Below are 112,416 nucleotides of genomic sequence, written 5' to 3' on the forward strand. Positions count from 1 at the left end.
TTTCTTCAAAGGAGTATTTAGAATTGTAAAAGAACAAACCTGTATTTGACATCAAAGAGGGTTGAGTCGTCCTCATCATCATTCTCCTCATTTAGAGGGGCCATCTCCACACGTTCAGCGGGGGTCGTTATAATGTCATATTTTCTTGTTTTTCTGATTCTTCTCCCAGATCTGTTGGTTAGAAAACATTGGCAAACATGAGTCAAGCCCAAGTTTTCAAAATGTCCTAATTTAGGCTGACTACACGTCAGCTGTAAAGCAAATTTATAATTTTCCCAAATTGTGACGTTTAAAGTGATTACATGCTTAGTTCTCACAATCATAATAATGTTTGGCTCGGATGGGAAAGTGCTGATACAATTATTCAGTTGACATATATTTCAATCAATTCAATTTATCGCTACCAATATGATAATTGATTAATAAATCTAAATGCTGAATATTCTTGATTTACACCTTTTCAGATTTACTGTTTTGTCCTGTTTTATATATTTGTAAAGTCATTTCAAGACAACACATTGGGCTTTGGCTTTTTTGTTTTTACTCTCCCCCAATATTCCATAGACTAAAATAACCATTGAGTAATTGATAAAAAGAATGACCAGATTCTAAATAGATTCTAGATATCTACAAAATAATCATTAATTGCAACCCTAGTATGAAATTTGATTAGACAACCTAAACACAAATACACGTGACGAATGTAAAGATGACTGTGATGTTAGAACTAACAATGACATATTCTTCACATAGGTCAAAGATAAATAAGGACAGAAAATATCTTACATAAAGCACACCGGGATGCCTATCTAAGTGGCTCCTCTACACTAGACGCCCTGTAGGAACATTATACATAGGCCCAGACACAACCACATGCTCCTAATCGATTCATTTACAAGGAACAGCACAAAGAGCGACATTTATACCATACATTTCTTTGACTGCATCCCTGTAAGGCTTCTTATTAAAGACCTTATACCGTAAACAGATACAGTTGCATCAGCGTGCTTGCAGTTTACCTGATCACTTTGATGACCAAGCATGTGATGAGAACAGCTGTTAGCACGCAGATGAAAATAACAATGTTTTTCAGAGTGGGAAGATGCGTCATTATAGATGAAATCCGGGATCCCACGGCGGTGTCTGTGACGTTATGTGTCATTTGATGTTCGCTGATGGTGGAAGATGATGTTGAGTTGAGTAGCGTCGCCGGTGAAGGATTTATTGGTACGCCACTGACCCTCCAAATAGCCGCGATAATTAAAGACAAACCGAGATTGTAATTCACCATTGTGTTGAGATAAAAATAAAATGTAAGAAGGAATTTATTTTTGTAGTTTCTCCCAACTAGATGAAATGCGACAGCAGCTGTCACATTATAGGAGGATTGGCTTATCTCTGTCAGATGTGGCTATTTACACAATAATGCGTAACGCAAATATCCATCTCCTTCCTCGTCCAAGCTTTTCCTAATGCTGGAAATGTAGGTCTTAACCCGCATTAACTTCCAAAAACGTTTTTCCTTTGAGGTGAGTTATAGTTATTCCTTCCTGATTGCATTAGAAGTGTAGAGATGGGGATTATCCGCCTCCGGAAGAGCTCTGCAGGCTGGCCCTCTGCTCCCGGTGCTGAAGGTGCTGAAGAGGAACTATTTTGTGGATTTGTGATGCATTCAGGGCAGCCTCGGACTTCCTAACACTCACAGATCTGCTGTCAACAAGACTTAGTTTGGCAGCTGCAGTCGACAAGTTGTTTAGATGGCTTATGTTTGATTACTCATTTAAATACATCTACCATCAAATTAACAAGACATATCTAGTAGAAATCAAATATTTTACCTAAATCCAAAATAAGCCTAGAAGAAGCATTACCGCATTACTGAAATACTAAATTACAAGTAAAAGTCCTTAATGTAATGCAAAATCTTGTGTTCGGGTGTCTCCCGTGACCTGTTTCAAGTAAAAGATATATAATAACTACGCTCTAGTTTTTTTTATCGGAACAAGGCTTCATGATATCCTCCATAACAGCGTCAGCTATATAAACACTACAAAACTGATTTTGACCATTTTAGCCAAGTCTAAAAGTGTATAATTTGGTGTTCGGGTCTGGGTAGACCCGGCAGAATTGTTGTGGGTGACTCAGGGTCAAATTTGGCCCAATCAAGATTCATCTTTGACTTTAGATATTGCTTGAATATAATTGTTGATAAATGTATGTTTAAATATCATTGATGGTGCAGATGGTAAAGCTAGGGCTAATGTTTTTTTTCATGTTTTTAATGGAAATTAATCCAGCATATCACAAATAATGCATTGATTTATATTTTGTTATAATACGTAGAATCTGCAAAGTAATGACTTTTGTCATATAAATAATGAGTGAAAAGTACAATATGCCAGCCCAAATGTGATGGAGAAAAAACTGCATAAAATTGAAATGCTGAAGTTAAGTTCAAGTACCTCAAAATTGGACATAGGTGCAATACTGGATTGAATTGCTTTGAACACCAGGAAAAGCGCTTTATAAATAACATGTATTATTATTAATACTTGAGTATATGTACTTTCACCACTGCACCTATCGAAACAGAAAAAAACACTAAACGTTTATGTTAGCCCTATATCTCATATATTTTTGATATATGGAAAGGTTGGGAAACAGTGGGCTAGCTTTTAGACATTCCCCACTATTGAATGTTAGGTTTGGTGCATGTAGTTGAGAAGGTCGTTTGTTATACTTTTATACAGGAAGGCCTTGTGTTTAATGTTATAGTATGATGGCCTGTAAATAGGATTTCAAATAAAACTGAGGTCACTCCCAAAGCATATATTTATTTCCTTCATGTTTAGCCTACATATTTTTTGTTACTGCTCACTGCTCACTTTTCCAACAGCATTTGAAGGCAGCATTTCTCTGTTTACCTTTTTTCTTCTTTTTTTAATGATCCATGGGTGGGCCTTGGAAAACACGCATTTCCAAGGGCAGCAGCCTCCAGGGTCACGACCGCACATTCCAGGGTAAATCTTGACCAGACAAGACAGAGTGATAAACTCTCAATTGATAATTGACAACTGTAATCCCTCACCAAATCTAGAAGCATGACACTAATACTAAATCAATCTTTGTCAGACTTAATCAGACACAGAGACACAACCTATAATTTAACGTAATTAAAATGTTCATGCATTTGGGTTTTAATTTGCATATTCCTAATGGATAATTAGACAAACACTTAGATTTAATAATCCCTTTGATGGCTAGTTGGTAGGGGACTTGCAGTTTACAGTATATAACTTCAGAAACACATCATACAGCATTTCTTCCTGTGTGCAAATCAGTTGGGGCTCCTTTTATCTGAAGACAAAATACAGCTTGTTTGGTTTTGTTGGCTTTAATTGATGCCTTCTACTGGGCTCCTGCATGTGAGCTTTTTGATTTGACCAAAGCCCACCAGATGGCAGCACAAAGTAACAATCTGAGCCAGCATTTTCCTTCAATGCACAGGTCTCAACTCAGTGCTGATTGGTTAGAGCAGTAGGCCTTAGGATCTGGAACCAGAAATAAGTCAGGAACATACTGTACACAAACATGCACACACAACTATATTGTGTGTGTGCATGGCTATATGTTGATTTTGCATGGAGAGGTATTGCTTATGTGTCCTAAGAAGATACAAATCTTAAGCTAAAGGGGGGTTGTTGTTCTCCCATCTGAGAGGACAGGCTGAACTTTGCACAGAGAAACAGGGGATCAGGTTACATTGCTTGCACAGGCTTACAACACAATTTGTATTTTCACCTTTCAGTTCAAACAATATTTAACACATTTAGAAAAACAATTGTAAAATACAGTTGTGAACTTTGATTTTAAAACGTGTTACTCTTGTCTCTCCAAACTCTATTGACATGCTTTACCTTCCATCTCTATTGTTTGTTAAAGGACATGACCACACCAGTATTATTTGTCATGCTAATTAAAAAGCAAACATAAGAACATAGCCTCCCTGATCCTGCAGCTAGTGTAAAAGGTTATTTGCAATGTCACATTGTAACATCATTTATAAGTTGGGTGTAGCCTATATTTTTTTACCCGTAATATACACCTTTGAATGCAACGCTGCCTGTTTTCGTGCTGTTAAGGCACATCCCTCTGCAACAGTGTTGTATACTTTTTACAACACAAATGGTGTCATTACCACATCAAAATCTGACAAAGAAATGTCCAAAGTGTATGTGTCAAAGTAATTGGTATCATTGATTATAAAAGTGTAGCCTATATAAATGTTATTTTTGCTGACTACTAGTTACAGCCTGTACTATTATATAAAATGGCAACCTGTATGTTACATCAACTTGTTTAGAGCGACTAGTAAAGTACTTATATCGTATTGAACACAGCAGATCTCAACTATCCAGTTCAGTTGAAAATGAGTTTATCTACCTTTCTTCTCTTCTTTCAAGCAACATTTACAAAACTCAAGACAGATGCACTTTACTTGTGTATTTCAGTTTTATGCCACTTTATAATTCTTCTGTGCTCATTTTGGAAGCAAATATAATGTTCTTTTTACTTGTCTACACTTTACTTGACAGTTTTAGTTACAAGTAACTTTAATAATGAATATTTTTGCATAAAATAAAAAATTAAGATTTAATAAATCAGATTTGTATTTATTGATTAAATTGACCAACGTCTTAATCTAAGTAAACTGTTTTTGTTTTTAAACCTTACTGGATCAGATCAGCCAGTCAAGAAACCGTCACGATAATAATTACAACTTTAAACATACAGCACTAAAATGCAACATACATATTAATACAGCAAATTACATGAACACTTCTTACAACTCTGACCACTAATAGTAACAACCTGCCTTAACAAAACCCACATTGGTGCTTGCAAGAGGGGGATATCCAATATTTATGTTGCAACGATAGTGCCAAGAGACAGCATGTCAAATAATCTATGCAAAGTCTTAAATTGCAAAATTCCAGGCGACTTGCAAATATGAAGACACTTCTTAGACTATTTTGGGATCCCAACACATATGGTTGGAAAGCACATCCCTATTCAAACCAGTCTAACCAGTCAGTCAAATAAGGCTGTGTCCACTTCACTTGAAACGTCTGGATTTCTATTGCACTTGCAGGGCACTCCTGTTGCTAGGCTGAGGATCTTTTTAAAGAAATCTTCCACTGAACAGAGCATGCGCTGTGGTGTCATACATCTCATTGGTCAGTGATGGGGGTGGAGTGTTGCATACCACAGGCCTCATAGACTTTCCAAGAAAGCACTGCACTGACTGCACAGCCTAAGTTTGCTAAATGTGGCATCCCCATTAGACTTGGTTCAAACTTTTTCAGTAAAAATAAACATGTTCAAACTCTTTGATTTTATCACAGGCATGGCAGGCAGAAAAAGTGTTTGTAGAGTTAGGACCATGTATATCCAAGCCTTACAAACAAAGAATACACAATAAATATACATACCTTATCCAAAATAGTTTAGTTTATGGCCTCAATCACTTGTTCTTTACTGGAAAGGTGGCTATTAGTTAGCCTATCACTATCCATAACATTCACCTGTTTGCAACTTACAAATTATGTATCACTTGTATAGACTCTTATGGCACTACACTGTAGCTATGGACGAATGACAATAAAACCATGAATCTTGAATATCAATGAACAACAAACCAGGGAATCAACATAGCCTACTTTGTTTATCACAGCTCTACACATACACTCTACCTACATCAGTTTTTCGTTACAATAATGTCATATAATGCTATAGATGTATACAATACAGCAACACACAGAGTTTACTACAACACAGCAAATGTACTTAGCCCTGTTTCTATCTGTGTTTTAAGGAAAACGTTTAGGCCTACTATATGGATGATGAGAGGGAAGTCTGAAAGAAGGCACACTGGACCAGTGCCAAGAGAAAATGTGTTTTACCCATGCCTTTAACAAACACGTAGCCTATATTCATATTTTCAGTAGGGTCCAATATGTACCAGGTTAGTTACTATGACACAAAAGTGTCAGTGTAGGCCTATCTAAAAATAGAGGTTTAAAATTGGTTAATTTCATATCAGGTTAGCTGTTTACTAACGTCACATTTAGCTTGATTTGATTGGCTGCGTACATTGCAATGAGAAAACAAAAACAACGTGTAATAGTTTTGTAAAGACAACTTGCTTTGTTCCGACTAAAACCTTTAAAATGTATTGCAGTTGTTTTGTGCTCATCCAAGAAGAGTTTGGGCGGATTTTAGGCTCAGTAGGCTGCTAATGTAGAGCTAGCTGGGGCTGGAGAGGAAGTGGAGTTTGGCTTACGTTGAGAGCAAAGTGGGCTGAGCCGCTGAAGAATATCAGGCAGAGGCGGAGAGGAGGACACACATCAGAGCAGAGAGGCGGCGAGATCGGACAGGACGATGCGGCCGAAACACCCACCAAAACCGCGAAAATCGCCCCAAAATGTGCCACCGGCCGGGGTAGATGACGACGGCTACACCCGGACTTGGAAATGGGTAAGAACTTACGAGTAATCCGACATTTTATAGCTGTAAAGTACGAATCTGGTGTCAGGCAATATGGTGGACAGAACGACAGTTAGACGCAGTCTTGTAAAAATGGCCATGGTGTGTCAGCTAAGAACACAGAAAACGCTGTAAAGGCTCAAAACTGCATGCAATTTTATTTTAATTGATGGATTTTGCATGTTTGCTAGCTTTGTTTCGAGTAAACTTAGTTCATATTTCGATAAGAACATTTGTCTTCGACTTATTAGCAGTTATTTCAACCTACGCATTTAAAATGGCTTTGTCCTTGAAGGGGCAAATGCCCTTGTCTCAATTTACTCGACAAAAACATGAAATATAAGCAAATGTTTCGTCTTTTGAATGTTGTATTGTGAATGATGGACATCAACACAACAAGCTGAAGATTATTTTTGTTTATTTTCAGTTTACTAGCTTTTTGAAGTTTTTCACTCAATTGTAATGATACAAATGTTAAAAAAATGGATAGTTTTAAACGTTTTCTCATTACAGTGCAAACATGTATTGTCTGAGTAAGTTAAACTTAATCATAGATGCTTGATACTTAATAATTCATAATAGTTCAAATAAATTGTAACAAGTTGTCTAAATACTGTAAATATGACAAATGCTAAGAATTCTTCCATTGTAGACACTATACATCAACGATATTAGATGTGTTTGCCAAATAAAGGTTCTGTATTTGATAAAAGCATAGATGTACTTCGTAATACAAAATAGGGTGTTGGCTATTAACCCTTTCAGACAATGGAAGGAGAAGTCATTTAAATATGTACATTCATTTAGTTTGCCACTCACTTTACACCTGCAAGCCATGTAAATACAGACTATACTTTTAGAAAACCTCTCAACAATAAGTATTTGAATTGGAGGAATATCAAAATACTGCATTAAGATTAAATAAAGAAATACATGAATCTCAATATCACGGTCTCAAGGACAAGGTTGTGGATTTATCCACACATGAAGGCCACATCTACACATAATACAATTATACGTACACTCTTTTATGATAAATATTTGCGTCTGAAACTCTATTGTTAAATCCAAGGGATTAGTACCGCCATGCACATAATAAAATGTATTTTCAAAGATATTCTCAATAGGATGGCACTGTAGAAGACTCATTTACTTCCATTTTGAGCCACCAAGACAAAGAGATTTAAAAAATATTTGGACTAAGTATGCTACTGGTTATTTATGATTTCTTAATATGTTAATGAGCACTGAAACCTGCTCAGAAAATGTACTTAAAAATATTTTAACACCGATAGCCTATTATCTTCCAACGTTCTATGCCAATGTTAGTTGCTATTTTGTTAATTGTGATTACAAAAATGATCATAACTATGTTTTTTTTGTTGTTGCAGGAATTCTCTTGAGGTTTCACAAATTGCGTCAACGAAGAAAATAAATCATCTGACCCAAGCTAAATGGTATGTTTTTTTGAATTGTTTTCAGGCTAGCTACGTTGTTTTTACTGCTACATACATGTAGCCAGTAGGGTGTGCTGTTGTCACATTTCCTCTAAGCATTTATTTTTCTATTTCAAAGGGTTGACATTTAGACACCATGGAGTCGAGAATTGAAGCATTCCGGCGATTTGAACTGCAAGAAGTTTTTGTAAGTATAATTTTTAAGGAAAAATCAATTATGTGCATGTTATCTGTGCATTGAACTAGTGTCAAGTCAAGTAGAAATCTGTTTTACTGATCACTGAAACATAACCAGATAAACATAGGTGTGATCAATGTCTTTGTGTGTGCAAGTCATTATTTGGAAATACAATTTTATGCTCTTTCTTTTATGTTCTGTGCATTATAGCGATTCATTTGACTGAATACAATGCATAGGACAGGTTCTGCCACCTCGTGTATAATGCGGTGAAGACATGCCAACAAAAAAATATGCTTAAGTGATAAAAAGGCCAATTCATACTTTCCGCGTCGGTTATGGTCCCTGCGATGCTAATTACGTAATTCACCATGTCCGCGAGGACTAAAATAATGGAGCCCAAAATGTGCGATCCTCATTTGTAGTTCCAATGAACAGTGTGAAAATCGACACGAGCGCAGTAAACCACGCATACGATAACAACTTGTTCTGGGATACATTTTCAGTTACCTGAAATTAACATTCGGATTCGTTATATATTCACCATGTTCCTTAAACGAGCTAGCATCCGTGAGGCACTTACTATCTTTTTTTTTTCATATGTCCAATATAATAAAAATTGATGATCATCACACATTAATATCACTCATTTAGAAAACACTGCCATTTTATGGCACTAACTGTGGGTCTAGTGCTGTGTACCTGGACTCACATTCAGGTTCAGGTCCGGACTCAAGTCCAGAGGTTCAGGTTCAGGTCCGGACTTATAAGTCCGGACTTGTGTTAAGTTGTGTGAGTAACTAAAGTGAACTTATTGTGAGCTAATTATCAATTGAAAATAAACTCATAATCAACTCAAATTCAAACTCGTCAGGTTTATTGTGCCCCCTTCCAACTTGTGTCTACACCATGTCTTTTCTAGAACTCTACATGTGTTACTAACTACACAACACAACTACATACATAGTGATGTACATACAAGACTCAATATGCAAGAGTACAAGTCTATGTGTTCTTGTTCAAGAACAACAGCATATTGACATTGTCTGGGTGAAGTGTTGCTCTTTCGGCAGACACTATATCACCATACATACAAAGGAGTTAGCTTAGCTACACTACCAAATATGGCAACCAGCATCCCACGCTGTCAGTGTCCACTATGTCTAAGCCAGCTTCCCTTGACGTCACACAGATCTCGCGAGCAGTTGCGATATTTTGCGAGACTTCGTGAGTTCAGTAATGGCCGCCATATCAGAAGCCAAAACAATGTTTTTCGTCTTTTCTCAGCGCAAATTTCTCGATCTATGGAAGGTTTTAGATGGTTTAGAACAAAAAGGAGAATATACGTAAGTACCGGTTCCCGACGTTCCGGTTTTAACCGGACTTGAACCGAAACTTTTTACAAGTCCAGTACCGGTTCGGCGTACCGGTACGCAGCACTATGTGGGTCCCAGACAAGAATGCATTTCATGGGTTTGCCATTCTAAAATACTCTTCCAATCGCGCTTTAATTTCTGTGGTGTGAAAGAGACTGGCCATGCACACTTTTGGTACAGCATCATTCATTGGTGCGTCATGTGCTTCATGTGTTCCACATGTTGTTTGAGTTTGGAAGATGTTCTTCCAACTCTGGTTTGTTTATGCTCTTGATAATGTCGAAACAACATGGATGCTCAAAATCAGATGTGTTCTATTTTATTGCTCAAAGCAACACGTTTTCTGTCTCATGAAATTATGCAATTGAACTGAAAAAAGAAAGAAAAACCAAGGCAAAATCGAACAACATCAGTGGAGCTATCACAATTAATAGCATTGTGTCGGGCGTCCTTACAACAAAAAGTTCAAGGCAGGAAATTCCACTAAAATAATGTTAACACAAAATAAATGTTCCTTCTAGAACATAAGCGCACCGCACAAGAACTGTCAAGCCCCAGAGGGAAGTATGGTTGTTGACGTCTGCATATGCATTAGTTATACATTTCGAGGGCTGTACTGATCTTGTCCTGCAGCAATTACTTTTTCTGTTGTATAAAAATAACCATACAAATCAGTCTGATTTGACCAAAGTCTTTTAAAGACTTAAGGATAAGCTATAATTAGTACTGTAGACACAAAAAAATGTTGTCAATGAAAAATCAATCTTAGCTTAATTTTGTATTATTGGTCGTATTCCACGAATGAACAGTTAGTTACATACTCTTTTTACTAAATCTGTATGAATGTGATTTATGTTGACCTATGTATAATTCATTGTTTTTTACCTTTTCCACAGCGGAAGCATGAGATGGGCGTGAAGATTTTCAAATTATGATGAAAAAGAAGACGGCTCGGTAAGTTTGCTAAGTAGACATGAGTATTTACCCACATGCTGAATGATCCCTTAAATGCAATGATTAGAACATTTTTACTTTTATAGGGATTACTGTATGCTGTATTACCTATATCTTATTTGGATATGTTGAGGATAGCCACTCACATTTCAAGCAGAAGTTACGTATGGCTACTAAAAGACCTAGATGTTGGCAAGTATAGTTATAAAAACTAAGGGTTTTTTCCAAACTTACTTAATGGTAATACAGCTGTAACAAGTGGTCATGGGGCAACTTTTGATGACACAAGCTCTTTTTTTAATGTCGCTTTTATGTGGACATTTGCTCTGTTTACTGTTGTTGGTACCTCAAAGCCAAATTTCGCCTAAGAGTTTCTATATGATCCATCTTTTCTAAAATCTCTGATGGTTATTTGGCCTTAAAAGGTAAAAAAAATATATGATGGCCAATACCATGTGACAACTATGTTTTATTGCCTTTTTTATAAAATTAAATATATATTACTATTGAATGAAGGGTTGCTTTAATAGGTTTTGGATGCTACTATTGTGTCCAACTGTTGCTTGATAATGTGTTTGCTTTGATTAATTAGGTAAACATTCTGTGAATTCAGGAAATGGATCTCACTTTGCATACAGCATTGTTTACTCACACGCCATTGTTTTCTTGTTTTGATCGCAGTCTGTTTGATCATCAGTGTCGCTCGCTTTAACACATTTTGTGAATTTGGCTAGCTCTTGACACATCATTTTTCTTGTGGCCAGTTGATGAATTTATTTGCAAATTGTCGTTGCATTAACTTAACTTGGACTTCATTTAACTTGGAATATACCAAACAATACATCAATTTGCAGCCTTACAACTATTGAAAGATCTTACATTATTGATATAGCAGGCTGCATGTCTCAGCGTATCATTTTGTACTTAGAAACCCTATGTACGAAATAATAATTACATTATTATTATGTATCTATTTTTTAATTAAAAAAACTTGCGTTTTATTGGAATTGAATGCATCAACACTTGATCCAAAATTGAAAAATGATAACCTTGGATTACAAATGCATCCAAATGTTTAGTTAATGTTGCTTTCGATATGACTTTTGATCGCAATTTAGATTACCTTTTTTGATATACTGTGTACACAAAGTAATACTTTGGCATAATACGTTCACTCGTGCAATGCTAGCTAACGCAACTAAAGCTAGCTAATGCAACTAAAGCTAGCCATGTATTTGATTAAACTAGCCTTACTTTAGTGTAGCCTAGCATGAATTCTTTGGACTGCTGGACAGTGAACATAACTCATTTCAGTTGCACTGTGGGCTTACAACTTTTCCTTCTTTTTTTTATCCTATCAAGACGCCATTCAACTGGATAGTGGTGAAGTGGAGACAGCGTTATTTGACGCGAAGATGGCAAACTGATTTGACAGTTAGCCACATTTTGCCAAGATGAAGCCTTTTTGACTGGGATTTTTCGATTGGATATTTTTTTTTTTTTATGACAACATGGACACTGGAAGACTTGCTGGCTGTATAGCGGAATTAAATAATTACATTGTTGTTTTGGGGAAAATAGCCTTTGTACATTTGTTTTTCAAATGTTGTTTTGAAATAAAGTTTATGTCCTCGTAATTTTCCTGGCTTTGTTTCATTAGCTTAGTAACCGGAAAGTTACAAACTAATTTGGCGTTACATTTTTATAACGTTGAATTACATTAGCTCGGCTGTTGGTTCTAATATTTACAAGTAATCTGTACAACAAAAACACTTGGTTAGCACTGACTTTGTGCCACTGCTCAGCACGTTTGCTAACTTTTAAGTTAGCATACACGCTCACGGTTAAACTTCGTACTAGGTTGATGAATCTACTTTATTTTTCAGGTGTTATTCTACAAACAAATCATCACTTGGTTTGTTAGAGTGAAAGTGGTAGAAAATTAAGCCAGCCCCACTGTATAATCTTAACTCAATTAAAACAATCGAAGATTACATACTTTTTGTAAGGTACAATGCAACTAAAAAAGGTTTTGGTCTGAGTAGAAATGGTTTCCAAAGGCATTCTAAAATGGCTTCTGGTTGTTCTTCTTCCTGTCTGTGCAGGAAGTGATGCAATTGGTGCAACAATAATTATTATACTTTTTAAAGCCTCTTAGTATTCTTACTATTTCATGAAGTGAGGAGTAAAGGTCTCAACTTCAAGTCTGGGGCTGAAAGTAAATATAAGTTTATATAAAACAACATTTAAACATAATAAAAGGGGTGGGACTTCACATCACCTGAGTGTGGGGTAAATGGAAATAACGTCAATCAAAGGCATTGCGTTCAGAGCTAGGAAGGAGCTCTAGATGGCGGCTGAGCCTTGGGAAGGGTGCCATGGGCTTTCGTCTGACCGTTTCTCTTACTCGTTTTTCGACCGAAACTGTCTGATTTTGGTTTATATTAAGCGCAATGTTAGTACGATCGGTGTTTTAACGGGAATTAAGACGTTTTGAGTGGTTTTCGGGCTGTTTTTTCGAGTCGTACGATCCGTTTGTGCAGAGGGAGTGCTTGTCGTTGTTTTCCACACTGGGCTCTGGCAGCCATGGCGCTCCTCCATTTTTAGTGAGCTGCTCGCTTCTGTCGCTCTGACTCTGACAGCAGATGCACACTTTAAAGGCCTTAAAGCTTTCCAAAACAATGCTCTTTTTTGCAATTTATTGTTAAGTTATTATTTTTATAGTTTGTATTCGTATTCGAATCGGATAATTGCTTTTGATAGAGCGAACGTCGACCTAATAGTTAATTTATAGGTTACTACCTTTCTTCACATTGAATTGGTCTGTTTACATTGTGAAGTGCATAATTGACTGATTTTCTCATCCTTAAATCTTATTTTTATATCCTTTCATGTGATGACGCAGTTGCAATTAATTGCATGCGGCTTGTTCCGTGGACTTTACTGAACGAAATACGTTGGATATTTATCATATTCTAGAAACACCTGTCAATTTTTCCTTGGATATATTTTAATGAAGCGATGTATATAATGATACTTCCTTTCGATTTAATGCTCTTTTTCTCAACTCGTGTCGCGTCGCCTGGGTTTTAACTGCCACCCGAGCAAAGGCAATCTTGTGGGACTTGCATGATAGCTCATGCTTCCTCTAACTTTTTGACAGTAAATACCAGGACAAAATACCTTTCAAAGACTTTCAGGATACTACTATGATGAAGACTAAAAGTAAAAAACAAGAGGATGAGCGATCGACTCAAAGCAATGCATCAAGGTATGACCTTTTAATTTATTTTTTACCCTTTTCATATATTTTGTGATTGTTTACCTTGTCAAGCATGGTTGATCACCTGTGTATACATTTGTGACATGGTTTTAATGAACTGCACCACTTTCATGAATGACCTTGCTATTGTTTAATAGCCACACCCTGATTTTCCTTGCATTTCTTTCACTCTATACTGAGGTTTCAGGCCTGTGTTTGGACATAACTGCCCACAAGATAATTTTGTGTTAGACCACAGGAAAACTCATTTGTTCTGTATTATGTTGCTAATGATTTGTCACATATGTTTGCCCTGTCGCTTTATTGTAATGACCTTGTCTAACTACTTGGTACTGCATTGCACCATTTAATCAACGTTGTTGCTAGTTTTCTTATTTATTGAAGAAACAATGCATTGCTTTGATGTTACTTTTGTTGGTTTTAGAAGAGTTATTAATAACATACTTTCCCATTTGTCTTATGACTCTTAAATCAGGTCAAGATGGGCTTTAATTTACACTTTTATATGAATCTGTAATCTTTTATCTTGAACTATTTCTACAGTTTTTACCAAATTATTATGCATATTTCTCCTCATTCTAGCCCTTCATCCCAAATATTTTAATGCCTTGTTAATCATTTTATTTTGAGAATAGCAAAACTTTAAAATACTTGTATAATGACAATATGTCGGCCCCAACTTTAAAATAGTTTTCAGGAACTGTTATTTTTACTTTTGTTTTGGGGGCCTAGAGAGTTTCAGTTTCAGGAATCTAGTAACACATAGCCTAATGTTTGTTTTTATTATAATAAACAATTGAATGCTTGCTTTCATTTGTCAAGCAAAACATTTTATTCACAGATGAGCCCCTTTCACATACAATTAAGTATTTTGTATTTATTGGAAATTTGGAACTTGATGGTGTTAGTTAAACATAATTATGTCATGTTTTGATGCTTGTGATGTTAATGAAAAACAATGTTCTTTTCAATTGTGTATAAAGGCCAGGAGTCGTGACACTGAAATATGATATATATATATATATATATATATATATGTGTATATATATATATATATATATATATATATATATACATACATACATACATATACACACAGTATTAATTGCTGTTTTGTTTTTCCTATTTTTTTTGGTATGATGGTCAATATTTTTGCAAGTGTTTTTATATCTTTCTCAGGTATCTGAAACTTCAAATATCAAATCCAGTGGAAGCGACTCTATATCATCAATAAAGATGTTTTTTAAAACTAATATCAGCTGCATTTGCATGGTGTCAAAACAATACAGGGTTGCAGAAACAGCACAAGTGGCTAGCCTATATTTTAATTTTGTAATATTGCATAAATGCTGTTGACCAACAAAATGCCGCCATGTTTACCAACAAAACAATGCAGCCTGTGAACAATATACTGTTGTGTTTTTAGATAAAGACAGACATTTGGATGATTAATGCAAGTAATCACCCTCATAGCATTTTACTGACTTTAAGCTGCTGCAGGTTACATCACACTTGTAGTCTTCTGTGTAATCTTGTGGCAGCCATTTTAGTATTTTCAGCTGGGTGTGAAATATTAGCTCTGTTTCTGATGACAGCATAACTTTTTGTATACTGGTAGATGAGCATTATGGGCTAGTACAGCATCAGAAAGAGCAACAGGAAAAATCTAGGGACTCAATCCACCTTACAGTACCATATAAATTCTCTCCTGAGTAACAAAATGGCCCTTGCTTTGTGTGCCCAGCTTGCTCACTTATCTGTATTAAAACTCAGCTCAGAACTACATGGAGGAGGGACAGGAAGAGTTCTGACATTGTAAAGTCTGCACACTGCGCTGTGATAGGCTAAAAATGTACCTAGCAACGCGACAGCCAATGAGAATTCGAGAATATGTCCAACTCCCGCCCACGTTTGACCTCACTTAAAGCGGTAGGTGCCATGCACTTCCGAGTTTGTTCATGAGGCTGCTCGTGGTACAGGCTTTGACATTCAGTCTTATTATTAACATTTACACAATTTAGATATAAGTAGGTTAGTTCCAACAAATGAATTCATAATGTCCTACAGTTTTAAGCTAGTTCTATAAATGTCAGGATACAGACTATTTTTACACAGTAAGGAAATACAAATGAAAACGTGTTTGGTTCTTGGAGAGAAAACACGCCGAATAGATGAAAGAAGAAATAAGCTCCTATAATATTTGAAAGAAACGAGCAATAATCCTGTATATTATTTGTATTCTTTAGAAGACACACGCATTTCTTTCTTAAGAAATCCATGTAAGGCAGAAATTCACACAGATTTATTTTAATGAGTGCTGTGACCCCTTGTGCCCAGACGAGGTACTTCATGCAGAGAAACCCAGACAGCCAGACAGAAGTCACCATACAGATGATGATGATGATGATGATGATAGGTCACCTTTAAGCTTTAACCCTAACCACCACATTAATGTATTATAGCCCAAAATAGATGTGATTGGTCATAACATTGTGGAGAATTTTTTTTCTTGTTTTAATACACTTTTCTATCACTCAAATTGTATTTTGTATCCATAATATGTATATATATATATATATATATATATATATATATATATATATATATAATATTATTTGTTTATTTTGAAAAACCTTATTTCCCTTAGAATCATTTAAATGAAAAAATATGAGAATAACAAATCACCATAGCTGTAATGAGTTGTAAAATGTTCGGACACTGCTTAATTTTCAGGATCTTTAAGCTAACCTTTTTATGAACCATTTGCAAAAAAGTCTTAATTCCTCCAAAAAGATGTTAAAAGTATTTTGAGGAAATATCCTGGGCCTTGGGCTCTGTTTTTTGGGTGATCTTTTCTTTTAAACTCCACTTGATTATTTTATAAAATTGTATGTTAGCAGAGAAGACATATTTTAATACTACCCATTTAAATAAGTGATGCCTTGTTAATATAAAGTTAAGCTTAGTTTAAGTTTGTTCTTTCAGCGATGATGGCACCTCAAAAGCTTTACAAAATGACTTTAAGAGGATTTGTGTGCTTTAGAGAGAATGAGGTTATTATAAGACTGTTAGCTGACTAAGGAACATGCTGGGTGATGTAATTAGGTTTCTGTTTCCTCCAGGTTCTCCATGTCTTTGGGATGGTGTGTGCACTTTGAATTTTAAAACACATAAGTGTCTGCCACCAATGTACTTGTATATTTCACATGTTGTTGTTGTTGGTTGTACAGAATAAAAAAAAGAAAAGGTCAACAGTGCAAGATGGAAAGAATGAACATGTTCTTGTTCCTGTAGCAATTCAGCCTCCGGAGAATCCAACCGCTCTGCGTCCGAGTCGGGGAGTCGGTCAGAGAGCGAGCATGGAAGTGAGCGGAGGAAATCCCACAACTCCGAGTCAAACAGCTCCTCAGAGTCTGAGAGTCACTCAGAGTCAGGGAGCGAGTCTGCAGGGTCCAAATCACAGCGAACCACAGAAGGAGCAAAAGATAAGCCAGTTAAAAAGAAGGAGCGCCTGGCTGACGTAAAGAAGGTAAAGGTCACTGAACTTTAGAGAGGTACCTAAGTCCTCTTACTGTTTCTAAAGCCGGCCAAGGGGACTGTCAATGTATACTGCAAATTGGGTCACCTTGTGTAATCCTGCCTTCAATCTTAATGTGATTATGTAGGTCTAAAATGCAGAAAGGATGTAGATGTAGCTCGAGATATACGTTATCATTTTTGTATCCATTGTAGAATTCTGCGGTCTCCCAGTTCTAGACTGTTGCATCCTAATCTAAACAGATTAAGTTCACATTGTAAAAACTGACAAAGTATGCTCAAAATAGTAAGTAAGCATACTAGAAAATGTGTGCTGCGTTGATGTGCACACATGTACGATAATGCAGTGCAAAGCCAATTGAGGCACTGCTCAGCTAGTTAAGAGCAGTAGTGGTAAGTGGCAACAAATGTCCAGGAAAACCAAAATAAGCTTAATTGTTAATGAAAACAAATGTGGTCTTTCAATGCTGCAGTATTGATTGATCCTCAGAAGCACAAATATCTGGAACTGTTTGTCCAGAAAGTATAAAGTATGTACATTTGTATTACTAAAAACAATGTTACAATTAGTATACAGTATAATAATCTATAAGGGACACTATCAGAAAAAATGGCCAGCACTTATTTTGACAGTTGATAACTCTTCCATGTTTTTCTTTAATAAATGCCAAGAAGATCCCTATAGGTATAGCTTTTCAATTGTGTATATTTACAGCTGTTCTCTGTTTTTATAAGTTGAAAACTGTATATTTTTGAATGTTCTTAGTTGACTGGGCCACGGTCTTTAACCAATTATAATTTATTGAACCAAATTTAAATTCAGACAATAATCACACAGTGAAAATAATGTAGATTTGCAGCCAGATAGCAGTGCAGAATGGAAGATGGACACCGTATCTTAGCTTAGTGATACTGAAAATCACAATTCTGATAGCAGTCGATCTCTCTACAGATGTGGGAAGAACATCCAGATGTCTACGGGGTCAGGAGGTCAAACCGCAGTAGACAGGAGCCGGCTCGTTTAAACATTGGAGCTGGGGTAAGCAGAAGATGAAAAATGAAACAAAGAAACAGCAATAAAATAATGTGTGGTCCGCACATTATTTTTTTTCTATTGGCATCAACATCAAGCCACTTGTGCCACCTAGTGGACATTTAAAGAAGTGCTGTTACATTTCATTTGGAAACAGCTCTCACTGAAATACACACCTGCCTTGCTGACTGTATTTACAGGGTAGCAGCGGCTCAGAGAGTGAGAGTCCCAAGAGGAAAACACCCCGAAAGAAAAAAGAGTAAGTTAAAAGACTGCAAACATCTTTAGTTTTGTGGTTTATCATTATTATATGTATTTGTTAGTCTAGCACTATATGCTTTCAGTTATTGAAAGTCTTTAAAATATTTTTGTTATTTAACACTTGATCAGCAATTTTTCACAATTCATGCCTGTGTTTGTCATCGTGTTGTCAGTTCTTGCTCACATTGTGCTTCCTGTTATCATCTTATCAAACCTGTCTGTAAATGGGTATCTGCTTGTTCTCCATGCGCTCAGTTAGTTTAAGACAGACGGCAGAGGTTCTACATTTCAATCAAATTTGATTGGTCATATGTTCAGCTTATCCCTGATCAAATTGGGTTTGGGTGAACACCCTGTAGCCAAAATTATGAAATTCAAATTTGGTAATAGAAGTGATGGGCCTTGAGGGTGAACTTGTGGCATTTCTTTGTTGTAAGAAATATCTGGAAAGATGATGACTCTAATGATGAAGACGAGGAGGAGGAAGCTACGGAGAGTTCAGACAGTGAGCAGGAAGAGAAAAAAGTTAGATCCAGACGACTTCCTGCAAGAAGGTAAGAGCTTAGCGAGGCCTGGCCATCAGACAGCTACCCACTGCTCATATCCAATCCATTCCATATTGTGTGAGACATTTTCATTTCCCCCTTTTTACTTTGTGTCAAGTACAAACCTTAAAGCTGTAGCCAGATGTTCTAAACAATGTAAATGTTATAATATCATAAGACATGAAAGAAATATTCTTTTGATTTCAAAGTAATGTGGCCCCCTGCTGTTGGCTGCCAATAGAGACTAAATGATCTGACAAATGGTCCAGGAGTTTGGATCCTTATCTCTAAGGGCTTTGGTGCTTTGTGTTTTTACAGACCTCAGACCAAATCATCAACAGCCAAAAAGCAGCCGTCTCAAAAAGGCAAGAAGTCCAGGAAACAGGAGTCGTCTGCTGAAGATGACGACGACGACGACGATGAAGACGATGACGACGACGATGATGAAGACGATGAGGACGGCACTCCAAAGAGACAAACTCGAGGAAGGACTGCAACCAAAGTGAAGAGGTGAATGTTCTCAGAGATTTAGATATCGGGTCCTCTTGCATTTAATGATTGGCTCATGTGTGCCAGCTACTTTTATTTTGAATCTCATATCATGGAAGTTAAACATTTTTCAGTTTCTAGCTGAAAAAGGAGCTTTTCTATTATACTTAATTATATATAGTCTACATTTATACTATATACTGTATAGTCTTTTGGCACATACTGTCTTTTATCAGTCATTTCAAGTCCCCTTATGCCTAAAGACTAAATATCGTATGATAATAACTCATAGAAACTAAAAGAAGCAGTATAAAGTCCTTCATATTTATATTCATTCATTAAAAGATAAAAATTATAAAATGAACCCACAAACAATCTGACTTTGACCTAATTTACATTGGTGCCCATTTCAAGACTATTTATAGAAAACGTAGTGTTTGGGCACGAATGTGTTCAACAGGGACATCAAGTTTAACCTTCTGGACTCCAGCATAACATTTTCCACTTGTCCTTTCCCCCTGTTCTGTTTTATTACAGTTATAAAGAGGACCAACATGACTTTGAAACAGACTCTGATGACCTGATCGAGATGACAGGGGACGCTTGTGAGGAGCAGCTGGATGATGACAGTGAGACCATTGAGAAAGTGATGGACACCAGGACAGGCAAAAAAGCAGGTGATGCATTTTCAATCTTCTTTAACTATTATTTAAACCATGTTGTGTTTGTGATTGAATTACACTTCGCCCAATGCACACTATAGTAAAGTTGTTGTTCTTGTTTCTAGCCACTGGTGCCCCCACTACAATGTATTCTGTGGAGGAGAACGGGGACCCAAATGGAGACTTTGACCCCGAGAAGGATGAGGGGGAGACTCACTATCTGATCAAGTGGAAGGGCTGGTCCTACATCCACAACACATGGGAGAGCATGGACACTATGACACAGCAAAAGGTCAAGGGACTTAAGAAACTGGACAACTTCAAGAGGAAACATGACGAGCTCTCTTCATGGTTAGGATCTTTCTCTTTTATGTTACACTTGTTTGTTTTTGTTTGCAGAACCATCTTTTGAGAAGTTGAACTTTGAACTCTTTTCTTGTTTGCAGGATGAGGAGGGCGTCCCCTGAGGATATAGAGTTTCATAACTGCCAACAGGAGCTCATATCCGACCTGAACAAGCAGTTTCAGTTTGTGGAGCGTATTATTGGTAAGAACTCAGTATCAAATGTAACTGCCTTTGTCCGGTAGTGCTCCAGATAATCTATTTGTTGCACTTACTAAAATACATTTTGTTCAATTAACAGCAACAAAAACAGCAAAGACACCAGGATCTGTTGACTTCCCCTGTAAGTCCCCTTTTTTAATTCTTCACTTTTCTTCACCGTTACATTAAGTTGGCTACGTTTTGAAATGTTCCCCTCTGGTATACAATTATATCTTTTTCTAAACATTTGTCTGCTTTGTTCAACAGCTCATAGTCACAAGAATCCGTCCTCCGATGAGCCAGAGTACCTCTGTAAGTGGATGGGTTTGCCCTATTCAGAGTGCAGCTGGGAAGATGGGGCTTTGGTTGGTAAGAAGTTCCAGCACTGCATCGACAGCTTCCTGAGCCGAAACTCCAGTAAAACCGTCCCATCGAAAGACTGCAAGGTAAGAGACAAATCCCCCAAAATGGTCTTATTTTTATTCGTCTCGAACACTTCCCGTTTCCTGATATTATTCAATTCTCTCCTCCTAATCAAAGAACTGTGTTTGTTATTCTCACTTCAGGTGTTAAAGCAAAGACCGAGGTTTTCTGCTCTGAAGAAACAACCATCGTACATTGGAGATGAAAACCTTCAGCTGAGAGACTATCAGCTGGATGGGTTGAACTGGTTAGCTCATTCCTGGTGCAGGTACTGTGTACATGAGAATCATAACTTGTGTAACAATGGCAGGTAGTTAAATGTTATTTGAAAAATTGGCTTCTTCTTAAAAACCATGCCTATTTTCTTATTCTGCGTCCTCAGGTGCAACAGCGTTATCCTGGCAGATGAGATGGGTCTCGGAAAGACCATCCAGACCATCTCCTTCCTGTCGTACCTGTTCCATCAGCACCAGCTGTACGGACCCTTCATCGTGGTGGTGCCTCTGTCCACGCTCTCCTCCTGGCAGAGAGAGTTTGAAACCTGGGCCCCGGACATGAACGTGGTGGTCTACCTCGGGGACGTCATGAGCAGGAAATCGGTGTGTTGAATTCGGATTCTCTCCCAATCTGCTGGAATCTTAAAAGTTGGTTACATGATCTTACGTTGTCTCTGCTCCTTTTTAATGTAGATTCGTGACTACGAGTGGGTGAACCACCAAACGAAGAGAATCCGCTTCAATGCACTATTAACCACTTATGAGATTGTACTTAAAGACAAGGTGGGTGCAGGGATCAGCATTTGCATTTTCTGTTGATATATTTCTCGTGCAGTATGTTTGTGAAGGACAAGTAGTCATCACTTTGGTGACTTTCCCCTCTAGGGGGTCCTGGGGAACATCAACTGGGCGTTCATGGGTGTGGATGAAGCACACAGGCTGAAGAATGACGACTCCCTGCTGTACAAAACATTAATGGAGTTCAGGTCCAACCACAGGCTCCTCATCACCGGCACTCCGCTGCAGAACTCCCTCAAAGAGCTCTGGTCCCTGTTGCACTTTCTCATGCCTGACAAGTACGTCCTGGCTTAGACCTTTTAACATGATACTGGAGAAATGCAGGGGAACGGCATCGGGTTTGAGTTCCAGCCGGGGATGAGTGACGTTTGTTATCTATGTCGTGCACAACAGGTTTGCTTCCTGGGAGGATTTTGACGACGCGCACGGGAAAGGAACTGATAACGGTTATCAGAGTCTTCACAAAGTCCTCGAGCCCTTCCTTCTGCGACGTGTTAAGAAAGACGTGGAAAAATCTCTCCCCGCCAAGGTGGAACAGATCCTCCGTGTGGACATGACTGCACAGCAGAAACAATACTACAAGTATGAATTCATTTCTGTCTTTTGTAACTTTTACAACATCCATCTTCGCAAACATCTTGTACAAGAAGCTGCGTGTCTCTCCCCATTAACTTCACTTTGTCCTCAATATTTCCAGGTGGATTTTAACGAGGAATTACAGAGCCCTTTACAAAGGCCCCCGAGGCAGCTCCTCCGGCTTCCTGAACATAGTTATGGAGCTTAAAAAGTGCTGCAACCATAGTTTTCTCATAAAACAGCCGGAGGAAGTAGAAAATGAAACCCAAAAGGAACACATGCTGGTAAGTCTCCTTATGAACCCTCTTTAGCTCCCAGCAACACCTCAGGACATCTCTGCTCCACTAAAGAAACGAGTAGTGACGTAACCAAGATGAAAACGACATAGTCCCAAAAGAATGCTCAATGCTGCCTAATTATTAATGACTGCCTCACTTTGTATCTCTACAGAGTGTAGTGAGGGGCAGCGGGAAGCTGGTGCTGCTGGACAAGCTGCTGACCCGACTCAGAGAAAGAGGAAACAGAGTCCTGATCTTCTCTCAGATGGTCAGGATGTTGGACATTCTGGCTGAATACCTCGCCAAGAATCGCTACCCCTTCCAGGTAACGTTAATCAGGGAGTTCGTATACAGAGCGAGACGCTGTCAGGGAATACTCCATGTCAATTGTATGGTACTGTAGTCGTTCTGAGTGATGCTATCAACATAGGAAGACTAATTCCACTTACCGTAATTTTCGGACTATAAGGTGCACCTGAATATAAGCCGCAGCAGCTAAATTGAATGATGTGTACATATATAAGCCGCACTGGACTATAAGCCGCAGGTGTTTTAATGTTTAATTACCATATGTAAGGGTTCGTGCACAGAGGGGATTGTCGGGAAAGAGATGGCTGTTTGAGGAAGCTCCCATTTATTAACATTTCAACAAACAAGTTGCATATTTGCATAACGTATTCAAGTGTTAGCATTTAGTGCAATAGTAGCTACAGAACATGTACTGTGCTGTGTAAACTGTACTGTATCACATAGCGTTTCAGACACACAAACTTTTCAACTTTCAAACTTAAACGGTGCGCTCCCAGCGCACGTACCGGCAGTGATCTACAGCAGTGGTTTTCAACCAGTGGTACGGGGACAAACTGTCTCGCTCTCGTAATGTCTGTCTGTCTTGCTCTCGTTCTGTCTCTCGTACCACTCTCGGTTCCACTTTTACTTTTGCGCGATACCTGTCTCACTCTTTTCCGCGAAAAATGGGAAAAAAGGCGCGGCTTATAGTCCGAAAATTACGGTAATATGAGTTTGTTCTTACTCCATCTGAGGAAGGGCTACTGTATCACGAGCCCAACTCTCTGCTTGTCAGGTGTTCACTGATTCAAATCCCAGCTGTTTTTTCTGGTAAAATGAAGTGCATGTTGGAACATTGATTACCCCTTTCATTATAATTAGCAGAATTTATACTATTACATTTAGTGCGTTAAGTTTATATTTCCATCAGGTTCCATTAAGGTTTTCGACAAGAACGTTGAAACACCTGCAGCACCAGTTTCTCCAGAAGCTGTGTCTAGACTGAAAGATCATTTTTTGATTGTTGTGTTTATCAGTGTTTACAGTGCAGGGGGCTTTTTCAGTGTTTGTGTTGTAGGGTTGGACTTGAATAGGGATCAGATGTCAGTGTTGATGCACACATGCTGTGCCAAGCTGAGAGATCATGTGGTTATTTATATCAACAAGTTATTTTCTGCTGAAGATCAGTCTGACTCCTGCAAGTCACTCCGCTCGGGTTGTTTTTGCTGACTTGGTCTTCAGCGTTAACTGTTCTGTGATCAGTCTGAGCCGATAGACCGGGTCATGACATGTTACCTGTTAAGCTTACTGATGCCAAGGTAACGGCAGATAGCTGTGCGGGAAATCTCAAATGTTTATTTTCTTTCCTCTTCAGCGGCTGGATGGTTCTATAAAGGGGGAAATCCGAAAGCAAGCACTTGATCACTTTAATGCAGAAGGCTCAGAGGTATGTGTAATAATAATAATAATGTGTTGATACAGAATGTTATTATTAAAGTTATATTTGTATATATCTCAACAACAGGCTTATCTCATTGTGATTATGCTTTAAACAAACACACAGTACTTTGTTTTGCTTGTGTTTTTAATTTATAAATGGTGTATTAAAAAAAAAAAGGTTTATAAATGAGTACTGGGAAAAAAAGTTTGAGGTTGAAGTCGATTGGATTAGTCTTCTTCCCATTTGACTCTTATTATTCAACATACATTGATGTGTGTTGAGCATTATTGCTCTAGGAGATGTGTATTAATAGTTATATTGGTTTTCCAGGACTTCTGCTTCCTGCTGTCAACCAGAGCTGGAGGTTTGGGGATAAACTTGGCCTCGGCAGACACCGTAGTGATCTTTGACTCTGACTGGAACCCTCAGAACGACCTGCAGGCTCAAGCTAGGGCTCACAGGATCGGACAAAAGAAACAGGTAATGCATGACTCAAAGTGTCCGCTTTCGCTGTAGATACAGAATTGAAATGTGTAGTAAGTAATAAAACAAAAATCCTTGCTTTTCATAGGTCAATATTTATCGACTGGTCACCAAAGGCACAGTGGAGGAGGACATCATCGAGAGGGCAAAGAAAAAGATGGTTTTGGACCATCTCGTCATTCAGAGGATGGACACTACTGGTCGAACGGTTCTGGACAGCAACTCTGGGTCCACAAAGTAAGATGTCAGAAATCACCTTGTTAAATATTTAGATTCTACAGCTCTTTGTGTGTTAACGTTGCTGCCTTTTGTTTTTAACAGTTCAAATCCATTCAACAAAGAAGAACTGACTGCCATCCTCAAGTTTGGTGCAGGGGAGCTTTTCAAAGAGGCCGAAGGAGAGGAGTCTGAACCACAGGTATTCAATTTACCAAATGAATTAATGCTTTCAAAGGACTTTTTACATATTGATCAAGTTAAGCAAGAATGTCTTTCTTTCTGTAGGAAATGGATATTGATGAGATCCTGAGATTGGCAGAAACGAGAGAAAGTGACCAAGGCTCCAGTGCTACGGACGAACTTCTCTCTCAGTTTAAGGTAACCGTTAGTCATTTAAAGAAATCCTAATCTGAAATCATTTCAATGTCAGGTCTGTCCCAATGTTCCTCTCTTTCAACTTCTAATGTGTTCCTTTGCCGCGTCTCTTCTAGGTTGCCAATTTCTCCAGCATGGAAGAGGCCGCTCCAGAGCCGCTGGAGAAGCCGGGGCGGGAATGGGACGATATCATCCCAGAAGAGCAGCGACGCAAAATTGAGGAAGAGGAGAAGCAGCGAGAGATGGATGACATCTTCATGCTGCCCAGGAGCAGGAGCTCTAACAAGAGGGTAAGAAGAAGGAATCAAACACTGTTCCTCTTTAAATGATTTGATTCTATCTTTCATTTCATTTCATTTTCATTTCCATCTTTATTTCGAACAGATTTAAAAAAACAAATAAAAAGTAATACATGTGAAAAACAGAATACCGTATTGTTAGAATACAGTATTTATCAATATTCATAATAATATTTATATATTCAACAAAAATATTCATAATAATATTTATATATTCAACAAAAATATTTATAATAATATTTATATATTCAACAAAAATATTCATAATAATAATAATAATAATAAATCATATGTGTCCGAAAGGTAGCAGGAGGAAGCAAATGCTTATTAATTCCCGCCCCTTCCTTACTGCTAATCAAAGATTATCCTTTAAATCATTTCTGTAAGTTATTCCTCCTCACATCTTTACATCTTTACATATATACATTTACAATCACTTCTCATCTTCAATCACTTCTCTTCATTCTCATAGTTTTTCAAAAAAGTATTTCTGTTTCTTCCAGCAGCTTAGTTGAATCGGGTCATAATGTGTTTCTCTCTCTCCACATTCAGGCTCAGGCCAATGACAGTGACAGTGACGTCGGCTCCAAGCTGAAGAACCGCTCCTCAGGCTCCGAGAGCGAGACTGACGATAGCGATGACGACAAGAAGCCGAAGAGGAGAGGCCGACCCAGAGCCCGCAAAAACAACGTGGAGGGTTTCACTGATGCAGAGATCCGCAGGTAAAGAGTTTAGGAAGCATTTATTATTCCTTTGTATCAGTGGAGTTACATGCACGGAATTCAAATATACTTTTATTGACAGGTTCATTAAGGCTTACAAGAAATTTGGATCACCGCTTGAAAGGTAAGCATTGTTCAATGATTTTGATCAATGCAAGGCTCCATCGTTTGATTGCTTGGTTTGAGAAACAGCCTGATTGCTCAAACAATGAAGTGCCTCTTTCTGAATCCAGATTGGAAGCCATCGCAAGGGACTCTGAGCTGGTCGACAAATCCATAGCAGACCTGAAGAGGCTCGGTGAACTCATCCATACTAGTTGTGTGACTGCAGTGCAGGAGCACGAGGAACACCTTAAAGAAAACCCGGTGGAAGGTATGTCGGTTCTCGAGTGATTTGAGGTCACAGCTCTGCTCCAGGCTCAAAAATAAAACATGTTGTTCCTCTTTCCAGCCAAAGGTCCTGGGAAACGGCGAGGAATCAACATCAAGATCTCGGGAGTGCAGGTCAACGCCAAGACCATCATCCAGCACGAGGAAGAGTTTGAGCCCCTGCACAAAGTGGTGCCCTCAAACCCTGCCGAGAGAAACCAGTAAGAGACCACTGAAGACACGAGGAGGAGCTCAGGGGTCGCATTGGATAACATTTAGAGAAATACATTTGTGTTGCAGATTACATTTGACATGTCTCTTCTTCCCACAGGTTCAATCTGACATGCAGGGTCAAGGTGGCCCACTTTGATGTAGACTGGGATCTGCCAGACGACGTGCAGCTCCTGCTCGGCATCTATGAGCACGGCTTTGGAAACTGGGATCTGATCAAGACGGACCCTGACCTCAAACTCGCTGATAAGGCAAATGTTTAATTTCTAACCCCTTAAAAAAGGAAAAACATCTAAATGTAAAAACATAAGAACACATTTAGGCCCAAAAGAACACATTTCTCTTTTGAATTTGAACCAAATCTGGCATGCATAAAAGTTGTTGAATCAGTATCTGGTTTAAAAGCCTAAGGATTTGTCTATACTTCTCTGTTCACGTTCATGTGCACTTAATCTGCACCTCCTTTCTTCAGTCTAACATTTCACTTCCCTCGGCACAGATCCTCCCAGTCGACCCAGGCAAGAAGCCTCAGGCCAAGCAGCTGCAGGCGAGAGCCGAGCATCTTCTGAAGCTGCTGAAAAAAGAACAAGACAATTCCGAGTCAAAAACAGGGGAGGAGGTACGCTGCCATTAATCACAGTGACTCATACATACCCTCTGAAGTTTGCCTTTGAACCACCTCCCACACAGCTCTAACCGCCTCTTCCTCCAAAGGTCAAAGTGAAGAAGAGGAAGCCTCGGGTGAAAAAGGAGAACAAGACTCTGAAGGACGAGCAGGGCAACGACATCTCCTCCCCCCGCCTGTCCGACATCCCGTCAGAGGAGGGCGAGGTCAAGGTCAGTGTCACCTTCACGTCTGTAGAGTCCAGGCTGAGAAATGCTTTTCTACTCCCTGCCGTTCATGTGTTTGTAGCTCTGCTCCTCCTTAAACGATGTTACTTGAATACGTGGCTATGCTTTGTATTTCTACCTTTTTTAAGTGCTGGTACTTTTTGTTGCGAACGAGGAAAACCATTTTTTGCTTTTACTAAGGATAAACGCATTTAATGTAGTGACCCAGCAAAGCCATTACAACTGCAAACCTTCTGATAATAAAGCTAAATACAGCTTTTTGTAGGAAAGGTTGCTAAACACTTTATAATATTCACATATATATACATATTGTAATGCATACATCAGTGGGCCATAGGCTCAATCACTATTGTTACAACTGTCGGAGATAGTTACCGACTTGCTACTTCGGCAAAGTGGTGTTTTTCAGCTTTAATTTGTGATAAACAATGCAATGGAACATTTGATCCACCTAAATCCTTGTCCTCTGTCGTTGTATGAATTCTGTTGTTATATTATCTAAAGGCCCAGATACACCGGCCCGAAAGTAAATGGGCGTCGGGCCGAACATGAGCGTGGGCACGCCCTATTCGGAGTGGTGTGCGCCGCACCGTCGGGTCTTTTCTGCCGACCTGACGCCTTTTCTTGCCGATTCAATCGGCGTCGGGAACACCACCGGAAGTCAGACAAAGGGATAACACTGATTGGCTGTTCAGCTAGCGAATCAGTGCATGAGAAGCGTTAACGGAAGTGAGGGAAGTAAACAAATGATTTAAAATGGAAGATGGAACACACACGGACGGCTATTTCACCTCATCGGTTTATAGAGCTCCTGTTCGTTCATGTTTTCAATGGACGAGAGTGAAAATGGAAAGAAAAACGCTCTTTGTTGTTTGTTTATATCACGGAGTCTGTTCTTCTTCTCTGTTTTCCGGTTGTTCCGGTTGTTGCCTCTTTTAAATGATGAATACACACTACCGCCGCCTGCTGGTAAGGAGAGTTATTGCCACTCACGCATACGCAGTTCATACGTGTTCGGCTCGTATTTACGGTGTGTTCCAGTGCGCGAAGTCGGCAAATACGCAGGAGAGTCCGGCGACGCAACAGTCGGTGTCGGCGTCGGCGACTTCTCAGGTGACTGGCCTTTGTATCTGGGCCTTAACATGCTTTGTCTTTCCTCGTGTTTGCGCAGGATGATGGAACAGAGAAGTCCCCCGCCAAGAAAAGACAAAAGAAAAAGGACAACAAAGAGAACAAAGAAAAACAGGGAACACCTAAAAAGGAGAAGGACGGGGACAAAGAGAAAAAGGGTGCCAAGCCCAAAAAAGAAAAGGTATTTCAGCAAAGTATTCATGACCTTATCATGTGTGCTTTCCTCTGTTTCTTATCAACATGGACAGAAGGGTCATGGAAAACAGAATCTCATTGTAGCATTAAGGAGCTTAAAGGCCATAGCTAATCATAGGGATACGCACTTTAGCTCATGCTGTAAGTAATCGATTCAAAGTTTGACGTGGATGTGGGTTAGTCGTCTTCATGTCTGGTGTTTGTTGTAACTCAGGCTAAAGCAGCCAAAGGGAAGAAGATTCAAGGTCCGGTTCACATTACAGCTGGGTCTGACCCCGTTCCCATCGAAGGAAAGGACGATGATGAACTGGACCAGGACACTTTCAGTGTTGTGAGTTTCTTCTTTAATTCCTGTGTCAATATTAAACCCGTAGACTTTGATAAGTAACTTGGGAACATTACATTACACTAATTCCTGCCATTTGTGCACACGTACAGTGCAAGGAGCGCATGAGGCCGGTGAAAAAGTTCCTGAAGCAGCTGGATAAACCAGATGAGGGTCTGTCTGACCAGGACCAGCTCCAGCACACTCGCACATGCCTGATGAAGATTGGAGACCGAATCACAGAGTGCCTTAAAGCCTACAGTGACCCCGAACATGTCAAGATATGGCGGAGGTAAGAAGGTTACATATTACCCTTTTGGAATTGAATGACATGCTTTCTTGTTAAACATTGAGGATTATTTGTTCCTTTTTGCAGAAACCTGTGGATTTTTGTGTCCAAGTTTACGGAGTTTGGTGCTCGGAAGCTTCACAAGCTCTACAAAATGGCACTGAAGAAGCGTTCACACGTGGAAGAGGCAAGTGCTTCCTATTTCTAGATCTTACACTCCTGGTTATTCAAGTGTTACGAAGTAGGCATGATGTTTTGGACAGCACTGAAAATATCCTGTGACGTTTCCAGAAGGAGCAGAAGAAAAAGGAGGATTCTGGAGGCAGGGGGAAAAACTTCCGACCTGAGCCCTCTGGTTCCAGTCGAGACTCCACAGGAAATCAGTCGTCCTCCAAACCGGGGTCTCACTCCACTCAGCCGGGAGCCCACGGGCACCACAGAGAGCCGTACAACTCTGCTAATAAACGGCACTTTGGCAACGATGGTACGTGCAGATTGAAATATTTTAGGCCCAGAAAACCCTGAGCAAGTGAGCATTCATGAGCTTTAGCGCGGCTGGCAGGGAGATTTTATTTACATTGGAAAGAGGCAGGCTAGCTGTTTCAAGTCTTTGTGCTAAGCTAAGCTAACCGTGTCCAGGCTCTTGCTCATTTAACTCTCAGCAAAAATAAAAAAAATTCTCAAATTGTTAGGACTATTCCTTTAATAGAAGTTACTTAATACATAACAGAATTTTCTTTGTTGAATATCACTTTGATTACAGATCGAGGGGACTGGCAGAGGGACCGTAAATACAATTACCCGAGTAACAGCAACCAGTCGTGGCAGGGAGATCGACATCATCAGTATGACCGCTACAAGGATCACTATGGAGACCGACGTCCTCATGGAGACTCGTACCGCAGCAGCTCAGGGGGTTACCGCAACAGCAGCTCCCCTCGCAAACGGCCTTATGAGCAGTACAGCAACGACCGGGACCACCGGGGTCAGAGACCCTACTATGACAGGTGAGAGTTACTCATTCATTTGAATGTTTTATGTTTTTTTTATGTTTTGTTACATTTCCTTGTGACACCAAATGAAGCATATGAGATAAGTCCAGAAATGTTCAACTCGCTGTTCCCAAAAAATATTATCCTTAGCAGACTATTTTTTTACTCACTTTAAAATGTGTACTGAGGGACTTTTAATGTCAGGGTATTTTTATGTCATACAACTGGTTTTTTAAAATTATATCATTTATGTTTCAGGCATTCAGATCCCAAAAGAAGACGTCCTGATGAATTCCGTCCTAACCACCACCAGGGCAGGGAGGGTCCTCTCCAGGACTTCAGGAGGCCTGCAGGTCCCCCCGGCTCCGAGCACTACAGCAGACACTCTGACAAACCCTCACTGGACCCTCGCTCCCCACAGGCGCAGAAGTCTCCGCAGGACCCGCGCTCTTCCCCGGAGCGGCCTGCAGAGCCCAATGAAGCGGCAGACCCTACCTGGAACAACAGGAAAACATAAAAAGTGCACCAGTGCAGACCGAGGACAGATCTGGGTGTTTTGTCCAGGGTCACAAACATGCTGCTGATGGACAAGTCTGGACCCGCCAATCATAAGCTCACAGTTGGAAAGGGAATCAACATGTTCCCTTTTTACCAGCAAAACTCTGTTGCTCTTTTCCCCCAAATGACTGTGGCTGGGAATGATGCCCTGAAGGAAGTATGCTTTCCTTCTGTCATCTCCAAGATGAAGAAAAACTTTCTCAAGCATCTTTATTTAAATGAAGTGACTCAAGCCAGTGCTTTTGGATGCTTAGTCCCATGGACTTTTTTCTAAGAAGAATTTAGGATACATGAACTGCTGACTGATCTCAATCCTAAAAGTGCCTGAAGGCTTCAGCCTTTCTGAATGGTGTATGGGATTATTCCCAGATGAGGCATGACATGGACATATATTTTTGTGTTAAGCTTTAAAACTTGCAAATTATGTCGTTGGGATATTTCAATACAAACGAAAGTGTTTTCATCTGCACCTTCATTATGTTTATCTTGAACATGTAGCTGAACTGAATCCCCACTTTAAACAGGTGGTGCAATGGCACGGCCCTGTTATGTTATTTGTATGAATAATGAAGTATGTTTACTATACAAAACACTCTACAAAATCATTTTAGAAAATTCACATTGCTCATGTGTACAAATAATCATTATTTCTGTAACCGTGTAGTTATATAAATCAAGGCAATCCTCTTGCTTGGTTCACTTTAACCACTTTCCCTCTTAGTAGGCCCAGTGAAATAGAAGCAGTATTTATTGCCACAACTTGTGCAAAGGCTCATAACACTATTACTTAGAACTATCCTTTATTTGTTGCCTTTCAGTATTCTGATAGTTCAGAATGGTACTTCAGTGTAGTTGCATTAATTCATCTCTCAGTATCTACGTATTCAGAAAATAATATTCTGATAAAACCTCTTCTCTCTTTATCTATGGTTTGGCAATGGTGTTGCTGTTCGATTGTTCAAGGGTTACCAGGAAGTTGCTGATGACATTTGATTATGTGTATTACCTCTGGTCAATCTTTATCCGTGCCAAACCTGCTTTGGCCCCCAATGTTTTTTTTTTTACGCTTCTCCATTTGTGCCTTATTTATGTGTGTATTATCATACTGTATGTTGTTCATCAACAGTCCTGGGGCCCGACAGGCGGGGTGTAGTATTACAGTCACATTTTAAGGACATTGCTCTGAATGAACTGGTTAAGGGACCATGTATTCTGGTAAGCATCCTGGGGTTTCCAAAAGAGCTGATCATTTGAGGGAAAAAACATAGATATCAAGGTATGATGTGTGTGTGTGTGTCTGTGCAGGGCTCTTAGCCGACCTGTTACAGTGAACAGCCAGCACATCCTCTCCACGTTAAGCAACTCACAGTTTCTGTATCATATGTTCTTTAGGAAAGTCTAAATAATTTATATTTGTGACAAAACCACTCTTCTTGAGAAATGATCTGTACATATGTTAGGACATATGTAATGAACTTTGTTACACAATGAAAATGTGCCTGTGTGATTTTTTGATGGCAGACTCGATAAGACAATATACCTGGTTTCATTATCATACTGTGTTACAAAAACACACGATAGATTTGTGTTTATATAAAGAGTCAAAGCTCTTATGAAAGGCATTCTTTAGTGTCCGACATTGACTCCCAAATGATTTATCCTCTCCTACTGTGCTACACTAGTCGTTTTTTGTTGTAGTGTATTTAATTGTCTTGATTTGCAATTTTGCACAAAGGCGTTATATAAACAAGTTTAATTTGCTTGCAAATGTACGGAAGAGGATTAGGGCCACATGAATTTCTTTTTGGGAGGATTTAAAAAAAAAAAAAATTCATTTACAGGATATTTTATCATTTCTAAAGATAACAGAAATGTCGATTTGTGAGTTTGCCATATTATATATATACACATTATTTTTTACATGTTAAAGGGCCTCCAAAGACAGCTCTAAATATCTCTTATACTGTAACCAATTTAGGATGCCTATACAAAATAACTAATTGCATATATTTTTATAGCATTTATTTATTTTTCAGGTTAATTATCTTGTATATAAAGCTTTCCTGTTGCATGCCTTAATGACAAGGTATGCATGAAGCAGTCCTATTGGATGATTCACTGCCTGAGCTAGGCATGATCATCCTTTGTCACATTTGTCTTTCACTTAAATGTTGCTAATGAAACATTTTGCTTATTTTAATATTTAGAGGAGATGTATATTTTCTTACCAAAGACTTCTTCATTTTTAAGTCAAAAACGGATGCATCTGCTCACATGCATCACTACGTCTCTACAGCAGGGGGCAGTCTAACACTGGAGACGGTTGCCAACACATAACTCCCACTGAGACAAGAGGACACATCATTAACAAGACATTTTCTTTTATTCAATAAATAATTTACATTATAAACAGCTGGCGTGTGGCACCACATTTTCTTTACATACAAACACAGTTTGATCTTTCTGACATTTCCCATTTAGCTGTTTTTAAAACTCTTTTCTACCATTACAAGTCTGACACAGAATTACAAACGAAATAAGAGCTAAATGGAAAGGAAAACATAAAGTGCTTTAAATTCAAAAACATGAACACCCCATAATTTGTTCCTACATTCCCTTTCTAGATAAGGTGGGCTGCATTTAGCATGTTTTATGTAAAGTAATGACAGCCGGCATTGTATCCCTTTCTCCACAACCACTACAGTAAGTGAGTATACTGTATTCAATCAAAAGTATTTTGTTCTGTGGTGTTCATGTTTTTGTAAAATTCCCTTTCAAATAAAAAAGGTTCACATTCACCAAAACATTGATGTACAAAAACAGGAGTGATAAATTCAAAACACAACTGGTAATATACAAATTTAAACTCACAAAACATATGTACAATCTCACATTTCACGTGTAGAACCATATACTGTAAAACTCACAACACAAATTACAGCTATTAACAAAAGATTCAACATTACAATCATTTTTTTTTTAAATGATTTTTTTTGTTGTCAAACTGCACCAATACATGTTCCAAATAGCAGTAGTAAGGCCTGCCAAATACTTCAGTGTAAAAGTGAAATGACTGTGAAACTGTGCCCGAGTAGTAACTGTATCTACAGGGTGACTTACACATTAGTGGATACTGCAGGTGAGAGACAAAGTTCAATGGAAAGTGTTATCATGAAACACAAGAAAAGCAAAGGGGAACTAATGCTGCTTTAACAGCGTGACTGTACTGTAATCAACCACAAACACAAGTTGTATACAGTTATGAATCCCTCTAATGTGAATGTTTAAGACTGAACGATGGAAATTCAGATGCAAGGGAAATGTTGGCACAAGGGCTTGTTCTTTGGCAATGACTTAAGCCATGAAAGCATGTCTACAGACACATGCTTATCGTTTACGCACAGCTCAGCAGCACACTGATAGTCCATCAAAAGCTGAACTGACTGGAGGTGACCTCTTTATAGCTAGTACTAACAGTATCCACACCACTGGAGAAACAATTCACAAAATGCTATCAAAGAGGTGATTCAGTTGGATTGGCTGATCTACATTCTGTAAACGCTATGAGTGCCCTTAACTAAGGTTGTTCTTCTGCTTTTCATGTTAACTACATTCACATTACAGACGTTAAACACAAAACACTGTCTGATCAACATGTCGGCTGAAACAATGGAGTGAAAGGCCGTATGACACTGAAGAAGAACATAGTTATTATTATCAGTTCCCTTAAGGGATTTGCTACTAGGCTAACAGAGGCTATTTTTAACAGGACTGTGGAGCCTCGTCTTTTCTATTTCGGAGATTTTGGGTGCAACAGCAAGACATGGGAAAGAGTCCTCCCACTGGAGGTTTGTTCTGTCATTTCTAGGGACTCCTGCACCCACAAACACACAACATTAACCACAGACTCTGAATTCTCCCACACACACACGAACACAACCAAACAATATGACCATTAATCTCCACAGCAGACAACTGGAGACGCTGCTCTGACATCCTTTTGGCTGAGTGCTTCCTCCAAAAGGCTCAGGCTTTTCCAAAGCTGGAAACTAATCAAACATAGAGCTGCTTCTGGCCTTAGGTTAACAAAAGCCCCTGTCAGGTCCTTGCCCCGCCACATGAGCCACGGAGAGCTTCACTGGCTTGGCACCAATGAGTGGATCAGGAGAGGGAGGATCAGCAAACTCTTCTTTCTGCAAAAGATCATCTTGTCCGGCTTCCCATCGGCATGCAGGCCCGGTGAGAATGTGGGATTTAATCCCAGGTGGATATCCTGAGCTCTGGAGTAGCCGGGCTCTCTCACCGCTGCTCTCATCAAAGACCAGTCCTATGAAGCAGCTAAACACATGTGATGAAAGGTGGGGAGCACGGTGACCTCGTCTGGTCATCAGACTGAAGTCCAGACACGACAACACTACTAAAATGAGACTCAGAGTCACATCACAGAACCAGAGCACTCTAACACTCACTGACAGATACACCATGAGGATCCTGTTGTGAAGGGATTATAGATGAGCTGTGCAACACTCAATCCACAATAAGACAGCAAGGACGTTGAGGAGGAGGAGTGAAAGGAAATCTTTGCCCCTCTGTGGCGCATTATTCAAAAAAGAGTCCTTTTCATAGATGTGGTATCTTTTGCTGTTGGAGTGGAGCATTTTGACATCCTCAAAGGCGTAGTAGGCTGCCATTGTGAAGTTAATGTCTCCAGAGGAGAGGAGGTCAAACACACAGGACTGAAAGTACAGGTCCTCCACTGGGAGCCGCTCTTTGCACTTGGCCTTGGCAGACTGGTAGGTGAAGCCCTGAGCCGCGGTGCTGCGGGGCCTTCCTGTGCTCTGGGCCTCCGCAGACCGAGCCTTGAAGTTTCTGAAGTCTATGCGCTGGTTGGCCGGGCAGCCGTGAAGACAGAGGTACAAGTCCTGGTCATCTCCTTCCTCCACAGAGTTCACAACTTCCTCAGGCATCCGCACAGCAAAGGTCAGGTAGCGCCCGACCTGCCGCACCACGATGGTTGTGCCGATGTACCTGGCCTGAATCTCCACGTGCTGCCCGGGAACCTTCTCCACCACGCGCAGAGTGTTGGCTCCATGGCGATCACCTCCGTTCTTGGAGCCATCTGCAAAAGCAGCCGGCAGCTCATCGGTCTCTGCGTGATACATCTTCTGGTCCACACATTCCTGGAAGTTCTTAAAGATGATTGTCAGCTGCAGGAGGACAGAAAAAAAAGATAAGTCATTAATATTCAACTTAAATGATCATATGCGTTTGCCTTTATGAACCTTACAAATGCAAGTATGCCATGTAATTAGGTTTATATACACAATCCTTGTTAACTGCAGTAGATATTAGCAGCAGATTTAAAAAATGAAAGTGCTTAAACTTTTGCATTAAGAACAAGTTTGTTCAATATGTACCACAACTCCACTTAAGTGTCATATTTCAGCACTGGCTCAACATGGGGGAGGCCAAGGTAAACGCCCTCAAAAAACACGAGTCTCGGCCATGTAAGATCAGGCCTCAGTCAGCGGACACAAAGGCGATCCATTCATAGCGCTGAAAACCTGCCGGTGAACCCCAGAACTATGCTGCGGGGAGTGGAGCGGGGCCAGGACGCAGCGATACACTCTGCAGCTAATTAAGTGAGGCTGGGCAGAGCTCGGTTTCATCAAGACACCATGAGCCATTGTCAGAGCAGCCATAGCAGGACAACATAGGGACTGTCAGACAGAGTAGGGGGTCTACAAAATACTCCATTAGCTTTACAATTCAGTTCTGTCTCAATTGGAGCCAACCGTCTGCCAACATTTCCCACCTATATTAACTTCTGTTTTTTTCGCTGGCTTTAAATGAAAACAATCAAAACTAAAATGCCTCTATTATCCCTTCATCAGAAAAAGGTAGAAAAAACAGACAGTTGTATTTGCTGTAGCGAATCCGCACAGAGCTCAGCTAATGCAAGTCCTTTAGAAGAGGGTGCCATGTTTGCACAGGTGGCATTGGCTGCTGCCTTGTTTTCCCTTTGTCCAGAATCAAGATCTTAAAAAAGACATCTAATTGGCTTCCAAGAACAGCAATATAAAAATGTCATTACTTTAAAAGCTCAAAACCCCACAACTGCCTAATAGAGTATCATTAAGAAGCCTTGATTGCAGAAAATTGTACTTTCTACAAATGTGATTAAGGACAAAGTCCTTTTATACTCAGTCTTACAAGTTAACTTATGATACTCTGCAACGAGGCTGAGGTCCACAATCATTGCTGTCAAAACGTTGCCAAATCTGGAACAACTCTAACTGAACTTGCCAAATACAAATACTTCTTTGTTTTTGACCTCAAGTTCTACTAGAAAGGCATTTCAGGGACAGCCATCCAAACTAACCAATGCACCATTAAACAAAACAACAATAATGAAGAATGCACTGCTGATAAAGCTATGAAGGAAAATATATCATAATGTAGAGAAAATATCTAAAGTCCTGCAGACACAACATGTCTAACTGTAATGTGCTCTGTGTGTAGACTTCACTGTAAGTAGGCTAAGCATCAGCCTGAGCCGTCTACAGAGAAAAGTGAACATGGAGCCTCATGTTAACATTTGACGCAGAACTGCTGTTATAACACTAACATATCATTTATAAAGCTTATCAAGATCTTTGCAATTGAGCGGTGTTTGGCTTCGTTATCTGTCATTATGGATCTCATCCAAACACTAACCAGAGTTCAGTTTGTGAGAGCAGCTTCTCTGTCAAACAGACCACATGAAAGAAAAGACTCGCACAAACAAAAACACGAGCGGCTACAGGTTTCCATGCAGCAGCACTGAGCAGAAGTCACCAACAACTAACATGGTGAATCAATGCAGCAAGGTGCAAGTAATCACTTCAATTACATATGATTATTTAAACTATTATTTAGCCTGGAAAATATCAGGAAATATTATCGAATGCTAATTATTTACCCAAGCAAAAGTCCTCCAGTCAATACCAAACCAAATGTCAATTTTAAATTGACATTTGAGAAGCATGACGAGCAAAGGTTAGGCATTTATGATTCATAAGTTACTTCCAGGATAAACTAATTATTGCAATATTAGCAAAGCAATTTTCGGTTGATTGTGGAGGTGAAATTTGCTTGATTTGACAAAATGTGTTTCATTTTTATCGTTTTATGTGATTTGGAATATTTTTAAGTTTGGTCGAACAAAACAAGACTTATGTCACCATGGAAGTTTGAAATATTGTATAGATGCAGCTCTATTTGACCAATAGAAGTGTTGCCTGATTGGACCACAATTTAGGACACCATTAAAGGATCCCCACCTTGCTTGTTGCGGTGGCCATAGACCCCGGCACCACAGGAGTGTTGGTCACCTGCACTGACAGGTATTTGTTGTGTATGAGCGGCCAGGCTCCTTCCACCTTACACGTCTGGAAGTCGTCGCCAAATGTCCGGAGGTGTGGGTCTCCGAAGAAGCCACAGTGGGTGTAGTTGGGAGGAGCCGTGTTGCGGGGGAGACTGCGCTCATAGTGGCACATTTCCGGGCCATCTGAGCGCTCCTGGCTGTCAGGTGTGAGGGGCGGGGGCTGAGGAGGAAGTGCGGTGCGGGCACGTGGTTGGGATGTGGGCCCCTCCCTGGAGCAGTTGTGTTGGCTCATTAGATCCTCTATGCCATGCTGGGCAGAGTGGTACGCCAAGTCCCCCCTGCAGGTTCGTGCAGTCCGCCGCACACAGCTGTTGTACGCTCGCAGCGCAGTGCAGAACTCCTCCTCCGGTCCAGAGTTCGAGGTGGAGGCCCAAAATTCAGAGTTACACTTCAGGATCTTACACTGCAGGCTCACTGTCAAGGAGGAACGAGGCACAGTTTTAACACAAGAAGCAAAACAGATGGACACAATGTTATTCAAAGACATGATAGTTTCACAGGAAAGTTATTAATAGTAGTCTGCTATTGATGGTAGTTTAGTAACACAGATATATATAATACTAAATCTAAAACCAAAAAATCTGACGAATCATGAATGTTCACACAGCTATCGTTGGCTGCAGTGTCTAATGAAGTTTTCTTACATTACAGCAGTAATTACTTTGTCACATTATTTGTTTTGTAGATTAACTAGTTGGCATCTTGTCAAAAAAGCTTTAATGCGAGAGAAAGGATAAAAAGCGTATGCACTATTATGTGTTGCTGCCGAGTTGTGATGGTACACCTTGGAAAACGACAATTAATATCTATAGCTACACAAATCTATACATTTCCATAGCATGAAACACAAACAAACAAAACCAGTTTTTTTCAAAAATAGTGAACAAAACACAGGTCTGAACCTCCCTTGGGTAAACCAGGATATATGATAACTTTGCTGTGTATTGTAGAGAAGTGCATTGACCTTTCACACCCTTTTGGTTCATGTAAAGTAAGAAAAGGCCTTTTGGGGTCCTAATCTACACCTTTAGTGATTATATGCTGCTTGACCTTAGATTGTTGTCTCCTGCTTTATTTCCACATCCGGCCACTTATTAACACAAATGTTCTTCAAACATGTTTCAGGATGCCCTGTTGCCACACCATGTTTGAATAGTATTACCTTTGACTAATAAAGCATTAATTTAAACAGGCAGTGAGAGGTTTTTCCCAGTGTCTCAAGGGGGGGGGGGGGGGGGAGTCATATCAACACTTTGAAGTCACACTTTAAACAATATCCCTCCTGAAAGCTTCACCGCAGCTCTCTACAACCCCCGTATCACCTCTCCGTTTACCACCCATTTGATAGATGGCAATAAACTAATCTTGATCTCAGCTATCAGTGCATTAGCACCTTGTTGTTTGACGGTAAGTGACTTTAGAGGAAAACTGATAAGGGTTTGGCACACATGCAAGGTGAGCTGAATGAGGGTTTCCCAGTGCAGAAAGTAACCAACCCACTGTAATCATCCCAGTCTTAAATTACAAGTTTATTAAGTCAATTTAAACACAAAAATGGGGATGTCTAATATGATGTCACACTGCCATTGCAGCAGTTCACATGACTTTTTCCCCAATTTTTTTTTAAATAGCTTTAATGCTGGACTTGAAACTGTTAAGCATGCACATTTAAGCGTAAGTCAAAGTCAGCTTTATTTTCAAGAATTCTACATGTTGTTCATCCAGAAATATCGAAATATCGTTTCTCGCAGTCCTACAGTGTGACACATCAAACAGAAAAATAAAAAGGGCCTAGATAAACTTGGTATACATTAAACAAAATAAAGTGCCTAGATAACCGGGGTATACAGTTTAAAAAGTAAAAGTAATTAGACTCTCTTGGAATTCTTTCGGGGGGTTTTCAGTTTCATGGGTGAATACACTTCTTTAAATGAAAGTCCTTCCTTAAAAAGATGACCTAAGTTAAAGTAAAAAATAAACACAGATACTTTCAAGGAGCTATGTGAAATACTGAGGCATGCATGCACCATCCCCCAAACAAAACAAGGGTTGAGGGCTACAACAGCCCCCAAAAGACCCCTCACTTTGTTTTGTCTTCCATTAATAAAATAACGTCCTGTGAAATAAAAGCCTGACAACAACTAGGCTACTTAAACTAGTCAAATGTTGTGCAGTAATGACATTCTTCTTCACTTTCAAGCCTGGTGTCATATTTTCCTAACTTTCAACCTTTTCCAGACTTTTGCACGTAAGCAATTTGGCTTAAATATGTGCAATTTGTAACCAACCAACTGATTTGCTGCGGTAAATTATACATTTTTTGCTGTTTTTATTTTAAATGCAAGCTTCAGCAGAAACCACTCTTTTAGGTGCACTATGTAACAGTGTTGGAAAGTGACTAAGTACATCTACTCAAATACTGTGCTTAAGTACACATTTTAGATACTTGTACTTTACCCCAGTATCTTCATTTTATAACTCAACTCTAATACATTTTGGAAGCATATTTTGTCAAAAATGTATTTCACATATTTATTTATGAATTCAGATTTTGACACACAATATTTAGGAATAACTTGTTTTATTTGGTAGGCTATCTAGATTAAACCACCAAACATTAAGTAAGTTGAGTGGGTTAACAGGAAATTAATTGGCAGCAATTTTGGTTTAAAATATATATTTAAAAAATTTAGTTTGACTTTTAATCCTAATACTTTAAGTACATTTCCCAATCGTACTTTACGACTTTTACTTAAGTACCATTCTCCATGCAGTACTTTCAGTTGAAATTTAGTATTTTTACAGTGTGGTATTTGTTGACTTTTACTTAAGTAAAGAATCGGAACTTTTTCCACCACTGTATAACTCTACTCTTCCATTGTTCAGTTAAATATATCGGCTCATAAATTGTGACCTTACCAAGCAACTTAGCAGCCTACGTTGAGAAAGTAGTTAGTTAAACAACGATACGTTTCGACAATAACGTTTAACTTGTCATTTTGTTTGGTAAACCTTTTAAGTTTAAACATGTATATACAGTCTATGCATGGTAAAAACATGTTCGTGTGGGTTTTTTAAAAAACGTTTTCATTTAAAAGTATAAAAAGAGGCATCTTACCGGTTGGGAAGAGTGAGAGAAACACCGCGAGGACTCTGCACACGTCAAGCGCCGAGGGTCTTCCTCTTTTCCCCATAACCATCCATCCAACTCGGGGTCGCACTTCACTCCTCTCCCTGGTCAAACCCGATGAAGGAAGGACAGAGGAGAAGAGTTAGAGCCGCCGTGAAAACACACAGAAAAGTCCATAAAAGGGGCCTGGAGTCGGTCCCGTCTTCTCATTACTATCTTTAAGAAGTTGTTGTTGTTCGGTGCACCGTGCGGCTACAGCCGGGGACGCTAGCTAACTCGCAGTGCGGGACAAACCTCTGAGAGCAGCCGGGCAATCCGTCTTCCTTTTAGGGGAGTGTCGACAAGGTGCAGCCTCTGCGGGCCAGCGGACACACTGAGCCAATCACATCGGCCTGTTCTGCCCTTAAACCCCCTCTCCAAGTTTCAAATTACAACTCAATGTGCAGACTTGTTCGACGACGACCGTCTTCGCGGCCCACAAAGTAGTGGTGCACAACGCCGTGTAAAAGGGGCTTGATTTGCGGAGATCACAACAATAACCTCTCTCTGAAGGAAAAACCTGGAGAGAAAAGCAGTGGTATCCCCCCACTAAGCATGTAAACAGGAGGTAAGCTACCTACAATATAAAACAACACCACGTTTATTCCCAAAGAGCTGTTAATAATGTGCTTCTACCGTTCATATCAGCACACATAGCCTTGTATAAATAATGGACCCTAAAAATAGGTTTCAACTTACTTCATGTTTAATATTGAAGTTACAAGCAAAGCTAACCTCTTCAACCCCTCATACCCACCACTGTAGGTCAATCAAACTCACCCAGTGCAGCCAACATCTACACAAGTTTATTTATGTTCTAGTGGGGGTCCCAATGTTTCCAAAGATGCCAAATGTGTCATACTGAATGTTGAAAATGTACACAAAAGTGGTGCTGAAGAACATTCCAATTTGATCAAATGGGGAAACTACCCGCATGCAGTCTCCAGTTTGAATATTTCACCAAGTGTACACATCATATCTGACATTTGAACAAGATGTTCTATTATAAGGGCTGCCTGCTAGCTATTATGTTATTTATCAATACATCTGCTCATTGTTTTATTTATTACTTATTTCGTCTATTAAATGTGAGACAATCAAAGTTTACCAAAGCCAAAACTAACATTTTCAATTTGGTTGTTTAATCATGCCAAGAAGCCAAAACCTATATATTTAGTTTACTATTATACATGACAAAGTAAAGCATAAAATCCTCACTGTAGTTTTGACAAGGTAGAACCATAGCCAATTATTTTAACCAATTCTCAAAAGAGTGGCCAACGGGGTTTTCTGTTGCCTGAGACATTGATCACCCAATAGTTAGTGTGTCAGACTATCAGACAAACTACAAGCTAGGAAAATACCAGCAACACATGGATTTTAAGGGTTGCAAGGTAAATTTAACCCTCAACACATAATCAATCAAATCAAACCAAATATCAAAGGAAAAAAGGTAAAGAACATTAGCTTGAACATTTAAAAAGCCACTGTGAAATATTATGCCTGTAATTATATAATATAAAACTCAACATCATCTGTGTGTTCTCAATAAAACCTATAGTGCTTGATGGAAATATTCTACTTTTCAGTGATGGCAATACTTTCCATTAACCCAGCAGCATGTATTTAACTTGCAAACCATACCTGCAGTTTAAACGTCACATCAGTAAATTAAGTTATCAAAGCCAACGTAAAAGGCAGCTCTAGGAGTGATTTGTCTTTTGAGTGGTGATAAAAATGCCGGACTTGTAAGATAGTAGTTTTGGCATGTTGGCTTAAAGGATTAGAGACATTTCCTTTACTGGCCCGAAAAGCAGATGATCTACTACTCTTAAATGCATACTACCTCCATTGAGGCTGCACAAATGACACATAACTTCTGACTTTGACTACGATTTTAAAGGAACATTCTATCAGAAAGATGGCCGGCTGCTGTACAGTATTTTTCCATAGAGCGTTGAATGTCTTTGTGAATGCTTTCCCTCTCGTGGATGATGGATACGTTCATGTACAATGAGGTCTGAGCCTACACATGTTTTCAACAAGGGTGGCCCCGGAAAGACTCATTCCCAACTCTATACCTAACATTCCCATCTGAAATGAATGACTGCAGCTGTAAGGCACAAGCTGCTCTGTGATATGTTTTGATGAACTGTTAAATATTTTTGGTGTTTAGTAGCAACATTGGATAAAGAACCAAACTCAGGAATGACATTATAAGGGCTTTTCATGCAGATATCTTGTGATTGATTTAGTCTCCTAAAAAGCTCAAAATCACATGTGTATATCACATCTAGAAAATATTGTTGCAGATTGAAAGTTTGAAACCTGTTGCAGTGGGCTTGCAAACGAAGGTGCAACATGTCTGAATATTATTCAGTATCATGGGTTTTTATGACCACGTTCATATTATTTGTCAATTAATTGACTGTGTTAATGTCTTGGTTGACTAAGACATCTTTAGCCAATTAGTGGTTTATGAATTGTCTTTTTTATTAACAATCATTCATCATCAAAAGTTAATTTGCATACATTTCTGTTCAAAGTAAGCTCTTTCGTCTTTAGTAATGGACATTAAGAGTTACGTGTGCATGATAGCCTTTCTCTGAGATTAATTTTTACATCAATGGAAAATTACTTATTTAGAAGTCCATGACCCATTTCTTTGGTTAGGATATTTATTCCTTGTTTAAAAATACGATTTATTTTTATCATTTCAACTGTTATTTAGTTAATTGTTTTGTTCCGATCGACAACAAACTATTAGCCACTATATGGATAATCAACATAAATCGGAAAAGTAATTTATTTAGCATAAATGCCAAACAGTCTCCGGTTCAGCCTCTCAAATGCAGGGATTCACTGTGTTTCTTTGTTTTATATATTTGCTCATATTTACTTTAAATAAAATGTCCACAGATTAGGAGCGGTTTGTTGTACAAAGGAAGCCATTTGAAGACATCACCTTGAGCTCTGAAATCTGACGGCCATTTTGACCATTTTCTTACATTTGATAAAGTTACCAAATAGTTAATAGAGAAATAATATGCAGACCAAATTCTCACTACAAAGGCTAATTGAATTAGACTCATTACAACACCATAACAATTAGGTTAGACCTCTTCTCTTCCATAGGCTTTGCTCATCAAGTGTCCATCATGCCATCAGCTGTATTGTGTCCATTGGATAATAGTTAATGAACAACCAATTATAAGATAGATTGGTTTTAAATCAGATTAGTTTACTTGTATGGGTTTAAATCTCCATGTAGTGGAAAGACAACAATTGTATAAATGAGGATCTATATAGACATCCAGCACATCATGTTCTCCACATGCTGTGTGTGGTAGGTAAAAGTGACTGATAACAATACAACATCTCCATTAATCCAGCAGGTAATGACGTTTAAAGGTGTGCTGCTTTAAATCTCTAATACTTGCCAAACCTCACACAGTTCTCACATTTCCATACTAAACTAGTTGTAATGAAGTAATATTCATCTCGTATTGATGTTAAATTGTGTGCACAATAGCATACATTTATTATATTGCATCTTTGTTGACGGTCACTGAGGACTGAGCCTCTTTTCCAACAGATGGCGCTTGTTAGGAGCTCTGATATGAAACCTCAAATCATGACACAAACGCACATGGCATTATGAGGACAACCAAACCTGTCATTAAATTTGAGCTTTATGGACAGCTCGGTTATTGGTCTAATTACATGCTGTCATGCAATTAGGATTTAAAAGGTGTAGCTTAAATCTGCAGCCAGCAGGCGCATTTGTCCTGTTGCACTGCTCTAAAGAAGATACTATTTTATGCATGTCAGATGGACAACTGCATTTCTGTTGGGAAGTAGATTGTTCAAAAACCCTAGAAATGTGGTAAATTAAATATTGCTGCATTCTTTAATATCTAACGGCACAAGTGAATACAGTGTTTATGCACATTTGACTGACACCAGCAAATGGATCGAATTCTTAATATTGCAGCTCTCCTGACTGCAAACATCGTGTAGTAAAGTAGACACATTTAAGGACATATAGATACAGTTTTTAAAACCAAAGCAAGCGAACGAAAAACTGACAAGACTTCTGCGTAAACATGAACTCAGATAATGTTAGTTAAAATTCAAAATAAGTCTCCAAACCAACCTTGGCGACTGCATGGGCTCTTCGCGACTCTGGAGTTCTGCAGGAATCCGGAGGACAGCGAACAGGAGTGAGAGGGAGCACACTCCTAAAAAATCTCCCCCTTTAAAAAAAAGAAACCTCGTACTGTGTGTCAATGTAATCCGAAATCAAACGCACTCAGTGGCTTTCTGAGTGTTAAATCCCGTCTGTGCATGATGTCCAACGATGTGCCTCTCGCTGAAATGAAATTGCTTCTCTTCTTGTGAGTTGGGATTCATTTAAGCAAGCCACTTCTCGCACCCGGGGTGGACTCAGATCTCTGCAGCCATTGCTAAACTCATTTGACTATCGATCGATCGGCAAGCAGACATTATGATGGATTAAGTCCAGTAATTGCCCTCATCCGCGCGGTGAATCCAAATTGTTAGTTATGGTCGACGTCGGGGAGAGAAGCCCTGAGGGCAAAGCTGCTGCTGCTGCTGCGTACGGCTCGCTGTCTGGATGTTGTGAAACGGCTAGTTAGAAAGTGTGAGAGAGACAATGATCGGCTCTGCATGACGCCACTGGGAGCCCCAAATCTCAGCTGCAAACCCCCCCCCCCCCCCCCTGTTTTCCAGCTAGTTGTTCTCTCTTTGGGAGATAGAAGTCCACATATTACGGTCTAAACATTTGACTTGAAAGTTGTGAAGTCTTATTTTTCTGTCACAAGCAAGTGAAACTAAACCCATGTCATGTCAGCTTCCCATGTCTTTTTGTTGATTTGTTCCCCATTCTCTGCCTTATTACAGAATCCTTCTGCAAGATCAAGATAGAAGTTTCTAGACCTATTATAACACACACAAGTGTTTACAACTCATTTAAACTGCTACTTAATTTACACATTGATAACTTTTTGAATTTCTAACCTATAACAACAATTGTCAGAACTAAATGACCAGAGATAACCTTTAGCACACTCTCTAATTTACAGGTTGGAAAAAGACAAATCCATAATAATCAGGATTTAATGGAGGATCAGGTGGACAAACGCTTTGCAGCAGGGAGGGGAGGGGGTGGGGGTATGCTCAAAGGCAGAGAGGGCTGCATGGGGGCTGCACCTGTGTTTTAGGATCAGACGGCATGCAGGAAAATACCACCACAACCCCCTCTTTCCTTTCCTCTTCAGCTTTTCCAACCTCCACTCCATGGTTCAACATAACTGTTTCTCTCTGCTCCAGTTTCTCTGTGATCAGGAAAATCCATCACACCAGGGAGGGGAGAGATTTTCTGACTGAAGCAGCACAATGACCAATGCGGTGTTCTCACTGTCTGTCAGGCGGGTATTGGATATGCAGAATCATGCAGAAATGCAGAGCTGATGGTTAAAACCGCTGTGATTTCACCTTCGATCAACACTGGAGTCGTACACGTCTTTAGCATGCAGCTGCCGGATTGAGCTGTCACATTACATCATGCCTTGGTGCATCCAGTAAGATTCTGACCCCTGTAATCTGCTCGTTTACTATCACAGCCCAGACCTGCCCTCTCCAGATGGCCACTGAGAGGCAGCATATTTTGCATTGATGTAACATAAGAACATGAAAGAGTGACGCCCCGGTGTGAAAAGAATGGTTTTGGAGGTGCCGGATTCCGGCCCCATCTCAAACACAGCTGGTCTACTTGCTGCCTCGCTGAGGCGAGTTAACCCAACAGATCTGCTTTACATTTATCACTGGATTTGAAAAACACAGTTATTTTGTGTTGTGTTTCAGTGTCTGCTGCACCATTTTACAGAACAAATCAGTTATAGTCAGCCATGTAACTATTACAGACTGAAATTAAAGAAGCATTCCGTAATGCCTGACCTTGGGGTTCTTTGTGATTTTCTTTAGTAGCCTGTGATGTAGTCCATTATGAAAATATGTAAAGCTAAGGCTGCCTCAGAAAATAAAATGTAAAAATTGAGGAAGAAACAGAAGACAAATCTGCTAGACAGCAGAACATTTCTGGGAGACCTTTTTAAAAAAAAAAAAAAAAAAAAAAAACCTCCTTGATCCTGGTGGAGACATTTGTTTTTGAAACCTTGTGATATAGAAAGAATATATAAAAGACTAGCTTACTGATGGTTATTACTCAAACTTTCCTGACGCGAATAGGATAAAGTTGCTGCAAGATTCCTGCAATATGATTTATCATAAAACCACAAACTGTCAATTCAGCAAATGTATTTAAATCTTGCTTCACTTTGGTGATTTTTCCAGACCATCTCATTCTGTACTTTCCCACTGTAGGATTAAACCTTAACTGTCTTCTTGTACAAAAATAACCATAATTTCAGATGCTGATCACCAGTTAAGCATAAATCCAGCCTACTGAAAACTCATTCAGTTGAACTATGTTTTTTTCTTTTTTCAAAGCTTTGTATCTCGGTCCAGATAATTTAAGGTTTTCGTGCTAAGCAAATGGTTGTGCGTATAAGAAATGTGTCTCAACCGCTCACCAGATGTTTGAGGTGGATGACTAGACATGCGAGAAACTAGTCAGCGATGGCAGTATTTCTGAGTGAGACATAGATTAGTAAACATTGTGTGCTCCTGCTGACCTTCCCGTTGCTGTTTGAACTCCCACAGCATAACAATTAGCTTGTCATGGTGCGTTCAGCCTTTTTTTCCTGAGGTGTCACACTGCATTGTGTTTTTTAGATGGACCGGTTGAGATTATGCAGACACATCCTCCTGTGATAATTGTGTCACCAGAAGAAATATGTAGTTTTCTCTGTTAACTTTTCAACACTTAAACCATAGTTTCCCTTGTCATGTGGAGTTGATGGTAATTTCATACATGTAACCTTTGATAGAGATGAAAAGATAAGTCCATACATTGATAACGGCAATTATTTTGTTAATTAACCATGTAAGCGATTTAATCTACTCAGTAGTGAGGATTGGCTAATTGTATTTATCATATTATATTGGGCTTTAAAAAAAATCTGATTCTCAATTAGTTTTCTTTATAATTACAGCCTAAAGGAACCAAATCATTCATTTAGCTCTCGAGGGACATTTCAGATTATGCAATACATTCTCACTATTTATACACTTTATTAACTTTTCCATGGCCTACTGTGGTTTATGTACTTGAGTGTAATTTATCGGAGGAACATCAGCTCTATGAAACCTGATGTACTTATATGATTCTGTTTTCTTCAAGGTTGTATCTTCCTGGTCGAATGCACTTATTGTAAGTTGCTTTGGATAAAAGCGTCAGCTAAATGCAATGTAATGTAATGTAATGTAATGTAATATGGTGCCCCTAGAGCTCAATGCAAGGCAAATTCAGGCAACACAAATAAATGAGAAATATTTTCACACATTTGACAACACTAATCCCAGCATTGAGAAAACCGCCTTGCCGACTTCACAAAACAGATTTGACGACACGTGTTTCTATATTTATTTAAAAAAAGGCTCAGATACTGTTACCAGAGGACACTTAAAGGTGGGGTATGTAATTTATTTAAGAAACACTTTTTGTTATATTCCATGGAATGCTCTTAACATCCCGATAGCAATGAATATATTAAATGCTTTGACAAAAAATCCATAACAAAAATGTCATCTGTGGAAGGCGTACTACTGTAAAAAGCACGACCAATCATTTTAGTCGGCGTGGCTAAAATAACTGGATGGCCTACCTGCCTGTCAGCCTTCCATCTGTGCACAAACTTATCTCGTGCCCTCATTGGTCATGTGCGCGTTCGTGTGTGTTGGAGGAGGGGCTCTGTAAGGAAGTGGCAGATTTTTTCCGATTCAAATACTAGCGCACTCGAGTGGGTTTCTCCAAAATTACCTACTCCACCTTTAAAAGTTGTTGAATTTGGGAAGTTGGAATTTATCACTGATTGCATGATTTTAGATATTATATTACAGAATAGAGTATAAGGCTAATGAAACAGCAGATAACAAAAATAAAATGTTAAAATTATCCCACATAATTTGGTAATTTCCAACACCACTTATTAGAATAGATTTTATGAAGTATACATTTGCATAAATAGAGCAAAGCTTACAACGAGGCTTCTATATCAGTCCGTGCCATGCATGCTCACAACTACAGAAAATGACAATCGACATATGTCTGCTCATTTTAATGACACATGCATTTTATTGTATTCTCCACTCATCATAAAACCATGTGAAATAGTATCCATTCCATTTATGTTACGCATAAACTAAGCGCATATCCCTCAGTGTGGACTATTCTATTGCTGGCTTAGTATTACAAACTAAGACATATCTTGGAGAACGCTCATATATATGATTGAAGAGACTTTAGTGTTTTAAATTAACCTGTTACTGCCAAAGGTTTCTCTTCTTTTAATTGCTGTTAAATGAGAAAAAACTGTTAACCAGGGAGAGTCCCTTGGCATTCAGCGAAAATACAAATGGACAAAGATCTATGCTTCATGTACATGATTGACATTCAAAAAGAGGGGGTAGTTCATCCAGCAACACCGTCTTTGGTAATAAGGTGTGAGCATGAATTCAAAAAAATCTATTAGGAGGTGATATGTGGGGCTCAGACACTGTGTGGAATTACTACCTCAGTCAGTAGTAACAATAGGAATGCTTACAAATTGGCCTGTTCGTGCACACAGAGGAATGGGCTTGAATGTGAAAACCCTCATTACAGATTCTCCTCTCTCATTTAAGCAGAGAAGAGGAGTTTCTTCTCTTTGTCTAAAGCCAGTCTACAATCCAGGGAGAATTATGCACACTGTTTAATTCCAGACATGGACAGAACTAGACAGAGTGTGTACGGACGGCAAGACAAATAATTAGCTCCGCTGCCAAACATAACTGATTGAAAGAAGCAAGACTCCAAGCCACATTTTAGGGAGCACCATATGAATGAAGATCTGCTTTAGACCCTGGATGATCATCACAATTTTGCACTTGACAGGGTTTTATAAAAACACACATGCTGGTGGTGAGCCGCCATGACTCCATTAGTATGCAAGATGCCATAAATGCAGGAAAACTGAGGCTTATCTCAATAAAACACCTGCCTTTTTTAATTTCCTGCTTCTGGAATTATGTGCCGAAATTGAAGGACCATCTAAATATCCGGTTTATGAATATGAAATTTAGATAATGCTTTTCACCGCACACCGTGAAATGCTTTTCTGGCAATTTAATTTATACTTAATCACAACTAATCAGTCTCAGAAATAATAAGCAATGTTGGCATTATGCCTTATTTGCCTTTACTGTCACAAAAAAACAATCATTGCATGTTTGTTGTTTTGTATTTTACACAGACAATAGAAATGTGTCGTCCAATTCAGAATTGTATGACTCGCATTTAGTTTTTAGACTACATGGATAATATAATCACGTTAAAGCACACTCCTATTTTAAGAAACCTATTGTATTCTTCACTGTCGCCGCATTACTCATTTTAGCATGCTTCTAGCTGAACATTCTTTGTAGCTTCCCTTCCCCTTCATCTACACTCTGGTTATCCTTGACCCGTGTAAATGCAGGGCAACGATAACACTGACATAAGTACGAGCACAGACTTTATCACAACAAGCGGATTCACCGTCTCAGCCCTGCTAATTGTATTTTGTGCATTTTGAGAACGCTGCCAATGTCAGCCACGGCTCTTTTATGTCTAGGTTGTTGAACTTTTACTAGAGTTGTGCAGTGTTGTCCTGTATGCACAGCTGCGGGGGCTACGTCCTGCCCTTCCCTTTGTCCCATCTTGTCACAATAGCTGTAGAGGAAAGCTCAAGTTTTTGCAGGTGCCAGCAAATTATCTGTTGCCCCAAATTCAGTTTACAGCTTTCATGCTCTGCTGATGGTGAGAAACAGGAATCCGACCGGTTCTCTTTAAGCTGCACGGGGAACCTGGTGCATGTTGCGTTTGCTTTTGCCCGAACGTCTATCACATGCATAGACCTACATTTTCTTTTTGAAAAACATCACAATGCTGAAATTCAATAATACACCATCTGAAATGAATTCCTAGCCAGTCTAGCCATTAGATCTTCAGTATTATGGGACTGTTGGCTTGCAAGTTTTTTATTGTTCACTTCCAATCCCGGCTGCTTCTAGATCTCTCTCTTTATTACTTTGACCAAACACATTGACTTTAAAGTACTCAAGGCAGGATTGCTGCTCCTACTTACCACACAACTCTCTCTATCTCGCATTTTAATACAACAATTCCTTTTGAATTTAATCCATTTTAGACCATTTCATGTAAAATGTTTGGCCTGGTTTCTTCCTATATCTGTGCTGTAATGTACATTTAATTTGTAATATACTGTAAATTGGTAGTCCTAGTTTAGTTTAGTTTATTTATTTTTTTCGAGCGTGTAAAACTAAAGAAAATACAAATGAAACAAAAGTGATACAGACATGATACAGTACTATACAAATGAATGCAATAACAAAACGAAATGTTTAATTAATAATTGAATAATCTGTAGTATCTGTAGATTGTCTGATATCAATAAACAACAAAGCTTTAGCTAATTACACGTCCGAAAGGGGTCGGAAGAAGTTTACACTTACTTAATCCGACCCCTTCTCCCTTTTTTTTTTAAAGTCATAATTATGGGTCGGTTGCTCGATTCAAATTATAAAACAATCCTTCCAGCAGTGTAATTGTGTCCCCAGCGAGCGGAAGCAAATTAATTTGCAATTCTTGGGCCCTAGAAAAAGATAATTTCTATGCTGAAATATTTATAGTCTCCTTAAAACAGTTGGAGAGTGGAACTCAGTGGTGGCTGAAAGAACAGATGAATCTGAAACTCATTAAGATGCATGCTATCTCCTCAGCAGGACAAAGAGGAGCTATTTCCTGCTAGATGCTTCCAAACATGTGGGAATGCCTCTGTGTACCGAAGACAGCAGGGCCGCAGCAGGACTAAATGTCATCCATGTTCATATCCCTGTGCAGCCTTGTAGTCCACTCCATCTTTGTAAATTGTGCGGTTGTTCATTAATGAGCTGTGGAAATGTCAGCGCTTTGGGTTCAGATTAATTGAACAGCTCACAGACGTCTAATTACAGGAGAAAGACTTACAGATATCCCCAGCCCTCAGAGACAGTGTGCCTTCAGCCGCCCCCCGAGGGCTCAATGATGCTTTATTGATCATAATTTGTAAAATGATACCGTAATTTCCCCGTCTTGGCTGTTGCAACAAAAGCAGGTTAATTGGATCAGACCCGTTAATAGGGTGGAGAAAGAAAAAACCTTGGTGCTGAACAAGCTATAAAGGTTTGATTTGTTATGCCTTAGCTCGAGGATTGTGCTTAATATGCAATGGGGTTAATTAACTGTGAGTTGAATGGTTGTGAAGCTCCACAGCGCTGCCCCGCCCCCCTGGTTGTGATGGTGTCTGGTGATTGGTCAGGTGTTTGACCAACGGTGAAATGGCGATGGAGGCTGTTGATGTTTTCCTGACGGCCCTTCATGGCGAGCGCCTCACACAGAGTGGATTTCCTGAAAAGTTGTGAAACAGGAGGAGACTCGAGGCCCCCCAGGAAACAAAATCCCAATTCCAGAGCCAGAATAACATCAGTGAGTCATAGTTGCCTCCAGGCCACATTGACTTTATCTCTTCTGTCTCAACATGCAGGCCGGTCCTCTCACCAGTAACTTTAATTAAAGTAAGAGTAGGAGTCAAATATTTAACCTCATCCTAATATGTCTCTACAACTGTATTATTTGTAATGCATAATCCGTTCATTCAAATTGCACAGGGTTTGAAGTCGAGATGTAGATCTATCTGATGGTTTATATAGCTATATTCAAATAAGGTGGCACCGTTGGGTAATACTGAAACTGAAATACTATGAGAAAATGATTTACAACCTCTCCTTGTCATGTGGCAGTTAAGTTACACTTTGTAGGGAAAAGAGCAAACGTGGATGTTGGTTTTCATTTCTCTAGGTAAACTGCGATCAGTCTGTATGTCTCTACTTGCCCATGCATTGTCTACAATTCCTCTCATCTGGGGCAATCAAAGCAAACTAGGAAAGAAACATACCTTTGGTTGATGAAAACCTAATGATGACAAATTACACATTAAGTAATATTGGTTGCCTTTATGAAAAGCTGTCTTGTGTTCTGACAGACACGTACTATAACTGTCAGGGCAAGCAAGTCACCTAAAACATTGGCTGACAAGAAAGAAATAAAGTAAGTACAGTATCTCAGTTAAAAGAATGTTAGTACTGTTTCTAAATCAGCTTTTCAGATGGGTTTAGAGCAACACCATAACAGATACAAAAAAAACAGCCTTAGCATGCACTGTTCTTGACCTATGCAACCACTGAAACATTGAGCTGCCAAATTAGCTTCAAGGGTAGAAGAAGCATCCAAAAAGGCATGTAGCTACAGTAACTGAGTGTATCCATGTCAGGAAACTGTGATATCACAGACCCAGCCCCATCGGTTAAAGCAGTGGTTCTCAAACTTTTTCTGTCAGGCCCCCCCTTTGGAGAAAAAAAAGTCAGGCCCCCCAAACACAAATAGTCACGTAATGGGCCAAGTTAACATTTATTAAAATACATCAATATGAACGTGAGCATTCCTTTAAAAAAAAAAAAAAAAAAGACTTTGCTAGAACAGTGATAATAAAACAATGCTCCATAATTCTGTGTGGTCAAAATACATAATACAATTGTGCAATCCCTTTGCTAGAACAATAAGTTACAATACTTTGCCACTTTCCAATCTGTGCAAAAAAATGAAAAGAAAGAAAATGCTGATATTTGGCAAAAAAGTGTCTTGTCATAGGTGGCTGCAATGAGCGTGTTTGGCACAGCACATTTCTTCAAAACGGGGTTGCAGGCTCAGTGGTGGTGCCAGAGATTTATTTTGGGGATGCTGTGGGGTAGCTTGACGTTTCATAGAGGGTGCTCAAACATTTAGGGTTTCCCATTAATGTACCGGTCGCTACAGTGGAATTTTCTACTGCAACAATCCCCACGCAAATACACAACGTACCCGCGACTGTTACAATGAAGGCTCGATAATCAGCTCACGGCATATAGTGGTAAGCAGGGGTAAAGTGCTATTTTTATAGTGTGTGGACCTCACATAGGGGGGTCCGGGGGCAAGCTCCCCCGGGAAGATTTATTTTTAAATATTGAAGTTAAAAGCATCAATCTGGTGCACTTTGAGAGCAAAATGAAGAGATCTATGGATACCTCTCTCAACACCCATTTGAAACAGAACTGTAAACAGATTTACTTTTTCTTTATGGATATTTTACAAATCACCCTTTTAAACTTTATTCTTTTTTTACTGTCATATAGTATTTCAAACCTGTTTTTCATTTATTCTCTTTTTTTATAACTATAGCCTAATGATCATATAAACGTGTGTCTCGGAAATAATTGTTTACATTATTCGTGACAAAACGTTTGAGACCCACTGAGATAACTTAGACTAAAGTTAACCATCTAAACACTGAGAGAGTCCTTTAGTTCACTGAGCCTCTCAGTCTTACTGGAGAGGACTCTCCCTTCACCTTTTTGTTGAAAAAGCTCCTTATATCCGTTAGCGTAGCTCGGTAGCACCAGAAGCTAACAACAACGATCTCCGGTACCGGTGCGCTCTCTCTCTCGCGCACGCACACAAAATGGCTCGTTACACACACACACACACACAAAGAGCCGAGCTTGAATGAATCACATAGACCCAGACGTAGACTGTATCATATTTTTTTCGAATCAATAATCTTTAAATAACCCTCCCCCCCCCCCCCCCCTGTCATGCCTCTGCGCCCCCCACTTTGATAAACACTGGGTTAAAGGCACACTACTTGAATAAAGCAGATTTTATCACCAGGAAACAATTTCGATGTAATGGATTTCTTTTAAAATATCAATTGCACAGTTTCCAAAATGTCCCCTAAAGCCACAGTGGACAGTTATTTGCCAGAGGCAGAGCCTAAGCTTTGCCTCTTGTTACTCAGCTGGAACATCCAGCTATCCACTTAGCACTTTGCTAATATGTCCGGCATCCTAATATAAGCAGGAGCTGCCACTTCAACTGCAGGTGTGAGTCTGGAAATAGCTTTGTGTGCTTTTTGTGCACTGGCTGAACAAGAAAATAAAACGACTTCCCTTCCAATTTACATATTTTACGGATCTACAAAGCCATTGTGTTAAAAAACTCTATAATGAGCAGGAAATTACATTTTGTGCTTTCAAAGGTAGCGATGGGTTCAAGTTGCCATAAACTGAACAAACAAGCAGCAGAGAAGTGAGAAGTTGGTGACAGATAAGACTACATTCCTGCGTCTCAAAAAGTACGTGGCCTTCCTGTTTCCTCTGAATATCAAACCACACCTGGAGGTGCACGAGACCTGTCCAAGTATAACTGGTTTCCTCAGCCTCAGGGCCCTTTTTACTCTGACAATAACACTGTGGTGCATAACGCTTGCTTCCTTATTCGTTTAAATGAGACCACTGAATTGGCACAACAGGGGTTCATGTTGAGGAAGCCTTAGGCAAAAGAAGAAAAAAAAACACAGGGTGTCATTGTGCAACACACTGCACTGAATACCGGGGAATACCTCCTGGTGCGTTACTTTCAGCATTTCCATTGAGAGGGAAAATCTTGCTGCTGCGATTTAGCTTCCCCAACTCGGCAGTTTGAGCTTTTGATAAACCTTTCATCTTTATGTATTGATTACATATTTTTCTTACTCTGTTCAGGAACACCAATGACAATAATATTTTGTTGTATTAACTGTGTGAACTTAAAGAGAACCAATAAGAAAGTATGATTCTGTTCCTTTTTATTTAGCTCAATTCATTGTGTTGGTGATCAAATGTAACTGTCAGTGATGGAGACTCCACCACGATGATGCCAATATTTGTTGCCACCTTTTAGTTTCTCTTCAAAAGTGGGAGATGTTGAAGTCAAAATGAAAACTTGCAGTCTTGCGTTCATTTTTTCCCCACTTGAATGCCGCAGAAATATACTCTTTCATTCTCAGAAGAATGGTATTTAAGGTCATGGGGAGCTCTAGATTGCTTTTATACCCTAGCAAGTGTTGGTGTTGTGAGGCTGTTTGCTAGCTAGCAGCTGTTAACTGTGATTTTTTCAGCATGCTTCAACTCAGTGTCTGGTACCCCTACATACAAATAAAATCGAAATTTAAGGAAGACTGCAGACAATTTCTGTAACTTTCAAAAAGTGCTAATCTTTCAAGCAATGTCCAGTTCATGCAGTGATGGGCCAGGAGCTTGAAAGTAAGAAGAGTTAGCAGGGTTTTTTAACTTCTACTACGAGTGCAACATGGTTGTGCTCAGGGCTAAGCAATCAATCCATGGATTAGTTTGAAGCTGTTACTGTTAGGAGCTGGACAAACACACTTTAACGTTACTAGCTAGTTCTTATAACCTGCCAAACAGCGTTTCACCTAAACAGCAGCAGGTGCAGATGAATTGTGGTGCAGTAGAATCTTTAAGAGAATCTAATCTAAATATAGGCTTGTTAAATGTACGAATCAATTTGTTAGAGACTTCTGGGTGTGCTTAAGCTCATCTTTGTAGCATTGATTGTGTTGTAACTTACTGAAAATGAGCTACATTTGTTAGCTCCATCTGCAATTTGAAAAGGGGGAACAAGTCTTTTCATAAAGTAAAATGACTCCTTTGTCTCAGCACAGAGGATGCATAGTGTTTTGGGTGACTTTTCCAGATGGCTGACACATGCTCATTTGCTTTCCAGCTGCTATCAGTCTCTTTTTCACAGTAAGGTGATCCTCGCTTGTGATCCCAGCTGTATCTTTGCAGCAAATTCCAGGGTATCAGCAGTCAAACACTCAGCGTCTTTTGTCTCGGACCCAACTTTACCCCATTTGAAAAGCACTACCACACCCCGTACACAAGAGAATAAAACATTCACAGACAGATGTGAATGTGTACAAATAAACAAAGATGACACAGATTTAATTTTTACGATTCATTTCTTTAAAAATAGTCTTCTTTTAGGGTGTGTTTCTTACACATTGTAGCTAACGTTAGCATGCATAGAACTGGAAAGAGCTCTGAGTCAGTCAGTGCACTCGATGCAGAGGAAATCCAAAATCACTCTCCCATTTAGATAAGACCGTCAATTTCTGTCAGATCCCAGAGCCAAGAATGAAGTCTGCTTTGCAAAACCCAGAGAATATGCCCAAACGTGTTCTAGCATTTTAACAGTATTGATTGATGAAATCGGCTGCTTTTCTAAGTAGATCCGAAGCAGTTTTAGTGAACTATTGACTTGAGGGAGATCTATTGTAGAATGCAAAATCCTGTTTTTCTCCCCTCACCTGATGCTTTTCTAAAAATCTATACCTATTTGGCAAACGAACATCCACTACAATACCCAAAGGGCTCACTCGTATTATTTTCAAATACCCTGGGTTGCTGGGCATTTGACTTCCTCTTGCTCAATTCTCCCAGTGTCTGTCAGATCCAGTCATTCTTTTGCATTTGCATTTAGACACATACCTTTTCATACAATACTTTTCTTTTCATTTATCAATTCCTTGTTTTTGCACCTGGAAAAATGTTGTCACAATGCAGCAGGCTGACAAAGAACTGAAGTCCTGGTTTCAAACAGGCAACTGTCGGCCAGTATAGTTTTAACATAATGGAGGGTAGACAGAAAAAACTCTTTCTAAGGCATCCAATTGGAACCACACGGCTCAAATAAGACCAAGCAGGGAGGACTCTCAGATACAGAAAGCATGAAGGGTGTATGAAAAGAGAGCTGGAGGATGCAGGGATGAGCACAGACAGGCCTCACAGCGATATGCAGCGCAGTGACACCCATGCAGCTGGATTATTGCTTTTATCATCACAACTGAAGGCAAAGCAAATGCAATGGAGGGAAAGGTTTTAGGCACAGACAATAAAATCTGACTATAAAACTGCAGTGCAAAACGTTGGCTTCCTCATTCAGTTGGCTGAAACCACCACATTGGCACATGCTCATGATGAATAAGCCTTGGGCAGAACAACAAAGGTTGTCACAGCTGAAAAGTAACAGTGCACTTTCATCATGAAACACACTGCACTGAATACCATGTAATGCCTTATAACATGGTACTTGTTGTATTTTAGATTGAGGGGGAAAGTATTGCTGCTGTGATTAGCTTCCCCAAGTGGTACCATCTCAAGAACATAAACCACACTGCAGCCCACATCTCTGAGGCATGACTTTTCATTCTGTATTCACAAGATATCGGTACTATTCAGCCTGCTGACAAAGAACCGAAGCCCCAACAGCTCGAATAAAACCAAGAAGGGAATATTTAGGCTTACAGAAAGGGTGCTTGAAAGGAGAGCTGGAGGATCTAGGGATGAGCATAGACAGGCCTCACAGCGATATACAGCGGCATTGACATCCATGCAGATGGATTCTTGCTTTTATCAACACAACTGAAAGCAAAGCAAATATGTCGGAGAGAAAGGTTTATTTGGCGAAGACATTAAAAATCATCCGTTATATTGACAGCCGTGCAAGCAGTGGCAACATCAGGCTTTATTCTTGCTTAATCAGTGCTTTCATGCCATGTTTTAACTCTTTTTTTTCTCAAGCTTCTTTAGCAAACACACATCAGAGATTGATGTTTGATTAAGCAGAGAATAAAGGCTGTTCCATAAAACAGTGGGAACAGTTTATTTAGTGAACAAATAAAAGCTTTGAGTCCGAGACTCTAACACTATTCAGTTCCACAAAATGATTGGATTCTGGATAAAGAAAGTTTGGTCTAACAATTTAAGCCATTTCCACAAGTATATTTCTAACTCAACATGCTTTAGAGGCCATTAATCCTTGCCTGCTGCTCTCAGTCCGGCTCTGTGATACTCTGGGTTGTGACACGGGAGTGCAACGCTGATTGGACTTGATGGCTCGTGCTGTGCTTTGGTTGGAAACCTGTTAGAAACAACTGGAAGTCCTTTGTGCTATGCTGAGAGCTGGGTGATGAAACCCTTAACTTGTCAGGCTAGTTAAATTATATTCTGACAGCCTACTTTGTTAGCTAATAACACTCCGGATTAACGGTTTAACCATTTTCCCTCGTGGCAACTTCCATATACTGTAATTAGATTTCACTTTTTAAACCCTGACATCATCGGCTGCCACTGATACTCTCAGTGCTCCACGTGGGACGATCCTGTGTCGTATTCTCAGGAATTTACCAGCCAGTTTGAAAAGCGAGGGTATGTGAGAAAACGGAAGCAGCAACTTTTGAATGTGTCTCTCCGGGGCTGCAGCGTATCTGCTCTCCTAATCCTCGACACAAAGCCTAGATGAGCAGCACCTTTTGTGTATGTCAGAATGGCAGGCTTAGGAAACAGGCCTTGGCATGCACGGCTCCTCGCAAAGCCGCAACACGGTGGAAACTTAGCTGACATTGAGAACATCCACAGAAACATGGTGGAATAATGCTGTCAGGAATGATAACACAGCCATTCGTACACACAAAAAATACGCCCACGCGGACACAAACATACCATCTGTTTCCCGCTGTGAATGTTTTAGTGTACGTGCTTAGCGGTTCTTGCAGGTAACAACAGAATAAGAGTGATTTACGATAAAAAAAAATTGGGGATGTGTTTATTCCTGCATGAAATTTTGAGGGATTTATGAGGTGAAGTTTGTATTAACTTTGAGTAAACAATTTTGTTTGGTCTTACTGGCAAGTTGTACAAATATATATTCTGAGGCAGCAGTGGTGAAAATGATAGTGAAGTACTGTAGATCAGTGCAACTTTGAGGTGTTTCATACTCACTGTTTTTCAAATGTTACTTCTGCTTTTATTAAGAAATTGTGTACTATTCATCCCAATACATTTATCAGACTATAAATACTTTTCAGATAAAGATTTGGCATTGAAACATTTACGTTGTTAAATGTGTAATAAAATAATGTAATATTAAATCAGTCACATGGGCTTTTTTGCCTGCATTTTTAGAACTATATTTAGCAAAAAATAATGTAGTTCTGCTTATTGAATCAAATACTTTAGATGTATTCGTGTTGGCTGATGTTTCTATGTAAACAAAACAAATAGTTCTACACTCGGGTGAAGTCTTTCATTTGAAAAAAAATTGCATTTTTCCGTGTCAATCTAGTATTGCACCTGGAGGGCATTCAGAGCAACTCCCACAGAGACTCAAAAACGTACAAAGGATGTCAGGTTGTAGCAAAAATCTGAGTGCGCCACTTCCATTTCATAGGAGCCTCTATTTAATGTTTTATTCTTATCCACCAAGCAAAACTTCTGTTTAAAATTAGATTTGGTTCATTTAGACCAAAGTGAGTCTATGACGTGTAGAACTTCTGATCTAACAAAAGATACTGTTACATCTCTTTCAATACACATCTTTGAACATTAAACATCATATTCAAGAATAGATCACAGACAAAACTTTATTCTGATCTTAAGTTAGGAGTTGAAATCTTCAACACATTCAAATGCCATCAATCATTTAAATGCAGTCCAGAATTTCCATTATACCATTCATTAATTTATTTTCAAGCATGTCATATTTAATTTTTGACTATCCTAACCTTGGGATGTGCTGTTTTGAAGCGCACCACATTTAGACGCTGCCATTTTCATTAACACCGTCATGTTTTTTCTGGAGCTCCCAAAGGCAAACCCATTTTGGCAGCCTTGCGTTGGATCAGGCCAACCACCTGTCATCTTATTTCTGCACATGGCCTCTTCTGTCAAACACTCCCTCACATTCCTTCCTGCGCCCCACACAGCACCTGTGATTGGCTCGCCTATTTCCATCACAGCTGTCAGCCTCACCCTCACTGTTAATTAAAGCGATAGACCTCCCAAAAAGCTGTTTACTCCAACAGCTTGGTGCTTTCACAAAAGTGTGAGGAAACCAAATATTAAGAAGTATTGTCTGATGCATGTAGATGTATATGGGGCTCTAATTTGTAATTCGACATCACATGTGGTGATCTCAGTGCTCATTGTTTTAGCTTTTCAGTAAGAAACGGCAAAACATTCAATAGTTCCAGTTTTTAAATGTACGGATGTAATAATTTCGTTATCATATATAATATTCAGGTGAATATTCTTTGGTCGCACGGGTATGAAAAGACATTCACACATTTATTTTTACTATTTTCTGACCAACTAATCATATCATTAATTAAAAACGAAAAAAATTATTAGTTGAAGTCATTGAAAAATGGCAATATTCTTGTATGGAGAAGGGACCTCTCCCACATTTTTTGTTGGAAGCCTGCTAACATCACTCCAACATGTTGAAGCTCCAGTCGCACAGACACAAATCAGCCACAGCAGACTGAATGAAACACAAATGTGCAACGTCCCTGCACATTGGCTTCCTGTCAACTTCATCTCCGGGGACTTTTGTTCCCAGAAAGCCGTAATATTCAGCACAATGAGACAACGTCACTTACAGCACATTGATCCAATTCATCCAGGCACTAGAGGCTCATTTGGAAATAAACACAAGCACATTTGTATAGTAGATCATTTTCTAATCATATGCTTCTCGACATTATCTCACCAGGAGCAGTCCGTAATAGCAGAAAAATAATGGTTCCTAAATTAAAATCTTAAATAGTGAACATTAAACTACTTTTGCAATAAATAAATAACAATAAAAACAAATGTATTACTAATTTTCGACATCAGAAACATATGGTAGTAGTGGGTTATGCAACAAGCTCACTGAAAGCCTCCCTGCCATCTCTGAATAAGCCTCAACGTTGTCATTAGAAGTTAAGTTTGAGTGCAGAACAAAATCAAGCGAAAGACAGCAAGCCAAAAAAAATAAAGAAAACGCCAAAGAATCCGGCCGACGACTGAGCCGAGATAGAGTTTGTATTCAAAGCCAGCTTCTCACTGTCGCCATGTCTGTGCATAAGTCGACATTATGGATGTTTTTCACAACATTGTATTGGATTCACCTCATTATGCAGCACCGGCAATGCCTCTGCAAATATCATCCTTTGATCCATTTCGTAGTGCTAATGCCTCACAGAAAATACAAATCGTGTGTCAGCAGAAAATACCCCTTTTCCTTTTTTGTGAGCTGGCGTGTGTGCAGCTTTTTAAGGAAGATAACTATGGACTCCAATGGAAGCACACAGTTGTTCAATTGTTCATGAATATGTGTGCAAATCAGATGCAGAAAGGATGCATGTAAGGTTTGCATAAGATCTTTCTATTAGAAAATATGTTCTGTGCCACAGGAATATTAAAAAGTCCCATAAATTATGTTTTAAAATTGGAGAAACAAATTAACCAAACAACCCCTGGATGCAATGCATTAATCATGTAAGTGACAGTTCAACTCGATGCTGGGTTTAAAGGGAATTCTGAATTTTTCTAGTCTCCTTTGCGCCCCTTTTTTCTGTGATTCGACTCCAACCGACTTTGATGTTTTCAGAAAGTGTAAATGGGAGCAGAGCTGAATGAAGCGGCTGGGTATCGCTGTGTGACTGACTTTCCTTTTCATTTCTGAACACCAGTAGCTAAGCAGAGCCTCAGCTGTGGATAAAGCATCTGATCTGTGCCCTCAAACATTGTCAGGCCTCTAACGTATTTACTAGATAGGCTTGTTACAATTATTATCCCAATAATATAAAATGGAAACAACCGAGTGGGGGGGGATACTTTAAATGAGGCAAATCTTTTATCACAATGACACTCAATCAAATTAGCCAGTAATCAAGCTTTATTTTTCCTGAATGGCTGCAGTGTTTTGTTCAGCTGACAGTGGACGAGGCCTGAAGGAGTTCCTGAAAAAACGTCCGTTTTCTTTTTTTAAATGCCCCCATTCAGGCCAAAGGAAAGGATTTTTTTCCCAAGCCCAGTGTTCTCACACTTGTGCTTGCATCTCAAATAAACCTCCTATGGATTCCTAACTTCACAGAATGGCAGTGGGGGAGGGGAGTCAGTGGTGGATGGAGTTAGGAGGAGGGAGGGGGGAACTGTGTGCCAAAAAGAGCGTTTTATAGAGATGCTGATTTCTTATTCAGTGGCCCTCTGTAAGAACCGAAACCCAGAGGAATGCACATTGAAAGCCACCATACTCATTCAGAGGCCATAATGCATCAGCCCTATATGAGCAGAAAAAGGGTTTCCCCCGGTGGGAAAATAGTGACCCCCCGAACCCAGGGGAAAGATAGCTGCTGTGCGTGGTGCTAGTGCTGCAGAGGTGCATTGTGGGGCGAGCGCTGCCTCTCACCTGCACTGTATGAGAGCGAAAGCCCTCTGGAGGTGTTTTCACCAAGCCCTCTTCTGCCTTCCCAGTGAAGCGAAGGAATAACAACATAAGTCCTGGATGAAGTGCGGAAATGCCGCTGTTGCTAGATCTTAATCAAGGAGAGTGACAATTCATTCTGTGTTCCCTCTTATTTTGCAGATATTTTCACTTTCATCCATTTTCTTTTACGGTCTGCGGTAGATTATGCCAAAGACATTATGAAGCATGAAGATCGTCACGACAAAACAGGCTGTCACACCTGATAAGCATCATAAAATCACCGACTAAATCTCTGTTAGATGGAGTATACAGGCTGAGCAAACACAATGAGCAGATAAGACTTTGTAAACGTGTTGAGCATTTCTAACAGCCATTTCCACGATATCTGATGCATCTGAAAGCCTAGTGGCTCAAAAAAACCTAAATATGGTCTAACTTGAAAACAACATTTCAGCCACTAAACTTAATACGAGCTTTGCTTTTTGTATTTTGGGCTCACAGCGTCACTGTAACGTTCCGATGGGACCAACCAAGTGCATACATAAGAATCAGTTGCAGTTTATCTATACCTTGGCAGAGCTGCTTGGGTGTGCATTTATTTTTTCTTATTTTCCCCAAATTGAAGCCAGTATTCCCGACTTGTGCCACATTTGGAGGAATTAGAGATGATCCACCGTTCCAGCTGACAGGACTGTTAAACAGATGTTGAATTGAAGACAGATATTCTCAGCAGAGTGAAGCCAAGAATACCAACTGGATTTAGAAATGGTGTGTGTGTGTGTGTGTGTGTGTGTGTGTGTGTGTGTGTGTGTGTGTGTGTGTGTGTGTGTGTGTGTGTGTGTGTGTGTGTGTGTGTGTGTGTGTGTGTGTGTGTGTGTGTGTGTGTGTGTGTGTGTGTGTGTGTGTGTGTGTGTGTGTGTGTGTGTGCAAAAATCATAATCTCGATTACTTGGGTCAATAATTGATATCACGATTATTAAAAACGGTTATCCACTTACTTTGTAAACATCCATTTATTGAAGAAAAAAAAATGTGAACAGTATGTTTTTAACAGTTGATTACCCTGAACTTTAAGTATAATTCAACTGAAAAACCAAAAAAAAAAAGTAATACAAAAATAATCGTTTTATTTTGATTACGTTGTTTTCGTAATCGTTGCAAGCCGTAATTGCGATTAAAATACGATCAATTGAGCAGCCCTAGTGTGTGTGTGTGTGTGTGTGTGTGTGTGTGTGTGTGTGTGTGTGTGTGTGTGTGTGTGTGTGTGTGTGTGTGTGTGTGTGTGTGTGTGTGTGTGTGTGTGTGTGTGTGTGTGTGTGTGTGTGTGTGTGTGTGTGTGTGTGTGTGTGTGTGTGTGTGTGTGTGTGTGTGTGTGTGTGTGTGTGTGTGAAAAAATACAGAGTACATGTTTTACATATGAACAAAGCACCTACACAACAAGGCGGTGGATGCATCAGTCCCGTCCTGTGGTGGAGTTGGAGAGTAATGACAGCTCATTGGCAGTTGCATAGAGAATGAGTTTCCTGGGTGATATTAGTATTTGCAGTGAGTTGTGCATGGCGGTCACATTAGAGTTGCTCTTTATATAAAACCTTTGAAGGACCTCTGTTCAATGGGTCCGCAGTCTGGGGAATGCTTTGTAGACAGTCAAAGGTCAGGGCTTTTCTTCCTCCCCCTCCCCTCTCACACTCTGGGGTTTTGTTGTTCAGGCCATATGGTTCATTTGCACTTAAAAGACCTCCGCGTTGTTAACGTGTTAAATGCTATTAATACATCCAAAAATGTATTTCCTAATGCAATTCTGGATTCATTTGCATTGTATCATATGTACATCAATTATTATCTCGAAGGAAAATCAATACAGACAGCTTAAACAATGTTTCTCCTCGACCATGAACACAGGCGTTTAGGCCTTGATTACTTATCCACTTCACCATCTTCATCATTTATTTTTGACCATCTTCTTCCTCTAATGAGTCACTATCAGCTACATTTTGTGCCGGCATTATGCAATAAAACCATGACCAAAGAGTTGGGTTTTAAATGCAAATGAAAGTGATATAAGGATATATAAATGAGTCACTTTGACTGACAGTTCATAATGATTTATACTCAATGATGATTTTCTTGGATGTTGAACAGATAACCAAACCTCTTTTAATACAGATAATTCATCACATAAATGAACACCATGTCCTCTGTGTCTTTCAGGCTGTTGCCGTTGATACTCTGCAGGCAGGATAAGAGTTGGATTCAGATCCCATTGGTCTCACAAAATGCGGAGGGAGTTAACCCGCTTCACACGACTGTACCCCTCATAGGTGAGTGATGAAGTCCTCAGGTCAGTCACTGAACTGTGACCAGTCATCAACATGGAACAGTTATTTATTTATTTACTTGGAAGACTCTTTGGTCAATCTCGATGTTGTACAAATCAAGCCACAAGTGCTACAAGGCTGAAGGACAATTTCATGACACTGAAATACTTTCCATTGCGCAAACATTTTTATTTTGCTAAGATATTGTTATTGGAAAGGTTTGATGTTTAGGAGTGAAACAACATTAATTTGGTTTGTTTTAGCTAACACAATGCATATGATGTCCTCTGACAACTTTCAATGACTTTTAGAGCTAGTGCTAGGCTAGCTGCTTTAATTGGAGTCTGCAACACTGCATTTTGTTTTCCACAGCTTTGTGCCGTATATCGGGAGTCAGACAAAATGAGACTATATAGTGAACCAATCTAGACACTGATGGAGTCCTTATTCTTTAGCCATTACATTCTGCAATCAACATTTAACCCACAATCATAGGTTAAAGCCAAAAACCTGTCTATTGCCACTTTAACGTTATATAAGAGCTGTGATATTGTTGTTCCAAGGTTGAGCTATTACATTACACTGTCGACATTCATCATAAAAACTCAGAGATGTTCCAATCAATAAGCAATTCAGGCTTGGAAATTGTTTGAACTTGTGGCAAATGTTCCTATATTTTGTGGCGGCTGAAGCATAACAGCCTTCAGGTGGTGTTTTCCAATATTTTATGCTGAATTTTAGTTTAGACTATGTGGGTGGTCTCGCACCGCTAACACTTGTTGCAGGAGACCACAAGTGTGTTTGGTTTGTTTTGAACAGTCCAGCTGTCTTCTGATATACTGATGTAACTTTTGACTGCAGTCCTAGACTTTTTATTTTTGATTATATTGCTAATATTTTGTATGTGCCGTGATTTATTATACAATGTGAGTTAGTAGACTTTGGCATATATTTTGAGCCAGATGACATGGAAGCATGTAGAATATATTTGCTTAAAGAAAGTTTAAACTTCTCCTCCCTCTAGCAGCTTTGACAAAAAATGCTGTTACAGCTGAACCTGGGCTGGATTTAGAAAGTCATAATTCTTGAATGCAAACATTTCAACTTGTAAACGCATCTGCAGCAGAACCAAATGAAGGTAAAGCGTAAAAAGACATATGCAAACTAAAAGCACTAATACATTTAAAAAAGAAAAGCTTTGGCCAATCAGCCCTGAGCAGCAGTGGTTTTCATGTGGCAGAAACATCAACAGTAAAACAGCTCGATATCAACACACTGGATGCTTGTTCAAATAGAAAAGCCTGTGTTATTTGTTGACGACCAATTAATCAATTGAGAGAATACCACAGAGAATTAAAGTATTTAGAGTCCCGGAGTGACGTGCCAGAGAGTCGCTAATGATTTCAGGGCACATGGCAGTGCTTGGCAACTGACTCCCCAAAACACAGAGCAGAACATAAGCCCCCGGGCGGTCTCAGACCTCTAATTGGGCTCTCACCAGTGACAGCCTTGACTAACACTAAGCACTGGTCACATACAAATGGAGAGGAGAGGGAAAGTTTATTATTCTTAGTGGCAAAGGAGAATGAAAGCTGGCCTCTTTTTGGAGGTACCTCAACGGGATTGGTGCCAAACTGGAAAGATACATCCGTTCCCAGCAGAGACGCATGGCTGACATTCTAACTGACAACAGCGCTCATTGTTGAGGTATTCCTGTGCTGCTGCCGTTGTTGTTTTTTTCAGGAACACACTGCTTTATTCTCTAATAAACTCAGATCAAGTTGATAATCTAACCAATATGTCCTTCTTGGAAGATTAAGAAAGAAAGAAAAACAGACATTGGCAATGTACCTCCTATTCTTGGATAAGTGATGTTCTTTGGAGATTTTGTTTTTGTCAAAGACTTAGCAGCAACAATAGAGTTTAATAGAAAAAACCATTTCACACAAAACAAAACATTATGTGGGACTCTGACTTCAGTATTCAAACATGTTGTTATCATCATGCAATTCAGGGTTTCTCACAAACTTTTCAACAGCTCAGCCGCCTCACAGCCTTTGACATGATAAACAACCAGATTTAATATTCCTTAATACACATTGATCTTACACACCTAGGTTAGAGCGTTGGTCATCAGATCAAGGGGCGTTGGTGAACTCCAGCTCGAATCCCGCCTCGGCCGCCACTGCGTTAGGCCGTTGTGTCCTTGGGCAAGACACTTTACCCGCATTTGCTCCTGTGGGTAATTTCCACAGTAATGACTCTTATATGTGTAATGTGTAATTGTAAAGCGCTTTGAGCACCTGTAAAAGCGCTCTAATAAAAAAATGTAATGCATTATTATTATTATTATTATGATATATCAAAGCTATTATATTTAGCTTAGCTAGTATTAGCTATCATCCTCTAATTCCATTGAAGATGACACCAGATTAATAATACCAAACGTTATTATCAGTTGGGTTAATTAAGGTTACTTTGCACAAATTATAACTGATAATAATGCTGATTGAGCATGTTCATTTTTAAAAGGCAGACAAAAATATCTATATTAATTTATGTGATGTATCACTTGTTGTTGCAGTTTGCATTGATATGTGAGGGTAGCCTCCTTCATAAAGTTAATACTGCAGATATTTTGAGAAACTGTTTAGATTATTTACCAAGTTATGCTCCCGTCAGACACTGTAGTTCAAAGCCAGAGACCGGAACTGCAAATTGGAGCAAAGTGAAATATTGGATATTTATTTCCCATCTTGAAAACATATAGATCAAACGTGTGAAACTGCTCTGATGAGAATGTTTACGATCAACAGCGAAAGAGGAAAAATATACAACCACTGCTCGTGCCTTTTGAGAGAGTTTTTAATATCCAAATGCAAGCTAATTATGTCGCACATATAACAGGAAAATTGTTGTTGTGGAAATAGTTGAAAGTAGTTCTGGATCACAGGAAACTAACGACAGGTTGAAGAGAACAACATGTTGAGTATTCCTGGTTTGATGTTATCAGGAGGATACACAGTTGTCTTTTCTTGAATCCCTTGTTTATTCTGTTGTGTTTTTGTGTGCTGGTGGTCAACCCTCACACATGCAGACAATGTTAATTCCATTCACTGTGTTGAGGTAAGAGTCCAGCAATAGAGCCCAGCAGATGCTCTAACCTGTCAGCAGGGAGAGGGGAGCGTGGAGCCCCGCTGTGCAGCAACTGAGCTCAGACCTCCCACATTTGTTTGGAGTGGTCGAGTCATTAGCAGCGAGTGTTTGACACTGTCACTCTGACAGGTGGTCAACAGGATGATTCAAAACAAACAGACGCAAAATCCTCTTGTTAATTAACCAGCATTGATCAGAGCAAATCACTTTTTATTTAAAGGTGGGGTAGGTAATTTTGGAGAAACCAGCTAGAGTGCGCTAGGATTTGAAAATACACAGCCGGAACAAATCTGCCACTTCCTTACAGAGCCCCTCCTCCAACACACACGAACGCGCACATGACCAATGAGGGCACGAGATAAGTTTGTGCACAGATGGAAGGCTGACAGGCAGGTAGGCCATCCAGTTATTTTAGCCGGCCCGGCTAAAATGATTGGTCGTGCTTGTTACAGTACTACGGCTTCCACAGAAGACCTTTTTTTTATGGATTTGTTGTCAAAGCACTTCAGATATTCATTGCTATCGGGATGTTAAGAGCATTCCATGGAATGTAAAAAAAAAGTGTATCTCGAGCCGGTTTCTCAAACGTACCTACCCCACCTTTAACTTTAATTTAATATTATTAACAGAATATTTATTAATTTGTTTTTGGAATGCTGGCAAACAGTCAATGATGCACTTTAAGTACTAAGTTACAAAAAATAAAAAGTAATGTATTTAGAAGGTGTCAGTAACCAACACAATGTAATCTTTAAAACTACAAGAATACAATACTGCACAGTGCAAATGAAGCTGGAAAATATTTAATATAAATAAAAAAACACATGTAATACTGTGGACTCTATATGAATGACTTTATGTACACGAAGTAGGTGATTATGTAAGCTAAATGCATGTGTACATGACAATGATATGTTCATGTTAAAAAAACATGTACATTTAAAATGTCAACTATATAATTTATGACCTGCAGGTGCGGTTCATATTTAGTATTGCAGGGTTATACAATGGGAAATAATCTAATCGTAAACTGATGACAGTTGATGGGTTGTTTGTTCATGTTGGCATAAAGATAAACCTGTCACTCAACTTTATTCAAACCACACCCATATTGTCCTGGTGAAGCTGATTTGGGTTTTTATTTGTTCAACAATATAAATATATCACTTGCATATATTTAAAAGGTCTAAATCGGATGTTAAGTTATCTTAACTCAAGGTCCACTTACTTTGCGTTTCACAGAGCTTGAGATTATACTGCAATATATCGACTCAGATCTTTCAAGCGTTTTAAGGAAGTACAAATGAATGAAACTTAAAGTTGGGGTTAAAAAAATCTCTGCTGCTTAAAACTATTTATTTCCAATCTAGAAAGAATTTCTGGATATTTCGGGAAGACAATTAGACGGACATGAAATTATCATGTAAAGTCTCAAATGTAGTTTCTCCTCTCAAGCCCACACAGCAACATGTCTTTGACTCCAGATCTTTTCTCAGTGAACCTTTTCTAACATCCAGATTGCAAAGCGTTTAAAATGAACCAACAGCACATAGGTATACGCAAATCAGTCATGTGATAAAGGGTGTGCAGTTACAAAAGATGACACCAAACTAGTTCCACTGTGAAAGATATTGACAAAAATTATAGCGTGTCTTCTATCCCCGTATGTAAGAAAAGGGGCCAGACATTTGCCTGGAGTTCATCACGCTAACGTGTTGTGTTGGCGCTGGTTTTACAGGCTGGGTGAGATTACACATGGATGTGAAAAATAGCACAAATGTCTAATCAAAGCAGACATCGACTGCTTTGTATAATGTTAGACCCACGGATTTCCAACTGGTGCATACCTCACATTACTCTGACGTGACACAAATAGCCCTGACAATTTATTTTGTAACACCTCTTCTCTCTGCCTGTGTCAGTCTCATAAATTGATGGATGAAACAAAGGCAGGCGTGGAGGTGGCGGTCCAGAGGTGCAGGCCTCAGGTGTGAACAGGTGTGTGGGTTCACTGCTATGCTGGAATGAGAGCAGTTCCAGGTGCACAGCTGCGGGGTGTGGCTCACTCATTTATATACACCCAGCCTCCCGGCCTGTGTTGAAATACTGAGTCCCTAGGAAGGAGGGAGAGGCGCTGGGTGGGGTTTCTGTGTGAATTGAATCTTGCATTGACATAACTTTGAAATGGAACTTTGAAGGAATAAAAGAGTGTACCTTCGGAGTTGAGGGTTAGAGGGCGATAGAGGGGGACATGGTGAGAAAAAAGGGCAAAGCTCACGTTTTTGAATTCTATGTGTGTAGGCGTGAGTGATGTGTATATTCAAGAAACAGTAGGGCCATAAGCAAACACAGTGACAAAGAATGACGTTTGGGAGGTTGCATGTCTGCGAGTTAAATGCGTGGTAGTCTGGTCTCCTAGGAAACTATTGTCCTTATCAATCCATGATTAAACAACGTTGGAAATTTGCAATCCTGCTGCAACACATCCTGGTGAATTTCTGTTGAAGGAACACGTCGGTATTGAACTTCGCTAAGCCCTGGACGGCATCAATCTCAGCCTCAGGACAGATTAGTTTGGAGACAAGCTCTCTGTCTACAGGGTACATGATCTCTAAGTCTTCTCCATCAAAGGTCAGAGCAGCCGAGTGAAGAGGAGCAGCGGGGCGTTGTGTTGGCTAGTGCATTTGAAAAGAGAAATGGGTCAGTGGCTACTGTGGATGGGCTCGCTTGTGCCACAAATACAAGCCCACACATGCTGTCAGGGGACACGCGTACTTATATGTGGACAGTGATGCAGGGAAGCCATCACAGATTGTTTGTATGGATTTGGAGCTTGCCATTCTGCAGCTTTAATCCACATTTCTTTGAACAACGAGGTCCCAGCAGTTCCGTTGACTGCTAGACAGCGAGCCAGACAAGCCTGGCCTGACCTTTCTTGTCCTTGGAACAGTTGATGCTGCTTAATATATTCTGCAGTTGATTCCTTTTTTCGTCCTATGAATTTTAACAACTTTTTTTTTTCACAGAGTCTTTCACTCTGTGTCTGTGCACTGCAGGATATTATTCTTCCCATTACCTTTCAGAACTCCAATCACCACATGTCCTGTGGAGAAACAAAGCTGCGAGACACAGTCAAAGATGGAAACAGCAGAGGGAATGTCAATTTCCGACAGGTTTTTTTTTCCTGCAGGGTAAGATTAGGTTAATGTCATATCTGAGATCCAATGAGCTAAAATGAGCTGAAGACAACCTCTGCTCTGACAAATGGTGAAGGTGGGAGTGAATATTAATATGTGACAGCTGTTTTAAAATCGGTGTCAACCTTTTTTAATTCGCCTACGATCCCATGATATGAATACATTTGTCTGTCGCAGCTGGCATTGATATTCTTCTTACATCAAATCAGCCGATGATAAGTCAGGGCATGCCAAGAGTGTCCATCAGAATCCATTAGTAGTCTGTTACTAATTACCTGTGACTCCGGGGTTGATTAAAAGAAATCACCAAGCAGCAGCACACACCATTATGTTAATGAGACTCATTTGGAGAGGCAGAGCGGGGGCGCCGGCATGTATTTGGACGGCTCCACTGCAGCCGGGCTGGCTGGAGTAAATGGCTTCTTGGACAGCACATCATTACAGGACTGGAGGAGGAAACCTTGTGACTATCAGGATGATTATGATGATGATGGTAGAATTTTAAGCAGTTCATCTTGTCCAAAGACTACACTGATGGATTCATTTCCCCACTGATTTTTATTTCTCCCCACCTCTCGTTAGCATACATACTTTTTGCTTGCGATTGCCCCATGGCACAAACTATCAGAATAACTTGCTGGCTAGTTCAGATAAGACATGTTTGATGTGATTTTCATCATCATTTTCTTTTCGGCATTGATCATTCATTAAACCAGCAATTCAAAAATCAATGAGCTCAGTGAAGACCATTAAACCCACTACCCACTCTCTGTAAACCACAGAGTATTCTGTCAAACAATCAAACATATTTGACCTACTTTTACAACAGAAATTCATCTGTTATACATGAGGCTTGACTTCTGATAAAGGCACAAAACATGTTTCTTCTTAATCAACTTCTTACCATGATGACCCATTTAACATGAGAGAATCTCTGTATTTCTGTTTTTTGGCTGTTCTTTTTTTATACTGGTTTGAAGATGGCAGTGAAAAGTTGGAAAAGGGTGTTACCAATGTACAGTCTATGGTGCTACCACATATTTATGTGAACCAATCGGATGACAGTCCGTCTATAAGTCTGTCTTACATGCATTCGTACACTGTTGCCATCTAAATTGTTGTGAAGTAGAAGTATAATATAGCTTTCCACCCCTTGTCATGGGACTGATAAAATACCAAATTCGTTTTTCATTCTTCCATCCAAACACTCTAATATTCTTTATTATTTTTGACATCCAGCAAGAAATCCAGTGGACTCTATTGTAACAGCCCTAATCCCCTGCTTCCTTTGTTTGATGAAAAATAGCCCGGGGCTTTCCAGGGGTTCATCCTCCAGCTCCAGATCCACCATCCAACCCCTGAGCACCTGTTACTGTAAAGACCGCTTCTCCTCTGCATCTAATAAACAGCTCCAACTCTTGATCCCCTCACATGGCTCGCAGGCCACTTTTCATCCCTAACATCTGTGTTTCCCTGAGCATTTCCAAAAATCCCCTTGGCAGTTCAGTGATCTTTCTCAGCTGTTAGCGTGCCCTCGAGCCAGGGCAGCCTTGCTATGTGCTCCAGCTGCAGGCTTTGCTATGGTCATGGGGCCCCACTGAAGGGCACTATTGTCCATTCATGGGGTTCACTGTGTGAGAGGTCAGATGAGGGAGAGCCAGCTCTGGGGCCTGGCAGGAAATGAAGGTGGAGTGGCAGTTTGGGCGATATGTGGGGCTTGAGCCTGAATAAATAAAATAGTCCAAATAAGCTCTGAATAAGTTGAGTCACTATTTTATACGGTAAGAGTGTGTAACACTTGAAGCTAGGCTGATTGATGGATGAAATAATCTTTAGCCAACTTAATTTGTGCTTGAACAAAAACCTAAAATGTGTAACTTCTCTTCAGTTGGCGTAGTGTCAATTGTGTGAAGTGAGAAGTTCACACACACTGTGACTGAGAAGCAAGAGCGCCTCACAAATGTGCAGATAAATCTTAATTTCTCACCCACTTAAGCAATTCAGTCAGCTTCAGAGGCTGCTTCAAGCCAAAGGCACCTCTCCGGATCCAGAGAAACTGCAGAACAAATTGGAGAACAAACAGTCACACTGGGTCATTCACATTATCCTTTAACTGAAAAGCCAAGGACCCCAGGAGGTGGGCTGGGTGCACCCACTGAACAATAACACACATGTTGTGGTACTCGGCTGACATTTTTTAAACTGCATTTCTCACACAAATCTTTTAGAAGCCCTTCTTAGACTCCTCCAACAAGAAGGAGCTAAAGTGGCGTTACAGCTGAGAAAGTAGTCAGCAAAGACAAGTCAAAAGGCTTTGTGTTGAGACTGAAAATATTAGCCTCAGTTGAAATACAGGGCACTCTATTATCTATGGCTGTGCTGCAAAAAAGATTCTAAGACCAAAGTGTAAAATATACTTTTTTTTGTCCAACATATTCCCATAGATCTGTCAAGCTCAAGTACCCCTTTGTCTCGTTTCTTAGATAAATGTGATAACCTTCGTGGAATTGTTCACTATTTTCCGCTGGCACATGTGAATTCATAAGACAAAGCTGTGTCGGAAACTCTCACTACAACCTATGGATAGCTCTACAAAACTCACTATATATGAGACTAGTTTTTGTGGTGGGGGTGTAAATTAGTATACTCTATAAAGTGGACTCAAGGTATCTCACACTGTCATGAAAAGTGGTGTACAACCAATTCATAATTACTAAACACTTATACAATTAAGCATTGCACTGAAGGGAAACGGCAGATGGACAGGATGAGACGGCAATGCTATTTATATAAATAGCAGTTAATATAAAACGGACAGAAAAGGGAGAATGACAAACAGACAGAGAGGGGGAAAAAGCCGGAAGCAGCCCGTTTAATTGATGTATTCCCAGAATCTCTAACACTACAACAATATGTCCATGTTACTCAGCTGAATTTACGTATATACATGAACATATCTTCAACAAAGCCGATGTAATAATATCAAATCATCTCTGTTTGCTTCCAACTCTCACTGAATTCCCTCTGTGTAGTGAAGCTTTCAATGCTAAAAAGTCTAGAGATACCATAGGCTTTCATGAAAAAGATAAGTAGGAGGATTTTCACCTCAGAAGGGAGATACATTTTTCTCGACACCAAATGCAGCTAATCATTTCTGTTCAAGCATCTCCTTTTCAGTAGCAAACAAAAGCTGGATTTAAGAAAAAATTGAGTGGAATCCCTCCATTGCGGGGAAAAAAAACTGAGGAGGCTAGAGGAAATGTTTCAAAGCCCTTACGAAGCTTAACGGGAGGCGAAAATGAGAAAGAGGGAAAAAAGGCAATTGCTTTTAAACAATGCATCATTGCTGTCTTATTTTCTTGTTGTACCAAACAAGGTCACATAGTCTCAGGCTTGAATAATGAGGGACCATCTCTGAAAAGAGAAACACAGACCACAAAAAAACGAGGTAATAATTTCTTAGTATTTCTTTGTTTTCTCTCTTCTCTCCACTGAACAGTGAAGAGAAAATAACAATTAGGATTCAGACAATAACAGACTAAAAGTGATGATCCAGAAAGAGGTTGGAAGGGGGCGACACAGACGTGGGGTGCTGAGGGATTATGGGCCAAAAGGGTGTCTGAATGGCAGACCAACTGACCTTTCTCTTCACTGCAGTGGCAAGTTGTAATCAGGGGCAATTATAAAGGCCTCTTGGCCAGAAATCACCTAATCCTGTTGTGGGTGAGGGAGCCAAATGTAATTATGGCACTCTGGTACAGTGACCCTGCTTCTAGTGGAACTAAGACCAGAAGCCAACCAGAGCGATCCAAAGCGCCAACTTTAGCTCGTTCCAGACGAACAAAGTATTCTCATTTCGTCCTAGAGAGAACCACCTGTTTCCTGCAGCTACTGCTCCTTTATTCCCCGGACATGGAGCTAATCAGGGCTCTGCATAATGTGAGATCCTCTAGATGTGACATGCATGGAAATGTATATGGGTAAAACAAAAATCAAGTTTAATATTGTTTTTTGGGAACATACATTTTTTAGATGTTTTTCAACTTCTCCAATTACACTCATGCATTTACAGAGACATTTCCAACAAAACCAATTCATTTTAATCAATACAGTGAGTTTCGCTAGTATAAGAGCTTTTGTGTAGAATTCAACTTTGGTTTGATTTGCTTATTTGTGCTGTTTGCCAATTGCAAACTGTCTTGACAGCGCTGACCTTTGAAAGAATGGAGAATTGGAGACCCTGGAATTTATTTGTGAGACACAAGTCAAATGCCTAAGCCCATCGCCTAAAAATGATTGTTTGAAAAAATGAGGCTGTTGATATTCTGTATTTTCTTACTACAGACAACCCCACCCCCCAAAAAATAAATAAACTCAACAAATTCAATGATTCCACTAACAAGCAGCCAAAGCTATTGCTGCAGCATACACCTCCCTCGTGGTCTAAAAACCATACAGTCTATGGTAGAAACCTATGGATGATGTCACGGACACTACGTCTATTTATATATACATTCTTTGCTTAACACACATCTTTGAGATTGAGGACATATTTATCCTTTACCAGTCCCAAATAAAGGCAATTGTTTAAATTCCTGTTTGAGGAATGTTTGTCAAAAGTAATATAGCTGAGAGTCACAGACAGGATATGAGGTTCAGAAATGATTGACAGATGCCCCAAACACATTTGGTTTTGGGATGTGTTGATAATAAGAAAAATATATAATATCCACAGCTTATTCTGACAGATATATTCCCTGAAATATAAGAACGGTACCACAATACCTGCAGAATAAATTAGTTTTGAGTTCCCAGATGAATGCCCACGTATTCCCTCACTTCTCATCTTCACATCATCCCCTGTACCTACATATATTTATCCATACACTGTTCTCGTAATACGAAAACATATCCTGAATCTAATAAAGATGTTTGCCATCGATATGGTGACACATAAAGAAGTTTGACTCTGCTTCTCAATGCACTTAAACCGAAAGAACACATGTGAACAGACAGAGTTACTGTACCAAGCAAACTTAAATATATAGCTCCCATACCTGCAAACGGTTACATTGCTAGAAAATGAATAAAGCAAGGGTGAACTGAGGTAGGTTTCTACAGTCTGTGCAGAAGCTGCTCATCAATATGTGAGTCAGCCTGCAGAGATTTAGTCTGGCCAACTCCATTACCAACTTCAGCAATAGATTGATCACTCAACAGAATGAGCTCTGACCAGCAGTAATGACTGCAGCTTTTCCTCACTGACTTCCTCCCATCGACGGATAGTTCCTTTCTACACACAAGAGAGGGACTCCAAACTGTGACTTCAAAGCACATTTCTTTACCACGAGATTGAGGTTTAATACTTTGACATTTTCTTTACAGCAGTGCGTCAGTTGATCGTCAATGTTCCTGTCTGATAAGCATGCTCAAGCACTTCATTTTGTATTTAATTCCACAGGAAGCCTCATCATGATTGATTGAATGTTTTAAGGAAAATGTACATTACTCTTATTCCTCATGTGCAATTAAAGGGATCGGGATCGGTTTAGAGCACCAACAGAAGCACCACGTCAGATTAGATTAGAACTAATTCCAACATCACACTGAACACCATTTATTTAATGTAGGGCTGCTTAATTAATAGTATTTTAATCGCAATTACGATTTTGGCTTGCAGCGATTACGAAAACAACGTAATCGAAATAAAACGATTATTTCTTTAATTTTGTATTGGTTTTTCAGTTGAATTATACTTAAAGTTCAGGGTAATCAACTGTTAAACACATACTGTTTACATTTTTTGTTCAATAAATGGATGTTTAAAAAGTAAATGGATAATCGTTTTTAATAATTGTGATATCAATTATTGACCCCAAATAATTGAGATTATGATTTTTGCCATAATCGAGCAGCCCTGATTTAATGCGCCTTTTGATTGAACAACATAATTTATTTCGCACACCATTGATTTTTCCTTACGACATGATCATTTGATGGATTTCTTTGGTCTTCCACCTGGAATGACCTGCAATCCTACAACAAGGCAACTGTGCAGGGGCGGTTCTAGGGGGGGTCAACACTGATGACCCGCATGTACAGCGGAGTTTAAACTTTTCATTACCTTATATAAAATATGAATATTGTTTCTTTTTTAATTTAATTGTCATTTAAAGTTACTAAAACAAATACTCTAAATGAAAAAAAATACTGAAACAAAGGACTGTAACAAAAATGTACTAAAACAAATACCTTTACAAAAACAAATAGCAATTAGTGTATTTTATGTTTATTTTAAACAATTACTTTATACTGTCTTTGTCTTTCTAGCCTGCTTTTATTGTGACCCTCTCATGAAATAACTGGCCTCAGCCTGGCCCCCCCAGTACAATTGGTCTAGAACCGCCTCTGCAACTGTGTGTCTCCTCTATGTTTCTCTTATTCTATCATGCAGATCGAACTTCATGCTGCAAATAAAATGGTTTCTGGTGTTTTAATAGATTGTCACTGGAAATCGTTGCTGAGTGGCAGTGAAGAGACCGTTCTTGGTACTTTAATTTCAATCCTTCAATCACACTAGGCCTCAATAATCCAGAAATAGAAAAACTACTGAAAAAAATGAAAAAGTAATATTTATCTTACTAGATTTGCCCATCCATTTCCATTTTCTTTTTATCAGGTGGTTGTCACCTGTGACAGGATCTAACTGAGCCAAGCTGTGCGGAGATACCCACTAATAATTGTAGTCTGTCAGTTTAAAACAATCCCTGGGTATTAAACGTCAGTCAAACTGTGATAATGTATTTGCCATATTCAACATCGCACTCATAGAATAGATGCACCCACCCACAATCCATTTACCTGTGCCATATCCTGGCTCCTAAATGAAATAGAAATGGCAATCAATCATCATGCGGCAGAGTGAGAGCCTCTGGGGACAGAGCCGAGTCTTTGAGGAGTGAAACAGATCAGGCACTAAAGTACAGAGAGAAGCCATCAGCCAGGCAATTCAGTTTTAGCTGTTCATGGTGCAATCTGACTGATTTATTTAATTAGGTGTAAGCAAAGCAAATCCTACAGCATTTGCATTGATTTCTGTAAGCCATAGAGAGGATTTTAAATGAGTTTTACTCTTTAACTGTATTTGGAAAAATAATAAATGAAAGGAAATGTTCACAGTAAGACAAATACATAATGTTAAATACACAATATATTATAATATTTTCTTTAAATATGTGAAAATTGAATGTTTTTGGGCCATATAGGGTAATATCTTCAACCGAGGGTTGTCAAAGAATTGCTTATTTAACGAACTATAAGATATAGAGCAACATTAGAATTAATTGCGAGTTATGTGTCTGGCCACCTGACACATGCAAGTCCAATATGGATTTGCCTATATTTCTATTTATTGGTTCCCATTTTCAGAGGCAAACAACTGGCAGCCAAATGCTGCACAGTGTTCTAGCTAGTGATTGTCCTTTGGAGAGTGAAAAAGAACAAAAATGCTGCCGATAAAACAAAAACAATGATCCGAAAGAGATTAATATACTTCTATATATTATAACTACTTTTCTGATCACTGTGTGATTGCCTTAAACATATAAGTGGCAGGTATGCAGAAATCAGATTTTTTTTTTTATCATTGTTCAATTTTACAACCAAATCTTTATTATCCATTCAAAAAATGTCCTTTTTAGGAGAGTTTATCAAAGCGTGTCTAGACGGAGAATTAGACAACACAGCTCACCGTGTGACACAACAAAGAGTTAAACCTTTCTTTCAGATTGCAGCATCTCCTGTTTCCAGCAAAGGTCTTTGAGGGGTGAAATAATGAGGGATGAAGATGCAACGGATGCATCTAGCGTTACAGAGAAGTGCTCCCCTGAGCGGGCAGGACATGTACAAGTACAGGCAGAGGGCAAACTGCCTCTGAACTCACACACATGACTGCAGAAAAAAACAGATCTTAATACTGCTTCACGTTCATACGAGCGATACAAAGACATCATAGCTAGAATGTCTTAAATTGAAACCATAATAAAGTGATTTAATTACCCACTTTTATCTGAGGTTGATTGTTTGCACCTCTGTTCAGAGAAAAGTCACCTCGACTTCGTATAACAAACCCAATGACATGAAGCAGTACTGTAGTGTACTAGAGTCTATTTTGTATGTGACTTCCTACACAATAATCAGGTGTACTAATATCATTACACCTCGGGGAAATCAGGCTTTTTGTTCTCGCTTTCTCTGTAAGAGGATTTTCGAATAAACTCTGAAAGGGAACGTGGAGGTTATCAGATGACTGCAGTGATTCTCCTGCGAGAATTTCCAGTCAACTGACTCCTAATGAGTTTTCTGCAGAAACAATTAGATATCAGCCATGCACGACGTAAGAAACTGGGCATCATGCCACATTGATTCTGTGCAACAATTCACAGTCATTACATTTCTGATAAATCTCATTCTTTTGTTACGCACACAAATAATGGGATAGCTTATCGGACATTATCTGGCATTTTTGTATCCATGACACGAAGCAAATGAAGGTGTTCAAATAATGGCCGCCGTTTATTAATCACAGCTCCATATCAGTTTGATGCTGAAATATTATAAGTTGGAAGCATATGGGCTTTTTCACATGCCAACATCCCCTGATACTTTTATCTTTTCTTTGCTCCTGCTCTGTTTGTTCTGTCTTCTCTGGCTCTTCTGGTGCCCTATAAAAGCTGATATCACTCAGAAATGTAGACGATGTTTATGGCTCCCTTGCTTTTTAAATCAGCCACCGTAAGAAGCTAAAAGGCTCATAGGAACATTTGTTTTGCTACAGAAGGTTTGCTTCTAAAAGAGACAGCAAATTCACCCAAGGAGCTTGCAAACTGACAGGCAGCATTTATGCAATTACTGTACCACCATGTCGTTTCAGCATGATGTGTTCCCTGAAATCATTCATAAAAAAGAAACTGCATTTCAGCAAAAAATGTACAAATAACATAAAAATGTATGGAGTGTCTAGCTGCAGTGTGTTTGAAGGTCAGGTCTTTTCCTTTATTGTGGTAGTACAAAGGAAGCTATCTTAGTGAAGACTTTGTCACTCAGAGCCAAATCAATATTCTTTGACATTTGTAGTGAGGTGCAGGGCAGCAGGGGTGAGGCTAGAGCAGAGAGTGTACAAAGCATGGGCTTTGGAGAGCGCTGACAGGCCCCGGTGTGACCATTAGCTTTGAGAGACACCCTGCGGGGCTCGAGGGGAGGGAGGTTGGCGAAGGCACTGCGGGCTTTTTATTTAGGAAACACGCCAGGAGACCCAGATGAATAACTCAGCGAGGGAACGGAGGATAATGGTAGGTTTCAGTTAATGCAGTATTCAACAGGCATAGACAAAACACGGCTTAGCACTGCATTTGAATTGAGGGCAAATGACCATATTTTCCGCGCCACACTCCCCTGGCTCACATCTACACGGGATGATCTGGTGTAAACTGTCAGATATACGAGTTGTTCGTACTGTTATATAAGCACACAGGGAAATGAATTCATGCTTTGTTTTGACTCCATCAGTCTCTGAAACAATGTGACACAATTAATGACGCCTTTACAGTAAACTTCACAGTGATGGAAAACAAAACATATTAGTTGAATAGAGCTAAGAAAAAACACCCATCTGTAAATTCAATTTGAAGTTTATTGTCTTGACTTTTGTGTCAAATAATGGATTTTGCTTTGTTTGTGCTACAATAGGGGCCAAGCTTTTGAACTTATCTTTTCTCCCAGACAAGTATTGACGGGTTCACATTTAAAACTCATTTAGAAACAATGAATCTGTGATGAATGTAGCAACAATAGACACGACTGCTGTTTCCTGCAATAAAATCAGCATAATTGGATGTTGGGTCGTAGATAACAAGACAAATTACACTATTTTTTAGGAAGGTGGACAGTTATACAATTTAAAGTAATATAGTATGCCTCCTAACATTTGCATTTTGAAGAAAGGTCCGTTTCATCACGTTGACGATGATGATGCAAAGACACGACATTTGGAAAAGTCTTTGTTCTCAGTGAGTCTGATTCTCCCTCAGAAAATGACTTTTTCTCTTCATACCTGCTGTGTGTAATTCAAGAGAGAGAAAACAGCGAGTGTGATTCATGGATCAGAATATTGATTTCAGCTGAACGAGGTTTCATCATAGTTATCATGCGTGACGTGTCTCTGTGAGCCGGTTTACTGTGGAGACGGCCGACCCCTCCTCAGGGACCGCCCCCCTAACAGGTACTATGAAATAATGAGGGATTGAGCCACTGGATCAATAATTGAACAGTTTTTTTCTCATGTGCTGTCGTCGTCTGACTGCAAAAACGTTCCTGTATTAACATGTTGCAGTGATAATGCTGTCAGTTTATTCCTCCCACTGTAAACCGACCACAGGGCAGCCGCAGGGCAGCAACACATGAGATGAATACATTTCTATTTAATGCAGTCTACACACCTATAAACTACTGAGTCACCTACAGTGACCTGTAAACCCATGCTGGTTCAGTTCTATTTACCAGCACTTGCACAAAGATTACATCCAAACAGATATTTTGTATCACTTTGTACAAGTTATTTGTTTTCAAATGGATCCAATTATTTGTGTGCAAGACTGTTGAGGCTACAATATTTCACTCTCGCCAGTGAAACCCAGGAGATAATCAATAAGACATGCCAAACAATAGTACACAATGATTTGAGTTTAATACCCTTGGCTCGAGAATCACTAATGTTCCTGTTGCAGAAAATCGATCTCCTCCACACCGTAGCGGCTCTAACTGAAACGCGGAGGAGTGAAAGTACATCAAACACATGCAGTGCTCACAGTGTGCTGCACAGCATGACATCAGTATGTTACACACACTGTGTCATTTAGTGTCTGTCGGGTAGTCATGCTGTGAAAAACAGAAAACAACACGATGAACAAAGAATCTATCGTATGTTGGTACAGTATGGCACTTCAATCAGTTTACTATAGTGTCCAACACTTGGTTGGCAGTACATTTGTGTTGCAGTTTGACCAAACAACACACTAGGGACATGTGGTGCTTTGCTTCAAACCATTTAAATCGTGACTCAAACAACATCTGCAATTTAAGCTTTAATTGAGTTTCAATCTACCTATTTGAAAACCCACCTATGGTGCTGCTTGTGTTCATGTATTGGGCTGCATACACAGTCACGAACCACACATGTATATATACATACAAACAATCCGTTTACTTGATATATTGTTAATACGACATGCTACTGGCCTAACTCAATTGATGTTGATTGGTTAGCGCACTACTTTGGCGCAGACTAGTATGTCTTGACAACTTGGATGGATTCTGATTACTTTAATGACCCATTACTTTTTATCTAGTGACTCAAGCAGGCACAGCTCCCTCGCATCCATTAAAATATCTCAAAATATAGTGGATGAATATTAGTGCGTACTTTGTACAGATATTCATGTTTCCCAGAAGATGACTCCTGATTACTTTCATGGTCACTTCTGAGGTTGACTTTTTATGATTCGCCAAAAATGTCTCACGATCATGGTTTATGAATTTGTTTGAATAAATAATGACATTTTGGCCTTCAGCTGTATGTTAGCATGCTGACACACTAAAATAGTGAACGTGATAAAATGTAAATATATATATAATAAATCTGTAAACTTTAACCATTTGCTCCTACACATTAGAATTGTCATTGCGGGCATGTTTTGCATGATGACATTAGCTTAGCCTAAATACAGCTTCATAGATCTGCCAGCATGTTTGTATACTCTTGTTGTTCTAAATCCTATTCTCCCTTGTTGTTTCAACCTGAATTTAACATCTTAACAAGGACTAACAAGCTTAAACTACATTACTAAACTACATCTTTTGCATTACTTTACACCCTGTAGAAATACTTATATTTACTATCCCTATTTGGGATGATTTCCGCAGTCACAAAAACATTTTCAGAGGCTTCAATGTTTGCATTGTTAATTCTCCATCGTCTGGTTTATTTACATTATTAATGCCATGGAGATAGTCACTGTACGTTGGCTGACAGTCAAAGGCTGCTCTGTGAATTCTCCGAATTGGGGCTACATTTCATATTCTCTCAGATGAAATCATACAGTACTACACTGTAGCCTAGCACACTGGCAGAGTTAGGACAAACTTGTGAAATAATGTGGAAAAGGTTTTCTCTGAGAGTTAAGTGTAGAGGCCAATGTGTAATTAATTAACCATGTCCCAGAGGCAGAAAATGACAGCCACATTTTAGGGCTTCTATTACAGGGTGTTGAGTTGCAAGCCTCAGGGGGGGCTGCCACATCTATTAGGAATCTCCCCCCCCCCCCCCCCCCAAAATCAGATACATGATAAATATTCAATGACACATGGGCTTATGGGTAACAACGGGCTCCGTTTCCCTGAACTTGATGGAAGAAGGGCTTGACGGAGCAACGTAATACAGATCCTCAAACCAAAGCGCAAGTCTGCATCAACACCCCCTCGGGATTCACCCTCTGATCTCCAAAACCGTAGACGCCAGTGTCAGTAAACGATCCCTGCAGCACACTCCTCTCCTTACAGGTAAAAGCACGCTGCAGGACCAACCCAAATTCACAAAGAGAGAGGGAAGTGTGATGTTATGAAAGCATATTTAATGTTAAAAACACTTTCATGCTCTGGTATCATCGACTGTAACCTTTGTTTGTCTGTCTCCTGTGCCTCAGAGGGTTAACGCTCGCTGTGTTTGCTTTTGCAGTTACTGAAGTCACTCCCTGACAGCGTGATCAATAGAGCAGATTACTTCACACTGTCAGCTATCACCTTTCTCTCAGAGCAGGGTACAGTATATGAGCTCCAGCGATGGAGAGTGCAAGCTGTTTGTGTTGGCATGAAATGTTATAAATGATGTTTTTGGCAAATAAATCATTGTAAACCTTTAAGGCATCACGAAACAAAACATCCAATTAAATGTAAATAACCTCTTTCAATACACCTCGGCATACTCAGAGGTGTTCGCTGTGAAGCCGATTAACTGTAAATCATTGCCTCACATCAGCATATTGAACAAAGAGTTATGGTAATGAGGCTTCTCAGCCTGTGACCTTAATTAAGTCATCAGACTCGGCTACTTGACCAGCGGTCAGGATGCTCTGTCACACCGGCCTGCAGCTCTAACAGGAACAAAACCAGCTTCTACTGGAGGACATCACAGCTCTGCGTCTTTACAGGACAGCATATGAATGCACACTGGCTTTCAGTTACTCTGTGTCCAAGAAATTAGGTTTATGTTCTTTTAGTTTATTGTGACAAATGTGACAATGTTTTTCATTGCCAATGTTTTACAACCCTCTTGAACAAGAGATCTTAAGTACACATCTCTAGCTGATTTAAATCATTTATTCCATTCCTCAAAAGATGAAACGTCTTTACTCTAAGCAAAGCAACCACATTATTGTTTCAATGCATTTCAGAATGTACTTCATTAAGTGAACGCATCACGGTTCTTTTGGTCTCTAATCCAGTTGTTGCTGGTTCCTCTTGTAACATTCAGCTCCGTTAAAACCACACCTAAACAAGCGATGTTTATAATATAATAAAAAAATGTTACAGTCATCACATCACAGTTGTTTATTTAGCTTTTTGTCTTTTATCTTTGAGCTTGGAAATAAAGCTGACAAAGGTGCTTTTAGCCACGAGGTTTGGGCAAGAATAACAACACATACTGTTCCTACATTTTAAACCAAAACAACAATCCTGTGAATGCCTAAACATAACCATAGACATGTTGATCATCGTGTAAAGGTGTACTTTGTTGGGAAAATGTTTTGCCACTTTTGAAAATAAAACATACATGGAAAATGCATCTCATCATGTCAATAAAAATAGGAATTGGGCCGGTTTTACATTTTCCTTGAGATACAATTACTGTTGCAAATCAGAAGTACACAAACACAATTTGAAGGAGACAGATTTTAGACATAAAAGTAGGAAATTATGAATTTAGCACTGATCTGATTATTTAAATCAAAGCAGCTTTGGAGCATTATATATTAGTGAAAAGGGATATTCATATCAGTGCTGCAGCATAGTCTCATACACAGGTGTGTTGTTCACTCAGTGTTGTTCTACCCAATGACAGCAAAATTAGCATTTGCCGGCGGCTCAGCTTCATGACGCACAAACTCAATTTAGTTTTCAATCTTCCAGAGACTGATTGCTGAAACAAAGCACAAGAGATAAAGGGAAACCGTATTTGTAATGACTCTGCATAGTCTTGAAAGTGAATTAGTGCCGTATGATTCGATTGGCCATCGGGGCTCAGGGATTCGTGGGTAGACGGCATTGACTCTCAACCAAAAGGTTCAGACATTAAAACTCAGCGGACACACTGCTGCTCACACATTAAGAGACCTGGTACTCATACAACATGCCCTAATCCTATTAAAATAGATCGCTTACATACTGTATAACACCAAGTCAATAGAGATACATGTAATCTCATTGGCTCTGAAAAAGAAGGATTGCCCTAAAGATACTTAAGGTGGTATTAATTTCATTCTATTGATGGGGCCCAGGGAAGGCAATGAGGCTGATACTGTGTCTCTGGTGGGACATTTGACAGAGGGAAACGGATCACATGAATACTTCATGGGCTTTGGGTGCTTATTCCCACACATCCACAACCTGTTTGTCCGGATGGAAGAGTCATGTTTTAATTGACAAAGAGTGCAGACATTTTAAGACATTTTATTTGTTAAAAAAAGAATCTCACTGTGCTTCAAAGTGTTCCTGCTTTTAGAAAATGATCACGTCTGGCATGTTGACACCACCATTAATATCGACAAACCACAGCTATCTCCATGGCAACAGTTGACTGTACAGAAAACTGGTTACAAGTAGTCACGGAAATGTCTGATTGAATATCAATAACTGATCTGATTTAACGCAGCACACACTGATAATGATCCCTCGTATTTACACTGATGCTTTACACTGAGAGCAGAAGATATCACACAAACCATCAACCCTCTGACTTTACATCATTATAGTGAGAAATTAACTAACTTACACATCATTATAGTTAGAAATAAACTCACTCACACATCATTATAGTGAGAAATCAACTCACTCAGTTTCATGGGAGCTTGTCAGCTTTGCCCTAATTAATATCCGAGAGCAGTGCCTTGAGAGAAGTGTTGCCACGGTTAACCATGTTAATGAGTTCTGCCTCCCTTTCCGAATTGGCACTGTAAGTTTGATTTCATTTAGAAAATGATTACAGCTTAGTGGAGTCAGTATCTGCATCAACAGGGAGATACAGCTTCACCATGACAGGGTAATGATACAGTATAAGAACAATGTGAAACGGAAACTACCCGTACACTAACAGATCATAACATCAGGTGTCACTCACATGCTGACTGCTGAGTCTGACTGCTGTCATGATGCTGCAGCTGACAACCGGTGGAACAAGGTGGTTTTACTAGAAGTCTCTGCAGAGGAATACATGCCTTTGCTACCTTTCACATTGAAGATTGCATGGTATAAAGCAGGGGTGTCAAACTCAAGGCCCGGGGGCCAAATCCGGCCCGCGACTTCATTTTATATGGCCCCACAAGAGCTTGCAAAGAATATAATATGTTTGTTATACGGTTACATGGCGATTTACAGAAGCACGTTGCCCATACATGGAGCACAATGCATCTCAAATTTGACTTTTTTCTTCTAAATATGCCTTTTTTTTCCGGAATTTGCCCTTTTCTCAGAATTGACTTTTTGTTCAAAATGTTACTTTAGTTTTCAAAATGTCACTTTTTTTGCTTTTATTTTAAAATCATTTTGTGACATTCTCACTGAAGAGACTTGCAATTATTTGCCCTAGACTTCTGCTTTCAGACCGAGTTAATGATGAAGTTATTACCCTATCCGATAATAATCAAATGCAAAGGCAATAATGTAATATAATACGTTATTTGATATATATTAAATATTTATATATGTATTTTGATATAGTCTTAAAGTTTCAACCCGCCCTTTGAGTGCAACCATAATACGAATGTGGCCCGTGATGAAATTGAGTTTGACCCCCTTGGTATAAAGGATTATTTGACATTACATGTATGTAGATACTTTATACTTATGGCAACTTAAATAGAAGCTTCATTATCTTAGTCATCTGAAATATGATGTACAACTTGACTTAAACTTAGAGAATTAATAAGCTAACTCTTTTATAACCCAACTGCCATTCAGTAGAAATTATATTAATCTTTAGTCAGAAGATCTCTTAATTGGATTACTTATAGTTTAAGGAGTTTAAGTCATAGTTAGACTTCGCTATTCTAACAATATCAATAAGGTTACAATAAGCTAATAATATTTATGGTAAAGTCTTTTGTTTCATGTTGAGTTTTTAGGATGTTTACTAAGTGAGCATTTATTGCAATCATATACTTACACTTCATCTTTTATCCCTTTTTATGAATTAAAGTTTGTACAGTGTATTAAGGTAATATGCATTTAATGCTTGTATTTACATTACCATACAATCATATTAAAAAAATACAAAAAAATATATGAATGAACATCAAACAATCAATGTCCCAGTAGGTCCAACCTTATCACATGGTCTTAATCAACAAATGTGGTTTCATCGCATCCCATTGTGCCTAACTAGCTTTTAATTATATTTTGTATTTGTAAACTTTAAAATATGCTTTTTATAAGCTCCATCCACTGATGAGCACACCAATTTGATATAGTTGGAAGTAGCAGGTTCTGCAAAGGGATCGTGGTTTGAGATGGTTTTGTTAAAAATGTTGTTTTGATGAATTCATTTATTACTTACAATGTCCAGAAAGAAAATGTTTAATTCCTGATTGTAAGACACCAGAGACAAAATGATAACCAAAAACAAAGTTAAAATAATAAATAACTTATGAGTTATCACTAGTTTTGGACTGCTCTCATGCTAATTCATGATTTATCAGGAATGAGCCATAAAGAAAGTGAAATCAACTAATCCTTACCTTCATTATTTTTGAATCTCCCAGTCTGATAACTCGCCATTATCTGCTGTACAGTCCTCAGTTAATGATTCATCAATTATAAGATATAATGCGTTCCTCAAATTGTCTTAGAAGCTACTTGCCTGTATGCCTTACTGTAAGTTTTACCCATTAACAGTAATAATAACGATCTCCTGTTATTAAGTGAATTGCGGTTGTAAGAACTTGAAAACACTGTAATGTGGGAGGACGTGGAGATTGGTATCCGGTTATATGGTTCTGCATGTTTAATCACAAAAAAGTAATAGTGTTAAAATCTCCAGAAATAGCTATTAGGTGGACATATAATTTAATTAAATACCAAATGATGTACAGCCTAAAACGTGAATCTGTAAGAAAAGTGAATAAAATGTGCGTTGGGGAAACTGCCTCAGTGAGATTGAGATATAATCTCTGAGGAAGTACGAACAGTGTGATGAAGTGTCGACGTGCTGGATGTTGCATAAACCCTCAGAGATTGCAGGAGCTGCCTTTTTCCCATTACATCCAGTGAAGCATCAAATGGATCTCAGTGTGCCACAAAGCGATCCCTCAGTGGGTGTGAATGCAGATGATATTGAACATCAACAGTTTTCTATGCGTATGAACAACACAGGAGCTGTTTTAATCTATTTGAAGAGTACTCCAGTTTGTGCTTGACCTTTAAGAGCTTTGTCCGACCGTCGAGCTGACTATTATGTGCGGCTCTGCTCCAGCAGACAGAGTGACATTCAGCCACTCGAGAGGGAAAAACAAACCGAATATATGTCTGAATGTATGTGGCTCCTGACGTTTGAAATGTACAACAAAAACGAGACAAAGTGCACAACAAAATGACAGAAAATTGCTTGTTTTCCATCCGCTTTGAAGCGAGGCAGAGGGTGAAGACCGACAGTTGCTGGCTTTCATCTGCAGGAGAACATATGCTTTTGAAAATAATTGTTTCTCACTAAACTAAAGAACCTTACACTTTTATTGTGTGGTGCGACAGGCAGGGAAAGTGGGAGGAAAAGCTGCTGCAGTGTCAAGAATAGATTAAGTGTTTAGTCATGATTGTTGGAATATTTCCAACAATGCACAAATCACAGAATGTGTTATAATGAATGAGCTATATTAGAGGAAATAAAGGTTCTTTTAAAGTGAATTTCAACCATCAGAGGGATACTGGTGTTGGTCTGAGGGATACTTATTAAATGTAAAATATCACTTCTAAAAGCCAATGCGCATGGAAAGTATGTCGGTTATTTAGGACTAAATAGTATTTCTGCTTCTCCTTATAATGATGATAAATATTACCTGGACTTAGGTCTCCTCATCTCCACTCTCACTGGGGATTACAAATACAATCAGATTCATCCTGGGACTTCTGCCCTTTGGAGTGCAGACGCAGGTAATTGCAATCAGTTTGTACAAAATTTGCGAAGTTAATTGCTCGCTTCAAGGGTTATTTGGTAACTCCGTAAAGTCTTGAGTTCACAGAACCAGGACTTGAATGGAGAGCCAATTTATTTCCTTCTATGTAGAGAGAAAAAGAGCCACAATAAGTAGATCATTATTCCACCATGGAAAGAATCTACTGCCTTGACTTAAACCCAGAAGCCAATAATGATGATGGAGATCAGAAAGATGTATATTGTGAACTTGTGAATTATACTGTATATAGCTCACATTATGACTTTCAACCCCAAGCATTTCTTTGTGCTCGTGACTTTCCTAGAAAACCTCAATTAAACAGAGGATGTATTATTCTGGTACAAGAATGGCAAAGTGTATTCTTCATAAGCACTTTAAAATGTAAATGACTTCTTAACGCTGTTCTTTTCACTTGGAGAGTTTAATGGTGTGAAGAAAAACACTGCCTTATTTCCATACAGCAGAAGAAAATGAATCGTGCTGCTGCTTTATTCTCTTCACCCTGCGGAAAGACGACTATGTGCCATTGCCCTTGACCTATTAATGCAAAACAATGACAATATTCTGAATTAAAATCCTGATGTTGGAGGGCATAACATACCATAATATACTAATATAATTCCCCGCACAATTCACTATTTCCAACCTTAGAAAAGCAGGTTAGAACAGTTTTGTGCAGTCTGCCCTGGATTGTGTTAAGGATTAAAGAGGACGTTTGACACATTTTTTATTGTGGCTCAATGCTGAAAGAATCCCCAGATCCTTTTTCAAAGTAATTCTCCAAAAAACCTTTACTGGGTATTGGAAAATTGTATTTCTCACAGTGGGGATTCGGAGTCAAAAGAGAACTACTGACTACTGACTACAGACAGATACTGTAGATATGCTATACCACTTTGACTCTAATATACTGCATGTATCTATTGAAACTCTACCTATAGTGTCATCTTTTATTTATATTAGTACTCTACAATGACATGAAATGAAATGTACCTCACAGTGTTTTACGATTTTGAAATAGAAGTCTTCATATCAGCCATATATCTTGGTCGTACACACACAGTGAGCAGTGATGGCAGTGCATCATTTCTCTGCACTGTCATGGGGGTGTTGTAAAATTCAATGACCATTTTACCTATCCCATATTGTTGTCTTGTGTTTAGAATAAATTTTTACTCTTTAAACTGTAATCCTTTTTTATTGTAGCGTTTTAGCCTTAAGCTTAAAGGTCATCTATTATGCAAAATCCACTTTTTCATGTCTTTTATACATCAACATGTGTCCCCTCTGTGTAAAGAGATTCTGAAAGTTTCAGGAACAAATATTTGCTCTCTTTTTTTCTTGATCCATTTATATAAAGACCTGTCTGAAAATGAGCTGATCAGATTTTGGCCACTTTGTGATGTCATAACGATTTTTTGACTTGTGTAACCATTAGCCAATAACCAACCAAGGTAACACCCCCCCACCTTATCACCTGAATCTCCTCCTAGAGCACCATTGTGTTATTTTTAACCAAATATCTCTCAGAGGGGCGTGGGGAGGGGCTCCTTATTTTCATTTGAAGTAACAGACAGAGAATCAGCACTTTTGAAACAGGGCTGAAACAGAGAGGATTATGGGATGCTACATTGCATGATCTGTTTGGTATTTGGAGCCAAACACTTCAGAGACATGTTTTGTATATATCTGAGACCTATAATATATTGATGAAAAACAGTATCATAGGGGACCTTTTAATGCCCACTGTCTCAAAGTGCAGCCTCACATAACTACCGTAATTTTCGGACTATAAGCCGCGCCTTTTTTCCCATTTTTCGACGCTGCGGCTTATATAACAGTGCGGCTAATCTATGGATTTTTACAGCTAACGGCCACTAGGGGACCTCCTAAATCTATGGATTTTACAGGTTACAGTCCACCACCTTTAACTCTGGGCTCTATGGCCGGTCCGCACCCCCCACCTTTAAGCGGCGGGCTCCAGCAGGAAAAGCTGGAGGCCGGAAAAGAGTGAGACAGTTAGCGCGCAAAAGTAAAAGTGGAACCGAGAGTGGTACGAGAGACAGAACGAGAGCAAGACAGACAGACATTACGAGAGCGAGACAGTTTGTCCCCGTACCACTGGTTGAAAACCACTGCTGTAGATCACTGCCGGTACGTGCGCTGGGAGCGCACCGTTTAAGTTTGAAAGTTGAAAAGTTTGTGTGTCTGAAACGCTATGTGATACAGTACAGTTTACACAGCACATGTTCTGTAGCTACTATTGCACTAAATGGTAACACTTGAATACGTTATGCAAATATGCAACTTGTTTGTTGAAATGTTAATAAATGGGAGCTTCCTCAAACAGCCATGTCTTTCCCGACAATCCCCTCTGTGCACGAACCCTTACATATGTTAATTAAACATTAAAACACCTGCTGCTTATAGTCCAGTGCGGCTTATATATGTACACATCATTCAATTTAGCTGCTGCGGCTTATATTCAGGTGCGCCTTATAGTCCGAAAATTACGGTAGTAGACCTTTTGCTGTTTGATGCCCAGTGATTTTCATTTGACTTTTCTCATTTCTTCTTTTGCTTCAGGCTGTCTCCTTTGTATTCCAGACATACATTGCTATGAGAGGGTTGAGTCTAAAGAGAGAAGTAGATTCTGATTCTGAATTGTGTCTACACTTTTGCAGGATTGGTCTGGATAACCAATGGGAACAATCAAAGCCTATGCTAGGGTAGAAAACAACGCTGTCTGAAAAGCTCAGCAGGATCATCACTTTGAGTCCTTATCTCTCACAGAGAGGGAGAAAAAGGTAGATGGAGGCATTTATCTCTGAGAGGATTTCTGCTTTGATACTCCTGGGCAATAAAACTGTCCCCAGTCTTCAAAGAGACAATACAGTATGTGTAGAACATATTCTGTCAGCAGGAAGCCTAAAAACCTTCATACAGGCTTTGTCTGTCGCACTCACTTAGTATCTTTAATTGTTTCCCTGATCACGGAAAAAGTAAGCGAGATTCTACGATCCATTACCCTCATTGTTGTATTCAGGAATGATCCTGAACAGGTATTTTAGTAATGTCCGGAAGAGAGAGGAAGCATTGTCGCAAATCAATCATTGCCATTCTTTCTAAACAGATTCACTTTTCAGGGAACAAAGGAAAGGAGAGCCGATCGCAGGTTTGGCACACAATGTGATGAAGGGCAGATATTCAAGAAACACACATTAGCTTTAGGTTAGCTAATTACTTTTCAAATTGACCCATTTATCTTCATCTGAAAGGCTTCTAGATAAGACCGCTATATTACTTAGCAGTGCTGAAAACCTTTTGTTATGGGTGGACAATGCATGGATCTACTTTGACTGTGAAAACATATTAAACTTGTATGAGATTAAAGCATAAGGAGACTGTAAGCTGTCAACAATGGGCACATAACATTACAGCTTTACATCATGTCCAACTGTGTCAAGCTTTTAAATATACTGTATACATGTAAATGTAGATTTTGTTAAACATATCTTGTGTCGAAAATCCTCTTAATATGTGTTACAAGTGTAACACTAAATGGAAGTTGTGCACAGTCTTTTTTTTTATACCTTTTTTCTAAGGCAGATTCTCCCTGCCTCCAGTCTTTGTAATAAGCCAGGTTTAACTTTACAATCCCAACTATCGTGTTTTTCAAAGGGCAGCATTTTCATTTCAGGGAAAAATCAAACATGTCACAAATAGCACGCATTCATTTTGATCATTAGAAAATGTATTACTCTTCATTTATTTATCAGAAGCCAGTCGATACTAAGTTGTTCAGACATGATAACAAACTGAATATGTTGTAAATGTAATTGGACATTGAGGATGATCAGGAAAAGTCTGCTGAAGCTTCATTGCCACAGCACTCTGAACATTTACATCCATTATTTCCCTGTGGTGCTGATACATTATTACAGTAACACACAAATAACAATGAGCAGAAACAAATCTGCACCTACAGAAGCGCTAGAGCTCCGGTTTAGAGCCGGCCTGGAGCTTGACATGAACCGTGCCAATTGTGGAGACAGGCTCATTAAAGGCTGCCTCCCCTTGTGTGACAGCAGCCATTTGTTTAAGAGCCTATCTCCTCTCTAGCCAACCCAGATGCGATAAGTCAAAGCATGAGAGCGCTCGCAGAGACACCTGACAAATGACGGTGTGTACCTGCCTCACATCCTATAGCAGCATCTCTTTGGAAGAGTAATGTCCAAGAGGAATCAATTTCCTGCAATGAATCTCAGCCCAGACAACAATCTGCAATTTGTTTGTGAATATGTGCACACACATATGGTCTGACACGAAGTCAACCATAGACGGACAAAGAATTTAATATGTGCAACAGATGTCAGTCAGATTATGCCATTCAATAAAGCATATCTACTGATATATCACTGAAAATATATTTGTTATTCAAAAACCAAATAGTTGTAGATCGGACATTTTTATTATTTTGCTTTGGCTCAATGCCTTAAATTTGTTGACAAACAATATTCTCCGTTAATGTCTCCCTCGCGCCGCAGACGGAACCGGTGGAATCTAGGAATGGAATGGAATTGACTCAACACCAAAAAAAGTTTACACCCAAGCAAACTCTGAGGATCACATTGTCGGGAAGCTTCACATTAAATATAGAAATATGTCTGAAATTAAAAATTAAAAAGTCTCCTCTAACATGTGATAAGTTTAAAGCCACAGAACAGTCTACTAAATGGACCTGGAGATGAGAGTGTTATTTTAATTGCTGTACAGACATAGAAAATTAACTTTAATGGTTAGTCTTAAAGAAATGTGTCCAATTACGGACAAATCTCATCTCCTGAATGCGATTGTGTGAACTGTTCGAAAGCTACAATGGCTTGAGGTGCAAACCGGTTAAATATGTTGTTATAGCCTTAACACTGGTAAGAGAATACAACTTGTTCTTTAAAATTAAAATAAATTGCCACAGGTACCAAGTCTCCTTGTATAAACTAGCAATGAAACTTCAGTAGGTCTTAATATTGTATGCACAGAAAAACACCATATTGCCCTTTCATATTTTTCATTCTCCTGAGAACTTTTTTCAACGTGACCTTCTCTATTAATTGGTTCTATTTATTCTGACAAAGAAATCCACACAGAATGAGTGTTCTAAAATAGTCTGAGGCAAACAAAGATTACTAACCTTCTGTTTCATTTGATTATACTACAGGCCTTTTTATGGCATTCTTTTAGACACAAATATCACAGTGATATTACATGTGGTGTGAAACAACACCATATCTCACTTACTTTAGAAGGTAACTCATGCCCATACTGTAGTATTTGGAGTATGCACATTTGGCAGCTGTTAGTCATACAAGTCAGCAGATATGGTCAAATAAATGAACAAAATCATGAAGCCTAAAGTGGAATTTCAGCTCCATATTTTTTTATGATCTCCACATTTATACCTATATCTTCATGTAGGGGCTCTCAGCTGTAAAATGGGGCATTTATCACACCTCATTGACCCTCAAAATGCTTTTGCTTCTAAAGGGCCATTTTAACCATCCTTCATATACCTTATGTCATGGATCCTTGAGCCTCGAAATGGTCTCCAACCTGGAAAAAATTCCAATGAAGAAATTCTTATAACACACTTCTTTAAACTGGAACATACTATATGAATGAGACTATGTATGATACTCACCTTGCCTATTCTCTTTAATAAGACATTAATCATGTGTAGGAGCTGTGAAGGGTTAAGCGGCTGCAGCAGTGCACTGTCTGTATTTCATTTCCATTAAAGCAGTCTCCCTCTGGCTGTATCGAGTGTCTGCTGCTCAGGATGTGGTGCAACAATTAATCCTCAGATTGATTCACTTCCTATTGAATTGCCCCCAAACTGAAGCTGTAATTCAACCTGTCCTTGTTAATCCTAGACTCTGCCTCACTCACACAACTTTAAAAAGGGAACGAGACATATAGCAACTCGTTATCCATCAATTTCAAACTCAATTAAAATCCGTTTTGTGGTACGGCGCAGAGTAACCGACATGCTAGTAGCAGTTAGGTGTATTCAGTTAGATGTTCTTTGTTTGAGGAGGGAGCTGTAAACTGAACTCAAATATTGACACTCGAAACAGATATAAGTGTAATGTTTATTTACTATTAGCCCCAGAACAGTCTGATAGAAAGTTCAATACCATTACAGTATGTGTGTCTGTTAAATACTGTGTAATGCTACAGTACAGCTAGGGTATGTTAGCTTATTAATAAGACTGAAAATAGCTAGCATGTATACAAAAAGTAATTCATTTCACCTACCGGCACCTTGTAAAATCACTAACTAAAAAGTAATATATTTCTTCTTGTGTAAAAAGTAGCCTACAAGTTGAGGTTTCACTGGGGGTTATGGGCTGGACTGTTTTCCTGTAGGTTGTTTTCTTTTTCTTTGTACAAATATAACAGAAAATATACTAATTTTAAATGAATGAACTTAAGATGTACCAGTAGTTGGAATTTGTTATCTTTGTTTCCAGTCGTTATGCTAAGCCAAGCTAATCATCATCTGGCTCCAGTCTCATATTTATGGCGCATATACAATTAAAGAAATATATTATTTCTATTTCTGGTTGTTTCTAAATGTAGTATTTGAAGCAGTACATCAACATAAATTCAAGAAGATATAGAAATAATATTGAGAATGGTGCAAGGGACAAAATGTCTGAAATGTCTTCTAGAAGAAATAAGTAAACTATATACATTTTATAGTTAAATAAAACAGAATGTTAATTCAATAATGTACAGTACAGGTAATAATGCTTATGGTAATATATAAATATGTGGACTGTACACAGATGTTTGTAAGTCTAATTGCCTGTGGGATAAAACTGTCTCTCGTGGTCTTGGTCCTGATGCAGCAGTATCGTCAGCAAGATTGCAGCAGGAAGTACAGTTTGATACTGTTTACCTTTTGTTTGTAATATTTTGGGTGATGAACAATACAACACCTGCAGTAGCTGTACAGAGTGTCTGCTGCTGACACGTAGAAGTGATCAGCAGTGGAGGAGCTGCCTTTTAATCCTCCCTTTGTTTGAAACTGAAAGGGATCCAAGGAGCAGTGAAAGATAATGTGATGACAATGTTCAAGGTGAAGTAAACAATCACATGTCTTTTGTTCTATCAAGGCAACAAATATTGAGCTGCTTTTCAGCTCTGTAGCTGCAGGATTTAAAGTGTGCTGCAGTCTTGGATTGCCTCTGATCACGTTTCCACTGCTAAAGTGTTGGAGCAGCATTTTTCAGAGTGAGATTTCATACCACTGAGGGAGATAATATATTTATATTAAAAGGCTCTCAAGTGCAATCAATCTTTCCTTGGGGACATGAAAAAGAAGCTTAATAAGTTTTATCAGCAGCAGCTTTTTGTGCCCCATAGAGCTGCAGTTCATTATTATTATAGTGCAGCACTATAGGGCTCAAGGGGCCACTTTGAAATGGTGAGAACAAATATTTCACAACTGGGACATTTGTGTGGGATTCAGACGGCCAGATAGTTTAAACCACTGACTTCTGGGGACAGTAGTGCAACATGAGAAGGTAACAATACTAATCCGCTTCAAAGGCATGTGTGCTTGTCACAAGTCCTTTAAAATCTCGCTCTAGCAGTCAGAAAGTGCCGGAGGGGAAACTACTAGCTGCACTTTGATCTTGCCAGGTCTATAACTTTTGATAAGAGCTTCTGAAACAAATGAGGAAAACATTGTCATTCAAGAAGCAAGCTTAGCTGCAAGGCCTGTTAATTAATATAAATCGCTGGAAGCCAAAACTGCAATGGAAGAGGTTGATAATTATATATCTTCCTTGTTTGTTTTCTCCTTATGTTTGGCAAAGATTTAAAAGAAAACATGTTTTTGCCAAGGGTAAATCTGAACTGTCTGAACTCTACTTTTCTCAAAGAAATTGTCAGATGAAATGGAATAAGAATTAATATAGATATTATCAAAACATTAGATGGATACACTGTAGCTCCAATGCAGCATTTATGTCCCATGCATCAGAGGTGAGAAATATTTAATGTACTATCCATTAACAACCCTCATCTTCCTCAGAATTTCCTTGATTTTTTATGTGCAATGCTTTAATAAATTGTCTCCTGTCTGCGGTCCAGGAAAAGCTTTAAGAATTACAAGATTGCAATTTGTACGGATTCATGTATTATGTGACAAATTACAACTCTTTGTAGCTTTTGTTTAATCCCTCAATGAAACTGCTGAGCAATTCATCTTAAAATATTTGAATACATAGTGTGAAACTGAGAGCTGCTTATTTCTTCATTACCGTTGACTCATAACTTTGTAAGCAGGTAATCCTCAGCAGAGGTAAATATAGGAATTTTAAATATCACCTGCGTCCGGTTCTACCTGTTAGTTAAGAGATGACAGCTCGTGTTGATTCTGAGAACATATTCCTCTGTCCTCTGTGATTGGTGTAACCATCTATGGCTTTTCTTTGGCTACAAACCTCTTCTCAGCCAGTCACAGTATCTCACCCTAAGATTGTAGCCTTGAGGCAACCATTTATAAAAGGTACTCTTACATCCTGCGAGGTGTCCGTCAGATAAAGAACTGCAGTAGAGCCACAGCTTTAAAGAGTTTCCATCGCTGTAACAATAAAGAGCTTTTTGGATTATTCTAGTGGGAATACCAAATAAAGCATGTGCTATAAATAATGTGGTAACTGCCTCAACCAATTTAAGAGGAAAACAAAACTGGCATTGAAGTGACATTCCCCAACCACGCTGTAACCTGAAAATGAGCAGGAGAGGCTGTGAGAACATTAACAGCTCATTCTGCCCGTGATAATGAGAGCCCGTTGAGTCAATCAGCACAAAGATAACATGCCCGGGGGGGGCTCCTGTGGAGGCACCCTGTGACTACTGAGCCCCAAACCCTAATACTGCGGAGTTGTGGACTTATTTAAATGAGATGGATGTTCCTTTCATGCCACATAGCAGTCCTCACACATTTGCACACACATTTGCACAATGGTTTGAGACGCTCTTTGGGGTGTTTTGTTCACATGCTCGCATTCTGGGTACAGTTTGGAGTCATTTCCTGCTGCTGTTTGCACAGCGAAGCGCTTCAGGGTGCGCTCAGAAGGTTTTGTTGGAAAGCTTACAGTAGGCTATATCCGTCTTATTGAGAGGGAGCTAGGTACTGTTACTGCCTTAACTCGCACTTAAATATTAAATTGTTTTTGAATGCAGGACATTGCATTTGGTTCTTGGCAATAATGAATTTTACATGATCAATTACAGCCAGTGTAGACTCCCTAATACTGTATATGCTAAACCGACAATTCAAAACATTTTAATTTGAAATATTATCAATAAATAGCTGCTTTTTAAACTAACCCTAACGCAAAAGGTCTTCAGCAATGGACAGATTGTAAGACGACATGTCCCAGGACACAGACATTTAAATGCCCCCATCCCTCCATCCCTCCTGCATAGGAACCCAGACGGAAACAGATACAAACAAATATCCCTCATGTAGTTTTATAATCTGTCTCTAGTCGTTTTGTGTCTTCGTAGCCCCTTGTGTCTTTATGGTTGTTTTGCGTGTGTTTTATTGCATGTTCTTTTTTTTAAAGATTGCATCTCCTTGTTGTAATTTAGTGTCTTTTTTCTGTTGCTAAGCATCTTTCTGCAGTCTTTTATGCATCCCATTTTAGTTATAATTGGCCTCTTTTTAGTAACTTTGCAGCATATTTCCTATTTCCTTGCAGTCTTCATGCAGCAGTCATTTTCTGTCTCCTAGTCGACCTTTTGATGGGTAGGAGTTTTCAAATTGCTCTCTCTCTCTTCGGACCACTGGAGTTAAATGAAAATCATTTATCCATGTCTTCCCACGGATACCAATAAATAAAGATATTTGAACTTTAGTTTTGCGCTTGGGATCATAGCTATAATGTTTTTATTGTTACTGGAAATCTCTCTTGAAGATCCTGTTTTATTTTACAGTTCTGATGCGGCACATATCAATGTGCAAAGCTCATATAAGAGTGATGCGGATACAATAGGAGACAACTAACTGTGAACATGAGACGCATCAGTCTCTGATCAATAATGAGCTTATGACAGTGATGGACTGCAGGAATTGCAGAGAAATTGGAGAGACAAATGGTCCGGAGCTCGAAATACACAGCCCCACCCTGTTTCAAGGTCACTGCTTTGTAGCTTAATGTGAAATGACTATTGCTGCCAGGAAGATTTACAAAAGTGAATTCGACCCAATAAAGGTTCACAAGTTACAAAGAATGTTTTACAAGTATAGTTCATAGCTTGTTGCTAGTTGTAAAAAACATGCAATAATCTTTTGTGTTTTTGGTTCTTATTCAAACGGTGGCCGTATTCATTTATATCAAGCTACTTAAAAACATTTGATGGCAGATATAGCAGTAAAAGAGTCAAGCAAAGAAAAGTCCTCAATTTGCATCTCCAGTTGTAGATTAAAATCGGTTCACTCAGCCCGCATTTAAAGTACAACTTGAGTAATGAACCAATATCTGATGGCCATGTTGCACACTCAAAGCGCTGCTATTTGCCTTCCTCTAGTACTACAGTATATTGCTCCTATTTTCTTTACGATACTAAATGAAGTGCTTCATTTGTTTACAGTGCTGGAGGCCAGGATGGGTGGTTGGTGGAGAAACCTCAGGACTGTGTCCAGAGACCAGGATTTGCATCCTTCAGAAACACTTTGGTTAAGGTTAGTGAAAGATGGTGGCTGTGGTTGAATGTTAATAGGCACGTAATGATTTGTGTTTCAAGTCGCTGCAGACTTTGTCTGTAGTTAACCAAGACCATCATCTCTCCTAACCTCAACCAAGTGCTGTGAGAGACTTAATTCAGCCATAAAAAGTAGAATAACGCTGAAGTCACTACAAGCAGATATTGCATTGCAAGGTTGTTTATCTGGTGTTTAACAAAAACATGTGTCAATAAATATTTTACTGATACGTTCATTATTAATATTTTTGCAACTTGACAGAAACATTCATTAAATCATGCTGCGGGTTGAAAGCGTTTTCCTCCAGATGGTTATGTCTGTGGTGCAAATGTATAGTGATACATTAAAGGCACAAACTAGAGCTCCATGCAGCCTGTAGTCTATCATGTCTGTTTTTTTAAATCATTAAAAAACATAAAATGCCAAATTGTGATATTGTTGGCCCGAGTGTTTGCGCATTAACTCATAAATCCGCAGCGTCTAAATGATTATTTTTTGCATCAGTTAAAAGGATAAACATTATTATTCCACAAGCGTTTCTCCTGCTCCATCTGCCGTTGTGAGGAGATGTGAATGCTTCATTAGAGTTGGAGGCATCCTCCTTCTGTTTTACTGTATGTTGTAAAGCATCAAGCAGATTTCCTCCAACGCTCTTCCAGGTGGCACATAAAGTAAAACATCAAATAGAGGCTGCTCGCCCTGTCTGTGATCGTTTTATTGATGCTAAAATGCTAAAAGTAGCATATTTAAGCACTGACAAAAGCTATGATACTAAACAGTTGATTACACTGTAATTAGCACATCATCTGAATGAAAGCCTCTTACTTCTGTTAGCCTGAAACCAGATCAAGTTTAATGGATGTTTCTGCAGCTCTGCTTGTGTCAAGCTTAGTGCCCCAGTCTCATTGCACTCTCTAGCCCCTCTAAGGATCTACTGTTAAGGCATCCTATTGCCTGAACTACATTGTTATCCCAGGGGAGGCAGAACAACAATGATTTGGCTTCAGTCTGGGCAGGTTTGTAAACACCACAGCATACAAAACAAAGCTAAAAAATCAATACCTATAGCATGGCACGGTCACGCTGCCAATTTGTCTCTGGTGCTCACACTGAGTTGTTCCTTAAGTGGACTAAACCTTGAATTACAGAAATAAAGGCATGGTTGATTCCTCGCTTGCCACAGAGGAATACAGGCTATAATGCTTACCGCTTTAAAATAAGACTTGACTAAAGTGGCTTTCTGAATGAAACCCATATTTGTGTTCAAGGAAAAGGTGGGGCTGTAATCTCACCGCAAGCCTGGAACCAATAGAATATGTTAAACACAAACTACTGGAATGAAAACACACACACAGAACATTTCATTCCCCTGTCTCTATTCCACCAGGTACAATGACAGGCTTCACATAAAATACATGATTTTTTACTCTGGGAGAAAAAGCAAGTAGAGTACAGTATGTGACAAGGAAAAATAGCACACTCTAAGAATAGCATTTTGGGCTGGATGAGAGGGGGTAGTGATGATGGGTGCTTGTACTTCTGGGTCTTTTTCACATTTTGAACCCAAGTTAATCATGAGAGATGAGACGGTTTCCAGACCAATCACGGGGAGCTGAAGTTGTAACTGAAGTACTCCCCTAGAGAAGATTTCATCAGGCAGACAAAAACAGATTTAGGTGACAACATCATTTCATCTGGTTCTGCATCTATCATCTGTGCTCAGGCTGCTGGGTGATCTCATCTGGAGCTGCGCCGTACTTTGTGGGTGATACTAAAGGGCGTCAGCCACACTCCAGTGAGCCATTAATTCACGTCACACAAATGAATCCAAGAGTAGGCCTCTGCCACACACCGAGAGCCCCCGCTCCTTTCCCCACAAAATGAGATGTATTCCAGCTCTTCTGCACACAGCCACATTTTGGCACCCATTTAAACACAAGCAGGAAAAACAGAGGAAAGAAGTTGAAAAACCTTCTTAGAGAGTTTTAAATAATACATAGTACAAGTCCACGTAGACCGTCTCGCCTGAAAGGAGTCAAAAATACCACAGACATGTCGAACCTTCATAGTGTCTGCCACATCACAGAGGCAGGCAGCATCACTGCAGCTGCTGACAGCCAAACAACACACACATACGCACACTTTGTATTTTGCTGTTTCAAAAACAAGACATTTTTTCATGAATCATTTGCTTTGGTTAAATAGATGGAAAATATGCTTTATTGCCAAGAGATGTATAAAAAGCTTGAGGCCCCTTTAGTATCTGTATGATAAATATGGGGCTACAGCCAGCAGCCCGTTAGTTGGCTTATCAATGGATTTTAAACTGCAGGAATAATTGGGAGGGGTTGGTAAGGGATTCATTAAATCCCCTACCTTCGCCTCTAATGCCCACTAATTTACATGCTACATCTCATTTGTTTAATTTGCAGAAAAACTAAAGTTTTAAAACTACAGCTTGTTGTCTTACAGCTGGTTATGGGGCTAAAATAAGCTTGCAGCCCTCTGGATCTGACCTTATATTAATGTTTTTTGTCTCCTTGTAATATAACTTTTACCAAGAAAACCTACATTGTCAAACCATCCCTACAATACTGTCCTTGTAATTAGTTCTGTTCAATCAGTGTTTTAGTTTGCAGTACAAAAACACCGGGCTTCTGTTCTGAGATGTGAATGTCTTTGTGCTTTCATTCTCCGTATAGCTGAATAATCAAGTGGACATCTGCTTGAGAAAGACTTCTGTATATTGACTCTGCTGCCATCAAAAAGTGCCTGTCCATAGCACAGCTTGTTACCTTGGAAACATGCCTAGCTCTGTCTGTCTGCTGGCCGTTGCTTTAATCTCCTCAAATACTTCTCCTGTGTGAAGCTGCAGATGCTGTGGTAAACATTAGTCTGAATGATATATTGATATGTTTTCTATCTTTTATTTTTGCCTTGTTTTTCACTTAGTGCAAATAACTGCGTTTGCCGTATAAGAATATATCCCATCATGAGGCACTTGCCGCTTTAACAACTTAATATTCTCCTCATGTGTTGGACTGGCTGTATGGGAGGGCTGTCACATTCAAATTAGAGTAAAATATCTTACTGCCCTCCAAGGACAACTGCTGCCAAAGCACCTTAGTACAAGACAGTTAATCACATGCATTACACTGTGAAATGAAAACGTTATCATTAAGAATATACCTTAAGGGGAACCATTCAACTGCAGCTTATTCCAATAGTATTGTAGCACTGCAGCATGTTGTAAAATACATAATGCTAAAATTAACCTTTTTAGCACGTTTCTCAGATGGCTTGTTGAACATGTCATCTCTCTTTTTATGAGAACTTGACGCCTCAGTTTATAAATCTAGTTTGATAGACATAATCTCCTCTGCTGCTGTTGAGGCCACTCACAAGTAATGATGTAACTGCAATGACCACAGATGTTTTAGTTATCTTCCAATCACGTCAGGAGCTTCACACAGTAGGATGTGAAATGCAGGCTGTGTCAGACAGGGCTCAGGTTTGGGTGAGGAAGAGGAGGAGGAGGAGGAGGAGGAGGAGGAGGAGGAGAGCGGGTTCAGTGTAACAACACACACACACACACACACACACACACACACACACACACACACACACACACACACACACACACACACACACACACACACACACACACACACACACACACACACACACACACACACACACACACACACACACACACACACACACACACACACACACACACACACACACACACACACACACACACACACCTTATAAACAGCTGTGTGAAATCATGAGGCTGTGTGAAAGGAAGAGATGTCTGACCTGGATTCTCATCCATCAGTGCTGTGAGTTCAGTGATGGTGTTGCAAAATGTCTGTTAATAAATAATATGCAACTGCTTATACTGATACACGTCTTGGTCAATGAACAACAAAACAAAATAAAATAAACAAAATAACATGTTTCCAGATTTGAAATCTACAATAATTAAATTGACACTGATTTGGATTTTCATCATTTTCTGATTGTAATTTGCTATACATTAACTTCCAAAACGTATGCTGATTTCTACATGCCAGTTTTTATAGCATGTTGGTGCACAAAACCAAACGCTGACAGCTGCTGTATTCTCCATGTTAAATAATTAAAGATCACTTATAGGAATTTATTCAAAACATTTCCCTCAATCTAAATCAATAAAAATACAAATAAAGGTAAGGTTGATGATGATATACGAGGTCAAGTATTATATTATTAGATATTTTTTTGTTTTAACTTATCTAATAATAATAATAAATTGTATTTCGATAGCGCTTTTCTCTGACTCGCTTTACAAAATAAAGGAGAGTTGGGGTGGGAGTAAAAACAAGGAAAAACAACATTTATAGTGACTTATGACTGGATTCGAATCTTACCATATCTGCGTATACCTCAGGAACTTCATTACTTTACTTAAAGCCACCAATGACCCCTTGGAATAATTTATAATCTGATTTGAATGCATTAGTATATCTGTTGTTAGATTATAATGTATTGTGACTATGGACATTGTTGGATATTGGTCAGTGCCAATAGCTGACTAACCCAGCAGCACATTTAAACGGTTTAGCCCCACCGTACCTGGCAGATCTTTTAAAACCATACACACCCACACGGTCACTGAGGTCGGCTGACAGATTACTTCTGGTCGTCCCTAAATCAAGGCTTAAGCAGCGAGGAGACAGAGCCTTTGCTGTTGCAGCTCCAAAGTTATGGAACGAATTGCCCCTCCAGGTTAGACTTGCTCCAACTCTGCCTGTTTTTAAATCTCGTTTAAAAACCCACTTCTTTTCCCTGGCATTTACAGGCCAGGTATGACACTTGTGCTTTTACATTTGGGTTTTGTATTGCTTTTACGTCATGTAGGAGAGTTTTTCAGTCTGTGGCTTCTGATCTGGTTTCATTGTCTCGTGTTTTACATTTGTTTCATATCCTGTCTGTTTTTTATGTATTTATGCTATGTTTTTATACAGTTGTTGATGTACAGAACTTTGTTCAACTCTGTTGTTTTTATATGTTCTATAGAAATAAAATGGATTGGATTGGATTTAGTCTGGTTCCTTTAAAGAGTTTTTCTTAAAACATGTAAAATGCAGTTTCATGATGTCTGCTGTAAATCCCTTTCAGAACGTCCTTGAGCACTTTTGTAAGTCTTAGAGGATAAGCAAAATGACACATTCAATTACGAAATCTTCTATCCACAATATGTTGCCTAATAAGATTTTCAATGAGCCATTAATGCCACATTTTCCCACTGGGAGTGAGTTGAGAAATTCATGAAAATGACTAAGGACAACTTTTTGCATCACCAAAAAAAGGAGAGGGACCTTCTTATTAAAGAGTCTCCTTTTGTAACAAGGTCGTACACATTTTGGAGCTATGCAGAGACACTGACAGCTCCAGATTATTCTCACCCAACAGGCTGTCGACTCTGACAGAAATAAGCAGGCTTAGTCTGTTCCGACATTAAAAAGTGCACACTGACACACAGTGACAGGCATGCACACAGATACACACTCAACGCACTAACTGAACACACACCTACACTCTCACATCATCTGTCACTCAGATATAGAGGAAACAAGAGACGCATGTATGTTGCTACATGGATTTCATGCATTGCAATAGGAATGATGGCTATTGTGTAAGGAAAAGGTATTCATTTGAAGCCTTTACAACAATCCTCCAGAGAGCGAGGGAGATGATCTGTTATCTCAAACAGCCATCGATCTGTTTTACGAAGCATAAATAATCCAAATAACAACAGTGGGCCCTGCAAAATCACAAATGTGTGGAGCGAGCACATATTTAGCAAGAAAATGTTCAAGGTAAAGTTGTGGTCTGCAAAAAGAAAGTTTCATTTACCTTGTTTACTTACTTGTTAAGACAATGGGATGTAACAGGTAGACATTGTTCCATTTATTCTTCTGCACCTTTCAAAAGGCTACTACCAAAAACCTGGCACTTTTTTTTTTATTTAGAGCCCTATATCTTTCACAACAGATGTTCACTCTGATTGAATCAAGTATTTCTGAGACACACTGAGGGTAAAACTACTACTACTACTTCTACTACTACTACTACTACTACTACTACTACTACTAATAATAATAGTGATTGAAGTATAAGTGTTTTTTCTGGGTTTCTATCTGGTTTAATGTCTTGCATCCCCCGAAATATTTGAGTGCACTAGTCATTTGATGTTTAAAACCGATTTTATATATTTAGAATTATATAAGAAGAAGAAGAAGCAGAATGAGTGCGACAGACAGACAGACAGATAGAGGGAGAGGAGAGTGCTATTGATTTGACAGCCAGTTAATTCAAGTCTTTTGTTACCTAATACAGCCTGATCTATCAGCAATCACATCCTACAGCAGAGCACTAAATGTGATTCGCCCCGAGCATGTTGATCCTCTTTCAATAAGACACCTGGGAAAAGAAGAATGCAATAATAAAGAGAGGATTTCTGCAAACAATGATTCAACTGTATGAGTTTATTACCAGGAATGTTTAATAAAACAAGTGATGCCCTCAGGTTGGATCACATTTTAGGTACCTGGTGACATGGTGCCATTGTTTTATTTTTCATCGAGTTGAATGAGTCACTGAATTTACTTTGAAAAACATATTCAAAAACATACTCAAATATTTTGGATCAAGAAGTATATCAATACAAAAACACTGTTCACTGGGTTCCAATATATTGCTAATACAAAAACTGAAATCACAGTAAAACACACTAACTGGGACTTCCGGTTGGGCATGACGGAGTAGAGACGTGCGTAGTTCTGCTCCCGCAAACTTTTGTGCTGTAACTTTTCTGAAGCCCATAACTTTTCTTTAACTTACATTCAAGTGAACATTAATATTATTCCGCTCACAACGCCACCATAGTATGCCGTCCAAATTGGCGAAAAGCAACAAAAAAGAAAAAACCGCCGGGACCGATAGCCCCGAGCTAGCTAGCAACGATCTCAACATGGCGGACATGGCTAGCCTCCTTGAAGACCACCGTAGAGCTCTCTCTGCCGACTTTAGGTCTGCCATCTCAACTCTTGAAGCCAAACTAGACCGAATCCAAGCGACTGTGTCAGACCACGGGCAGACAATTGCTTCACTCGAGTCCAATGCTAACTTGCAGGACGAACGCATGTTAGCCCTGGAGGCTACTTGTGCTACGCTAACGGACAGCAATGCTAAACTGGTGGCCAAGGTCACTGATCTCGAGTCCCGCAGCCGGCGCAACAATATAAGAATTGTCGGTTTGCCAGAATCCATTGAGGGCCCTCATCCCTCGACATTCTTCCCGAAGCTGCTGATGGAGGTCCTTGGTGAGGGCGTCTTTGATTCGCCGCCGGAGTGCGACAGGGCCCACCGCTCACTCACCGACAAGCCCAAGCCGGGACAGAGGCCACGGCCGGTCATCATCCGCGTCCACAGGTACCAGCAGAAGGAGAATATTATCCGTGAGGCCCGGGCCAGGAGAGGCAAGCTACAATACCAAGGTACGCCCATCGCCATCTACGAGGACTACGCACCCGAAGTGATGGAACAGCGCTACAAATACCGAGAGGTGATGGCGGAGCTTTACAACCTAGGGCTCAAGCCAGCCCTGCTGTTCCCTGCGAGGCTTTCCATCGTATCGAAGGAGGGAGGTAAGAAGAGATTCTCCTCGGTGGCAGAGGCTAAATGCTACATAGCATCCATTCGTCCTGACGCTGAATCAGTCTCACGCGTCTGATGGGACGTTTAGTAAGAGACTATTATTACTTTTTTTTGTATTCTGCTTTCATGGACACTTTTTGTACATGCACTTTGGCCGCTCTGGTATTTGCACTGATAGTTTGAGCCTAGTGCTGATATTGCAATGAACATGAATGTACCTGCTACGGTTTACACTACATGGGACCCAGGTACTTGGACTGTTCTGAATGCTGTTTGAACTGATTCCTTCTATGGGTTTTAACCCTTAAAGTGCAATTCTATTTTGTTTTACTTGATCTCTGGGCCTTATTTTATTTATGTATGTTACTTGAGATCTATGTCAGTGCCTTATTGCCCCCTGCTATGCTTATATTGGTAGGCTGTTTACCTATCTATGGATGTTAGTATAATTGCTATTTTATGCATATATATATATACACTTGAGTTTTTTGTTTTTTTGTTTGTTCACTTGATACTTTTCCGTGTTACAATGGGCTTCCCGCTTTTAGTATAGGGAACGGGACCCCGGAAGATAAGTTCTGCTGTTGAGCTTTGAGCTATAGCGCTCAGTCAGGGTTTGTATTTGCGATGCTCCGGGTATGGTCACATTTGGGTTTATGGGTTGTGTTTTGTTTATGGTTTGTCTATTTTTGCCTTCGCTTGTTTTTTTTGTACTGTTTTTTCCCCTTCCCCGGTCTTCTTCTTCCCCCCCACCACTCCTCTCCCCTCAGTCCTCGGGAAGCACAACGTTTTCAGACCACCTTCATTAGACTCCCCATATGACTAACAGTATGACGACTGCTGGCAGAAGTGTGCGCCTGATCTCCTGGAACACCAGAGGAATGAACAAAGCTATTAAAATTGGTAAGGTCTTGACTCGATTGCAACATCTTAAAGGGGACATTATATTTTTACAAGAAACACACCTTAAAACGTCTGACACCCTTCGCATCAAGCGGGCGTGGATGGGCCATTACTTCCACTCAAGATTTTCTAGTAAAGCCAGAGGTGCTGCCATTATTATTCACAAGAGTGTGATGTTTGTACCAACAAATACTATTCTCGACAATAATGGCCGCTACGTCATAGTTTCAGGTGTCTTGCAGGGCATGCCTGTAATTTTGGTTTCTGTTTACGCACCCAACTGGGATGATGACCAATTCTTTATGAACCTTTTTGCTAAAATCCCGAACGCAGACAATCACCGCATAATCGTGGGTGGAGATTTTAACTTGATTCAAGATGTGCATCTCGACAGGTCATCCCTTAAACTTGGCACTCTCTCAAAATCCGCCAATGTAGTCTCAAATTATGCAGCACAATTGTGACCTGCTCTATCGAAATCAGTCGCATTGACCCGAAGACACATTTTGAGTTGTATACACTGCTGGAAAGAGGATATTCCTAGCTTTCTAATGATATCAGGATTGGTTTTGTACTCCAAATATTAAGCAAAATATGTCACATTATATAATGACTGTCACCAAGTCATCATTTTGAGAAAAAGGCCTTCAAAGTTTTCTCTTCTCTGGAATCCATCGATCTGATTGATTATTAGCGGAGCAAATGATCAAAATACTACGGAGGGAAGATATTTTCGTTTGGATTACTGGTCTGGGGGAAGCTCGCGAGTGTGTGTGTGTGTGTGTATACGTGTGTGTGTTTGTGTCTTTTTGCGTTTGTGTGTATTGCGTTTGTTTCCCGGGGAAAACGCTCACGAGAAACACCGGCTGTTGTTATGCCTGCTGTGACGTTAAATTACTCCGTTCTCCGCTTGTAATTATGCCGTTACAAGCTTAAAAGCTGTATTTATCATCTGAATTTGCCAAAACAAGTTTAATATTCTGAAAGCCAAGACTTTGTTTAATTGAAATCAGATGAAAACAAACTGTAACGGACCCTGCCGTGTTATTTATGATTACTCTACGCTTACATTCATAATGTCAGCCGGAGGGAGGGGGGCGGCGCTGCGGAAGAGCAGATTGCCTGTCATCTTCCCTTTACAAGCTTAAAA

General features: G+C 39.3%; 2 protein-coding genes and 1 long non-coding RNA gene across 5 annotated transcripts; 2 read left to right on the forward strand and 1 right to left on the reverse strand.

The window, feature by feature from the left end:
- Positions 1-6,088: 6,088 nt before the first annotated feature.
- chd2 (chromodomain helicase DNA binding protein 2) lies at positions 6,089-33,199 on the forward strand. Of its 2 annotated transcripts, XM_079682343.1 has the most exons (42): positions 6,089-6,537; positions 7,938-8,003; positions 8,122-8,190; positions 10,454-10,511; positions 11,874-13,782; positions 17,089-17,323; positions 18,284-18,370; positions 18,565-18,623; positions 19,063-19,179; positions 19,489-19,680; positions 20,197-20,336; positions 20,447-20,672; positions 20,768-20,868; positions 20,966-21,007; positions 21,133-21,311; positions 21,432-21,556; positions 21,671-21,887; positions 21,978-22,067; positions 22,170-22,360; positions 22,476-22,664; positions 22,780-22,942; positions 23,109-23,261; positions 24,600-24,671; positions 24,996-25,145; positions 25,237-25,385; positions 25,470-25,566; positions 25,653-25,745; positions 25,859-26,032; positions 26,594-26,763; positions 26,846-26,887; positions 26,997-27,136; positions 27,215-27,353; positions 27,464-27,614; positions 27,863-27,982; positions 28,078-28,200; positions 29,387-29,527; positions 29,756-29,872; positions 29,980-30,158; positions 30,243-30,342; positions 30,447-30,639; positions 30,919-31,162; positions 31,406-33,199. In XM_079682343.1, the coding sequence occupies exons 5-42, from the start codon at positions 13,721-13,723 to the stop codon at positions 31,662-31,664; spliced, it is 5,421 nt and encodes a 1,806-aa protein (XP_079538469.1). In that variant the 5' UTR covers positions 6,089-6,537; positions 7,938-8,003; positions 8,122-8,190; positions 10,454-10,511; positions 11,874-13,720; the 3' UTR covers positions 31,665-33,199. The 2 variants fall into 2 exon arrangements, with proteins under 2 accessions (XP_079538469.1, XP_079538470.1); XM_079682344.1 differs by lacking the exon at positions 19,063-19,179 and having other exon boundaries at positions 6,090-6,537.
- An 870-nt stretch (positions 33,200-34,069) lies between these two features.
- Positions 34,070-46,947, reverse strand: rgma (repulsive guidance molecule BMP co-receptor a). Of its 2 annotated transcripts, none has more exons than XM_079682346.1 (4): positions 46,457-46,947; positions 42,250-42,365; positions 39,028-39,545; positions 34,070-36,912 (listed from the first exon to the last, which is right to left on the reverse strand). In XM_079682346.1, exons 1-4 carry the CDS (start codon positions 46,468-46,470, stop codon positions 36,211-36,213), a joined length of 1,350 nt encoding a protein of 449 aa, XP_079538472.1. In that variant the 5' UTR covers positions 46,471-46,947; the 3' UTR covers positions 34,070-36,210. The 2 variants fall into 2 exon arrangements, with proteins under 2 accessions (XP_079538472.1, XP_079538473.1); XM_079682347.1 differs by lacking the exon at positions 46,457-46,947 and adding an exon at positions 42,556-42,673.
- On the forward strand, positions 42,728-102,885 carry LOC307039908. Its single transcript, XR_013808359.1, has 3 exons — positions 42,728-42,868; positions 66,920-67,029; positions 102,545-102,885. It is a non-coding gene; the product is annotated as an uncharacterized lncRNA (long non-coding RNA).
- The last annotated feature ends 9,531 nt before the right edge of the window (positions 102,886-112,416 follow it).

The sequence above is a fragment of the Notothenia rossii genome (genome assembly GCF_949606895.1).
Source record: "Notothenia rossii genome assembly, chromosome: 5".
Lineage (NCBI taxonomy): Eukaryota > Metazoa > Chordata > Actinopteri > Perciformes > Nototheniidae > Notothenia > Notothenia rossii.

Bases quoted from the DNA above. Each gene is read 5' to 3' on its own strand.
- chd2 (XM_079682343.1), top strand. From the start codon at position 13,721: ATGATGAAGACTAAAAGTAAAAAACAAGAGGATGAGCGATCGACTCAA. The intron at 22,665-22,779 runs GTATGAATTCAT...CAATATTTCCAG, and splicing joins CAGCAGAAACAATACTACAA to GTGGATTTTAACGAGGAATT. The intron at 26,033-26,593 runs GTAAGAAGAAGG...CTCCACATTCAG, and splicing joins GCAGGAGCTCTAACAAGAGG to GCTCAGGCCAATGACAGTGA.
- rgma (XM_079682346.1), bottom strand. The intron at 39,546-42,249 runs GTAAGATGCCTC...CCTCCTTGACAG, and splicing joins TCTCTCACTCTTCCCAACCG to TGAGCCTGCAGTGTAAGATC. The intron at 36,913-39,027 runs GTGGGGATCCTT...GTCCTCCTGCAG, and splicing joins TGGCCACCGCAACAAGCAAG to CTGACAATCATCTTTAAGAA.